Raw genomic sequence first — 133085 nt, forward strand, 5'->3', positions numbered from 1 at the left:
CAGCCCTGATACTGCTGCTGCTAATAATAATAATAACAATAATAATCATAACAAGTGGTATGTTCTTAATACACAAAGGCAATCCATGTCAGAAAATGCCATAAATCACACACGCACGCACGCACGCACACACGCTGCTGCTGGATCCTTCCTCCACTGAAAAGATCTGTCAACTTTTTGGTTCACGTCTGGTGTGGGGTTAGGGGGCGGCGGCGACCTGCTTAGGGCTTGTCTCCTGCTGAACAACAACTGTTGGGCACACCGTGCACGGCATAACAGCAAGGATCCGATGAAGTCACGAATCATAAATACATGCTGCAGCATGCATGCTATAATCTATACCGGTACTCGGGCCGTTGGCCGGGACACACGACTTGGCGTGCACGGCTTTGTTGACATAAGGCTACTTGTATTTGTTAAATAGCAGTACGTAGTTATGTTTTGTTAAAATATTGCTACGTGTATTGGAAATTATATAGGAATTATCGGTAACGGTACGCCAAATATTTGGTGGTACCGTGAGTTTAAGGTGATGGTTCGGTTCACATTGGAAACAGTAAGCGAACAAAGTGTAAAACAAAGCTGATCTTTTGTGTGACATCAATCCATCCATTTTCTCCACTTAGAGTAAGCTCACAGGTGAACTAGGGGCTATCTCAGAGCACTTTGGGTGAGAAGCAGGGTACACCCTGAACTGGTCGCCAGCCAATCGCAGGGCACATATAGACAAAAAACAAACAATCACATTCACACATACGGACAATTGACTATCCAATTAACCTAACATCCATGTGGATGGAACGAGGGAGAGGTACCTAAAGAAAACCCACGCAAGCACGGAGAGAGAATGCCACACACAGGAAAGCCAGAGCCCAAATTAGAACTCCAGACCTCAGAACCTTGAAGTGGATGTGCTACCACTTGGTCACCGTGCTGCCCAACATGCAACATCAGTAGCCTATATTCACGTCCAATAGAGTTCAAGTATTGTTGCTAGAGTTTGTGAAATGTTTCCATTTTGTGATGTAGAATGTTGTTAAGATATTCCAAAGGAATCAACTCCATTATTATCTTACACTAACCATTAACAGAAGGGCTCTTATTATTGATCCCTTGTAACAATACAGTATATTCCTCCTTGCAGCAAAAGAAATAATGTTATATAACATCTTTTCAGCAACCGTAAGTAAACGAGTACTTGGGAGACCCAAAATTAAACAAACTGGATTAATTTCTAAATCTATTCCAAAAATATTTTCTACTTCACTTAATGTCTGACCAAGATACCCTTATTATATGAAATGACCACAGGCAATGATTTAAGGTATCAGTTTCGGTTTTAAATTTAAGGCACAAGGGGGAAAAGGGGGAATTGGAAAAAAAATGCTTCCGATTAGGAGATATATGCACCCTATGTAATATTTTTACCTGGATTTTTGTCATTCGAGTACAAATGTTTTTTTGTTTTGTTTTGTTTTGTGCTTACCTCCAAATATCCTCCCTTGTGTTCTCATCAATATTTACTGATAGCTCCTTCTCCCAAAGACCTATTCCATTTGTGTTACCACAGTATAAACCACACAACATATCATATCTTGTCCTTTCCCTAATATGTTCTGTGCGAGAACCCTAATAATCTCCCCATCATATTAAATACATGCCCCCGCATCATCTTTTTTTTTTTTTTTTGTGGATAGTTTTGAACAGAAGTCTCGCAAAATGATAGCAAGCTTTAGCACGCCACATAAAATGACATGAACTGCCAGATCCAGCTCACGGACATTGAGTTTGACAGCATTGTTTATCTTTGTTGCCAACTGGTCAGCTACTCTCATATGCTTCCTTGAACAAATTGACAGAAAGTAGTCTAGTATTTTTGTTTGAAAAAAAAGAAGACAGCCAGAAACATGTATCACAGGAATGGCACTTTGTCGAGCGCAAACCTCCATCACTATAACAATCATAAACATTTCACTTTCACTTGTTTAATTTAAAATTCATGACATCAAAACCATATTGTTCAACTCATGCTTTTGCTCTAAAATGGCCTCCATTCTTCCTTGACCAATTCACAGCTCCACTACTAAATTTCATGGGAATGAGTCATGTACTTTAAATGACTAACTAACTAACCACCTAACTACTAACCAGCTCCTTTAATGTCTGATTTTCTTAGATAAAAGGAAATCCATTTGTCTTTTTATGTGCATGAGGACTTTCAATCAGGCTAATTACATCCTGACAAATACAGATGAGGGGAAAACAAGTGGATTTATTTCCAGTTAGTCATCAGGAAAAGCATCCAGTCATACATTTAAATATGAAAACAGTAGGAGGTTTTTTTTTCTTCTACCCATCTGTCCATCAATATAGTTGAAAATGTTTTGCTCCTAATGAGAATGACGATGATTTCCACTTGGTAATTTGACTGAATCCATCTTCCTGATCAGTAAGCGTAATATCTCCACAAAAAAACTGACACTGCTGATGACAAAAACAAAAACAAACTACTCTTTCACCCCAGTTGCTGATTGTGTGATGGCTAATCAATGACGTTTTAGGTCAATTACCTCGACTGAGGTCAAGCTATTTTCAAGGCAAAGAGTTCATGTATCTCTGTTGAAATCTGTCCAGGCTCTAATCTATCCATCCATCCATTTTCTGAGCCGCTTCTCCTCACTAGGGTCGCGGGCGTGCTGGAGCCTATCCCTGCTGTCATCGGGCAGGAGGTTGCCAGCCAATCGCAGGGCACATACATACAAACAACCATTCGCACCCACATTCACACCTACGGGCAGTCTCCAATGAACGCATGTTTTTGGGATGTGGGAGGAAACCGGAGTGCCCGGAGAAAACTCACGCAGGCATGGGGAGAACATTCAAACTCCACACAGGTGGGGCCGGGGATTGAACCCGGGTCCTCAGAACTGTGAGGCTGACGCTCTAACCAGTCGCCCACCGTGCAGCCCATTTTTATACTTGTTTTCTGTTAAGTTTGATGTGAATGTGACGATTAGCTTATTCTTAGTGTTGTCAGGAATGAGATGGCTCGAATGGACGCCGCCATTGAAAAATCTGAAAATGGCCTACTTAAGCATCACAGTTTCTATCTCAAATCATAAGAAACATATGGCCATTTTTCTAACAAAAAGTCAAGGTTTCGGTCACAAAGTGAATACATTAATTAGGCTCAGAGAAGTCTTTATTATTTAAAAGGGCAATATTTTAACCGTTAAGCCTTAAAAGACAGTGTGTGTAAGTGACTAAAGACAGCTGCCTCATTATCACCAGGTTAACTACTGTCTGTTTCGTGATACTGTGAGGAGCCTCAGCAGTAACACAGTCATAACAGCCTGTTGCAAATTCATTTATCTTAAATTAATGAGATCATTAAATTACATTTTTGGACACAATGTAATTGTACAAATGAGAGGGAAAAAAAGTTGTTGTTTTTTTTTTAGTAGGAAAAGCAGGGTTTGCCTGATAATGTAATTTTGGCCCGTGATTGAATTGTCAGGAAAAGATTTGGTTGGGGCCAAACTTAGTAGCCGACCCGTGTTCTATCGCATCAATTCTACCCATGAGACCCCTCTGATGCTGCAGAAGCTCTTTACAGATCATGCCTTGTGTTGGAAGGTGCGACTACAAAAATGTCAGGCATTGGATGTTAGAACAGCTGAGATTTATTTGGGGTTAATTAGACGCACTTGAAATGGCGGTAGTTGTGTGGTGACTCCAATTTAACATGAGTTTGAATGTGATTGCGCACATGTTAGCACACTTGTCTGACTGGGCCCCTGAGGTCAACCATAACTACAATATAGTCATTGATAATACTGTAAGATGCTTGCAGACGTGGCTAAGGTATTCAGACTCTGTGCTTAAGAAGAACAGAAGACTGGTAAAGGTATTGATTCTTTTACTTAATTTAATTAACTTATGTAATAAGTGAATAAGTACAGACTCAACTACAAAGAGAAACTGTTTTTATAACTTGTCACAACAACAAAAAAACCTCTGCACGCAAAACAGTTTCCCTACTTTATCAACTTACATAGTGCACATACTGAGAAGGGAAATAAAAAATCACTGTACATGCTATCAAAACATGTTCCCATAGCTTTGCTAGCTTTGCTAGCATTGCAAACTGCCTAAGAAAAAAATGCTAAATTAGCTCATAATAACAGCTAAAAAATACACCTTACCTCTGTTTTTCCAAATTAGAGGGAGATTTTCTTTTTTTAACCCATCATTCTCAATGTCGACTACATGGAACAATTTTCTTGAACAAATACTGAGTGTGGAATATCTTGCTCCTCTCTATCTGTTTCATGCTTCCTGCATGGCTCACTGTTTCCACCCCGGCTTCCGCATCCCCGAGGTCTTTAATCAAGTCCAACTCTCTTTATTAACGCATTCTTTACCTTGTGTCTTCATCGGCAGAGGTTGAAAAAAAATTAACTGGGGGAAAAAAAGGTACCTGAAAAATATCAGTACCCACAACTGGAAGTGCGACACCGCTGCTGTAGCTGGTGAATACCGATGGCGGCGCTGTCGTCTGTTGCAGGTTGCAACACACCTGCTGCTCAGGTAATTTCGCGCAAGAAGGAAGCGGGCCGCAGGGGCGCGGCTTCCGCAAACAACGAGGAAGCGGAGTGCAGCTCGCGGAAGAAGCTTGTGACAATTTCCAGGTCGAGTTTTGCTGTGCCCGACAGTATCAACATGCAAAGACAGGCATGCGAATAAAAAAAAAAAAAAAAAAAAAAACATAAATACACACCGAGGAATCCAAAAGAAACTTTTCAGGTCATGTTTTCTATTGAGATAATTTAGGTACATAAGCACACCAAGTATGCTGTCAAAGTCATTTCAGGTATGCACGAGACCTTGCTTTGGCAGAGGAACTATTTAACCCCTCCCTGCCACTGACAGCGACCAATTTTCACGGCAAATAACATGCACCGACGTGTTTTTCGGCTCGATTTCTTCCCGGAGCCGCATTCCGCCCCACCCCTCGCAAACACCATCATCACTACACGCCTACCGAAATCAGGAAGCGCCGACGCGCGCCGCTGTTTTCTTTTCCTCCTTTTATTTGCGTCCACATTTTGACGAGAGCAGCGTCGAGGAAAAACAAGTGAAGGGTTTGACATATTCGATGTTGACGACCACTGACAGGACTGAGGCTGTGGATGCAGTCGACGGGCTAACCGGAGAGAGAGAGAGAAGGGGGATGTGCGCGACAGCCCTGCTCTGAGCCACGACAACAACTGTGAGTAAACAGTAAAGCGGGGACACAAACACGATATGATTATGATCTTTTCCCATGTGTTTATATGCCTCCACTGCAACAGAACTGCGCGAGTGCGTGGTGGTGGACGACAAACACGTCATCCACTTCTGCGTATTTACTCCGCTTTGGCATGCGTCGTGTTTCGCAACAAATCATGTTTTTATGAATACCGTTTTCAGATTGATCGTAGTCTCCCCATTTGTCTCCAGGTTTTTGCCACTAATTGTACTTCTTCATAATTTGCCCCCCTCACGCACATCCTCAAATTGCTTAAATATTACTACAACCACAACCATCCCGACTGACTAATAACCGAACACAAATCTTGAAGACAACTCTGCTATAAATGTGCTATAAAGCAAATTATTCAGTTACATTTCAATTTTTTATAGGATTTGCATTCATTTGGGATGATATCAAAACCTACAAAAAACGGCCATTCACTTAATTTTGAGTATTACATGAATTCACACAATCTTTTCATGGAACTATTGGTATGTTTTCATAGAAGCTGAGTTTAAAGGGGAGTGTATATACTGACGATTTAAAGTATAGTAGGGCTACAAATGTTTACGGTCCCTGTTGATAATCTTGATATTTTACATCCAACCTCATTTGTTTTCCCAACGAATAACCCTTTAGTGTATGAAGTACTGCACATACTGCTATCAGGGGCCGCCATGAGATTTGATGCCTGTGAAAAATATCATTTTGGAACCCATAACTTTAATATTGCAAATTGAAAATGCTTTTTTCTGGGGGCCCTGTCAGGTCTTGGGCCATTGGACTCATCATCACTTTTCTCTCCTTTACTACCTGACTACTACAATGCGTATGTTGTGGAATTTTCCTAATCTTTTCAATATTTGGTTCAATATTTTAAAATTGTAAATGGATGGTATCAATTCAGTCAGTGTATGCTAGTAATTGTACATACTAAGGGTGGGAGAAAGGATTCTCAATTAGTTGATACATATGAGTAATTGATGAATAAATACTGGTAACCTATTGCTGGTAATGCAGAAGTTTAGCACCCTCCGGACATTGTGGCGTACATAGCGGGTCTTGTCGCTATAACAATGAATATATATTACAATCTTCAGTCGCATCATGTGACGTACAGACCCTTTCCAAAGAAATTTGAATACCATGGAAAAGTTGAATTAGTTCCATAATTCCATTCAAAGAGTTAAATTTTCATAGATTATAGATTCAGGCCCCACAGTTGAAATAATTTCAAGTATTTAATTGTTTATTTTCACATAAGGTGGTACGGTGGACGACTGGTTACAGCGTCTGCCTTACAGTTCTGAGGACTGGGCTTCAATCCCCGGCTCCGCTTGTGTGGAGTTTGCATGTTCTCCCCTTGCCTACGTGGGTTTTCCAGGCGCTCCGGTTTCCTCCCACATCCCAAAAACATGCATTAATTGGAGACTCTAAATTGCCCGTAGGTGTGAATGTGAGTGCGAATGGTTGTTTGTTTATGTGTGCCCTGCGATTGGCTGGCAACCATTTAGGGTGTACCCCGCCTCCTGCCCGAAGATAGCTGGGATAGGCTCCAGCACTCCCGCGACCCTTGTGAGGAGAAGCGGCTCAGAAAATGGATGGATGGATGGATTTTCACATAATGTGGGCTTCCAGCTCATAAAACCCAACAAATCAGGAATAAAATTTTTTTTTTAATACTATGAAGAAATCAGACCAAAATTTGCAGTGTTTTGCATTAATTTTTTTAATGTTTGAAACTGAGTGTCACACACTAACCCCAAATTATGTGAAAATAAACAAATAAATACTTGAAATTGTTTCAATTGTGGACCCTGAATCTATAATTCATGAAATTTTAACTTTTTGAATGGAATTATGGAAATAAATCATTTTTTCCATGATATTATTTTTTTTTGGAAAGGGTCTATAATACCCAAACCAGCTAAACTAGAAAATAGAACCACATTAATCGGGGGTTTGTTATGCCTGTGGCTCTGAGGAACGAACACCTGACACATCAGTCCATAACACGTTATTAGGATTCCCACATAGTTTTCAGGCAGGACACGCCCCACTGCATATCATCATTGGTGCCTGCGTCGCGGGAAGGGCAGGCTACGCAGCTGTAACCAGATGACCATCCCAAACATGTATCACATTTGTATGAAATAAAAACTAAGAAGTTTGTTCTGGTTAGGTTTAGGGCAAGGATAGGTTTTAGGATAGGTTAAGGTTAGGACTAGGGTGGGTTAGCGTTAGGTAAGTCACATACTTCTTTTCCCGTCTGGAACCAGAAGGGCGTGCTCTACCGGGATACTGCAGCCAATCATGGAGCAGCGGTATGTGTCCTGGAGCCAGTAATATTGGAGCAGGGTGTGTCCTGCCTGGAAACTACAGTATGTGGGAATTCTAATAAGGCATCAGTAACGAAGCATCTCAGTGCGATCCCTTTGTTGTTTTTGTGAGTGAAATCTGAATTGATTTGAGTGTGGAAAGACATAGAGCCTAATTCAGATATTTACCACTACAGGATGACATTGTAATTTATACATGTTCCATTTTATTTAAAAGAAGGTAATGGAAACAAATATGTCTGTAATTAATTTTAGTCGTGGAAATAGGGGTCATTACGAACACTGTTTTAAAAATTGAAAGTAGTCACACAGTAAGAAAAAAAAATTATGCTGTACAATGGATCAATTGAAGAGGCATCGTGATGCATCGATAAACTGTAACAGGTTAAAATCATAGCCTGCTGATGTGGTAAGAAATTTCCAACCCAAAAACATGCAATTCATATTATCATCCATCGATATTTTCTGTACTGCTTATACTGTATTTCACATCTCAAAAAACAAAGTTGGTTGTTGCATCACAAGTACCGGTACATGTGAAATAATCGCTGTAAAGTGTGATATTTCACAATCTCTGGTGAAATATGAAAATGCACTGTCGCTGTGATCCACGATGTGGGGATATACAGGGGGGTGAAAGGTAACTAGGCCTTGAAAATTGGTAATAATATCCATAGCCACCCCATTACAAACAGTGTTTCCCACAGGACCAGAATCTATTTGTGGTGGTGGCTAGCCGGCGGCCCGCCACAAATAAATGTTTATGTGGAAAACCCTGACAAATGTATTGAGGAAAATGGTACATGTTCTTTATTATATTGGAAAATGAAAGTAAATCCTTATATTTCATCAGAAGCACCAGTGATGTCAACCACTTTCCTTAAAGGGCCAGGGAAGGAATGAACAACCTTGTGAAAGACCCCGTCTGAAATATAATCCAGTATATGCACAATCAGTTTCCACATTCCGCAACAGTGGTACAAGCACTTTCTCCTCGCATGAGTGAATGGCGAAGGGGATGGTTTCAAAGCACCCATAGGAACTCTAAAGTCTACAATGTCTTTTTTTTCCAACACAAAATGTCACCACGGAGCTGCCAAAGATGACAATAGACGGGGTTTCGGCTTGCTTCATGTTTATCATGTTTATGTATCATATGATATTTGTATAAATAAATGATATACATGTATTCAACTTTTGTCTGAAGACACTAGCTATAAAGAAAAATAAAATAGCTTGTTTGGCTTCAAACAATCATGTTATCAATCCAAGTTATGCTCGTTAGCATAGCATACACAGAAAGTCAGCTATCCCGTGTCCCGCGTTGGTCACGTGACGTTCTGCATATAGCGGATTGAGAACCTACTGAAGTCGTGTCTCCAAGTCCTCCAGTGTCTGAGGTTTTGTCTTGTACAGAAAACGCTATGAGTGTTGTCTGTTTAAATTTTTTTTCGAAATGACTTCATTCATTCATTCATTTTCCATACCGTTTCTCCTCACTAAATTCGTGGGCGGGCTGGAGCCAATCCCAGCTATCTTCAGTGAAACAAAAAAATTCTATAGGCAAATTCTAAGGCCCAGTTACTTTTCATCCACCCTTTACAGTACCCTAATCGGTCATAACATGATGACTACTCGAACAATCTAAAGAGATCCAATTCACGATCTGTATCAAAAATGGTCATTACAAAGTTGACCATTTAGATTACCGCCATACAAGAAAGGATGCCGGTAGTTGCAGTTTAACCTTCAAATCCTTTAAGGCCAAGGCTCTGTTTGCCTGTGACTATTTGGCTGGTAAATCTGCAGGGATGTGTTGAATTTCATAAGATATTCATCAGCACACTTGGGACCAAATATAATGTGCATTTGCATTACTTTCTCTTTGTGAACAGGCACATTTATACGAGTTAATAGAAACTAGTAGCAACAAGTCCCCAAAATTGTGAGTGTATGTGAATACAATTAACAAATTCAGAAGTGTTGAATGTGAAGGTGATACAGTATATTGAAATTAGTCAACTTCCGTCCTCTCTTCCTCTCCAGTTGTTGCCTCTTCTCGGTAAACAGTCTGAGTCACATTACCTGCAGTACAAACAGCCCCAGAACTACAATACAGTTTTGTTGTTGTTGTTGCTGTTGTTGGTTGACCATATAGGCTTGGTGCTGCCTGTCAACATGAGGCACTAAACTGACCACATGCATATGCTGTCATCTGCAGCAGGAGCTCAGCTTGCATTGTTGGGACAGTTCAGTATTTTCACTCCAAATCCATGTTAAGAGGTTGTAACTTGTCTTGTTAGACATCAAACCCCGTGTGACTGTGATTGTCCATCTCAGTTTGAGAAGATTATGCGTAGTCCTCATGCATGAGAGTGTATCGCAAGGACACCCCTGGGAGGAATGGGAGGTACCCATGCATAATGAAACAAAACAAACAAATGCTTGAATTAACAGCACATAATTTATGCACAGTAGTGCCCACAGAGAGACATGTTTTGTATCATCCTCACAACAGCCTTCTTTTTAACAAACACAAATTTAAAATCTGCAACTGCCAGTACAGTGTATTATTTTCCAACATCTTCCCAGCAATACATTTAGACTAGGCATATGGTCATGACAGATGGATTTAAAATAAAGAAACGTTTGTCTGTTAAATGTGCATTTTAGAATCAATGTTAAATTTTGTCGTAGACATCTTAATGGGTACATAATTAGCTATTTAATGTTTGTATAAAAATAGGTCTCTGTGTCTGCCCACACATCAAGTGTGAAATTGAAGTATTACACACCCTCAAGTCCACTGTCATTTTAATGAAAGCCGGACTCGCCATTGGTCCAGCAGTATGTGGGGTGGGGTGAAGACTGGCTCACTGAAAAACAAGTTCACCCCTAAAAAAAAAGCTGGTTTCACAATGGCAAGAAATATGCACAAAATTTGGGGCAATTATATAAATACTTTGAGTCTAAAAGCATTTCTATAATTCATGATCTTTGGGGTATTTTGACAAAAGCATGCCACAGACATGCTATTAAGACACTTGGGAACTGTTTTAAATTGTGGAAGAAGAAAAAAACACAATATGTTTATTAAAACCTTGTAAGCCTGATAAATTTCAATGCATGGCAGTAACCAATTAAAAAAAAAGTGTTGAAATAATATATATATGAAAATAAACCTTCAGCGGCACAGTGAACAACTGGTTAGCACATCTGCCTCACAGTTCTGAGGACACTCGTTCAAATCCGGCCTCACCTGTGTGGAGTTTGCATGTTCTCCCCATGCCTGCGTGGGTTTTTCTTCCACATCACAAAAACATGCATGGTAGGTTAATTGAAGACTCTAAATTGCCCGTAGGTGTGAATTTGTGTGTGAATGGTTGCTTGTTTTCTACAGTATGGGTCCTACGATTGGTAGTCAACCAGTCCAGGGTGTAGCCCGCCTTTCGCCCAGCGTTAGCTGGGATAGGCTCCAGCACACCTGCGACCATAGGGAGGATAAGTGGTACGGAAAATGAAAATAAATCTTCAGAAAATCTTTATCTATTGTACAGCCAATGTTGTAGGAAACTTGACGTGTTTATCAGCAATACTGTCACGATTGGTTTTTGAAGGAGATGAAGGCAAGGCAAAAACGTGGAGGACCCAAGTGCAGGCAAGGTAGAAGTCCCAAAAATATTTAATTCCAAATCAAAGGTAAACAAGAGTCAAGGAAAAAGCAAACTAAACAAAGTCCCCAAACTGATATTGAAAGTAACAAAGAAACACTTGAACAAACCAAAAATGGAACCAAAACATGACTGGTGAGTAAGACGTGGAACAGACAGGGACAATGACACTTGACAATGACATCCTACAATGACAGTGAACCAACAAGACCTGAACGAAACCAGGGAACTAAATACAAACAGATTGCCGAGACAACGAGGAACACCTGGACAAGACACGAGTAGCTGGAGAGAGCTGATTGGTCGACACAAGGCAGAAGGTTGACGAGAACAGGTGGACACAACAAACAAATGAGCCCACGGCAAACATGGAACACCGGAAAACACAACACAACCCAACCCAAAACACAGACCATGACAAATACAAGTGTAAAAATTAATTATCCACCATAATATCTAATAGTAATATTGTGTTGCAGGCATTCATTTAAAAAAAAAATACTGCCACACTAGTGTAAAAAAGTTATTAACCGTTATTAAACGTAACATATATAAAACACTACCTTTAGTTAAAAGTGAGGGCACTGATTGCAACTAAGTTCCAGAAATCAACAGTAAACTAAATACGAAACGAACAAATACAAAGACAAAAATAATCATGTTAATAATAAAACAGATCCATTGTAAACATTGCAATAAGTGCTGCTTGTGTTAACAAAGCGGGAAGGACAGCAGGCAGTGGAACTGATGTTTCAGAGCAACAGTGGGAGCCCTCAGGCTTTTCTCAGTGGAGGAACTGCTGTACTTCTCACCAGACATTTACAGCTGACTGGTCACTGAGTTGACAACATCTACGTATTGGCCTCTTCTCCTGGTTGTATTTTCAGTATAGCCCTTCTCACTTATTCAACAAACTGACATTGCTATCCTGACAAGGAACAATTATGTCATCATGAGTATGAGTCATGAGGGTGACTATATGTTAACTAGCAGCCCATGACTTTTGTGGGCTCATTCAGTTTGGATTTCTTGACATGCAGAAGTAACATTTTAATATGACCAATTAGCTCAACATATCTTCTCATTATGACTTGCCTTGCTTGCAACTTCATTGAGTTAGATGGGACACGTACTAGGGTCACATTGTGTTTTTTTGTTGTTGTGTCTGATCACATTTGTGGAGTGGTGGCAGTTCCGTGCAGCACGTGTTCTGACAAGAATCAGGCAGTAGATGGCAAATAATGGCCTTTAATGTGAACCCACAAACAAATGACAAAGACTGATCTACTGAGTGCAGCTAGTTAACTCGTGGTGCAACATAATATGTCATTAAAACAATGCAGCCAACATGCTGTAAATACTACCTCATCTTAACTAGCTGACTATATTAGTTTTTATATTACTATATAGGCATTCATCAAAACTACAGTCACAAAAAATACAGTATATGGGCCAGGTTATATAATTCTTAGTGTAATGATGAAATTAAAATCCTACCACTAAACTACTCCTGTTCTCCCACTTGCAGTCTGAAGGCGAGATTGACTCAGTAATTAAGTGTTTTGGTAAATCTCCTGTTGACTTTCCATCCAAAAACAATAAAGACTGCAGTGCACATTTGCTCAACACAAAATTATTGCTGACTGCATGCATTAGTCATGTTTGAACACAATGATAAGCTTCAGTGGCAAAATGAATGCTCAAATAAAGAGGCCGATGTAATGCTTGCTGGATTTGAAACTATGCTCACTGGAGGCAAATACCGTTACTTGAGGACCTTTGACCTCAAATCCTTGAGTATAGAGCTTACAGTGGCAGCTTGTTACTACTTGGTCCTCTAGTCACACTCTTTGGCCTTCTTCCACTGGCACGCACACATAATGTACATATTACATAAGTTGCTCAGACTGAAGGACTACGGTGGAAACAAAAAATAAAACTAAATCAAATTTGTTGTGCATTTTTGGTATTTATTTATAATCAAACCACGTAACTTTGTCTTACAAAAGTCCGCTAACTTAATGGTAACACACAATGCAAAATGCAGTCATAGTTGTAGTTGCCTTTTCAGATAGGTGTGCAGTTATCACACTCTCCATCACAAGACTTGCATATTTTGTACATCACCATGCTACCAAGTTAGTTTTTAATAAAAAAATTCCTCATGCTTGAGGCCCCTCTGCTTGTTCGCTGCACTGACCGACAACCTGTTGATTTCAGCAAGGCGTCCGTATTGTTAATGCCAAGACACATGACTGACGATCAGTTGACTTCAAGCTTTTACCGTCATTGTGGAGTGGTAAAAGTGAGGTGTCCACTCGTCGATTCAATGTTGACACCAAATGCTGAAAAGTAAGGGATATAGCAGGGTCTGGAAAGTTGAACCGCAATATAGTGGGAGCTCACTGTATAGGGTTAAACTGGAAAAATAGTTTTTTAACACCACCCCTATGGCTTTCTAAATCACAGGACACTGGGGGCGAGAGGAAAGGCTGGCATATTGTGTTTGCGTGTGGGCTCATGAAGTAATGTTGCTGAATTATAATTGTAGGCTTTTATCACACACCCACCGCTCAACAGCCCTTTCTGCCTTTTTTCCACTAGATTATGCAACAGTCTTTTCTCGCAAGTCCTTCCAGGATCACAGCTCTGATTGTGTAAGGTTCTATAGTGAAACTGGCTGTTTCATATTGAAACTGGCTGCTCATATTTAGTTTCTGTGACATCTTTCTATGCTTGACAAAAACATTTTGGTCTGCAGTAAATTTGAATACGGCACTAAACTCAACACCCAACTTCTGGTATAATTAGCAGTACGTTTTGCCATATTTTTGGGTTGCTAGCTTTTGCTTCCCGAGTTTTTCTTTTCTAAAATTATAAACTCCCCTAACACAGACAATAGAAGAGCTCATATAAAAGGCCAATTCATAGGGTTGAAAATTGCTTTTTCCATTACTACTTACTGTTCAATTTTAGAATACATTTTGCTTATAATTTCTATTTAAAGGCACTAGTCTTTTCAGCAATCCCCTGTTGTTTTTATTTAAATTAATATTTTAAAGAAACCCTAACCAACTTAATTAGATTCATAGCTGTTGATGATACTGGTGAAAGTGCCACTCATTTGCGTTCGGTGTTTTATAGCACACTGCATATCATTAGCATAATAGCATAATTGCCCAAGTCGTTTTTAACTAACTTTCAATATAGCAATCAAAAATACCAATGCGCTTGCCAAAAATCATGTATTTTCTTTGTCTGTGTAAATTTTCAGTTATCCAGGTCATGGTAATCTGCAAAGATTGAATTGAGGCAACTGGACTCTTCTTTGTTGAATTTTCTCCTTGATGTCTGAAAACATTCAAAAATGATTTAGGCAATTATGCGATTCACAAATCCTACAAATTCCTTGTGTGTTTTTTGGACATACTTGGCAAATAAAGATGATTCAGATTCAGATGATTCAGAATCAGATTCAGATTAGGCTAATGATATATACAGCGTGATATTAGGAATGCTAGATGAAATCACAACGGAAATTGTTTTGCATTACAAAATTATTATTAGTGGTGTGCAACATTCTGGGTATATTCACGTGTCTAGGTAGATTTTATTCATACTTTAGTAATCACTCTTCTTGCTTATACAGTATAAGCAGTATGACCTCGCTCTGACCCTTTTTATTGAGTACTGGTTTTTACTGGTCTTTCCTTTTCAGCCTCTGTCAGCAGCATGGGGCAGCGTCTAGGAAGGAGAGACTCACCAACAGACAAGGTACAAGTCCCTTAAGGTCCTTCAATGTCTATATGTCAGTGTGAACATTAGCTTTTATTAGTTGGAATTTGGACTGATTGTGGACAAGCATTCATGTTCCTTTATTCCCACTAACTGGAGTCAACCTTTCAAATTCCCTCAAATAACAGAGCAGTGTGTAAAAAGAAAAAACTAAATCATATTTTTTTTCAGGATTAATCTCTATATTTTCACTTGACTAATCTGTAACAAAAGTGCTTTACCCATTAGACCACCTGTTATAAAGGGAACACCCAGCTTCACTGAATGCTTTTCAATGCCTTCATTTTACAATTTAGAACACGAATAAGGACAAACTGAATTCCTCTTTTTATACACAAATTTAAGGATGCTCACTAGGCTTTAAGATTTATAAAAACAATTATCAAGCATTGCATTCACCCACTAAAACTAATTACCAAATCTGATAATTTAGCTGTAGTATAAACACTGGGTAAAGAGTTAATACATTTAAGCAATGTATAGATGTATAGGAACCTTTAGAAATTTACAAGATTAATTCGAGTTTTCATACTTTGAGCTGAACAAGAAGTTTTTTTATTATTATTATTATGGTAAAAAAAAAACAATGCACTGTGTCACAAAGTGAAAGAACTAATTTGTCAAGCTCTCATCCAAAATACAATGTATTTTACTCACATCTAACTGCACAACACTTGATAATCCAAATTCTATAAATGTAGTCATGATTGAAGATTGAGAACACCTGCATGTGGCTACTTATTGTGTTGTCAGAATGTTAACACCCACTATACACTATGTTTGTCTGTGGATCATCCTCTGATGAACAGTCCAGACTGCCTGTAAGGCTGTCACTAGAACCTTTCTGTGTACCCATTTCATTTATAATGGTTAAATGTTACGAGGACTTTTGTTCAACTGCAGTAAGTTACACACTGATATACTATACTATTACTGAAGATAGTGTGACATGTGGTCAATACTTCCCAGGAATTGAGAATCAAAGAAAATGTCAAGGTAGATTTTGGAGTGTATGGGAGTTATCTATTCTTCCAGAAGAACATTTGTGAGGTCAGATCACTGATGCTGGTTGAGAGGCCCGGGCTTGAAAACTCTATTCCAGTTCATCCCAAAGGAGATGGGTGGGTTCAGGGCTTGGGCATTCAAATCCATCCAAAGCAAACCCATCTAATCATACATGTCCAACCGGAACCAAAAAGGACCTCCACAAACTGTTGGAAGCATAAAGTTGTCTAAAGTTGCCCCAGTAAGCCAAACATGTTCACCCATTTCTAGCCTGAGTGGTTATTTCAAGGTTTGTCTCAAACATTTTGTCTGTCTTGTGTCTATTTATCATAAAAGACATAAAAGACAAACATTTGTAAGTTGTTGACATTGTTCTTCAGATTTGACTCAGCATTTTGCCATGTCAGAAGCGTGGGTTAGATCGTGTGTTGGTAAGCAGTTATATTTTGTGATGGGTTATTTTCTTCCTGTCGAAATACTTGTTCATTGAGTGTGTAGCAAGAACTGTCCATCCATTTTCTCTTCCACTTACACTATTTATACGTAAAGGCATCAGCATGGATCAATGACTGCTTTGAACTGGGGTTATAAAAAGAAGGTTTGCAGTGTTGGGAAAGTTAATTTTCTACACGAACTAGTTCAAAGTTCAGTTCACCGTTCTAAAAATGAAGTATTTCATAGTTCTTTTTTTTTTTTTTTTAATTATCAATATGTTGCTGATAGGCTGTTTCATTTAAAATACTGGCATTTCATTTTCCCATTGTTGCCACTCATTCAGTCCACATTGTCACAATTCGTTTTTGACTGAACCCAGAAGCAGGTGGAGGCTGAGAGGTTATGATGAAAGGTTTATTGAAAGAGGAAATGGAGATGATCCTTCAGACGTGCTGGTGGGTTGTAGAGGCAGGGAACGTGTGGCAGGCAATGGCGAGAACAGGTGAATGGCGAGAACAGGTGAATGGCTTGGCGGCGTGGTAGAAGAAGTCAACTCGGCAGGGGACACGGAGGGAGCACTGAGGACAAGGAGAAACATGGAGGTCAGAAAGATAGCCAGGAATGGCGTAGCTTACGTGAATGCTTGAGAGCCATTGTACCACAGGAGAACAAATTGCACAAAACTAAATTGCACAAATATATTTGAGCCACGCCTTTGCAACATTCATTCTGTTTTGTTAGCTGCAGACATGACGGGTGAGAGGCTGTTACTGTTGGTGTGAGCGTGGGGTCAGGTTGAAACTGGAACACATGCATCCATCCATCCATTTTCTGAGCCGCTTCTCCTCACTAGGGTCGTGGGCGTGCTGGAGCCTATCCCAGCTATCATCGGGCAGGAGGCGGGGTACACCCTGAACTGGTTGGGAACACATGCAATTGAATGATATTATATAATTAAGATGAGCCTTGCTTAAGTCATTATTGTCACAGACGCTCAAAATTATAGAAGCTGTCAAGAGTGTGGGCCATTAGAGGCGAGATGGCTATCAGCTTTGAAAAGGTTACAGGGTTGTTGTGTGTAGGCTATTGTGGGTGAGGGGGAAAAAAGAAATAGATGTCAGCTAAAAGCTTTTTCCTATGTCGTGGACCGTGTACTTCTTCTTATATTTTCCTGCCTGGCTGAAGCCTAATGGGCAAAGGGATTGTGTCAGTGCATTGGGAAAAGGGAAGCCCAAACAAGCTGGAAGACTTGTCTCAGCTGACCCCCAATCTTTTCATTTGCCAGAAAATTCCTTAGTTCAAAGCAGATTGTGTCAAATGCAAATGTCCTAGGAGAGGGATTATTGCAACTGGAGCAAATTACAGCCACAATTAATTAAGTAATGTCGAGGTAATATTGTTACATTAACATCTTTATTTCAGCGTCAATCAGATCTGAATATTATTATCTTTGTAAATGTGGAATCCTTGATGTAGATCTTGTATTTGGTGCAAGTCGCCATATAGTTTGCAGCTGGTCGCTGTAGTTCCCTTTTTTTTTTTGTTTTTTTGGGGGGGTTCACTAAACTAACATAAGTCAATTGCCCAGCTTGCAAAACAACTGGTAGTCATAGCAATAATTAGACAAGAGCATGACAGAGTCACACAGGTTGTTTTTGGGTGCAAGTTAGGTCTGATCCCCCTCCCATTTACAGGACAGGAAGGGTCTAATATTATCACAGCTCAAGACATGCTTTCTTCAATTGTTAGTTTTGCAACTCTATTAATATTTTGTTACTTCCGGAATGTATTAAATAACAACTGCTACTGTACAGTATTTCTTAAGACGAGGCATAGTCAAATTGCATTGCACACTTGCGTTATTGTGACACATCACATAGTTCCTGCTGAGTTGCTGTAGAACTGATTTGGTTTTCTGCGGTCTCAGCATCAGCATGTACTTCAGGATGTGGTGCGAGGCAGGCCACGCGGCCACTGTGCATTCAGATTCACAGTGCTTCTTGTAAATACTAAGCAGATAAATATACTGCAGCAAAATCAGTCCCTAGTCACCAATTTCTCACGTGACTAAGGTCAATCGGTATGATTACAGTGTAGTCAACAGTAGCGGGCGGCCTTCAGTGACTTAATCCACCTCTTAATAACACCATCACATCGAAAAAAATAATATACAAAAATGCTACAAATGTATAACTATGTGTGGCATTAAAGAAGAGACAGCCCATATTCAGCTCAAACAATCAGAGCACTATTTAGCTGAACCAATCAGTGAATGGGAAATACCAACGTGACTCAGCCTGTGTCAAGGTGCAGAGTGTTGAATCTAAAATCTGATTGGTTAGACCATTTCACCGGAGTGTGTTTGTGTTTCACTTTGTTTACGTCAGTACTTGGGATTCTGAAGGCCTTTGGTAGATAACATTTACAACCCCAATTTCAATTAAGTTGGGACGTTGTGTTAAACATAAATGAAAACAGAATACATCCATCCATCCATTTTCTGATCCGCTTCTCCTCACTAGGGTTGCGGGCGTGCTGGAGCCTATCCCAGCTATCATCGGGCAGGAGGCGGGGTACACCCTGAACTGGTTGCCAGCCAATCGCAGGGCACATACAAACAAACAACCATTCGCACTCACATTCACACCTACGGGCAATTTAGAGTCGTCAATTAACCTACCACGCTTGTTTTTGGGATGTTGGAGGAAACCGGAGTGCCCGGAGAAAACTCACGCAGGCATAGGGAGAACATGCAAACTCCACACAGGCGGGGCCGGGGATTGAACCCCGGTTCTCAGAACTGTGAGGCAGACGCTCTAACTAGTTGGCCACCATGCCGCCAAAACAGAATACAATGATTTGCAAATCATGTTCAATCTATATTTAGCTGAATACACTACAAAGACATGATATTTAATGTTCAAACTGATCAACTTTATTGTTTTTAGCAAATACTCATTAACTTAGAATTGTATGGCTGCAACACATTCCAAAAAACCTGGGACTGGTAGCAAAAGAGACTGAGAAAGTTGAGGAATGCTCATCAAACACCTGTTTGGAACATCCCCCAGGTGAACAGGCTAATTGGGAACAGGTGGGTGCCTTGATTGGGTATAAAAGGAGCTTCCATAAATTGCTCAGTCATGCACAAGCAAAGATGGGGTGAGGTTCACCTCTTTGTGAACAAGTCCATCAAACAAAAAATAGTTTTAGTTTAAGGACAAAACAGTTTAAGGACAATGTTCCTCAACATACAATTGCGAGGAATTTAGGGATTTCATCATCTACGGTCCATAATATCATCAAAAGGTTCAGTGAATCTGGAGAAATCACTGCATGTAAGCGGCAAGGCCAAAAACCAACATTGAATGCCCGTGACCTTTGATCCCTCAGGAGGCACTGCATCAACCAACATCAATGCCAATGCGTAAAGGATATCACCACATGGGCTCGGGAACGTTCAGAAAACCAATGTCGAAAACGTATGTACAGTTCGGCGCTAGATCCGTTACTGCAATCTGAAACTCTAGTGTGCAAAGCAAAAGCCACTTATCAACAACACCCAGAAATGCCGTCGGCTTCTCTGGGCCCGAGCTCATCTAAGATGGACTGATACAAAGTGGAAAAGTGTTCTGTGGTCCGACGAGTCCACATTTCAATTTTTATTTGTAAATTTTGGACGTCGTGTCTTCCGGGCCAATGAGGAAAAGAACCATCCGGACTGCTATGGACGCAAAGCTCAAAAGCCAGCATCTGCGATGGTATGGGGCTGTGTTAGTGCCAATGGCATGGATAACTTACACATCTGTGAAGGCACCATTAATACTGAAAGGTATATACAGGTTTTGGAGAAACATATGCTGCCATCCAAGCAACATCTTTTTCATGGACGCCCCTGCTTATTTCAGCAAGACAATGCCAAACCACATTCTGCACATGTTACAACAGTGTGGCTTTGTAGTAAAAGAGTGCCGGTAATAGACTGGCCTGCCTGCAGTCCAGACCTGTCTCCCATTGAAAATGTGTGGCGCATTATGAAGCGTAAAATACAACAATGGAGACCCCGGACTGTTGAACAGCTAAAGCTTTACATCAAGCAAGAATGGGAAAGAATTCCACCAACAAAGCTTCAACAATTAGTGTCCTCAGTTCCCAAATGTTTGTTGAATGTTGTTAAAAGAAAAGTGATCTAACACAGTGGTAAACATGACCCTGTCCCAACCTTTTGGGAACGTGTTGCAGCCATAAAATTCTAAGTTAATGATTATTTGCTAAAAACAATAGTTTATCAATTTGAACATTGAATATCTTGTCTTTGTAGTGTATTCAATTAAATATAGGTTGAACATGATTTACAAATCATTGTATTCTGTTTTTATTTATGTTTAACACAACGTCCCAACTTCATTGGAATTGGGGTTGTAGATGGCAACACATAGAAGCTGAAATGTGATTGGACAAAAAAAACTGTACATATACAACACTGTACATGACTGGAAGCTGAGCAAAGCATATGTAGACTTGGAAATAAATTAATATATATTATATATTACTTATATACATATGTTTTATTATATTATAATACATTTAAATAATTAATGATTTAATTAAGTTGTAATTGTAGGTCAATGCTTTTGATCGTGTTTAGTCTAGCAGAGAAGGCTCTGAAGGCCTTCACGATACACCATAGGTGGTCAGGGTATCATATTGCAGGCCACATTTTATCAGAAGAGTTACATCAGCATGAAGTAGAAATGTTCTCTACATTTCAATGGCTATCAAGAAAATTAAGAATGGGAAATGGCAAATTAATACCCTACTTGTATGGATTCACCGAGGTATGTTTATTTCCGTAAATAAATGCTTCAGAAAATGTAAAATGTAATTGTAAAATGAAATCCAAATATTAAATCTCAGTCGAAAGCTCCAAACCAAATATTGAAACAAATTGTGAAAATTGAGCGAAATGAAGAAAGAACTCTCCAGATGAGGGAGCCTAAGGCTCAGCTTGACACTCCACTGTTGTTCCCAATTACAGCAATGTAATGTGACCACTTGGCTTGTTCTTCTCTCTCTCTCTCTCTCTCTCTCTCTCTCTCTCTCTCTCTCTCTCTCTCACTCTCTGTCACTCTCTCTCTCTCTCTCTCTCTCAATGGGTTGTGTTGTGACATTGACGTCTTAAAAATAACTGTACTTTTAACACTGCAGCTTTGTCTTGAGCAGAGTTCTCACAGTCTGTCCTTAATTCATCTGCCCTAACTATACGAATGCTTGAATAAGAATGAGCTCAAATTACTCTGCATGTTCCACTAAAATGAACATTTGACTCGAGGTTCTTTATAACCAGTATCAATATTAAACCTATGAACTAAAAGGCAGTACTTGTAACTCACCCAGTGGACTTAATATTCATTAATTAATGTTTCAGCTAAAAGTTAAATATAGCATTGTTAAAATAGTTATTTTAACTGTTTTAACTATTTAATTTTATTGTTTCACTCACCCAGTTGACTGAGAGTTGACTTCATTGATAGCATTGTTAAAATAACTATTTTGCTATGTAGCTGTCCCTGTATTCTGTTTCATCACGTCAAATGGTTTTTATGTGCAAGTTTCCACTTGACTTCTTGTTTTTCAGCTTGTAGCCTTTTATTTTGAAGGGTATGCACCGGAACTCCGCATTTTGGCACGAAAAGTAACTTCACACGGCACCAGTGATTGTTTTGTATTTATTTTTATTTTTTATTTTATTTAATTTATTTTTTAATGGATGGAACCATAAGAAATTATGGTATATGCTGGCTCCTCAAAGTAGGAAAGCAGACAACAAAGCCTAAATTAACCCAATTTGAAATGAAATTAAGATAATGAATTAAAAAAAAACAATTATGGCTCTCCTCATTTGCTGACGTCTGACTCAGTTTTGGGTGAATCCTGACAGCTAATTAATGTACTTGATAGATTGTTTGGCTGCTTTCCACTGATAACAGGTGCAACGTAGTAACAAGGTACAATGTGCTGTCAATGAAATGCAGCTATAGTGACGGATAAATTACTTAATTTTCCCGGTAAATTACTTAATGAATTAAAATAATTCACTCTCATATAAATGTAACCTAAATCTCTGATGAAAGAGGAAAAAAAATCTCAATTTACACTGAGGGTGTGTTATTTCAAAGTTTTTGAGAAGAAACAGTAGCTGATTTCAAAGTGATTTCGTGATGAACATGCTATGCTTCACACTGACAAATCTGAACTCTAAATATTGATAGCGACAACGGATCAGAATGCACCTTTTTGGCATTCCACATTGTGATTTAAACTGATGAATCCGAATGCTGCATATTAATATCAGCAGTGAATAAAAATGCACCCTCTTGGCATATCAGGTAGTTCCAGCCACATCTTCTGACTGCTCTGTTCTTTCCCTAAAGTGAGAGCCAGAAAAAAAGACGTGTTTTTTATTGCTCCTGTGATGTGCGTTCTAGACCCTGTAAAGTGAATTCAGAGATTTGGTTCTATACCTGTTTGAAGATAATTGCTGAAAATGTAGAAAGACAGAACTATGCAGTGCTTAATTATGGCGACTGCTTTTCACCATTTCAGTTTTCCTGATATTTTTTGGTATCGTAGCAAAAACAGCGCAGCGTCACGCACTTTGGAGCTTGACATAAGGCCCCCATCCCCCACTATATGAGAACTCGAGCACCCTCGTTTGCATCAGCAGTTATCCTGAACAATTGCCTCTGCCTACACCCCGAAAATGCATCTTCCCTTCAGATAGTCAGCTGACTTGGCCGCTTTAGAGTGCCTTGTTGTCAGCTGTGACTGCGCGCACGTCACTGTGAGATAGGCAGAAGTGCAAGAAGGGGAAAAGAAAGGGAAATTGAAAAAAATAACTAGCAACCCTTTATTGCTCAGTGACTGCTTATTTTTTTTTGTCAATGTCTTCATGTCTCAAAAGGGTTCTCTGTCAATTGACTGTCTGTTGTCGTAGTAGAGCGGCTCCAATTACCGGAGACAAATTCCTTGTGTGTTTTTTGGACATACTTGACAAATAAAGATTATTCTGATTCTGATGTATATCATGGTGTTTCCCACTATAGCTAGCCGGCACACCGTAGCTCCAAACTAGCAATATCTGCGGTGTGTGTATACTTGAAAACCTGAAGATTTAGTTGTGGATTGAGCACATATTTGATTGTTACTGCATTGGACTGAAAAAAAAGACGAAGACTCATTCATTACTGGTCATCGAGAATTATGCATTGAATTGTATTTTTTGGGTTTCTTTTGTCATAGATATAATTTTTATAAAAGGCATGCACTTCATTGTTCATTGAGTGGTGGTAATTTTTTTTTTTGGTCATCTAGTCTACAGTGAGGTTAAAAGTTGCTTAAGTTCAGTAAGATGAAAGGGCAAACTAGGTAAGGCTTCCAATAAGATTGTAAATACACCAGGAATAGAAAATAGATGAAAAAAAATAGATGAAAAGAAAATTAACGCAGAATACATACTGTATGTGTGTCTGTATGCGTATCTAAAGTAGAGCATAAGTGAGCCTCAAGAGTACATGTAACTGCTTATGGTCAACAACCTTGTGCTTATACAAATTATCAAGTAAAGATCAGGAGTAATATGTGCATGTGTATTTTAAATTTTTTTGGATACAGGTACAAATAGACAACTTCTGTACTCAGAGGTCACAAGCAAAATGCACAGCATAATGAGAGGCTCTTAGGATGGCAGGAATAATTCGCAAGAATAATTATAATGGAGCTGTTTTTCCCTGTTCCGCTTGACATGTGCAAGGGTCAGGTGATACCTTACCTACTCTAGCACCTATCTTTATGTAAATTATGCCCAACAAAAGGTATCTTTAATAAGTGGGAAGGTGTGATGCTGAGCTGCCGACAAAGGATTCCAATCTTTCCTTGGTAAAAATGGCCAATTTAGAGTTTGTCTATATACAGCACATTTACAACCTGTGTGTCTAATACAAGAGAATTAGAGCAGTAGTTTCATTGTTAAAGAGATATATAGCAGGTAGATTTAAGGAACAATAAGCCCTTATAAATGAAACCCTTTCATATTGAACAAAACAGGACAGGTAAGACTGTGTTTAAATTTTATGGTTTCATATTAGTCTGAGTAAATTATCCTCAAAAAAAAGATTACAATGTAGAAATTATGATTTGTAAAGTAACTAAGAATGATGAAAGCTTTACACAAGACAAACCTTTTAAACTCATTGTGCTGGTAGCTATTTGAAAGCACCACATCGGTTATAACAAACAGAACTGCAATTAGTCACATGTACTTCATTGAGAGATACACTGTACATTTCAGTGCACTTATATTAGACGCAGTTGTTCTTGGGTTCAACCCTAATACTGAAAGTCCCCCAACAATTCTGAGAAAGTGTCCTTGGATGTATTCGTGTTTCACGCTACAAGGTCATGTCATCAGGGTGACCTTGGGACTACACATCAATGTTGAGCAGACAGTTGATGATAGAAAAATATAAATGCTACTGATTGACGACGATATAATTTAAGATTTAGTGAGAATAAATTCAGTCTAAAAAGACAAAATAAATCATACTTTTTTATATAAATGCTCTGTTTCATTTAATTTAAAAAAACATTTTTTTTAAATTTAAATTTAAAAAAATAATTTACATTTTTTTAATTTAAAAAACAATTATTATTATTTTTTTAAATCATGAAAATGCTTGCTTGAGCAGCTGGGATAGGTTCCAGTTTCCCAGTGATAGAATGCACTGTGTAGAAATTAATATATGTATATGAATAATTCTCAGTCAAGCATCTTATCACTCATTCATTTCTACAGTAAGTGTATGAAGATTAATGTAGCATGGCACTACAATGACAAGACATCGCATACAAAACTTCTCAATGAAGAAGAAAAAAAATAATTCAATTAAATAGGTGTGACTTTGTTTTCTCCGGGCACTCCGGTTTCCTCCCACATCCCAAAAACATGCATGGTCGGAAGACTCTAAATTGCCCATAGGTGTGACTGTGACTGTGACTGCGAATGGTTGTTTTTTTATGTGTGCCCTGCGATTGGCTGGCAACCAGTTCATGGTGTACCCCGCCTCCTGCCCGATGATGACTGGGATAGGCTCCAGCACTCCCGCGACCCTTGTGAGGATAAGCGGCTCAGAAAAGGGATCGATGGATGGATGGATGGGTGTGACTTTATTTCTCACCATTGATCAGCCTCTGCTGTTTCCATGGTGACTCTCCTTCTAAACCTGTTTTTGTGTCCCAAAGGCCTTATCATCTGAAACCAAAGATGAGGGAGGACCACCAGCAGTAACCACACCGGCAGAACAGCCTGAAACACACGATGAAGTCTTTGGTAAGAGGTTAATCAACATTTAAGTTTCCATTTGAATCTATAGTGGCGGAAGGGCCAGCATATAAAAAGTGAATTTTAGTGTTTGCAATTTTTGGGGTAGCTCATAGTAATACTGCTTTAAAATTGTGACAGGAAGGACAATCACTCTAGAATCATCAAGTTAAAAAAAAGAAACACACCTTAAAATTTCTATAAGGGCTGGACCATGTCAACATGCCATTGGATCATTTTATTGAATTTTTTATTTGAGATGAGCTACTGTAAGTGATTATTAGCCCGCCAAGCAGTCACAGTTCATCTTGTGTTTCTTTCTCAGTCTATTTAGTTGTCAATGAAATTTGGGTCTTGGCCCAAAGACAATCTGTACAATACACCAATACACTTTGTCATAAAAAAGTGAATTTGTTATGTCTGCACAGACAAAGTTGAACCTCACATGAGTATAAGCTATAGTCATTGTAAGTATGCATGTGTAGCACTTTTCTACCATCAAGGTACTGAAAGCGCTTTAACACTGTCTCCTCGTTCACCTACTGATGTCGCATTATCAGGAGCAACTCGGGGTTCAGTATCTTGCTCGAGGACCCTTCGACAAGGTCACAAGGGCTGAGGGTTGAAGCCACAACCTTCTGTTTAGGAGATAAACACTCTACCACCTGAGCCATGCTGACCCGATGACATGCATATATACCGTATGATTTGATGTACATACAGTACATCAACTCTTCAATTGCAGTCATGAACAGAGATGCCAGTAAAGTGTTGCAAAGTAACTAACTACAGTAAAGTAACTACAGTAACTACTAATTTGTGGCTGGTGAATCGAACAAAACGCAGTCCAGCTATTCAATAGCATTTAACCATGGACACGGACCGCTTATTTCTAAGCAGACAGAAGAAAGCGATTGGGAGGTGATTGTTTATTCTACGATGCACAGTGACAGTGCAGTACCACGGCAGTGCAAAGAAATGCACGATTTCACTATCACCACACTGTTTTTGTTATTTTCCTTAGTAAAAAGTGTATTTGATTGTTGTTACTTTTTTGTTCACACATTAAGATTAGAGTTTTAATGGCGAGTTAAGTGTGCAATGCATTGTGGGTGAATTATTCATACCGAAGTTCGGGGTCATAAATCGGTCATGGAGGGTAAGGACTGACTCACTGAAGGACTTAGAATACTTAGCTTAAATAATATTTACAATGAAAAGTGAGAACTTTCAACTTCGTCTGTAATCCGGACTGTGAGTTGGTTTAACGAGCTGCACGGCTGACGTCACGTAGTAAGTGGTCCCCACCCCACCCCCCTGTCAATCACCCACCGCTTTGCTAGTTAAACAGTTGCATAATCTTGCCACTTTTTGTCGCTCTTCTCACCAAAATTAAGATGGCGGCACCAATGGTGGTGTGTGTGTGTGTGCGTGTGCCCCCAATATCAAAACTGCCACTCACGTTTAGGTACACGCACGCACGCACAAACGCACACACACACAGATACCTTCATGGACCACAATTGGCATCCATCTATCTATCAATTTAGAGTCTTTAGAGAAATGTACTGAGAATGGTGGAGAAAGTTGTATTCCTGCCACTTGGCAGCTGGTTAAAGTAAATCAAAAGTTACTTTTTTCCAACTTAGTTACTTTTGAGGTCACATAATCAGTAAAGTAACTAAGTTGCTTTTTCAAGGTAACTGTGGCAACACTGGTCATGAAGCAGTGAAAAGCCTTGAAAGTCTGATTTTAATGTCTATTTTTTTTTTTTTTTGTCTGAAATGTGCTCTCGTCGTGGTAAACTATAATTAAATTCAATCATTATTGGTGGAGGCCAACAATTTTTAAAATCAACAATTTCTTATCAGTACACACAAGTTTTTTTCTCAATAATCTATGACGTATTGGATGGATTGATTGATGAAAATGTGGTCGCAGTGACTAAGTGGTTAGTGCGGCTGCTTCAGTTCTGAGGTTTGTCTTTGCTGTATGGAGTTTGCATGTTCTCCCCGTACCTGCGTGGGTTGTCTCTGGGTAGTCTGGATTCCTTCCACATTCCAAAGACATGAATGTTAGGTTCATTGAAGACTAAATCGTCCACAGGTGTGAATGTTAGTGTGAGTGGTTGCTTCTTTATGTGCTATACAATTGGCTGACATCAGTCCAGATGTACCCCGCCTCTCACCCAAAGTCAGCTGGGATTGACTCAAGCTCACCGCTGACCCTAATGAGAATGAGCGTGATACAAAATGGATGGAAGGGGTTTTGTAATGCTGCGACCTAACAGATGAGGGCAGAGTTTGTTGCACATGTTCAACACAAATTTGAACAATTTTGATAGTGGTGTGTTTGTTTGATTAAGGGCATTCTAAGGGCATTCTCTAACAGAGACAAGTTGCAGTTGCCAGTGCAAATCAATTTCATTCTTACTACCTCTTCATCAGGTAGGGTTATGTGTGGGGTGTTGTGTTTTAAGCAAACTCCATTCCAATTATTAAAAAAAAAAAAAAAAGTTTACATTGATTGATTGCAAAACATCTGACATTGAAGACATTTTTTTTGTCAATTTTCCCTGTATTCCTGCTGGTCTGTATCAATTGTACTGAAAGAAGTTGAGTAAAACTACAGTTGCTTACGAAGCTATATTACCAGCCTACACTTACATATTATTTGTGGACGGTTTTTAAGTGTGTAACTTGCATCAGATTTGATAATGTGTATAATATATTCAAAGAAAGTGAAAAGAAGCACATGAAAAACATGATGGGGCGGGGGGGGTCCTACTTTATAGCTCTCAAAATGTTTGTGTCATCAGGGGGTGTAGATTTAGACAACTGGGATCATCTTAACGAGGCATTGATTGTTTATAAAAACAAACACAAAGGCAATCAATGCAGATCAGAGTGATGATGGCTAACCATGTCATTTTTAAGACAGGTCAATATTCTCATGTGTACGTGGTTCAATATTTGGGTGTCCACGAATAACCGATTGTGACAACTTGTTTCTGTGACCAATCTAGCCTTTAGGTGCAGAGGAAGCATCACTCGTGTTTTCAATGATATTAGCTGGTTAGAATTTGTCTGATTGACTGCTAGTGTTAGTTTATGGTTGGTTGGTTTAAACATTGATCAGGATGGAGCGGCCTTGATGTGGTGTCCAAAACTATAATGCTCAAAATCAGCCCCTTTTTCCTCGTATTCATTCATCCTTGCATTTTGCTATAATGAATGCCATCTGTAATATCGTATGTTACTGCAGATATGACAAGGCATGTTAACGTATCTCCCACAGATGTAACGACTAAATACTGATTTCACTACAGCAATTGAATCAGAAAATCGTTGGGGGTAAAAAACCAAAAAACAAAAAACAAAATTTTTGGCGTTGTAGTTGGATATATGTACAAAGTATGTAGTTGGATATATATATATATAAATTCGCAAACTTAGTCAGTTAAGAAATATACTGTAAATGTGCAAAAAAATTAAATGCAATTCTCTTCAAATGTATAATGTATTTAGAAACAAGCCTATGAATTTATTTTGTAGGGACTTTTCCCATTTTAACGCAAATTGGCCAATGTGCAATGGTTTATGACAGGTAAGTTCGTTCAACTTTAGTGGTTCCTCTTTTCGTGTAGCAGACATCAGCAGGCGCCATGGCTCGCCCCATGCTGTTCAGTCTGTGGGGGTGCCTCCTTTCTGTATTTCCTGTTTGTGCTGCTTTACCACTGAAAGGCAAACACCACCATAAGCTGCGTGGTTGTTAAAAGCCCATTATGGCTCCATTACCTGGACCCGCCTGAAGCAGGCACCCACTCAGCAAAGCAGCCCCCCTCTGTCTGTCTGTCTATTAATTGCTGACAGCTGCGTTACCATTTCTCCAACATTGCAGGGAGAGCTGAAGAGAACTGTGGTGCTGATAGATGCGTTAGAGAATAGAAACCCACCAGAGGTGAGGAAAGAAGTGCAGTAGTCTTTCGTGAATCGTCTTCTTCCTCAGACAATGCAGAGACTGATACAGTACATACTGTAGGAATGCACTAGTCAGATGTTGACCTATTGACCATGTGCAGAGTGATATGCATTTGCTGTAAGTCTTGTGTGGCCCCATTCACTCTGCATTATCTCAGATGGCCTACTATTTCCCCTATGTTTCATAGCTTCTTTCTCTTCCAAGTACGTATTTTTGACTCAGGGCTGCAATTTGGCTAAGAAATTATATGTACTATTACATAACATGGAGTTAATGTAGTTACAAATAATCAGTTAAAACAGTTGCAAAACACTAATATGGTCCTTTATTTACACAAACTAGCATGTACATACAAAGATTCAAAAGAATGAATGTCATGTAAAAGGTTCACAACAGTGGTCCCCAAACTACGGCCCGCGGGCCGAATAAGGCCCGCCGCCACATTTGGCCAGGCCACCTGAATAATACAAGAGACGCATTATGATTTTTTTTTTCAGTCTGGCCACGCGATCGAGACTAATACACAAATAGAATGTGACATTCTATTCCACCCTTCTGCCGTCTGTGCTCCTATAGGATGCAATACACATATCCCGTGCACAGTTACTGTTTTAGGCAAGTGACTATTTTGTCTATTTTAATCATCACTGAATGCACAGTTTCCAACTATTATTTATATTGATTGTCAACAGATGAAGAATGACTGACTCGTCAGATGTAAGGCTTGTGTGGCTTTGTGAATTGTGATGCACCAAAATGAAAATTATATATGTGTATATATATATATATATATATATATATATATATATGTATGTATTGTTTGTGTATGCATGTATGTATGTACTGCATGTATTGTACAGGTAAGTAATTGCGTTGAAGTCTCATGTAAGTGTTGTGGTTCAGTAATTTGTCTCTATGGCAGTGTCAGACACAGGGCGACACGAACACCATCGCTGCCATCATGAAGCCCCTCCTTCCCTCTCAAGGCTCTGATTGTTAAAGGGAAACATCCATCACTAGAACAGTGTCCTTTGCTTTGACACAATTGTTCACATTCACTCTTTTCTCTCAGCTCACTCTCTCGCCTTAGATCTCTTTCCTTCTCAGTCAGATTTTTCACTTTCTCTCTCAAAAGGATGAGCTTCGGTTGATGGAAATTGGCTGCAGAATTCAAATGTTTTTCTTTTTGTTTTTTTTCTTTCTTTTGTTCGCCCCAAATGCGTCCTTGATTATACAAATGCACTCATTCTACGCATTCTGTGTTTGTGCACCATGTTGTGATACTGAGGGCATATGTGTGGCCTCTTGAACTTGTCATCTGGCCTTGGCCAGCTGGCAGGACAGTTATCCAAAGTGTTAGCACGTGTGCGTGCGTTTGTGTGTGTGTGCGTGTGTGTGTGTGTGTGTGTGTGTGTGTGTGTGCGTGCGTGCGTGTAGGTGTGCGTGTGTGTGTTTGACTTTAAGAGTCCAAGACGAGGGAATGATGGGTAGCTGGGAGAAGACCAAAGCAAACCAGGGATTTCATAGTAGATGAATAAAAAAATAAGAGAAAATCTACATACAGTATGACACAACTTTGAATCTTTTGGTTGCTTCTGCACCAAGAATTTCACTTGGAAGATTTATTAATTCATTCATTCATTTTCCGTACTGCTTATCCTCACTAAGGTCGTGGGCGTGCTGGAGCCTATCCCAGCTGACTGTGGGCGAGAGGCGGGGTACACCCTGAACTGTTCGCCAGCCAATCGCAGGTCACTTATAAACAAACAACCATTCGCAGTCACACACACATTTAGAGTATTCAATTAACCTACCGTGCATGTTTTAGGGCTGTTGGAGGAAACCGGAGAAAACCCACGCAGGCACGGGGAGTACATGCAAAATCCACACAGACGAAGCCAGATTTGAACCCGGGTCCTCAGAACTGTGAGGCATATGTGCTAACCAGTCATGCACCATGCCGCCCCGTTGAAGGATTGGGAAAATTAAAGTAAAAAGGCTTTCATAGCCTGAATGATGCATGTACTACTAAATACAATTGCGACATTTTCATTTCCCACATAGACTACTCCTTGCCCGTGGCAGACCCACATTCTCCATGGTTCAGTTCCTTTTAGTTTGACATCACTTCATAAAACTCATGAATTCAATGAGTCTAACTGCAACTTTCTTGCTGTGCCTTATTTCAAGTTATTCTTTTAATTTATATTATGCAAGGTGTCGGCTATCATTAATAACTGGGCAGAGAAATTATCACATTAACTGTAATGCAGGCCCTTCTCCAGCAACGAAAATGTACACTTTAGTCACGCAAACACATCTTTAGGTTTTAAGGGGGCCCAAACGTAGTATGAATTGCCTCGTTTGAGCGCTCCTTAATGTGACTTCATAATGTCGGCCATATGAAAGGCAAGTGCATTTTTAGCATTGGAGCCACATTTTTCATCTAAACTCATTTATTGGTAGTATTATTGAAATGGTCGGTCGGATCATTAACGTAGCCCGGGAAAGCAGAATGTTCTTGTTGTTCTGTTGTCAGTCTTATCGCTAAATGGCCAAAGTCCTGAATACTGCATGGCTTTTTACTTTAGAGACAGTGAAGGGCCTTTTCTTGCATTGTGGGTGCTTCACATCCAGCATCCAGAATGTAGCAGCAGAGGGCTTTTTGCCGCTGGGTAGGAGTTTTGGTCTAAAGCCACATACTGCAATTCTGGGTGTTTGTTCAGAGGAATGTTTCCCCTTCCACAGTCACACAATGCTCGGCCTCACATCCTCTTCACACCAAGGAAGAGGAGGAAAACTGATGAGATTTAGGGCCCACTTTCTGCATACCTTAAACCATCAAGCTTTCTTTCTCCCTTTGTTCTCTACATCTCCGAGTTGAACTGCCGTGATGTCCATCCACTCTTGGCCGACAACAAGGGCATCGAGGCCACGTCAGCTGTCTGTCTGAAAGGAAGATGTATTTTACTGATGTAGGCATAGCTAGCTAGCTAACTGCACGCCCCATCATATTTAGATACAAATATCTGAATTCACTTGACAGGGTCATTAAAATATATTGTTTAGACGAGCTTCTGTAGAGGTTGATGGACTGTTCAGTATGGTCATATCTTTGTCACTATGAAAATTTCAACATATGAATATATCCAGTATTAATGGAAGGAGCAGTCTTTCAGAAGACACCTGCTCCCACCAGACTTGTGGACAATTGGCCCTCGGTGTTGTTTGCGTGTCGTGCTACTTCTGCAGAAGTAGTATCCTCACAGTAATCGCTACGCAGTAGGGGGAGAGTTTTGAGTTTTTCTCCAATTCACAGCATCGCATTCGGTTCATATTCTTGCACGCTTTCATCACCTCTTTATGCAGCGTCTTTGGTGAGAAGAAAAGCCTTTGATTAATCATTCCTATGAAATCACACTGATGAAAAGCTTCAACTATCATATTGAAATGAAGAGGCTCCGGCTGCCTGCTTGACTTCAAACTATTGCACAGTGTAAGCAAAATATTGAAACAAGTGTCATACCATTGAGGATGAAGCTACACAAAAGTGAGGGAGATCTGGTTGAAAGACACAAGTGTGACCCCTATATGTTGTAGCTGAGGGTTGTCCAAAGTCTGGCCCACGGGCCATTTCTGTGGCATACACTGTGCTAAAAATAACATTTAACACAGCCCGCTTCAACTTTGTCTGCATTTTAATTATTTCTTTTGACACTGGTTAGCATTGCTCCTACAAGGTGGGAGAAGGACAGGAGAAGACTAGTGGGCTTATTGTGTCATGTCACTGGTGTGAAATATATAAAAACAAGCAAGTAATATTGTTTTGTTTTTTTCCACACTGGGAAAATATAACAAAGTGAAGAGGAGGCTGGGCACCCTCAGGGAAAATCATTGAGGGGGCCCGCACTCAATGCTGCAAGTTATGGTTAAATTAAGGCGTTATGTATGGTGTTTAATATGCAAGGATGTTAATCCAGTAAAGTAAGACACTATTAAACAGTACATGAAGCGGAGACAGCAGAAAGTTAGGCAGTTGACCATTTGGGGAATTTGCTTGCAGTGGTGTAGCCAGAGATTTTGGACCTTCAAGGAAAAAGATTTTTCCAAGGTCCCTGGTTTTATATACTGAGAGGTTTTTCTAAATACTCATGATGCTTTCAGAACATACAGTAATGTGAAAAAAGTGGATTTAAAAAAAAAAATTTTTTTTTACAAAATTGAGGAAGTAATCGATCATAAAGGGTGACAAACATTTGCTGCGGTTTTTTTTCCCCATCACTGAACAACATTAATTGTAGTACTGTTCGCAACTATAGTGAGTATATTCCAATTCATTGTGTCCCGATGAGTGAAGCTGATTCGTTACTGCAGCAAATAATGTGAATCACTGTCATTTGCTCAGATTTCCGCTCCATGTCAAGGTCTGATATGATTTATATCACACTAATAATATATGAGTAAACATCTTTAAAGAACACTCACAATCAATTAATTGCTGGGTATGTCAGCAATTTGATGATAACTGAAACAACAGCAGCGGCACGGTGGCCGACTGGTTAGAGCTCTGCCCGTGCCCTTCGATCCCTCAGGCGGCACTGCTTCAAAAACCGACACCAATGTGGAAAGGATATCACCACATGGGCTCAGGAACACTTCAGAAAACCAATGTCCATAAATACAGTTTGGCGCTACATCCATAAGTGCAACTTGAAACTCTACAATGCAAAGCAAAAGCCATTTATCAACAACACCCAGAAACGCGGCCGGCTTCTCTAGCCCGAGCTCATCTAAGATGGACTGATGCAAAGTGGAAAAGTGTTCTGTGGTCCGACGAGTCCACATTTCAAATTGTTTTGGGAAATTGTGGACGTCGTGTCATCCGGGCCAAAGAGGAAAAGAACCATCCGGACCTTTATGGACGCAAAGTTCAAAAGCCAGCATCTGTGATGGTATGGGGCTGTGTTAGTGCCAATGGCACACATCTGTGAAGGCACCATTAATGCTGAAAGGTACATACAGGTTTTGGAGAAACATATACTGCTTATTTCAGCAAGACAATGCCAAACCACATTCTGCATGTGTTACAACAGCGTGGCTTTGTAGTTAAAGAGTGCGGGTACTACACTGGCCTGCCTGCAGTCCAGACCTGTTATATTAAATGTGTGGCACATTATGAAGCGTAAAATACGACAACAGAGACCCCAGACTGTTGAACAGCTGAGGCTGTACATCAAGCAAGAATGGGAAAGACTTCCACCTACAAAGCTTCAACAATTAGTGTCCTCAGTTCCCAAACGTTTATTGAATGTTGTTAAAAGAAAAGGTGACCACAGTGGTAAACATGACCCTGTCCCAGATTTTTTGGAACGTGTAGCAGCCATAAAATTCTAAGTTAATGATTATTTGCGAAAAAAAATAAAGTTGATCATTGATTATTCAATTAAATATAGGTTGAACATGATTTGCAAATCATTGTATTCTGTTTTTATTTATGTTTCACACAACGTCCCTACTTCATTGGAATTGGAGTTGTATTTTTACATAGCAGACTGGGCTGCATTGTTGTATTGAGAGTGTTGGGCAGAATTGTCATTTTTTTTGCAGTAATGCATAGGATTTGAGCATCGTCCAATTCAATGTAAAATAAATTTAACTTTTGGCCTCAGCTACTACTAAATTTGTGTGCGAATGTGGAAAAATGAGTATACGCTACATTCATAACCTACTTGACATGCTCGAAGATTAATATGGCCTCAGCTACTACTAAATTTGTGTGCGAATGTGGAAAAATGAGTATACGCTACATTCATAACCTACTTGACATGCTCGAAGATTAATATGGCCTCAGCTACTACTAAATTTGTGTGCGAATGTGGAAAAATGAGTATACGCTACATTCATAACCTACTTGACATGCTCGAAGATTAATATGGCCTCAGCTACTACTAAATTTGTGTGCGAATGTGGAAAAATGAGTATACGCTACATTCATAACCTACTTGACATGCTCGAAGATTAATATGAAGAATTTAACAAATCCTACTTACTGTAATCCTAGTATGAATATTGAGCTAAAATGTAGCAGCTTGTGTCAGCAGCCCTGTAGCGTTTAGGTTCCAAGTTTAGTTAAGTGTCACAATGTTGAAATCCATACTTATAGGAGTTATTTTCGTGACACAAGACCCATTGTCCCTTTGTAATAACTATGAAGATCTGACAATGGAGCACTGTATCAGTCAATATTAGCATGCATATTGTGTTGTGTAGTGCGACACCATTCCTCCACAGTAGGGTGTGTATATTGTTTGTTGGCAGGAATGCACTGGATGTCCTCATGTCCAGCAGCGCTCTACAGTACTTTAATTTTATGGAGTAAAAAAATGTGTACCCTTGAGGATGAATTAAGATTGGCTACATGCACAACACGATACAACCAAATGGGAGTTGTCGAAGTGGTAATGCTGCCACGGGGCAGTTTGCACTGGGGTGCTCAGTGCCTTGCTCAAGGGTATTCAAATAATATGCTGAGACTGAGCTAGTGTCTGTCCAGCTAGGATATTGTTCCTAAGTGACCCTCAGAGAAAAGGGGTTGTGGATTTAAATCTTGGCTAGTGTCTTTCTGTGTGGAGTCTACAACCTCCTCCCAGAGTCCAAAAATATATACAATATGTTAGCTTAATGGTTAAGGGGTTAAATTACCTGTATTGATGTGAGTGTGAATGGTTGTTGCACGTAAACCCTGGTGATCAGTCCAAAGGTGTACCCCGCCTTCAACCCGAAATCAGCTGAGTTAGCTGCACTCGACCACCTTGTAACCCCGAATAGGATAAATTGTGTAGAAAACGGATGAATTAATAGATTATTGAACTAAAACAACAAACAAAGAATTAGGGATAACATATTGGGGGGCTTCATCTAATTACCTTGCAACATCTTGACTCTGCAAAGAAGGTGACGCTACCTGAACATTGCCGGCTGGCATACCAACAGTTTCTTTCTTAGAGCTGTAAGTATTTAAATACTGAAAATACAGTAGGTAAAACCATAAATAAAATTTCATTCACTGGAACTCAGACCTGTGCAAAGGCCAAAAAAGTGAAACAAAACAATCATCATGGTTGTTTATCCATTTATTTGTTTATTTGCTATTTCCCGATTCATAGACTGAAGAGATTGTGGCTTAAAATGAATTCCTATACTTGCATCTTCATCCAGATCCTGCCCTTAATGTCATTGGTTTCTTCTTGCTCCAATTTTTGAGATTTGAGGATATGTTTTTTGTTGTGTGTATAGAATTTTGGATACTACTCTATGTGAACCTGTGTGGAAATATAATAAAGAAAAGCTTAGGAAAAAAAAGAACGAATCTCCAACCAGATCAGTCAAGGTTCATTCTGGTTCATATGCCGATGTTTTGGACCTCTCAACCCAGCAGCAGGAAGGGCGCAGTGTGGTCAAAAGAGCCCATTGTGTTACTGCAGTGTGCTGTGTGCCATGCAGGCCCGAACCCATAAGTGACCCCTGTTGTTTCTGTGCAGGAAGGGGTGAGACAGATGCGAACCAGAACAATGGCTGCATCTCGGAGAAGTCGGCGGTGACTGACTCCACAGGCGCTGAGGACCCCCACTCGGCCTGGACCTCCGCCAGCACAGCTGACCCTGACGTTGCCACGCCGCGCCCCCACCTGGCCCGCCTCTTCTCCCGAGATGCCCCGGGCCGAGAGGACAACACCTTCAAAGAGCGACCCTCTGAATCGGACGAGCTGCAGACTATCCAGGAGCACAGCGGAGCGGCTTCAGAGTGCGGGTCGGAGAGCCCTGAACAGGACCTAGACTAGGCTAGCCTTTGCTCCCTCCATCTGTCCATCCTCTGCCGTTTGCTCTCTTGTTCCAAAGAGAGAGGTGAACCCACACTTTTGACAACTACGCCAAAAATTACAACTCTCACAAGCATGGCATCGGCAAGCAGCTCCGCACAGGCCGCCTTCGGTCTGGGCCGCAGGAAGAAGAACCCCGGCGTTCTGGATCAGATTGGAAAATTCTTTGGAGGGGACAAGAAGAAGAAGAGCAAGGTGAGGGGGCAGGGAGTATCTCAGTTCATTCAAACAATTCTCTTGCAAAACCACTTTTCACTTCTAGCGCTTTAACAAATCTTGAAATAAATTGGTACAAAGAAAATCTTCCGATAGACTTGGGTATTTCCGTTCAGTTTCACAGTCAGTTGTTGTCTTTGGGTTGTGAATTTTCATGAAAATAACTTTTGGCTGGGGTTGTAAATGCTTTTACTGTATTATTAATACAAAGGTTATGATTTTGAATCATTTACAGATATTTTCTGTGTTCAAGTGTTTTTGTTTGAATGGTACTAAAATCTGTGGTATTATTCTGTTTGGTTAAATTTAGTTAATGTTGTACAGGTGATATAATTGCAATGCCTCTGTTTATTGAAACATTTTATGAACTGGATAATAGCCAACGTATTACAGGTGTGGGATGTCCCAAAATGGTTGTGAAAGATTTCACTTTTTGCCAATATTATTATAAATCTGCATTATTGTGTATTTAATCTTTGATCCTTGGTGACCTTTCAAGTTGAAGCGGGAAATAATAGTCATCCATAATTGAAGAGCATATTGTTGCAGTCCAACAAAAGCAACGCATCAAATTTAGTCGGCTGATATTATGTTCATATTCAGGATATAAAAAAAAAAAAAAAATTGGTGAAGCATGCTTTTTATTGGACAGCAATGATGTACTGTAGCTTCTACTTTAAAACAGTTAGGTTCAAAACTATTTGGACAATGAGAGCGTTTGTATAGTTTTGTCTTTTTGTACTGCCACAATGGAACTAAAACAGTCAATATATGATTGAATTGTAGACTTTCAGATTTCAGATTCAAGATGTTTCACAAAACTATGGCATTTACCGTTTATGAATTACAGCCATTTATGCCGATTACCTCAATTTTTGAAAGCGGAATTTGGTGATGTGATTAATGTATCGGCAGCACTCTGCCCAACTGGTTATGACGTCTGCCCCACACTTCTGATTTTGATTTCTGGTTTTGAATCTCAGCTCAGAGTTCGTATGTTCTCCTCATGGATACAGTATGAGGCTTTTCTGCAGGTACTCTGCATTACTCCTACATTCCAAAAGTTAGGTTAATTGAAGACTGTAAATATTAGATGTACAGTGAAAGAATCCAATGAAAAAACCCCAACCACTTCACTCCCGTGGTTGGCTTGCACACTCGGTTCATTGCGTGCTGATCTTAACCACTAAACGTAGTAGGTCCAGACCATCGTAAACAAAAGACCCGCTCTAAAGGTATAATCATAAAACTCATTGTCCAAATACGTCTGTACCTGACTCGACTGTATTGTTATGCAGCATTTCAGTTTGCATGGATTTCTGCAGTCTTGTGTTGTCAGGATCCCAACATTTTGCCATCAGTTATTAATTCTAATGATACACTTTATTGGGTAAAAAGAAAATGTATGTTTAGTTTAGTGGCTATCTTTGTTGCTGCAGTAGTTAGCGGCATCGACTAGGTTCTAGTTCCAAACACAACGGACCAATGTCTCCTTAGCTATGAAGTGTCCATAAGTGATAGTTTTACTTTTTCTGCAGACTGTGCACACCGCCATTCCTTCTGGAGGCAGTGGTTGGTCACATCACAGTTTAGTGATCTGATAACACAGATGATGTGATACACTGAAACTAAATCCAAAGCAAGCCTCTTGTAGTTTTATGGAAAAGAGGAGGCAGACGTTGGCCTTGTGTGATATGGGACTGTTTGCCACTTCTTTTTATTCAGACACGATGACTTTGGAAAGATAATAGCTTGATCTTCCTTCCGCCTACTGAAATGTCCACTATGGCTAAGCGTTCTGGAAGACTGTCAGGAGAGCAATTATTAGACATGTAAGGAATATTTTTTTCATTTCTGTTCATCAGACATTCCTTTGCTTTGGTAAAATGAAACACTTGTCAGGAAACACGTTAACGAAACAAAGTGTGAAGTTTCATGCTAGGCAGCGTAATAGTTTTGCAGCAGTATTTGCTTAATTTTCTCATTATGAAAGTCATACACTGTAAATTGAAGACTGTTTTACAGTAACAAATAAAATAAAAATTATATTTAAATTCAATATATTGGCAAAATTATTCGCTCATCTGCCTTGACTCACATATGATTTAACTGATATCCCATTCTAAATCCATATGGTTTAATATAACGTTGGTCTACCCTTTGCAGCTGTAACAGGTTCAACTCTTGTGGGAAGGCTTTCAACAAGGCTTAGGAGTGAGTTTATGGGAATGTTTGCCCATTCTTCCAGGACCATATTTTTGAGGTTGAGCGCAGGCCTCTGTCCAGGCCTGTCAAGTTCCTCCATGCCACATTCTCTCATCCATGTCTTTATGGACCTCGCTTTGTGCACCGGTGCACAGACATCTCGGCACAGGAAGGGGTAATCCCAAACTGTTTGACTGTCCAAAATCTCTTGGTATGCTGGAACATTCTGATTTCCTTTCACTGGAGCTCAGGGAGTAATATTTTGGACGTCTCCAACTTTGCCCCTTTTCTGTTCCTACATGACTGCGCATCAGTGCACAAATCAAGGCTCATAAAGACTTGGATGAGAGAGTTTGTGGATTAACTTGACTGGCCTGCACAATCTTGACCTCAACGCTATAGAACAATTTTGGATGAATTAGAGCAGAGACTGAAAGCCAGGCCTTCTCGTCCAACATCAGTGTGTCACAAATGCGCTTCTTGAAAAATCATCATAAATTCCCATAAATACACTCTTAAACCCTGTGGAAAACCTTCCCAGAAGAGTTTAAACTCTTATAACTGCAGAAGGTGGACCGATGTCATATTAAACCCTATGGGTTGATAATGGAATGTCACTTAAATTCATATCTGAGTCAAGGCAGGTGAGCAAATACTTCTGCCAATATAGTGTAGATGTACTCACCAAGGGTTTGCCTTCATATAATTAGTGTTCACATTTCAAGTAACTCAGATGCAGTTGGCCCACCACTGTTGCCTCAAGCCAAAAGGAACCAGCACTTTATGCTGTAGACACTTCATTCACATCAAGGATTCAGCATGAAGAAAGACTTTTGTTGAGTTTTTTTGATATAATTACTGCTCAAAGATGTTTAATCAGTCTTACATCCTGTCTGCTATTTGACTGGCGAGGTGTTTTCCAACCATCTTTATTTCAAAGATGTTACAACTTCCAATTGTTTTATAGCGCCAATAAAGTGCATTACAAGATGGTGAAAAAAACGAAGCTCTTGTTAGCTGCAGGAAATGTGCATTTAAATGCTAAAACGTTCTTCTTTAAAATTAAGGGTGGATGTACATTGGGATAGCCTTTCTTCTGCTTGAATATCACATTATGTTTTAACTAGAAGGAAGACTTTGTCATATTGAGCAGTGGTTATATTAATCAGGCTCTCACAAAGGAGCTCATTTTCACACCAAAATAAGACTATATTCTAACCCTCGTGTCTTGGCTGGAGGAGGGAGCAAGGGCACACTCTCCCTCCCTCACATCAGTCGCTCGCCTCAGGTTCACATCCTTGACCTCTGAGTGTCAACTTTACAGTGGATACTTGTGCTGTATTTGTTTGTTGTGAACCCTTTGATGTGACCAGTGAACTGTTCCTAATCTGCTCCTGTTTTCAGCTTTTGGATTTTTGCTTGATTAAAAATCTTTAACAACACCTTTAGCGCTTATTGTTTTGCTTTGCTTGCCCATTTGTTTTTAATGTCGTGCTTGCTCTGTTTATTTCAGAACATCCCAACTTTTTCCATATGTTCTAACAACTGACAAACAAACAAAAAACAAAACAAAAAAACTGTGTTGCCATATTTTTTAGGTAACTTGCATTTGCTGCACGATTTTTTTTCCCCATGTCAGAACAAGAACTATTGCTTTCGCAATTATCTAGCCCAAGATGACGAAGAGATGGCTATTCTTCCAATTAGCTAGGCATTTAATTTTAATTTCACTTTGAAAACGTATTATTCCAACGCTGTCTATAGATTCTCCTTATGTATGTTATGATCTATATGAATATAAGCATAACAAAATTAGCTAATTTATCATACCACATGGTTGAAGGTTGCGTCTGTTATTTCAGTTTTCAGATATTCATTCATTCATTTCTTTCATTCTCCGTACCGATATGAAAAAAAAACTTTGTATTCCAACACTGTTTGACTGAGTTTGACTGATTAAAGAAATTGCCAAGTATAAAAACATGAGGCTTCAAATTAATAAAACATCATACAGTGTATAATGTGCATGTTGATCATTGCTGACCATTGCAAACAGCCTCTCAAAAATATCCACATCTCTATTTTATTCTTGCCCGTTGCCTTTCCTCTTTGTGGCTATCCACTTCTTCCATGACAATCGTGCCATCATTTAGGGAGGTTCAATTAAAAATAAATTAGTACAGTATATTGTATGTGGTGCCTCAAAACCTGATATCGGGTCGCTGTTTTTCCCCTTTGCAGCACCTCGGTTGATGTCTAGTGTTTAAGCACTTAATTTACAAAAAAGAGTTGCCGACTGTAATTTGTCTTGCGATGGACAACTTCAGTTGCTTTCGCCGGCGTCGCTCAGTGTGCAATGGGCATGAGTAACTCGCAATTACGCAGGTTAACCACTGACACGACATTGGTGCAAGTTTTTATATAGTGGTGGAGGGGCCACTCGTGCCCAATGCCCAGTTACACTGCGCCGCGTTCTAGCCGAGGCAAAAAAAAATAATCAGGAAAACTGGTGGCAAACAGTCCAACGCTATACCTCCACAAATGAGTACAACCTAGTTCTCATTCTTTGCAGACCTTTTTAGTCCTTTGTTTAACCGTCTACCTGAATCTGGTCGGCACGTGCAGTAAGAAGATGGAATAGTCCAGTGCAATAAAGGGCAGTGGGAGCATTCAAAAACGATCATGATAGATATAGCATTCGGATGTGCGTTTCAGATTTTAAATTAAGATTGAAACAATAATAATTGCTTTAAATCACAGATAAGATCAAAGATAAGATCAGTTTTTATGAGACTTTTGGGGACCCCTGGAAATCTCAGAGCGCTGTCTGTTCTCTGCATTTTCCATGGTATATCTGCCATGTGTGGATATTACCCACATTTAAATCAATGGGGGGTATGTAATGTTCAATATTTGTATTATTTTTTTTTGTTTACTTCCGTTGTCACTGCCTGGTGTTGATTTATTATTATTTTTTTAAATATATAATAATGATCATAATCTGACTGAAGCATTAAATCCGAATCGAGCAAGTGCAAGAATGATTTGGGGTCTCTTTCAAATGTGTCATCCTTCAAATGCTGTGCTTTACAGTGAAAGAATAAAATAGATAGGAAAGCTAATGTGTCACTCACGAATGAGTTCTGTGAATTGTTATCCATAACCTTTCAGTACTGAATTTGGTGTCATGCATTATGAAGTGATATGTGCGACCTTGTGGTGGCCTCTAACCTCTAACTTGTGATCGTTGGACTCTTCTATGCTACAATACACAATTTGATCATTAACCTGAATGCTATATAGATTATAAAACTTCTAAGAATACACTGTATTTGGGATGCCACTCGCTCAAAAAAAATTCAACTAGTAATTACTTTGTTCCAAAAAGATATAAAGTAGTTTGATAATCAAATCGCTTTAAATGTTGAAATTAATATACAAAATAATACAATTTAATAAAACAAGATCAATTCATTTTGCCATGTTGCTGGCAATGTGGTATCACTGCTATCGCTCAAAGATGGTTTGGCGTATTTGGTTCAATTAACATTAGAACATAATCAACAGCAATTGTACTGATTGGTAAAATAATAATAATTACGAGAAAAAAATAAGATGAGGCTTTGTAATTAATACAATTTTAACTGAATAATAATATGTGATATGTGAATTTAAATAAATTGTGTTTGATGGCGAGACATATAAAGGAAATACAACAGAAAGTTGTTTCTGTTCCACCTACTATAAGTCCTTTATGGGTTGGTTGCACACGATTGCAGACTACAACAACAAATCAAGTAGAAGAAAGCATTTCTGCTGTTTGGGGAATAGGAATGCTAGTTGTAGAAATAACACTAACAACAAAGCAATGTGATTATGTGTGCTTTCATCTCTGCGGAAACCGTAAAGAGGTACAGCTGCATATAGACGCGCGACCTTTGACACACCTTCATAACATGAGTTGACCCACTTTGCACAGGCGTAGTGAGGGGAAAGGATAAAGCTTGTGAAAGCCGTTCGTAACCATGGTTCGCCTGTATAAGCTCATTGTCAGGACAGAGAAAATGTCTTCTCCTCTTTCAGCCAATTACTGAGACAAACCAGGCTAGCATTAAGGCATGGGTGTCAATCTCACTATCACCACGGGACACATCATAGTTATGTTGGTTTCCCTCAGAGGGTCGTCATGACAGTAAAAATTGTAAACATTGGTTATAAAAAAAAAAAATTTGTGACATAAAAATACCTCTATGATGAATAATTTCAAAACTATTTTCACCATTAATGTGAGCTATAAACTGTACGACCACATTGAAAAAAAAAAAAAAATCAAATCCGTTTCGAAAAAGGCAATTAAGTAGACACAATTGATTTGCTTTACTGGGCCACAAACAAATGTTGTGGCAGGCCAGATCTGCGCCCCAGGCTTTGAGTTTGGCACATGCAACACAAGGGGATCATGTAGACTTGTAGTGCTTCGGTGAAAAGCAAAGTCCTACTTGCACAAACCAGATCGGGGAGGTAAAGTCACTCTTAATACAGAGACATTTGATAAATTGGGTCTTTGCTAACTTTGCTAGGGGAAACATTGCATCTGTGTTTTTTGCACTCAGGTTGCTGTCTTACTATGGTATGTATTGATTTAGCATTTTTAGAACCCATCCATCCATCCATTTTCTTCCGCTTATCCGAGGTTGGATAGATCCTTCTGACCTTCTCTGTACTTTTCCATCAACATCCTCAAGGCAAATAATGCATCTGCGGTACTATTTCTAGGCATGAAACCATACTGTTGCTCGCAAATACTCACTTCTGTCCTGAGTCTAGCCTCTACTACTCTTTCCCATAACTTAATCGTCTGGCTTCTCAACTTTATTCCTCTATAGTTCCCACAGCTTTGCTATCCTTACTGCCTTTCCACCTGGTCTCCTGGACACACAATATTGTTCACCTTTCTCCTAATCATCATGTCAACCAACTCCCGAGATTTTCCTGTCATAGTCCCAACATTCTAAGTCCCCACATTCAGTTCTCGGCTCTGTGCTTTCCTCTTCTCTTTCTGCCGAAGAACCCGCTTTCCACATCTTCTTCGTCTTCGACCCACAGTAGCTGAATTTCCACCGGCGCCGGTGGCAGACATTGTTAACCCGGTCCACACCCGATCCAGGATGGAATTCTTTGGATGAACGCTTATATTTGTTTGGCAAAGCCGGATGCCCTTCCTGACGCAACCCTTTGCATTTATCCGGTTCATAATAGTTCATATTTTGTGAGAACGTGAACTGAACTTAGTTAATTTCTGCCTGCTGAACGTAATTGAGAATTCTGGCGTCTGTGAACGGTTTTTGAAGGAAAAGTTCATTTTCATTCAAGAGTGCCAAGTTTTGTTAGGTCCTTCCAGGAGAAACTCGTCCGAACACACTATATAATATAATACATTCATATAATCTGCCTTAATATATCGGCGGATAAATGCTGTATTTTGCAACCGATTCAGTGCGGCGAGGGCCGCGATTCATGGCAGGCAGCTGCATAAGAAGGCAAGGTGCGTTCAGGGACACTGCGTAAATGGGAAGATATTTGTTCTTCGGTGATTCTTTTGTAATACGGTCCATAATTGTAAAAATGGATTACTAGGAAATTTATGATTTGTGTTTGAGACCTTTATTTACAATCATTTATTTTGTTTTGTAATATAAGAATAGATTAAATATTTTGTTAATATTGTCAGCCAGAGCCGTGAGGAATGCAAAGTTTTCAATATCCTTTCACCATCGTTCCACATGGGTTTATCATAGATTGTTCACCATTTTTGTGTCTCTTCTCAGGGGTCTTTCCGTGGGGCCCTCTCTCCCGCCCCCCAGAAAGCGTCTGCCACGTCCCCTCGTAAGCGGGGGCCAGAGAATGCGGTTGTACACTTCTTCCGTACCATCGTGAGTGAAGTACAGCGCTGATGGCCTCACAAGAACTAAATTTGGGGAGCTGTTTGTCTCGTTGCAACTCTGCTACTGTGTATGTCCTCTCATTAACTCTGTCCAAACTCTTCACTGTCTTCCATTAAATCCCTCTCAGGTGTCTCCCGCCCCCCCAAAGTCAAGGGTGAGTCTTCATAATATGACATATGGCACACAGTGATGAATGCATTTACACTAAATGAATAAAATTGGGAGGACCATTCGCAGGATATTGTCACGTTTGAATCTCAATTTTGAAAGTAGAAAATGTGGACATTATTTAAGAAATAACACTACGACCTTTTAAAGGCAGTAATTAAATCTTAAATATTATATATATATATACGTATATATATATATATATACACACACACATGTATAAAAGGTATGACTGCATAGCTGTTTTGGTAAATAGTGGTCTATTTCCCATGGAAAAAAAAAATACAAACGATTGACAAATGCACAATTTTGCTTTTTATTGGAAAACTACAGGCATCTTTGATTTATTATTGTATACATTTGTAGGGCACATTTTTAAGTTCATCTGCACAGTAATGTGATGCAAAAGAAAACAAGAGCTAGATCAAATATTAAGCTATTAAAAAGATGATCAAATGAACAGCAATGATGATGATTATAACTTTTACCCTGCAAGAGAAGTCCAGTATTCTTGAACAAAATAATTGAGTAATTCATTTAAAAAAATATATTTGTACTGCTTTTTTTTTTTTTAAAACAAATATGTGTTTGTGTGTTAGCGATAACCAACTGGCTAGTTAGTTAGTTAGCTCGTTAGTTAGTTAGAGTACCAGTGAAAAAAAACTTTCCACTCTTTTCTCTGTTTTAAAGTTAGCCTTCGCTTTGCTCTCCTCTCCCTCTATCTCTTCTCCCGTTGTCTTTTCTTATCCACCCTTGCCAGCCCGCATGACCCTTTGACTTCTTCCCTCCCCTCAGACAGACTGGCATTTCTAACAGTTCCTTGTCCCTTTTACTTCCTGTCTCTTGTCTCTGGGTATGTCCAGTGGAGAGGACTAGCAGCCAAGATAGGTCTGGTAGGTGCTTTGACAACGCCAAAAAACACAGTGGTATCATGGCTCATTTAATCCGTGGCTCAGGCAAGGTCATCCTATCAAGCCTTCATGCCTGATGCAGTAAATCTGTTACCCTTTAGTCTACAGTACATCGACCACTTCAGCCATTCTGCCTCATTGACTTCCTGTCCATTATTTTCAAGAAATATCTTGAACATCTGCACCCACTTAACTAATGCATGTGTGCGCGCGAGTGTGTTTGTGTGTGCTAGACGTCAATCATTCGTAGCTGGGAAAGAGAATATTCATTGGGATGGATGTCGGACAGAAGGACTGCAACTAAATGTTAGTTACGCCTACGAGAAATTGCAATTCTCTCGTATTGCATGTTGATAATGAGAGAAGCTAATAGTGATCTGAAATGCTCATTGAACAAATTATCGGAGGGCCCTAATGCTGATAATCTATCACAGGGTATGACAGCAACACCCACATAAAATTCGCCCATTAGAGGCCGTGTGCGGTTTTGGCCTATTATCATACATCAGAGCGACAGGTCACGAAAAGAGGACTTTTCCCTTGCTCGTACAGTGTACACACTCGGATGTGGCGTGCCTGTCCATCAATCAGGTTAAATGTGCGTCGCTGGTGTAGACAGATTACCAGAGATACATTATTTGTTGACAATAAATCGTCATTTTTCGACCAATTAAGTGAAATTGGATGATCACTCATGCCACACACAGCACACTTGTTGGGAATCTAGAATCTTAGAGGTTGCATGCAAATGCCGAGAAAGGCTAGCACTCGGATAAATTGAAAACTAATATTAAAATAAATAAATAAATAAATAAATGTTTTGATGACTGTATAACCCTAAAAAATACATCACTGCGTCCCATTGCAGTCCCAAAGTTATGGAATTTTAACTTTGCACTTGATTCTCAGCATTCAAATTTTTAGTGTTAATGAGAATGTGATTTTGCAAATTTAATTGAAAATCTTCAATGGGAAGAAGACTTGTGTTGATGATGTGTGTTTAACATGTTTTGATTTGCAAACGTTCTATATTAAAATGTTGCCAAAATCAATTGTGCCTCCGTCATACGTGGTGTCAGGAAATGAACACAAAAGGCTGTCGTGAAAACAGAGAACAGACTCCTTGTGAGCTGATTAGTATCGTTTTTCTTTCTTTTTCTGTCATGCTTTCGGTGTCGGCTGGAGGTCAGCGTATCCATTATCCAAAGAAAATACACCAAACATTTGAACAGTCATTCCACAAAATCGAATCAAAATGCCACGCATTGTAGCTTTTTAAAAATTCCTGTCAGAAGTAGTGAAAAACTGTGAGTAAATATGAGCTGTAAGTTTTAGTTGTTGCTGTGGCAGCGCGGCGCACTGGCGCTTAGCATGTCTGCCTCACAGTTCGGAGGTCCGGGATTCAAATCACAAGTTTGCACGTCTTCCCTATGTTAGTGGGGCTTTTCTCCAGGTAGCGCGGCTTCCTCTCACATTTAAAAACCATGCATGGTAATTGAAAACTCTAAACTGTCCTCAGCAGTGAAAGTGAGTGAGAATGGTTGTATGTCTATACTGCATGTTCCCTGCAATTGGTGTAACTTACCTCTCGCCCAAAGCCAGCTAAGTCTATACCTCATGAGGACAAGCAGTATAGAGAATGTATGGATGTCTATGAATGTCTAACTGTTTAACACCTTGCGATGTTTATCAATTTCATCTTTTAAGTTTCTTCCTTCCATTCTTTAGTGGCAGAAACAAACTTGTCTGATTCCCCATCAATCTTGTTTTCTCACCTTCTGTATTGTTCTGAATTTGACAGTATATTCCTATCTGCCCCTGTGCTGAAATTCATTTGTACAAAAGCTAACAAAAGTTCTTCAACCGAATCCTTGTATCCTTGTCCCAGGGTGACCAGAAGTCTCAGTCTGCTAAAGCCAAGAGGTCCAGTGGAGGGGACGGCAAAGGCACCCTGACTAGGATCTTCAAAATGGTAAGGAAAAAAAGTTTCTAAATTAGTTTCAAGAAACATCTACTGCATATTCTCTTTCTCAGAGTCCAAAATTGTGTTTTTATCTTTTGTTTCTACCTCAGTGACGATAACAACAGAAGCGTGAGTAACTAACTTGCTTGTATTCAAGGTCGAAAAGCTCAGAAAACATCCTAATCTCAATAAATCCACCGCAGCTTTAAAACCCACAATTGATCAACATGGACAATATATCACATACTTTGAGCTTTTAATTTTTAATCCCACTGGAGATGCCAGATCCACTTCTCATGGCAGGATCCCCAACTATGGGCAGTAATTTAATATGATTATTTTGTATCATCAAATTCTTTTTGAAAAGCATTTTTCCTCCTTTGGTTCATGTGGTTAAACCCATCACAACAAGCACAAACGTGTTAAAACATTGTGTACAAAGCGTGATGTAACTATGTATCAGAGGTTTTTGCTTTATAAAGCCACTTTTCAGACTTCTCTTTGTGAATCACAGATCAACCACTACAACATATCAGGCATGGCAAAGCGGTCCCAGAAACATATTCCTATTTGATTGAATGGTCTAGCTACAGGCTAGTCATTGTACCCTTCATCAATCTAATGTGAGACCAATGAAAGAGCTGTGTAATCATTGATGTCTTCTCAAATATTGTTTTTGTTCTATTTTTAAACAGTTTTTACACTGTCAGACGGTATATTTGTTATTGAGGTTGTAGTTTGCACTGGTGTAATTCTTGCGTTATACAGAACTTTGCCATATTTTGGTAATGTTCAGCTACATGAGGGTCAAATTATAACCACAATTATAGACATCCTTAAACATTGATGAATCCATACAGTAACCTACTTCTCTGATCACGTCATTTAAATCAGAACATGATGTAATGTTTGCAAAGGAAGAATTATTGTAGCGTATTAATGTGCGGAGTTTGCGTGTTCTCCCCGTGCTTGCATTCGCTGAGTACTTTGGGTTCCTTCTGCATTCCAAAGTCATGCTTGTTTGGTACATTTGACACTCCAAATTGCTCAAAGGTGTGAATATGAATATAGTTGGTCCTTTTTCCTGCAACTTGGTGGTGCCCAGTCCAGGGTGTACCCCGCCTCTCGTTCAAAGCCAGCTGAGGTAGGCTGCAGCCCACCTGCGACCTTAATGAGTACAAGTGGTATAGAAAATAGATAGATGTTATGTATTTTTAATAAATGAATGAAATCAAGTGCATAAAAAGGAGTGTCTGGGAGACCCTAATGTCATACTGTGGTGGGGCTAAGTGTTAATTCAAGGGGAGAACATGCAAGCTCCACACAGGCGGGGCCGGGGATTGAACCCGGTCCTCAGAACTGTGAGGCAGACGCTCTAAACACCCCTTTGAAATGTTTATTTTTCCTTTCTATTTATATTCCAACGTCGAATAATGAGTTACAGCAGCCACCTCTTAAGCCTTGTTATTGTAAGGCATTCATAATCAAATCAAGCAATATGTATTAACCAATATTAGAACTAGTAGATGTACATTTTCCAAAATGAATAAAAATCCCTTATAAAAACAAGTCTTCATTTTGACTTGGTTTTACTTCTTCTTGAAACGTATCCCATGATCTCATTATCAAATTTGCTTCTGAAAAACAGACTATTAATTTTTACATCCATTAATCCATCTTCTATACCACACCATCCATCTCATGTTAAATGTATTTATTTATGTTACTGCAGTGGAAGAAGAAGAAGCTGCTGTAACTTCAAACCCATCTGATTACTAGCATGCTTATTTCTCACAAGAAGAAGTTCAATGTTGTGGAAGAGAGATAAAATGTGTTTTTGTTGGTTGATACATGAAATGAAACATGTTTGATTCGAATAATAATAAGAGGTGCGAGCAGCTATGAGTGGGCCCTTGCATCCTTGGCAACGTTGGGGTACTGGCACATTAGGCATCCATTGAAAATGAATGGAAATGCCATTCATAAATTCGAGGCCCCCCAAAAGCGGTAGCAACAATGCAACAAGAAAAATTGCATTTTAGAGTACTTTATTGTACTTACACACAGCAATAAACTAACAAAACATAGAGGCCTTCACAGAACATGAGTATTTACACAGAGTAGATCACACACGAATGACCCAATGCACTAATTTGGTGACTTGTGAAGGCGATTGATTACGTTGAATAGTAAGGGGTGTCAGAGTAGAGGGGGCTGAATACAAAGGCACACCACACTTTCCAGGTTTATATTAGCTTAATATTTTCAAATCCGTATATCATTTCCACTCCACAATTATGTGCTACTTTGTGTTAGTCTATCACATCCATCCATCCATCCATTGTCTTCTGCTTATTCGAGGTCGGGTCGCGGGGGCAGCAGCCTCAGCAGGGAAGCCCAGACCTCCCTCTCCCCAGCCACCTCCTCTAGCTCTTCCGAGGGGATCCCGAGGCGTTCCCAGGCAAGCCGAGAGACTTAGTCTCTCCGGCGTATCCTGGGTCGTCCCCGGGGTCTCCTCCCGGTGGGACGTGCCCTGAACAACTCACCGGGGAGGCGTCCAGGAGGCATCCTAAACAAATGCCCGAGCCACCTCATCTGGCTCCTCTCAATGCGGAGGAGCAGCGGCTCTACTCTGACCTCTTCCCGGATGACCGAGCTTCTCACCCTATCTCTAAGGGAGAGCCCGGACACCCTGCGGAGGAAACTCATTTCAGCCGCTTGTATCCGGGATCTTGTTCTTTCGGTCACGACCCACAGCTCGTGACCATAGGTGAGGGTAGGAACGTAGATCCACCGGTAATTTGAGAGCTTCGCCTTTCGGCTTAGCTCCTTCTTTACCACAACGGACCGATACAAAGTCCGCATCACTGCAGACGCTGCACCGATCCGCCTGTCGATCTCCCGTTCCATTCTTCCCTCACTCGTGAACAAGACTCCAAGATTGTTGAACTTGGGGAAGGATCTCATCCCTGACATGGAGAGGGCATGCCACCCTTTTCCGACTAAGGACCATGGTCTCAGATTTAGAGGTGCTGATTCTCATCCCAGCCACTTCACACACATCTGCGAACCGCTCCAGTGAGAGTTGGAGATCATAAATATCCATAAAAGTTATGAACAGAATCGGTGACAAAGGGCAGCGTTGGCGGAGTCCAACCCTCACTGGAAATTAGTCCGACTGACTGCCGGCAATGCGTACCAAACTCTGACTCCGGTCGTACAGGGACAGAACAGCCCATATCAGGGGGTTCGGTACCCCATACTCCCGAAGCACCTCTACAGGACTCCCCGAGGGACACGGTCGAACGCCTTCTCCAAGTCCACAAAACACATGGAGACTTGTTGGGCGAACTCCCATGCACCCTCGAGGACCCTGCTGAGGGTGTAGAGCTGGTCCACTTTTCCACGGCCAGGACGAAAACCAAACTGCTCCTCCTGAATCTGAGATTCGACTTCACAACGGACCCTCCTCTCCAGCACCCCTGAATAGACCTTACCAGGGAGGCTGAGGAGTGTGATCCTCCTGTAGTTGGAACACGTCTTAAAAAGGGGGACCACCAGCCCAGTCTGCCAATCCAGAGGCACTGTCCCCGATGTCCACGCGATGTTGCAGAGGCGTGTCAACCAGGACTGCCCCACAACATCCAGAGCCTTGAGGAACTCCGGGCGAATTGATCACCCCGGGGGTGGATGAGATAAAATAAATACAATAAATTCAAGTTGGCGATTTGAAGGTCACAAAATGTGAACAAATTGAAGGTGTTGGAATACTTTTTCAAGGAACATTTGACGTACAGTATGTGCCAAGTTTGGCAGTCGATCGCATCAAATCTGTTGGAGGAGTTAAAATATGAACTCTATAAAAGGACAAAAATTGGCCAAAATTGGAAAGTAAATAAAAAATGCCAGACTTCCTTTTAGGTTTATATCATAGCTCCAGGAGACTTTTTTTGTAGGTATTTTCAGACGCTCAGGGCATTGTGAGCAGGTGCATTGTCATGGTGAAGCACCAAGCTTTTTCCTGCCACAACTGTCACCTCTTCTCCCACGCTGAATGAAGCAAACATCGCAAGATCTCTGTGCACGTGCTGTTCGAGCATATTGCCCATTTTTGGCATGGGAAAACTATTAGTTTGTGGATTGGGTTTTAACATATATTTTTAAATATACTTTTATCACTCATGTCTCTTCTCTGTTGCACAGGGAAGCCGCAGCTCTTCTCCAGCCAGACGCTGAAGTTCCAACATCCCCTTAGAAGAAGTCAAGGACAAGAATGAGTAACGCGGGCAAGGAGAGGAAGAAAATGAAACTTTGTGATCCTTTAAACTCACCTTTGAATCTGATAACACATAATATTGTATAAATCTCTTGATTCGTCTGTCCTGTTGTCTTACTCTTCACTGGCTGGCAGATCGCCACACAATCTGTTGCCTGCCTGCGTCTTTTCCTGAACGTGACCCTGAAGCTGCTCTCCTGCATCCCGAATGACCCCCTGACCCCTGCCATGGCCGTATATGTGCTTGAGTGTCTGTCCTCCCTAAAAAACCCAAATGTGGCTGAGCAGACCTGGACTGTGAGAGTACAGGCCCCGTTCAAGTTCTGAACTTGCCTGTTGTTGTTGTTCTAGGCTCAGGCTGCTTCTGTCTTTATTGTCTTGTCGCTATGTCTTTGTCATGTCCTTACACGCTCCCTGTGCCCATTAACAGGAATTTGTGTTGATTTTGTGGTACAATTAACCCCACTTACATTACTGTAGACTAGAGCCATTTTGGTTCTATTGTTTTTTTTTTTCCCCACTCCACCTCCCTGTGTCTGATTAAGTGTGATGTCATAAATGTTTGTCATTTGAATGATTTTGGTTATAGGTAGACATTCTCAACCATTTTAAATATGTTCTGCAATGAGCACTGAAGCAACACGTACTCGTCATTTCTAACAACGTAGCACTAACAGCACATTGCAATTTTCTCCGTGTGCATCGCTGGTCTTTAAACGTGCAGTTACTGACTCTAAAAATATGATCAGCCTCTCGTCTTCAGCCTCTCTTCTTGCCTCCTTAAACCAACTGCTGTTTCGTTTTTCTTGATTACTCAGACAAACAAACACAATTTCAAAAAAGGTGCTCTCTGACTAACTAAGTGGTAGTGAAACATTCTCTGGTGCTTCTGTCCAACTATGTCAGAAATAAAACAATTGGTCACAGAAATGCAGACCATCCTTATTCCAGATGAATTAAACTGCAGGTGTGTGCACGCATGTGTGTAAAATATGGCATCAATCTACAATGTGTGTGTCTGAATTCACTTCCAATGCATCCTTTAGATTGAATGTAAAGACCCTCCTGTTTAATAAATTGAATGGCCACTTACCTGAAAACAAAAATAAAAAAACCCGATCCCTTCCATAGTGTGTGATGCTTTATGTGAACATGAAGGCAAGCAAAATGATTTGTGTGTCTTTTCCGCCGGCCAGACACACATTTGATGACTTGTTTCTTACTACATAAAACAAACTTGACTCAGTTCGAGCATGTAATTCAGACCAACCGCTCTGATAGGCCACAATTCAGGTGTATTCTGATGTTATGGTGAAAAGAGCATAGAAATACACAGTGAAGATGGAGGGAGCACTGGGGGGAATTAAAAAAAACATTAACCATTTATATTCGACATTCATATTCCCTCTAAAAAAAGCAGCAGACCTCTTTTTTCACCTAATAAAACATTCAGCAACAACCCATCCACCACCTTGGTCATACTGTATTAGGACATCACTGCTTTGAGAAAACTTTATACATCAGTAGTAGATCCAACAGCAACCTGCACTTGTATTAGTCTGATGAATGTTTATCTGACTGCATTACATTATTCATATACTCTACATAAGCATATTGTTTTGCAACTAGCCTACAATGTGCTATTTGGTCAAAAATGTTTCACATTAAGATATTTTCAGTTCAGATTGTGGTTAAAAGCTAATACAATCAATATAATAATAATGGGGGGGGGGGGGGGGGGGGGGAACGGGTAACCATGGTGACAACAGATTCATACATCCATTCGCTTTCTAAATGGCCTGTCCTCATTAGGGTCGATTTCGAGCTTGAGCCCATCCCAGCTGACTTTGGGAGAAAGGCAGGGTAAACCCTGGATTGGTTGCAATATTCAAGCACTGAGAGAACACCACACTCCACAGCTGTGATTCAAAACAAGAACCTCAGAATTTAGAACTAAGGACTCTTCCACTGTGCTGTGTTGGCAAAAATAGCTCCGTTACCATCAGATTTAATAAGATATGTATTTATATTCAGATCACCATGCCTACAGAAAAAAAAAAAAAAAAAAAGATATGCCTTTACAATGCTGGCTGGGCAGTTACTGTATATTAAAATAGTTAAGACTACATAAAACAAGAGTGAGTAGAGTGACTGTCTGATGGAGACTACCCGATACCAACCTCAACTTTGAGTATTACATTACCTTTTGCTGTGAGGAAGCAGTGCTAACCTTGCTTCAATTGTGATTTCCAATATCAGTACATTGGAACTTCCAAAGTCAAACCCCAAAAAGGTTTCACAATTTGGAGGTGAGCCAATATTTGCCTCAAAAGTCAAACGAAATTTACGATGGCCCTGAACTGCAAAACACAACAGCAAATAACTAATCACAACAGTAAATCAAAAAACACGACAGCAAATAATTAATCACAACAACAAATAACTAAACAGAGCAGTAAATCAAAAAACATGATGGCAACTAACTCATCACAACAACAAGTAACTAAACAAAACCACAAATGAAAAAAACTAAACAAAATTAAGCTACCGGAAAAGATAGGTACTGGTGGGGGATAAGACTCATCGCTGATTGGACGAGAGGGACGACTTAACTAGACGGCGCCATCTGTCCAGCCTAACCACTTTTAAATGCATTGTCAGCATGCACACACTTATTTGAATGTCGTGATTAGACCCGAGCATATCTATCTAGTATCACCTCATATGTGTGTAACTGGAGCAAGCGAGGCTGTGCGGATGTAGAAGAAACCCAGCACTCGTCTCCCATATGGAATAAGAATTGGGCCAAAAGGATGCGATTTAAAATGTTTTGTGAAATTCTTTCTTGCCCAAGTCTGATCCCATACGTATGTCCCAAGTCAAAACATTATTTGAGAGCAGCAGCTATGTTTGAATCACTGGCAACGCTCATTTCAAAAACCGCACCAGATGCGGAATAACTTCCTGCTCAAAGCATCCAATCAAGTCCGCCCTGCAGCGTCATGCTGTAAGGATGGAACTGGGAGAAGAGTCAGGGAAAAATTAATGTGCAGAGACATCCTGGATGAAAACCTGCTCCAGAGTTCTTTTGATCTCAGACTGAGGTGGCGGTTCATCTTTCAGCAGGACGACTCCTAGATTCCGCCTAAATATGAAACAAGTGACTTCAAGACAACTCTGTGAATGTCCTGAAAGGCCCAGCCAAAGGCCAGACTTGAACCAGATTACACATCTCTGGAGGAATCTGAAAATGGCTGTGCAACAATACAGCTGACTGCGCTTCGGGAAGTAAAAAAATTAATAATTCTTTGTCATTACGGTGGTGTGTGTAGAATTTTGAGGGAAAATATGAATGTGTTTCATTTTGAAATGAGGCGTAACATAAAATCTAGAAGAGGTGAAGAGCTGTGAATACTTTCCTAATGCACTTTTTGTTTGTCCTTGGTTGTGTTTTTTGATGCCACACAAGGTACGTGTGTGTGTGGGGGGGGGGGGGGGGGGGGGGGGGGGGGGCGCGCGGACGGACGGGTTCTTAACCACAGAATCAGAAGCGGAACTTAGTCTGACATGAAGAAATTCCTAGCTGCTCAGTCCAATAAGAGCAAAATAATTGAAAACGACATTTTTTTTTTTTTTTTTTTACACCAAGCTGATATTAATGAAACGTAGCTGAAAGCAATTTCATGGCTACTGACTAACACTGAAGTGACCAGAGAAGCAACACAACAAATTGTCCCGTCCCCTCTTTCTTACTTGTCTGTCAGGTGTCATCAAATTGTAAGTTTGTAGTATTACTTAATTTTAGTTTTACTTGGTTGAGGTACTTGACAGTGTTCAACTTCTACATGTACTGTATGTATGAGTCACGTAAAACATTTCCTGTACACAGAGGTGAGTAGGAACACGCTACATTTACTCCACTACATTTACTCAAGTAGCATTTTGTACTATTCATCTGTTGAAAGTAAATAAATGCATAGGAAATTTAAAAGTAATGTAAAAACACGAAAGGGTTTCAGATAATATAAAAATTACTTTAATCATCTTTTCTTAAGGACAATAGAAAATAACTGATGTCTGCTTTACAGTAAGCTCAGTAGGCTCAAAATACAACCATTTTGCAGAAGATCAACTATAAACAAACCTAATTCACTATTTACAAAAGGAGCAGAAAAACAAACCAAAAAATATACACTATAAACATGTATTACTATAAATGTCCGTATAAGACCAAGTAATAAAATCAACAGTTGGGGAGAAAAAATGTGCTCTTGTTAAGCTGCTTTGGAAGCCACGCCAGCAGTACCGTTGGCTGCATTCGTCCCAGCGAGCAGACCGGTAATAAAGTCTCTCGTTCTCTGCGAGGCTTTTTTTAGGCTACACTTTCCTTTTTCGCATTCGAAAAACCAGTCTACTTTCCCAGCTCTCTTTAATGCCCATACTTACCTAAACAAACCTCTCAAGAGAATTTGAGAAATTCATAAATGAACCCTTCATAGGGGACCCATTGAAATACTAGGAAAGTCAACCTTTTAAGCCTACAACACTTAAAAACATGAACTATTACTTAATTCTAATATGGTATCGTGAAACTATATGGACATATCATCATCCACATTTTTTGGGATTGATTGATTCTACATTTTCTCTGACTGGTTGTGTCAAAATGAGATTGTTCAAAGCCTCACAGTGAGAAAAGCAGTGACAGAAAATAGCATCTATAGATAGAAGGGCAATATTTGCATTTTGAAGGCAAGATGATGTTTGGCAAACATTTGCAGTTGTTTTGTTTTCAAACTCAACAATGTGCAATATATAACCTGTTTTCTTTTTCTCTGATAAGCTGTTTTGGATTTGTGTGATCTGGGATGACTCATGGGAAAACATTATGCCAATCTCCAGATGACTCAGGGACCACTTCCAGGTCTAGCTCCGGGGTTACAGTAACTTGAGCGGTTGGTTCTTCTTGGTGCAGAGTCATATCCTGAATTTGACCTGTGAAGATGAAAAAAGGCAAAAATAAATAAAAGGTGTGACTCTAATACAGAAAAAAAAACACACCTGAGGCTTTAATATTTTTACTTTGAGTAATTGAGAACACGTGGAAAAGAATGCCATATGCAAAACAAACTGTGTTTTACAAAATGTATTCGACTGCTATAAAATGAGAGTACATCTTGCTCCTGCTATTTTTAAATAAATGAATGAATGAATGACATTACAAATGTTTCCCTCTGTGAAACAGAATGCTTGGCCAGATGGTTTGTGGGTTTTCATGCCATAAAATGGTAGACAAAACCAATCCAATTTTAGTTTGCTGTCACATTGGGGAGCGTTAAATCAGGGGTGTGTCTCTTCTCAGGTCCAAGCACGTATTGTAGATGCGAGGCTACAGGTGGTTTGTTGTTGATGTTGCGACCAGGAGGAGTCTGTTATGGTCCGTGAACCGTATTTTGTCAGAAAAACACAGAGACAGGTGACACTGGAAATGAACAAGAATAGATTTTTTTTTTTGTCTCTTTGTAGAAACGTAGCAGAAAACATTTGCATCCTGTTGCACTTGTGAAGTATTCCGATATTCATAAGCCAACAAGCCAGATCACAGAAGAATAATGGCGGGAAGTAATGAAGTACAAATGCTTGGTTACTGTACTTCAGTATATTTTTCAGATATTTGATATCTTACCCGAGTATTTTTCTGATGACATTTTATTTTTACTCCCTACATTTGACAACAATTAAAGGTATTTGCACTTTTTAGTCCTTGCTTTGTCAATATAGGCTTGTTACTTTTTTTTCAACCTCTGCAGAAGATGACCAGACATAAAAAAAGATGTAAATAGAGAGGGGTAAAGTCTACTGCAATTGAGATTTTGTTTGCTTGATTGTTATCTTGGGGACTTATTAACAACATTAACATATTAACACATTCGTAGAAGTATCTGTACAACAAAGTACAGTAAGACTCCAACCCACACTGTAGTGAATGAACTCAACTAGCTATATTACGGAATTTTCTGTTGCCAACCAATTCTGCGTTAAGTTTATCATGATAAAAGTAAGGGCAGCTCTAAACCAAGGCTGTGTGGAAGAAGTAAAATGCAACCGCTCCGTTCAAGGAGGACGTTTTGTATGCTGACTGTGTCAAGCCCACATCCACACCGTTCAATATCATGAAATGCTTTTAAGAGCTTTCTCTATTGTTGAAAATGGACCGTAAAGGTCTTGACAACATGTAGGTGACTGTGTCCACATGCTCACCGTAGCCGTGGGCTCGCTTCATGTGGTGTCTCATGTTGCTCTTCTGAGTGAATCGGATGCTGCATATCTCACACTTGAAGGGTTTCTTTCCTGTGTGTTTGACCATGTGCACTTGCAAAGAACTCTTCTGGTTGAAGGCTTTGTCGCATTGAAGACACTTGAAGGGACGCTCGCCTGTCGGGCAACAAGACAAAACACTGTCGAGTACCAGTTCGCTGATCGTTCCACATGTTCTGCTGAAAACGTCAGTGCTTCTACAAAAACCAAAGTCAACCCCCAATTTCCAAAACTGATGCTGCATATGGATAGTGGTTTGAGCATATATTCGACAAGGATATCCAGCTTAAGGTCCATGTACTAGTCCGCTGAATTGTCTTACTAGTGATGACAAAGAGGATATCTAATAAATGCTCAAATGGCTTTATGGATTGTACTATTTGTTATAAAATACTAGTTAACATCTAGTACTTCACTAGGAGACCTAATACATTTTCCATAAACGCATGTGGAGCTTCAGAAAAGCCTATTGAAAGATTTTACGAAACTGCGAATGACCTGAGAATACTGACATCCTTTCCCGAATCTGTTGAATGAGATTCAAAGCCTTCACCATGCTTGATTTTGCCAAAACTGCACACACTCACAAACTTACGTCAGAGATGTGCCAAAGCTGCCCTACATTGACAACAAAGAGATGGAAAAGAACCATATAATGCCATAAATAAATACCAATCATAAATAATAACACAAAATACTCCAGTGAGCCACTGATTCCAAAATAATTTTTCTAATTTTCATTATTTTTCTATGTCTCAAAAGTAAAGTCAAAATGGCTATCCATTGTCATACTAGAGCAGCTCCAACTGCCGGGGACCGGAGACAAATTCCTTTTGTGTTTTTGACATAGTTGGCAAATAAAGAGGATTCTGATTCTGATACTCATTTATGTTGAGCACACTGTGTGCAAATAGGACAGCAGCGAATTCCAAATGCTAATGTTGTTGGCACCGACTTGATGCCAACTTTCTAGAAAACGTCACAGGCTGTGGTAGGAATTTGACGACAAGAACAGCGGAGTGATGGCTGCACTACTGCGGCAATGTTGCACAATCTCTGTGGAAAAGAGGCCATAAGGGGTTTGGAGATTTAGTATGATGCGGTCCAAATATACTCTTGTGAGTCTATTCAAATGATAATGGTATGACTGAACTGTGTCTCTATGCTTTATATAGCTAATCATGTTAGCTACTTGATTCCACAGAGGGATGAGGCAGGACTCTGCTCAATGTATAAAAAAGAACACATCTCCTCATATCACCTGTGTGTGTGCGGTTGTGTCTCTCCAGCTGACTGCGCTTCGGGAAGGCCTTCCCGCACGAGGAGCAGCTGAAGACTCGAGGTTTGAGGGAGCTAAGCGATGGGCCTGGCTGGTGAACTCGTTCATGCTCCTATTACACAAACAATGTATCCACAGTAAATCACAGCATATGTAGTACATACTGTATATTAGGTCTGATTTATGTAATGCCCCACAATCAAATGAGATACAATACAAACTGTGTATATTCTATAATATCTGTGTGAAAACTTTTGACCTTCAGTTTTGTTTGACTATCAGAGAAGTATTATATTACTTTTAACATGTTTGTTAGTGTGGTAAAGATGGTAAAGATTTTGCCTATATTACATGTCAGGCACAAATAAGTGATAATACCAGATTATATTAATGGTGGGTGTCAAGTAAGAGCTAGTGCTCTGCAAAACGCGCTTACCTTAAGGTGCATTGCTCTCTTAAAAGCTTTGTTGCAGATACTACAGACGTGGCATCGGTCTTTACTATGAGCTTGTCTACAGTGATGCCGTAGTGAGTTGGCATTTGGGCAAACGAGATTACAGTAGAAACATTTGTGCCGATTATCAGCCTCCGTGGGGTGACCCTTCCTGCTCTTGTGGCTATCATTTCTTGGCTAGAACACAAACACAAAACATAAATGTCAAATGCTTTCTGTCCAATATTTTTGCATTATTAAAAAAATGCATAATCGTAGACAGCCACAATGTACAGTGCATGTAAGTTCTCATCCACTTAAACATTATAGTGGATGATATTAGTTCAATGAACTTGCTTTCCCCTTCAACATTGACAAAAAAGTTGGACGAATAAATTAATCCATCTTCCACATTTGTTTCGTCTCCCCTGGTTAACTAATGAACTTACGTTATATCCATTGTCAGATGTTCCCATCACAGACTGGGAATGATGGCTGACCAGTATGATCGGCTGGCCTCCAATTGCTGGTTGCCCTGGTTGTAGATTGGAGTCACTCAGCACTGCAGGGCATGTCTGACCCTAAGGATGAGATACAATAAGATACAATGACTTGGCTAATTAAACGGTCAAGAATTTGAAGCAAGCGGCAGGGTGGACGACTGGTTAGCACATCTGCCTCAGAGTTTTGAGGACCAGGGTTGAAATCCGGCCTCCCCTGGGTGGAGTTTGCACGCTCTCCCTCGTGTACTACGGTTTCCTCCCACATCCCAAAAACATGCATGGTAGGTTAACTGAAGACTCTAAATTGCCCGGCGGTGTGAATGTGAGTGTGAATGGCTGTTTGTGAATACAGTATGTGCCCTGCCAACCAGTTCAGGGTGTACCCCGCCTCTCGCCGAGCATCAGATTGGATAGGCTCCAGCATGCACGCGACCCTAGTAAGGATAAGCGTTACGGAAAATGGATGGATGGAAGAATTTGAAGCCTGGTAGACAAAAGATGGTTACAACAGCACAATAATAACCAACAACATTTTAATGTAAACATGGTTTACCTGTGTATTGAGATTGACAGTAACACCATCCAGCATACCCTGGGCGTCTGCTAGGGTTAGTGTAACGCTACCATCATTGGCCACATCTCCAGGTGACAATACTAGGCTTTGAGATGAAGTGGTGTGTGACAGTGAGGTGCTTGAAGGAAGACTGGTGACTGTAAAAGAGATTGTTGTGTATGTTAAGATTTTCATTCTCATGTTCCGGCCAAAGTGTACAGGTATAAAACGTTTTATGCTGACTGGTACTGTTTTTTATTTTATTTTTTATTATTATTACAATTTTGTAATGAAACAAACCTATCTGCTGAAACCATCATGTGAGAGATGCAGTCAGCAAGGTTTACTTTAAAAAAAAAAAGGATGCATGTATTTTACAATAATATCTAGTCATAAAATAAATATTAATTCATTTTAGCCCGAGATATTTTATAGCAGCAAGTAAAAACTATACAAGCCACTTATTTCATTTTGACAACTGCTAAACTTGTGCATTTAATATATTTAATATATCAAAGTGGAGCGTGACTAGTTTTTACAAGCACCAGATAACACAAAAATTAGTGCATACTGAGTGATGGAAATATTTTAAACTGAGGGCCTTTGTATATCTGAGGCAGCAATGGGATTGTTTTCACTTTTGCTAAGAGGAGAAAAGTAACGAGAACAGCAAGGTTAGATTAAAATTTTGATCAAGCTTTGAGACAGCAAATTCTGTTTTGTTGATATGAATTTAAATTACAAACAAAAGTATATTCATTACAGGCAAAGTCCTACCAGCCATTCCAGTGTTGGTGGGGTTCTGAGGTAGAAGGTGGTCATTGGTGATAGTCAGGGTGGCATTAGTGGGTTGGCCTATAAGTGGTGATGCCAGCCTGAGACTGCTATTCATCTCTGCATTGTTGCTGTGCTGGGGGAGTAGATCTTGACCTGCAAATATATGTAAGAAATGTGGAATTATAGGTTAATTGTTACAGATTGGAACTGATTTTGGAATTGTTGCATACAGAATAGAATGGAATGTAAGGAATAGTGTACAGAGCAGTAATCCAACAATACAAGCAGTCATTTTGGTTTGAACAAGCATTTGAACAAGTTTGCTTTTTTGCTCTGGTAAAAAACGAACTGCAATGCAAACCCAATGCGCAAAGTAATTATTACAAACTTTCTTTTTTCGCTGTAGATGCTGTGTGTATCCTAACATGAGCATAATTTAGCTTTGTGAAAATGTGATACGTCCCTCCAAATATACAGAGGCTGAAATAAGCATTTAACGAGTCAGCATTGTCCTCACTAAATATATTTCCAAAAGTGCTATTGACATAGAAATTTCACCAGAAGCTGGGAACAACCCAAGTAATCCATACATACAAAGAAAGCAGAACAAATAAGATCAGAAATTAAGTTGTGTGTAATAATGTGAAATGACACAGGGGAAAAGTATTGGACACGCCAACTGGTATTTATTTAATGCTTTGTACAAAAGCCGTTGTTTGCAATGAGAGCTTCAAGACACCTCCTGTATGGAAAAACTAGTCTCATCCATTGTTCTGGTGTGATTTTGGCCCATTCCGCCACACAAGCAGTCTTCAAATCTTGAAGGTTCCGTGAGCTTCTTTTATGGGTCTTGAGTTTCAGTTCTTTCCAGAGATTTTCGATTGGATTCAAATCAGGTGATTGGCTGGGCGATTCTACCATCTTCCTTTTTTTTCTTTGAAACCAATTAACAGTTTCCTTGGCAGTATGTTTTGGATCATTATCCTGCTGAAATGCCGACCCTCGTTTCATTTTCATCATCCTCGTAGATGGCAGCAGATTTTTGTCCAGAATGTCTCGGTACATTTGCCCATTCATCCTTACTTCAATAATGTGAAGTTTACCAGTACCGTTTGCTGAAAAGCAGCCCCAAACCATTGTGTTCCTGCCTCCAAACCTCACTGTTGGTATGGTGTTTTTAGGGTACTGTGCAGTGCCATTTCTCCTCCAAACGTGATGTGCACAGACATGCAAACACCGAAGACATGAAAAAGGTGAAAGACCAACAACAAAAAATAATAAAAAAATTAAAAAAAGTAGGGGGATCTGGGAGAATCCCCGGGCCCCTGCAGACATTTTTGGGGATATTAACATCAATTAAGCAATCTGGAAAACTTCAAGCAGACAAACATTTATGTACAACGCTCAAGTACATGTTGATGTACATATTTAAGATTAAAATTCAATTTGCCAAATTTCTTTGTGTTTTGTTTTGGCCTCCAACTTGAGCCAGGCCCATCTCCACCTGCACCCGATGCCTGCTTTAAGCTGTGCCACATGAATAGCATCCTTCTCTTTAAGCACTCTCATTGTGGGAAATAATTGACTAAAATCATTGTCTGTTTCACGTAATATTTCATTATTACCAACTTCAAAGGCTAATCCCAAATACATCCTCCAGGAAAATATATATATATATTTTTTTTGGGCCATTGCTGAATTTGGACTTAGTTCATTCGATGTTGTAAAATAACCCCTATCATCGCTCCGTCGCTTAATAACATTAACATTAACATCCGTAAACTAATTAGGTAATTGTCGGCGCGTTTCCTAATTAATACAAGATGTACTAGCGGATTAGCTCTTGTCGCCGATATTATGTGCGTCGCGGTTCCACTGGGACCGCAACCAGGGCCACAACCCGCACCACCTCAACACGAAAATACAAAAGACCAGTGTAACAAATACGACACTGGCTGATCTGATGAGCAAAAAATTTTGCTTAAACGTAAGAGTAACAACAGAGGATGTCTGCTCCAGAAGTGGGTAGAGTAGCCAAATATTGTACTCACGTAAGAGTACTGTTACTTGACGATAATGTGACTCGAGTAAAAGTAAAAAATCGTCCTCCAAGAAAATGACTTGAGAATCAGTAAAAAGTACATAGTGAAATAATTACACAAGTACTGAGTAAATAGTGAGTAACTTCTGATTTTTTAACCACAGCATGAACATCAATAAAATAAAAATAAAATAAAATGTTTTTTACTGCAAGGTGTTTTTTCAAGTTATAAGTGGGCTGAAATATCCACGTTTAGTGTAGATAGTGCCAGACAAATACTACAATAAATGAAAGCTGTTGTTTTTGTTTGTCTAAATGTAAACACGAGTAGTGCGCCGTGTCCTTCATGGTAACGACGACCTTCCAAACTTGGCCGCCACGTAGGCACGACAGTCAGCCAGGCTGGCTTATCTAGTGTTAATACCTATGCCTGAGAAGCCCAATAGAAGACGTTGTGTGAGGTCATGTGACTATCTTGTGTCATGTGATTGGTGAACTAGACTTAAACGTTACTAGCGCTTAAACTGGATTGGTGCAAACAGCGCCCAATGTCGAAGTCGAAGTCTCGCGCAAGAAATTGTTGATAAGCAATAATTGATAAATAAAATTGCGTGCGACATTTAGATAATTGAAACGGAGTAAAAGTACCGTTACTTCTTAACATCTGGTGTCATCAACTCCTGTGACTCCAAAGCAGGTCCCGAGCGCACAGGCGGAACCTCGGCCAGATGCGCTTTCGCATATTAGTCCACTGGAGAATATCCATCCATTTTCTTTACTGCTTATCCTCACTAGGGTCACGGGCTGCTATCTTCGGGCGGGAGGCAGGGTACACCCTGAACTGGTCGCCAGCCAATCGCAGGGCAACCATTCGCACTCACATTCACACCTACAGTTAATTTAGAGTCTTCAATCTACCTACCACGCATGTTTTTGGGATGTGGGAGGCAACCGGAATGCCCAGGGAAAACCCACCCTGGCAGGGGGGGAACATGCAAACTGCACACAGGTGACTTGAACCCCGGTCCCCAGAACTGTGAGGCACCTGTGCTAACCAGTCGTCCAGCGTGCCAGCCGGTACAGAATAATATTCAGAAATGACATCTGTATGTGGATGGTGGATGTGTGGAAAGGATCTAGCTGCCAGCATTCATGGAGTATTAACCAGCCTACGATGAAGACAGCGACGACGAGCCCCGCGGCAGGGAAAAACTCATCGGATCTGTACGATTCAAACGGCGAATTTCGCCGAAAGGTGACTGATTTGCATGTATTTGTGCATTATGGCATCCAAACAGTTCAATTTTGATCTCATCTTATATTCTCCCAGTATTTAACTGGCTTGTCCAAATGTTGTTCCGTAAACTTTAAACGAGCTATGAGATGCTTTTTTTCAGCACTTGAGTCTTGCGTGATGAGCGTGCATGAAGGCCATGATGGCGGAGTGCATTACTCACTATTTTCCTTGTGACAACAGTACCTACTAATTCCAGGTCTTTTTGAAGCTCTCCAGAGGTGGTCCTTGGCTCTTGGACAACTCTTCTGATTATTCTTTGCATTCCTTTGTCCGAAATCTTGCAAGGAGCACCTGATCAAGGCAAAATCTATGGTGGTATGATTGGATTTCAATTTAAGCATTATGGCCCCAACGATGCTCACTGGAACGTTCAGAAGCTGTATTGCAAATATTAGTTTTTGCTGATCTTGAGACAGCTCTCTGCTCTTACCCATCATGAGATGTGTCTTGACTCACACCTGGGCGAAGAGACCTTTTTGTAGGCCATCAATTAGGATTGAACCAGCTGATACTCGTTTGCACTGACAAGGGGCTGGGATGCTGTTTGATTCTTGATAGATCTTGTGTTTCCACGCCTTTTTGGACCTTCTTTTCTTCATGTGTTCTACAGTTTTTCCCTGTGCCACTTCACATTTTTACACAAAACTTAATTTCTGAGCTTGTTTGTTCTACATTCTTTGTATGTATGGATTACTTGGGTTGTTCCCAACATCTGGTGAAATGTTCAGGTCAATAGCACCGCTGGAAGTATATTTAATGAGACAAATGGTGACGTGTTAAATACTTATTTCAGCCGCGTATTATTAAAATAAATCCTAATTTATTCTTCTTAGCATTTTTACAAAGGCATTCTTGCTATTTCTTCTTCTTGGTATTATAAAGAGGGATTGTTGCTATTTCCTTTTAATTTTTACTGTAAGAAAGTTCTCCCTGAATTAAGAAATCAAGAAAAATGGGACTAAAATTGGACAGAATGTTTCTTCCTCTCTATGTTATTGTCTGAATGAAGAGAAAACAAGATTGGAATGTACAAAGGACATGTTGCAGCGCAATACCTGATATGGTGAGCGTGATCTCTTGAGGGTTTCCTGATGCGGTGTTGGAACCAGAAGCTGTTGCTTGTACTTGCGCTAGAGCATGTGTGAGGCTGGAATTGTTGATAGTGAGCGTAATCTCCTGACTGCCTGTGCCTCCACTCACCAACCCAGTGCTGCCCATGACATGGCTCAGGTCCTGAGAGCCTGGATGTAGAGTGATGGGAAAGCTCACCACTCATTATTCAGCTCAAGAAATATTGTTAACAATGTTCACAATGAGGGAACATACCTGCAGTGTCCTGCTCAGAGAGGCCAGGCATTGTGACCTGGGCAGGGGTGATGGTGGAGGGTTGTAGGCCCAGGCTGCTCAGGGGCTGGAGGACAAGATTGGCTGACACAGATGGGTCACTAGAAGACATGAGCTGACTGCTAGAGTGGAGGACAAGACCGGTGTCAACGCTCAGAGGGTGTGAGAGAAGGCCCCCCTGCTGTAGCGTCTGTTGGAGAAGGGCATGGTCTATCTGCACAAGAACACATGGTGTCACGTGAATGATTGGGAATTAAATCTAGCTCGTAGAAGACTTATAATTTTTTTAACATCCATTATTATTATTGCTATTACATTTTAACAGGGTACGCATGAGCACATGCAGGTACAGTATAAGCATGGCCTAACACCAATAGTTAGGTTTATATAATTGAAGATTTACACTCACCAGCCATAACTAAATATCTTATGTAATGAGATCTGATACAATTCCTACATCCAAATGTTTGGCTTAAAAGATAAAAAAAAAAAAAGATATTTTTTTTAACAACTAAGAGGTATTCACTCAATAATGTATTACTGGTGTTGTTTGCAGCACTGTAGAACTGCAGAAATATGTCTTTGATTGTTGCAGTGCAGTAGTTTCACATTACAACTTATAAAATTTTTTAATTACTGTAATTTCTCGTGTATAATGCGCAATTCCCCCCACCCCCCAAAAAAAAGAATAATAAATTTTTAATAGTGTGCATTATACATACTGTAGGTATAGGAAAAGTTTAAATATTCCTCTGTATTACAATGAGATATACTAATAAATATATACCTTTATAATGACATATAATGTATTCGAATTAAGGTTCTGCCACTTTGTAATCTAATGTTTCCTTTAAGAAATCACTCATATGCAGAAATTTATTCACTCCTGAATAATGTGTTTAATATTATAGCTATGGTTCACTCTAGGGCGGTAAGTTGGGCGACTGGTAAGCACATCTACCTCACAGTTCTGAGGACCGGTTTTCAAATCCGGCCTCGCCTCTGTGGAGTTTGCATGTTCATGCATGGTCAGTTCATTGAAAACTCTAAATTGCCCAGAGGTGTGAATGTGAGTGCGAATGGTTGTTTGTTTCTATGTGCCCTGTGATTGGCTGGTGACCAGTTCAGGGTGTACCCTGCCTCTCGCCCAGAGTCAGGTACAATGGGCTCCAGGACGCCAGCGACTGTAGTGAAGATAAGCGGCGGTAAATGGATGGATGGATGGTTCAATCTAGAGTTCAGTTTTGATACTGCAGTTTTAAGGTGGGTGCTTACCCCTTGCACGGGAGCACTGACATGTGAGCCGACTTGCACGATGAAATGAAAACTAGATCGGTCATCTGTTGGGATGATACATTCACTTCTAGTTCTAAAAAACCCCCCCAAAAAATAAATTGTTAACACGCTCCAACAAGATGCAGAGGGAGGATAAACACACATAAGGTCTATTATCATTCACTTTATTAACTATTTAGGAGATTCGGAGACTAACTGACATAAAACATTTACAACAACGCTAGGCATGCTGTGAAAAACTCAGATGCTACGTGGTGAAGTCGTCCAGCTTGCTATCAGAATATTTCCCAGGATGCCTAGTGTCACTGTACAGTATGTACGGAAAGTATTCAGACCCCCGTTAAATTTTTCACTCTTTATTATATTGCAGCCATTTACTAAAATCCATCCATCCATCCATTTTCTGAGCCGCTTCTCCTCACTAGGGTCGCGGGGGTGCTGAAGCCTATCCCAGCTGTCATCGGGCAGGAGGCAGGGTACACCCTGAACTGGTTGCCAGCCAATCGCAGGGCACATAGGAACAAACAACCATTCGCACTCACAGTCATGCCTACGGGCAATTTACAGTCTCCAATTCATGCATGTTTTTGGGATGTGGGAGGAAACCGGAGTGCCCGGAGAAAACCCACGCAGGCACGGGGAGAACATGCAAACTCCACACAGGCGGGGCCGGGGATTGAACCCGGGTACTCAGAACTGTGAGGCTGACGCTCTAACCAGTCGGCCACCGTGCCGCCATTTACTAAAATCATTTAAGTTATTTTTTCCCTCAATGTTCACACAGCATCCCATATTGACAGGAAAAAAAAAAATAATTGTTGAAATTTTTGCAGACCGATTGGACTTTAGGAAAGCCTGTCTATGTAAGACCTTACACCTCACAGTGCATGTCAGAGCAAATGAGAAACATGAGGTCAAAGGAACTGCCTGAAGAGCTCAGAGACAGAATTGTGGCAAGTTACAGATCTGGCCAAGGTTACAAAAAAATCTGCTGAATTTAAGGTTCCTAAGAGCACAGTGGCCTCCATAATCCTTAAATGGAAGACGTTTGGGACGATCAGAACCCTTCCAAGAGCTGGCCGTCCGGCCAAACTGAGCAATTGGGGCAGAAGAGCCTTGGTGAGAGGTAAAGAAGAACCCAAAGATCACTGTGGTTGAGCTCCAGAGATGCAGCTGGAGATGGAAGAAAGTTCTAGAAAGTCAACCATCACTGTAGCCCTCCACCAGTCGGGGCTTTATGGCAGAGTGGGCCGACGGAAGCCTCTCCCCAGTGTAAGACACATGAAAGCCTGCATGGAGTTTGCTAAAACACACCTGAAGGACTCCAAGATACTGAGAAATAATATTCTCTGGTCTGATGAGACCAAGATAGAACTTTTTGGCCTTGATTCTCAGCGGTATGTGTGGAGAAAACCAGGCACTGCTCATCACCTGTCCAATACAGTCCCAACAGTGAAGCATGGTGGTGGTAGCATCATTCTGTGGAGGTGATTTTCAGCTGCAGGGACAGGACGACTGGTTGCAATCGAAGGAAAGATGAATGCGGCCAACTACAGGGATATCTTGGATGAAAACCTTCTCCAGAGTGCTCAGGACCTCAGACTGGGCCAAAGGTTCACCTTACACCAAGACAATGACCCTAAGCGCAAAAATAACAAGGTGTGGCTTCAGAACAACGCCGTGACTGTTCTTGAATGGCCCTGCCAGAGCCCTGACTGAGACCCAATTGAGCATCTTTGGAGACATCTGAAAATGGTTGTCCACCAACGTTCACCGTGCAACCTGACAGAACTGGAGACGATTTGCAAGGAGGAATGGCAGAGGATCCCCAAATCCAGGAGTGCATCATTCCCATAGAGTCACGGCTGTATAAGCTCAAAAGGGTGCTTCTACTAAATACCGAGCAAAGGGTCTGAATACTTATGGCTGTGTGATATTTCAGGGTTTTTTTGTGATAATAAATTTTTTTTCTGTCAATATGGGGGGCTGTGTGTAGATTAATGAGGAAAATGAAAATAAATGAACTTAAATGATTTTAGCAAATGCCTGCACTATAACAAAGAGTTAAAAATTGAAGGGGGTCTGAATACTTTCCGTACCCACTGTAAATAGCTGTTAAAATGCTTTATGTCAGTTTGTCCCCTAATCCCCTAAATAGTTAATAAAGTGAATGCTAATAGACTGTGTGATTATCCCCACCCCTCCCCCTGCATCTTGTTGTTGCGTGTTAACTATTATTTGGGAACCAGAAGGGAATGTATCATCCGAACAGATCACCTATGCAGTTTTCGTACATCAGTCGGCTCATCTGTCAATGTTCATGTGGGAAGGGTAAGCCGCTACCTTAAAGCCGCAATGTCAAAACGTAACTCCAAACCGACATCAGTGTGTAAAGGATATCACCACATGGGCTCGGCAACCTTCAGAAAACCAATGTCAGTAAATACAGTTCGGCGCTACATCCGTAAGTGTATGGGGCTGGGTTAGTGTTACAGCAGCGTGGCTTTGTAGTAAAAGAGTGCGGGTACTAGACTGGCCTGCCTGCAGTATGGACCTGTCTCCCATTGAAAATGTGTGGCGCATTATGAAGCGTAAAATACGTAAAAGACCCCGGACAGTTGAACAGCTGAAGCTGTACATCAAGCAAGAATGGGAAAGAATTCCACCTACAAAGCTTCAACAATTAGTGGCCTCAGTTCCCAAACGTTTATTGAATGTTGTTAAAAGAAATAGTGATTTAACACAGTGGTAAACATGACCCTGTCCCAGCGTTTTTGGAAAGTTAATGATTATTTGCTGAAAACAATAACCTTTGTCAGTTTGAACATTAAATATCTTGTCTTTGTAGTGTATTCAATTAAATATAGGTTGAACATGATTTGCAAATTCTGTTTTTATTTATGTTTAACACAACGTCCGAACTTCATTGGTTGTTCATCGGTAAAAGACTTCTCAATTTCTGGCGTCAACTTTGGGGGGGTGTGCATTATACTCGAGAGCGTATTACATACGAGGTATTACGGTAACACCTCTCTGACAGTATCAAACAAAACAATGTGTTATTGTGGAGATTGTGAAGATGTAGCTAATGTTGTGGCCTGTGGTTTTCATGGCTATAGTTTATTATATCCCAATACAAACAGGAAACGTAGTCCACAGTGATTCATACTTGTCTCAAGATTTGGATCATTCTATGAACTAAATCTATAACATAGCACTCAGGTTTCATGTGTGACTAATATGGAGTTGTGACCAAAGCCACAGAAAACAAACTACACTAAAACAAGGTTTAGAAGGAGACGTGCATCACCTGAAGTGTTATGTTGTTTAAATTGCTCGTGTCGATGCCAGAGATCTGGACATTCGGGCACACCAAGTTGGCAGGAGTCAACTGGAGGTGAATCCCTTCAAGTGTGGTCAGCCCATCTGATAGGGACACATTCACATCTGCCACCACGAACACACAAACATGCACGCGGACACACACACACACACACACACACACACATGTACACACACAAGCACTTAGCTTTTACATTAAGAATCTTATTTTTGTTTCAACTGAACAGACTATGTTACTATTGAGTAACAGTTATATTACACACCCAATGTGTGCGTATATACGTAATAGCAATGATGTCGATGAACAAAATCCTTGCATGATACCAGTGGAGAATAGCACTTGGAGTAAATAGTTGATATTTTATAAATGACAAAGCACCAAGTATTAAAAGTATTGCCCGGTTGTAGAGCTACAGCCCCTTAATGGTTCCTGTTGGAAAAAATAATCTCTGAGTTAAGGCTGTCATGATCTCCAATGGCCAAAAGATAGGACGACAACAAAGAATATCTGAAAATGTATCAAATCCTCTCCCTGGATGCTAAAATAGGAGGTGATCTTTTCTTATGGTGAGATGTGCACTCACAATTAGTATAATTGTGAGTGCACATTAAGTATAATGTGCATGGAGACGAAAGCAATCACCAGAAAGCCATCCTACAGCAACTATTAAAGGAAGGTCAGATGACAAAGATGTTATGGGGTCAGTTAAAATTCATATTTGCATTGTTTATGTTATGTAATACATGCACATAACTTCCAGCAAGTGTTTATAGTTGTGAGGTTTTTATGACGCATATTGAGCCCTCCCCGAACATACCCGAAGCTCAAAACACTGGGGTATGGTTACTCTATCCACCACAAGGGCTACCAGAAGTGACGTTGCAATTGACAAACAACGCACTACACACTATACGCAATGGCGAGCAACGTGTTGGAATATGAGGATGAGGAGGATTTCGACGTACAGGAGCACCCAACTGAACTTGGCATCGTCAAAGCGTACGTTTGAGCCGATCAGCTGGTCGGAACCTGACAGTGACGACGACGAGCAGCCAAGTAGCAGCTGTACAACAGAAAAAGAGAGTGGCCACTGGGTCAATGTGACGGTATGTCAAAAGCATGTCTTTTTATACAGTCATGGCTAGAAATATTGGCCCCCCGAGGGTGCCAATATTTTTTAGCACGACTATACGTATTATATATTCATATATGTTTCAGTGACACAGCACAAGCTTTTACATAGTATGCAGTATTCCTATATATTGTGTGCCCCTCGCTCGAGTCGCGTCATAACACGCCGCACAGAAAGTCTTTGCTGTGTCGGTTGGCTTGTCAAAAAGGCAAAAGTACAGACGACAGTACTGAAAAGTACTGCGTGGGTCTTTTTTCCTACTTCCCAGTGCATAGTAACCATAATAGCATTGTAGGTGTATACAAGGAAATCCTCACCTCTTGTCTATGCCGCGGCACTGTGGCGGCTGCAAGATTTAGTTCTCTTGAAGTCCCGATAGGCGTAAGAAAAATAGTTGGTACCGCAGTTGGTTTCAGCCTCTACCACTGTATCCAAATCTTTTTGCTAAGTCTTTCTCAAAGCACGCCGGTTTGAAGTGATCGGCACAGAGTTTGGAATGCTTGCTATGCACCCATAGCTGACCACGTTTCTTCCCGTTGATTGACCTTCCCTATCCACTGGTCACATATTCCTTTTTCACTTGGAAACCCCCAAAAAAACTCTTGCCACTGCCTGAACCATTTGTACAACCAAATGCCACAAAATAAACCATTGTGACACTGTTAAATCATACGACAACATATACAGAAGGACAGGAACAACAGCATGGAATAATAGCACAGAACGGCAAATGAACAGGCTGTTTGGCTCGTGTGACGTCACAGCGGCGGAAAGAGACGAAGACCGGAAGGCGCTGGATGCAAAAAGCAGAAGGAGCGTTCTGCATCATATTTATCGATTTAAGTGCTGTATATCTGCTATATAATCACTTCGAAATGGCACGTGGTTTGTAAAGCGGTTCTAGAGTTATGAAAAAAAAATTTCAATCTTTGTCCTCTGACCTTTAAGCAGGAGTGTGCAATTTCAAACTGCAATTGATGCTAAATAAGGAACCTGAGAAAATACAGGCAGGTGTTACCTTCTGATGACAGAGCAAGCATTGCAACACTACAATTACATTTCAGTCAAAAATGGCTGTATAGTCTCTTCTCCATGTGAAGATTTGTTTTTTGTTCTTTCAAATTTCCATTACAATGGTCAGCTGCTCACAGAGGTGTAAAAAGATAGATTACTTTGGTTTTATTAGTTTCTTAAACTTTCGCAGACAATCCGGGCACTTTCGAGGATAGTGGACCCATAAAAAAAAACAATCATCACAACAATCTAAAGCTGGTTTCTGGAGAAGGAGGACACTATACTGAAGGTGAATTTGTGGCGTATAAGAACCTTCCTTCATGTCCGTAGCAGACTCATCAGAGATATGGCCCGCAGCTATTCAGTAAAGATAGTGTCAGATGATGGTCCAGAGTCTAGAACTGATGATACTTACATGTCACTTCCACAAACAAGACTTCATTTAACATCATCTTGAAATGCCCAAGTTGTTGTCACTTGAAGGATGTAACTAACTTACAATGTACTTCTCTCTATCTCACATTCTTTTAAAAAGGAAAAATATCACTCAACAAATGTCAAGCTCTAACTTCTCACCCGTGAAAGAAACTTGCCAACAGCTTATAGAAGTTTTGTTACAATATTTGACTCAACTTTTTCAATTATTATTTTGATACTTTAAATAAAACTTAGCTCACGTTGAACTGACGTTAACCAATAAACAGTAAAATGTGTCTCTTAAAACAATGCATGAGTGTCAAAATCAAATGCTCAATTCATGACTGCAATAGTACATTTGAACAAGTGCTTAAACTTCATGTGGTATGAAAGCAGACCATACCTGACATTGAGGTAGGCAGAATTGCCTGTCCCACCAGGCCCGACTGTAACAGATTCTGGTCAAACTGCCCAGTCAGCACTTGGTTTGCTGGGAGGTAGATGTTGTCAGAGTTGGGGGTTTGGAGCAGCCCCACAGTCTGAAGTGCCTCTGATACTGTCGTATGCTGGCCGTGTCCTGAGGCCCCATCATGCCCTGTGTCTTGACTTTGACGGGTCTGAGCAGAAGACGAGGAAGACCGTTTGGACTTGCGGCTCTCGCCATTAGCCCGCAAGTGGCATTGGATGTGGGTTTTGCGATGCCCAGAAGTTCGAAAGCGAAGGTCACAAAACGGGCATTTGAAGGGCTTGGATCCAGTGTGGAGCCGCATGTGCACCTTTAAGCTACCCTTTGTAGAGAAGGAAGTGTTGCACATGTGGCAGTTGACCAGTTTCTGACCTGCAAAAATTAGAAGACATGTAGGAAGTGAATGTGAAAGTTATTATTATTATTTGTAAGTTTTTTGGAAACAACAAAAACAAAGTAGAAAGCCTTGATTACATTTTTCAGATTACCATGACCTGGAGGACTGAGAAAAGTATTTTTAGCAAGCACTTTGGTAGTTTTTATTGACATTATGACAGTCAGTCAAAAATTACTTGGGCAAGTATTTTAGGCTAACAATATGTATGTAGCCATGTAGTTAACCTACACCTTGACTTCAATCTAAAAATACTGACAAAGAATTTACTCAACTTCATAAAGAAGTAAAGAGCATAACGACTAACCTGTGTGTGTCTTCACATGACAATCCAGAGTAGATTTAACAGTAAAACTCTTCCCACATTCATCACACTTGTACGGTCTTTCTCCAGTGTGGATTCGAATGTGCCTAGACAATATGGGTAAAAGTTTGAGAGTTGTGCTTCTTGGTTTTCCCTACAGTTGTGAAGTGGAATGTAAATACAAATCAATAGTGGTAAGCATTTGGAAACTATCAATTAAAAAAAAAAACAAGAACAACAACAACATCAAAAGACGCCAAGTCTGTGAATACATAATAAAACAAAAAAAGCTTGATGGCGTAGTCACAAGCCTTAAATTATTTGTAATTAGAAAGTACAACCTTGTATTATTTACTGACTTAAGTCATTTTCACACTTCTGGCACATTCAAATTATGTGATTTTATACATGCTTTGTTCATTAAATTGCAGTTGTGTTGTGGGCGACAGTGTCACATGTTGATATTCATATTAGTATCATGGTATTAAAATGGGGCTCTCATTACCTGACAAGATCACTGGGCTTCTTGAAGCTCTTGGGGCAGAAAGTGCAGCAGTTCGGAAACTTGGGTTCTGTCTCCAGCACCACCGCTTTGTCTTTAATCTCACTGATCCGATCCCTCTCAGCTGCAGACTGGGAAAGGATTCGCTCTGACACAGATGCCTCCTCACCAGGATCCTTTGCCAGTTCTGCTGCCTGCTCCTCTGTGAAAGTGATGATTTCCATTCCCCGTCTCTTCGATGTTTTTTGATCCCCTTCATCTTCTTCGTCTTCATCCTCCTCCACATCTTGATCTTCCAAACCAATAACTGAGGCAATAGGAGACAAAGTTCCAGCACAAACAAATACAGTGGAACCTCAGGTTACAAACTTAATTGGTTCCCTGACCTCGTTTGTAACACGAAACGTTCAATTCTCATTGAAATACAATTAATCCGTTCGAAGTTATATTTCTTCTAATTTTAATTGGTGTGTGGTTAAAAATAAATACATTACAACATAAAAACAGGTGACCCTAATAACTCTATTATGAAATATATAACACACTAACCAAACATATCTGTTTCTTCCTCTTTAACTTTAAATCTTTAACTAAGGAGGGGAGAAAGGGGAGAAGGACTACAGCTCCTCCACAGACTAAAAAGTCTCCTTCCATAATAATAAATCTTATTCAGTTGTTTTTTTTCTTCTGTCTGTCTGTTTTCGAAATCATCAGTGGTTGATTTTGATATAAGAAAGCGATCCAGAGAAACTTGTCTTTTTCTTTTCAGAATTTTTTTCAGGAAGTCGGACATCACGTTCTCATTCAAAAGATCAATTGCTCTGTTGGCCACAGTTTTATTTGGGTGGAGCTTTTCGATAAATGTCTGCACATCACTCCATTTCGTGCACATTTTTTGTAACATAGCAGAAGACACCTGCTCCTGAGTTTCATCTTCCTCTGCATGCTTGCCACTATTCTTAGGAGCCATTCTAAGGTTTAATTGAGAGCAAAAAAATATATATATATTGAGTACACTTATTGCAATGAGATATGCACAGAGCTAATGATTGTTAAATAGCACGAGAAGAAGTACAACACAGATCCTTCCGCCGTCCACGGCAAAACGTTTCACATGTAGAAAATAGTAAGTGAACAGAGATGATTTTTCTATGAAAATATTGTGCGTAACCCTAATTGTTAGTAAATATGGCCGGTAGTAACCAGAGGTTGCAATGTATACACATACACTGGGCCACAACATTAGTTATACTGACACAATCTAAAATCAGAACTGTATAACAAAATTATACATCATATCAAATTCAGATGTGCTCAGTTCTGATTGACATTTCAGAAAGGTATATATTAACATTACGTTTATTATCGTGGTCATAATTTGCAGTGGTGCAAAAATAGTTTGCCTCGCTTATAGAGCTAAGTAAGTTAACCAAAATCTCAACATGTATATTTAAAAAGAATCAAAACAATAATTCGATTCAATCAATATGTTGCGACTTTCAAAATGTGCTATCAGCGGTCACCACAGCAAGTCATTGGCATGATTTCTTCTGCACAGTTATTACGCCGGATGCCCGAGCTGACACAACACAACACAGCCATTTTATTTTATCTGAGTTTATGAGCAGAATTGCCTGGGTACTGGGGAACTTGGTCGGAAGTTGAACCCATGCGCTCCGCATGAAAGGCAGCAGCATGTACAGGTACTACTAAACTACTCGTGCACTACAATTAAATCAACTGCTGTGTAGTATATACTTAATGGATCATAGTTTCTCTTTTTTATTCTAACTTTGAGTGACCATGTTGTGAACTGAGATTACTTACTTTGATCTTCTAAAGCATGCTCTTTTTTCATGTGCTTTTTACACAGCAGGCTTGTCCTGAAGCTCTCGTCACACATTGAGCATTTGAATGACTTGACGTGGATAATCATGTGGCGGTTCAGACTGCCATTGGTTGTGAAGGAGGCGTCACAAACGTTACACTTGAAGGGTTTCACTCCTATCATTGGGGATGAAGGGCATGAGAAGGATGTGTTGAAATGAAAATGTTTTTACATTTCATTTGACACTAAAAGGTTTGACTTATGATATAGTGTAATACATTTTAAAAGGACAAGATTTCCCTCCAGGAATGCACTGAAAACCTAAGTTCTTATAAACTAATTGAACTTAATGGTGAAACAGTACTGGAAACTCTTGAAAATAAATGTCAGGATTTAAAAGGTAAGGAAAAAAAGCCTTAACCTTTTATTACTGTGAAGGACTAAAAGGGAAATAAAATGTTTAAATGTTTAAATTTAAATAACTGAGATATCTAAAATCACAGTAATTTGGGGACAGTTTCACATTTCTCAACACACTTTAGACACTTAACCTGTATGTGTGTTCAGATGGGATTTCAGCACCCCAGCTGACACGAAAGCTCTTCCACAGAGCTGACATCTGAATGGCTTCTCGCCAGTGTGGGAGCGCAAATGTTGTTTTAGATGACTTGACTTTTTGAAGCCTTTATTACACCAACTGCACCTAAAGAGTTGAAAAATGTATTAGAAGCACTTCCTGAGTAAAATTTCCTCCATCTCCATAAAGACCCATCCGCGAGATAACTTTCACAAAACCAAACATCTCCAAATACCTTGTAGTACAGTATTTAAAAGAAATAGAGTAAAATAGTATGAAAGAAAACTGTAGTATTGCAGTGAGTGTTGTGCAATTAAGAATGTTGAATGTTGTTCAATTGATGAATGAACAAATAAAACACTTCAAAATGTGTGGAAACTGTGGAGATGTGGAACCATCCCCCAAAGGGCATTTAAAAGAAAAAGACCCATAAAGCTGAATAGCTGTGTAAATAAGTTTCAGAGGCTAATGTTTTACATGCATTATACAGTGGGGCAAAAAAAAGTATTTAGTCAGCATTTAGTTCTCCCGCTTAAAAATATGAGAGAGGCCTCTAATTTTCATCATAGGTATACTTCACTATGAGAGACAAAATAAGAAGAAAAAATAATCCAGAAAATCACAGTCTGATTTTTAAAGAAATTATTAACAACTTTTGGTGGAAAATAAGTACCGTAATTTCCCGTGTATAATGCGCAGTCCCCCCCCAAAGAATTGTCAAAAGTCAATAGTGCGCATTATACATAAGTATAGGGGCAAATGGGGAAAAAAAACTTTCACATTTTATAAATGTATGCCGGCATCTAGTGTTTATGAAAAACCTGTACGCTTTCATTCCAAAAAGCCACCACCACCTAGTGGTTATAAAAAAAGGTGTAGCCTACACTTTCATTCCAATATGACAGGGGTACGTATGAGTGCATATATGTACAGTTGTGCTCATAAGTTTATATACCCTGCCGGAATTTGCGAAATATTTTATTTTATTGATTTATTTATTTATTTTAATATGACTGATGACTGAACAACAGCCATCCTTAATTTCTTTATGGTTATGTTTTGTTTAATAAAAATACTTTTGTGAAATGCTTGACCCTATAATTTGAATACTATTAAAATAAAATTAAATGTGTTTCACCTGGTCCTTCATGTTTTCTTTAAAGAATTGTACCCATCTTACAAATTCTGCCTGGGTAATCAAACATGAGCCCAACTGTGTGTTTTCTAATTTACTAAATAAAAGTAGGGCTGTGAATTTGAAAATAAGAGCAAGTCAATTAAAAAAAGGATTAAGTGTTCAAACCAAGTGCTTAACTTCAGAATAATTCTTTGAAAAAAAACTAACAAAATACAGATAATACTTCATGTTTTGATCATATGGGTAGAAGCAAAAACATGCATTGTAAAAATGCATTATACATAGGTAGAAGGGTGCATGCATGCATGTTCATGACAATAAAGATGATAAAGATTGATGATGTGTAGGCTACAGCACAGCAGCACAAAACTGCAATAGCACCAAAACCACAGCCAGCAGTCATTAATCCAGTTATGCACTGCATGTTTTCAAAGCAGCTACATTGCCTCACAATATTGGGGATAACAGTTATCTGCCCAAATAACAGAAATGAGTTTGTTTAGCCCCCCACCAAAATCGGTTTTGGGTTAAGCCCCAAAAATCCCATATGAGTCTGGGTCTGAATTAAACCTGTATGCTCTCTTGCTGTTGCCTTCACTGTCCTCCTGGTAATCATGTGGCTCACTGTCCAGTTGTAGGTCTCCCTGACTGTTCTGCTGCAGAAGCCCATTTGTCTACATTGAAAAGGACAACACCAGTTTGAATCAACTGCATTCAGACACGCATAAGCAAGATACTTAATTGATTATCAATTAATAATCAATAGATCATGCTGCACATTGTTGCTGTTGGGCGGAAACCTCCTAAGTCCAAATTTGGTCGATTTCATATTATTTTCAAATCAATTCTAATCAGTCCGACTAGGTCAGTCTTCACATGGGTCCGTTATGTTGTTTTTTTTTTGATTGTTTTGTTTTGTTTTTAAACAAAATTATTTGGAAATCTTAAGTGTTGAAAACAGCTTGAGAACTTAAATACAAATGTGTAGCAACTCCAAAAATATGCCTTTTTTAAACTTCCAATATAAAATAACAGTTTTTGAGATGACATGCTTCTATTGGATTATCAGGCTTGAAAAGCAGGGGTGTCAAACATATGGCCTGCGTGCCGGTTTTGGATGAATTTGAAACATCCCAAAAAACATGCATTAATTGGAGACTCTAAATTGCCCGTAGGTGTGACTGTGAGTGCGAATGGTTGGTTATTTGTATGTGCCCTGCGATTGGCTGGCAACCAGTTCAGGGTGTACCCCGCCTCCTGCCCGATGATAGCTGGGATAGGCTCCAGCACGCCCGCGACCCTAGTGAGGAGAAGCGGCTCAGAAAATGGATGGATGGTAAGATTTTAGTGGTCCTGCCCATTTGACATCAAATTAGGCTTTATGTGGCCCCTGAATTATGAATTTGACACCCCTTCCTTAAACAATTCCACAAGACTTAATAATAACGTTCCATATTCTATCCTATCATAAGTATTTTTTTAATCAAACTTTTAATTTATGTAGTGATTTATCATTGTCATCCCCCAAGGGAGCTATTAATCAAGCAAACTTTCATAGTAATCAGTGACTTCATTTTGTTTCAGGACTGTTCTGTATGAGCCGCATGTCTTAGTTCATTTAAAATGCAATGCATGAACCACTATAAGTCACAGAGTTTGATGGAGACCAGGGCTGAGGGAACATGTTTGAGGCCAGGACTCACCACTTCAGCATTGGGAACATGAAGCAAACTGGGAGAGTGAAAGCTGGATGACAGGGCCTGAGACTCCAGGGTACTGGAATCCTGTAGCTGCTGGACAGTGGAAAACTGGCTTTGATTGTAACTTGATTCTGTCATGGTAAAGCCTGGAGGAGCCCACATAGAATAAAATATTTTGAATGTTAAAAATAATTATGGCAGCAAAAGGCTCTTGACAGCATTTCAGACCTCATGTAATTTACAAGTTAAAAAGTAATGTATGCAAAAAAAAAACTTAAAATCATCACTCGGCATCCTGACAGTGATGCAGTACTAGGGGTATTCAAATGTCATTAGATAGAGTACTTCAGATGTTTGTAACTGAAAAGTAATAGCCTCTCAAGATCTTATGGCTCCTTCAGTGAAGCGACAACTGCCGCTTCTACATGGAACTTGCTTAGTCAATAGTATAAAGCAGCAACCGAATCTCCAAGAGCTCACGAAAAACTGAACTGAGAGAAAGACAGATGGAAATGATGGAAATAATGGACAGATGGAAATAATTATTCTCTTTGTTAACTGAGTAGTCAATCAAGACTGTCATGGTGAAGTGGTGCAACAGAAAGCGCAAGACAAGCATTTAAAAAGATCTAACAAACAATGCACGACAAATTTATTTCATACTAGACAGCACTGTAATGGTAGCTAATACAATTAGCCATTAATAGTGATTGTTGATGTTTGGTCCAATAAAACAATACCAGTATATTTGAATTCTTACAGACAAAAATCTGTCTGAACGCACCTTGTGTTAAAGCTTGCTGGTCAAATGTGGCCTGAGGGAGTGTTGACGTCTCAAATTGGGTGATATTCTGAGGCAAAGCATGTGGGGTAGTCACATAGGAGTCTGTAAACACAGAAAAAGAGACACATAGGGGCTAAAAATTTAGTCTTCAATAGTACTAGTGCAGGCGGCACGGTGGACGACTGGTTAGAGCGTCAGCCTCACAGTTCTGAGGACCCGGGTTCAATCCCCGGCCCCACCTGTGTGGAGTTTGCATGTTCTCCCCGTGCCTGCGCGGGTTTTCTCCGGGCACTCCGGTTACCTCCCACATCCCAAAAACATGCATTAATTGGAGACTCTAAATTGCCCGTAGGCATGACAGTGAGTGCGAATGGTTGTTTGTTTCTATGTGCCCTGCGATTGGCTGGCAACCAGTTCAAGGTGTACCCCGCCTCCTGCCCGATGATAGCTGGGATAGGCTCCAGCACGCCCGCGACCCTAGTGTGGAGAAGCGGCTCAGAAAATGGATGGATGGATAGTACTAGTGCAGACATGCAAACACCAAAGGCATGAAAAAGGTGAAAAAAAGTAATTTTACTTTCAGGTGAGATCTGGGGGGATGCCCTGAGCCTCCACAGAGATTTTTTTTAAAAACATTATTTTAACATACATTAAGCAATCTGGAAGACTCTAAATAGTACAATAAGGCAAATAAATAAATAAAAAAACCTATTTACACCGCTCAAGTACATGTTCATGTACAAATTTAAGTTTAAAATTAAATTTGCCTCATTTCTTTGCTTTTTTGTTCTGGCTTCCAACTTGAGCCAGGCCCATCTCCACCTGCACCTGATGCCTGCTTTAACATGAATTGCATCCTCCTTTTTAAGCACTCTCATTCTGGAAAAAAATTTACTAAAATCATTGTCTGTTTCACTTCATTTTTCACTTTTACTAACTTCAAAGGCTATTCCCAAATGCATCCTCCCGGAAAATATTAAGTACAATATTTTTCTGTTTTTATTGGCCATTTCTGAATATGAAGTTAGTTCATTCTGTGTTGTAACATAATCCTTAACAGCACTCCGTTGCTTAATACATTTAACATTAAAATCAATGAATCCATTTTCTGTACCGCTTATCCTCACTCGGGTCGCAGGCGTGCTGGAGCCTATCCCAGCTATCTTTGGGCGAAAGGCGGGGCACACCCTGAACTGGTCGCCAGCCAATCGCAGGGCATGACATTAACATCAGTAAACTAATTAGATAATTGTAGCCGCGTTTCCTAATTCATACAAAATGTACTAGCGGATCAACTCTTGTCGTCGATGTTACGTGCGCTTCGTGGTTCCACTTGGGACCACAACCAGGGCCACGACACGCAGAACCTCAACGCGAAAATGCAAAAGACCAGCGCAACAAATACCACACTGGCTGATCTGATGAACAGAAATGTTGCTTAAAAGTAAGAGTATCAATAGAGGATGACCGCTCCAGAGGTGGGTAGAATACCCAAAGATTGTCCTCAAGTAAGAGTACTGTTACTTGACAATAATGTGACTCAAGTAAAGGTAAATAGTAGTCCTTCATAAAATTACTTGAGTAAGAGTAAAAAGTAAACAGTGAAATTATTACTCAAGTACTGAATAAACAGTGAGTAACTTCTGATGTTTTTACGACAGCATGAACATCAATAAATATATATATTTTTTAATTACAAAATAAAATCTGAATGTACAAATTCTGATGTTGCTGTGTGTGTGTATGCAAAACTGCAAAAAAAAACATCTGCAATTTATTTAAGTGTTTTCTCACGTTATAAATGAGCTGAAATATCCACATTTGGCCAGACACTGCCAGACAAATACCACAATACATGAAAGCTGTTGTTTTTGTTTCTCTAAATGTAAACAAGGTATGGTAGGTATGGTAATGACGACCTTCCCAAAATGGTCTCCACGTACGCACGACGATCAGCGGGGTGGGCTTATCTAGTGTGTAAACCTATGTCCAGGAAGCCCAATGGAAGGTGTGAAGTCATGTGACGTTTGATTGGTGAACTAGACTTAAACGTTACTAGAGCTTAAATTGGATTGACAGCCCCCAATGCGGAAGTGGAAGTCGGAGTCTCCCGCACGAAGTAGTTGATAAATAAGCAATAATTGATTAATAAAAGTAGCGAGCGACATTTAGATCATTGTAACGGAGTACCGTGACTTATTAACAGCAGAAGCAGCGGAATTTTCTTTCTGGTCTCATCAACTCCTGTGACTTTGAGAGTACAGGCGGAACCTCAGGCCGCGTATTAGTCCACCGCGGAGTAATATTCCCAATTACATCTGCGTGTGGACGGTGGATGTGTGGAACGTCAGTGACAGTGACGAACCCCCCCCACAGGAAAAACTAATCGGATCTGTACGATTTACGTAAATGGCATATTTTGAGTTCAAAAGGCCGAATTTCGTTTTTTTCTCCCTCCTTTCATGGTGACTTCAAGCAGGGAGCCATTCATATCCGTAAGGGATGCCCACTTGATTAGTGGACAGCAAGAAGGACCGCAGGCCGGCTTGTTGTCTCCATGGTTTTGTATACAAAATCCCTGTATCCCTTATTTCAAGTCGGGTTTTGTGCCTTGTTTAGTGGAAGAGGTAAACAAACATATTACTGAAATAAAGACAATAACTCGATCACTCCAATATTTTGGGGGTAGCCAGGAACCGCATCAAAGCCCTGTTTTGTTTCTATTTACCACGTAGTCTGAGTGCAAAACCGAAAAACTGCGGTTAATAAGGACCTATTTGAACTGTGCAGAACGTACCGAACGGTACGGTACTATACACATCTGGCAGTAAGTCAATGATGATAGAAACACCAGATACTCTTGGGGATTATGTGTGACCATTCTTGTTACCTTCTTCTTGCACCAGTGGTTGGTCTCTCAACTGTGCTTCTAATGTCACCGGCTGGCCTCCATTTACACCTTCTGCTTGGCCAAGTTCCAGCATGTTTTCTTGCTCACTTGAACGTCCAGGTGGGTGCTGAAGGGAGTTTCCCTCAATCTCCACCTGCATATCATGGGGCACTGCTCCAGCTTCTAGGGGGTCTTCAGCTGACTGAGGCTGCATTTGCTGAGCCAGTTCATATCTGGTTTGGTGGAGAATATGATGAAAAAAAAGGTATATATAGAACAACTTATAAATATTTTTTATTAGACTATAACAATTGCTAAGAAAAAAGTATGGTGCATCATATTACAATGTCTTAAAATAAACAATCAAATCATCTTGATACTAGCATTATTCTACACAAAGAATAGACATGAAAAAAAAACTCAAACCTGTGTGTCTTCATGTGTTTCCGACAGTTTGGAGATGACTTGAAGGTCTTCTGGCAGTAGGGGCACATGTAAGGTCGTAGGTCGCTATGGGTCGTCATGTGACGGCGTAGGCTACCACTGGTGGTGAACGTTGTATCACACATGACACACTTGTATGCCTTCAGTCCTGAGTGGGTCCGTATGTGCGCCTTGAGAACCCCTGAGGAGGCAAAACCTCGACCACACTGCACACACTTGTATGGCCTTTCTCCTGTATGAGATCTTGGTTGTAAAAGCAAATTGTAAAAAAAACGATGACACGGTTACTTTAAATGAGCAAAGCAATGACCGGTATTAAAAGACTAGTCTCACCTAACATGCTGTTTCAAATGACTTGATTTCTTATAGGCCTTATTGCAGAACTGGCACTTGTATGGACGATCGCTGCCCACCACCTCCAGGTACTGTTGGAACGCCAGGCGAGGGTTCTGTGATGGGATGAGGCCTGTTGAGCAACCAACACATGGTTTTCAATGTGCGTTGAGATACCAATTCATACAAGGACATGCTGCGCAAATGAATAAACAGGATGAGCAATGCATTCTACTCATGTAAAGAGTCTATGTTCAAAATTGTCGACACATGCTCTTACCAAAGTCCGTAATGAGAATTGGCTCCTGCAGTGGGATGTCAGGTAGTGGTAAATTACTCTTAGATGCTTTGGCTTTGTTTGTTTTTCGTGGAAACCTATGCCTCTTCTGCTGTAAGCTTTTGAAGTGTGAGGCTATGTGTGTTTTCCTGTGTCCTGATGTACGAAAGATCTTATCACAGTGAGGGCAGGAGAAAGGACGAACACCTAAAAAGAAAAAGTACATTTTGAAACCATTGACAATTGAAAATGGTGCTGACTGCGAAATATCTACTGTATTTAAAAAGGAACTTATGGAAAGTTTACGGTGCTTGAAAGTGCTTCCATGCGCACTTGCTCTCATTGTCCTCTTGAAATGCTCTCGACGCTTTATCATTTTGAACAAGAATGAGGAATTTCAAACTGATTGCACCTTATTATACCAAAATTTGAGCCAGTTCACTAGCTTTCTCTTGAGAAGACATAAATCAATTAAGCAAAATTGAAAAACTAAAGCAATTTTTTTTCTGTTCAGGAATGCAACTGAATACCTATAAATTGACATTGTACTCAAGAAATAATAATGCACTCGATTACGTTTCAGTTTTATTTTTTTAAACATATTTACAAAATACAAAATGCGTGGATAGCAATAATATATATTTAATGCTTTAACATAAAAATTATTCAAAAAAAATTACATTTTGCGCAAATGTCATAAGCAAAAGTGGAAGTCCAACATTTAACAAACATAGGCTTATCATAAAGTATGTCGGCCACATGTTAGTGTTTCCTTTAATGTAAAAGATAATCATTCGATAAAGTAGAGATACTCACCAGTATGTAGTCGCATGTGTACCTTCATGCTCCCAGAAGTAGAGAAGCACTTAAGGCAGCACTGACACTCAAATGCCTTGATGCCTGTGTGAGTTTTCATATGGGCTGTTAGGGTACTCTTGACAGCAAAGGCCCGAAAGCACTGTTTGCACTTGAAAGGTTTCTCATGGGTATGGATGCGGATGTGACGGACAAGGTCGCTGGGCTTCTTAAATTCCTTGGAGCAGTAAGGGCATCCATGCCAGCGGATGCCATTTTCCTCCCTGATGGAGCCTAGGAATAGAAGTGGACAATGGAGCCGGCATTTCCGTCAGCTATTTGATTCGGACTTAGAACAAAGAGGTATTCTTTCAGTTGAAAGAGGTATTCTTTTCAGTTGAATACCTTTATCCATAATCAATTAGTTATACTTCCATACCTGGCATTTGTATAGGTTTCTTGAAAATGCTTCTTTTTCTTTCTCTGACAGGTTTGTCTAGAAGCGGTGTTTTTCTCATTTCTGCACTAGTGCCATCAGATGTCTGGTTCTGAGGCTCTCTGGCATTGCCATCAACATTCTGCGTTGGGGCTACACTCAGCCCGCTGTTCTCGAGAGCTTGCTATAAAAACAGAAACTTAATTAGCTGAAAAATCAACATTGGAACATCGTTTTAACATTATAGCTCTAATGAGTGTGGCTTAGTTTGGAGTGTGCATTTTTGTAATTAGACACCAGTATGACACATTGGGGGAGAATGTTCTTGACACACCTGTAGGATGTCTTGGTTAATGGCGCTTTCCATGGCAACAGCTGGCTCTGGGGGTTGGGGCTGGGCTGTCTCCCCATTGACTTGCTCAGAGAGTTCTAGTAGCTGCTGGATGACATCTGTGACTGCCTCTCCACCGTCTGACCCCACAGGACCTGCTGCGTCTGTCTCCTAAACAAGGGTATGAATATATAGGGGATGAGAGACATGACAAAGGACAAGTAATCAGGGCAAGGCACATTTTTAAAGATCTCGTGCACGATGATATGGAACGCAACAAGTCAACATAACTGTCAATGGAATTAACATTGTGGTTGTAGTGTGCACTAGTGGTACAGAACTGCACTGCAACAAATTGAGAGGTCTTTATATTTTGGTTCCCTATTTAGCTACATGAGAGGGAAAAATGCCTCACAATAAAATTCAGTCCAAGGCTACACCAATGCAAGCCACATGCACAATAATAAACATTTAAATCAATACCTCTTTGACAGCAGCAATCAATACTCAGCATCATTGCATTTTCAAAAGCATAATTTCATTTTATTTTGACACAGTTGTCACTGTTGCAGAAATGGAAGACATTATGGTCGGGCAGAACGCTTTTGACAAATGAGCTCAATCGGTAAAAGGAAAATATCCCACTGCTGAACTGGAGAAATCAGCAAATTATTATTTCATTTGTACCATGTACCAATACGATCAGAAAGTAGAGGCACTCAAAACAACTTGAGAAAAGCCACTTAAGATAAAAACTAATTGTTGTTTTGCACAGACAATATAATACGATTTGGAGTAATAGGCTTTTCAGTGGACAGCAACATTACTGATATATGTTATTTAATGTAGCAACTATTAGCATTCAACAAAAGCATGTGGCTAGAAATTGCCTCATTCGATTTCATGAATAAAACTAAAGACACTGACGAAATGATGTTACTCCTCATTTTATTGAAGAGGTGTCACCTCCGTTGGCGTTCTAAAGTATGCAGCAGAATATGGATGAGGCCATGGATACAGAGAAGGGCTGGGCAACTGTCATAAAAGAATGTATAATCTTGCTACATATCAATCAATTTGTCCTCTAAGATGTAATCGCTGACAGCTTCGCTGTGGGCTGCCATCTGTGAACGGAGGATGTATTTTGATAAGCCACCAGCGTTTATGCCCTTGGCACAAGGCTCAATTAACGCGTATGAATTGAGTTTTTCACTTATTCATCACAAGGGTTCGTGAGGCTGAGAACTCACTGAAAATGAGGCACACACAGCGAACTATATGCTGAGCAAAGGTAATGTATTGAATGACTTTGCTCAGTTGAAATCTTCAGTGTGTGGCAGGCATAACACATTAGGGAATGTACATACAGTATATGTATACATATATGTATATCTGTACGTATACATAATGCTTTGCAGTAATATCCTGTTTATGTCTGGTACAAGATGGCTGGATAAAGATATTTTATTTATTTTGTACAACGCTTTTGCTGGCCTCAATACGTAATGTATTATTTGAGTAAGGTCAAAATGAGAAATCAAAGAGGTGCAGCAACAAGAAATGGTGAGGGGAAAATTGTACAGTAATACACAAGTTAAGAATCTTGCACAGAAACTATTTACACCACAGCAAGTACTTTAACCCATGCCACGATACCTAACCAGTAGGCTTAAAATGTTTTTTTCTACATGCTGTGCTTTATTACCGAAGTGCTGGAAGGCACATCAATGACAGAGATGTGCATCTTGCCGATGTGTGCATTCAAACTGCCCAACTTCTTAAATACGCAGCTGCAGTCCATACAGGGGAACAATGGCACACCTTTTGCCTATAAAAGAATCACACCAGAACATACATGACATGACGGCATTCTAGTTGAACATGTACCCCCTAGGTCAGGGGTCGGCAACTTTAAATACTCAAAGAGAGAGATTTCAACCCTTTTGACATCAAAAATTTAATTCGTTCCCCCCCCCCTTTTTTTTTTTTTTTTTTTCCCAACATGCACCAAAAATATTTGCAGACGCTGGGTTGATGCTTACTTTCAAATACAATACTAAATGTTTAAATAAGACCTCCTCATATTCATGAACTACAAATCCAAACTTAAATTATCCACCTGCAAAAAAAAAAAAAAATGTACACGTCAACATTTTATCACTTGTACTGGAGCGTGAACCTTAGCGCACAGCGTCTGCACATCAGGGCTGTAAAATGCATTGAAATGTATGCATAGACACCGCCTTGAGCCTTGTTGTGAGCGTCTTCTTCTTCTTCTTTCCCTTTCCGCATGTCCCGTTAGGGATCCCCACAGCGTGAGGAGGATGCTAACCTGCATCCTCCTCTCTAACACCAGCTGCCCTCATGTCTTCCCTCACTACATTAATCAACCTTCTCTTTGGCCTTCCTCTCGCTCTCTTGCCTGGCAGCTCCATCCTCATCACCCTTCTGCTGATATACTCACTCTCTCTCCTCTCGACGTGTCCAAACCATCGGAGTCTGCTCTCTCTAACTTTATCTCCAAAACATGTAACCTTGGCCGTCCCTCTGATGAGCTCATTTCTAATTTTATCCAATCTGGTCACTCCTTGAGAGCACCTCAACATCTTAATTTCTGCCACCTCCAGCTCTGCTTCCTGTTGTCTCTTCAGTGCCACCGTCTCTAATCCGTACATCATGGCTGGCCTCACTACTGTTTTATAAACTTTGCCCTTCATCCAAGCAGAAACTCGTCTGTCACATAACACACTGACACCTTCCGCCACCTGTTCCAACCTGCTTGGACTTCCTGACATCACTCGCCATTGCTCTGGAGTGTTGACCCCAAGTATTTAAAGTCCTCCACAGCCACCTCTCCTAGATGCTTCCATTCCTCCACAGGTAGGTCATCAGGACCAACTGTCTTTCCATTTTTCATCCTCTTGAGTGCCTTTCTAACGTCCCCCTTACTACTCATTGCTACTTCCTAGTCCAGCACACTTCCCTCTTCTACTCTTTCTTCTCTCTCATTTCCCTCAGTCATCAACTCCTCAAAGTATTAGTTCCATCTATCCAGCACGCTGCTGGCACCAGTCAACACATTTCCATCTCTATCCTTAATCACCCTAATCTGCTGCACATCCTTCCCATCTCTAGCCCTCTGTCTGGTCAGCCTGTATAGATCCTTTTATCCTTCTTTAGTGTCCAACCTGGCATACATGTCATCATATGCCTCTTGTTTGGCCTTTGCCACCTCTACCTTCGCCCTATGTCACATCTCCATGTATTACTTTCTCCTCTCCTCAGTCCTCTCAGTGTCCCACTTTTTCTTAGCTAACCTCTTTCTTTGTATGTTTTCCTGTATATTGAGGTTCCACCACCAAGTCTCCTTCTCCATTTTCCTACCAGAAGATATACCAAGTACTCACCTGCCTGCCTCTCTGATCACCTTGGCTGCAGTGCTCCAGTCTTCTGGTAGACCTCCTCTTGTCCACCGAGACCCTGTCTCACCTCTTCCCAAAAAGCTGCACAACACTCGTCTTGTCTCAGCTTCCACCACATGGTTCTCTGCTCTGCCTCTGTCTTCTTAATCTTCCTCCCCACCATCAGAGTCATTTTACACACCACCATCCTATGCTGTCTAGCCACACTCTCCCCTACCACTACTTTACAGTCTGTAACCTCCTTCAGATTACATAATCTGCACAAAATGTAATCCACTTGCATGCTTCTAACTCTGTTCTTGCAGGTCACCCTATGTTCCTGCCTCTTCTGGAAGAAAGTGTTCACTACAGCAATTTACATCGTTTTTGCAAAGTCTAGCACCATCTGTCCCTCGAGGTTCCTTCCCTGGATACCGGATTTACCCATCACTTCTTCATCACCCCTGTTTCCTTCACCAACATGTCCATTCAAATCTGCACCAATCACAACCCTCTCTCTGTCTGGGATGCTCAGAACTACTTTGTCCAACTCCTTCCAGAATTTATCTTTCACCTCTATCTCACATTCTAACTGTGGGGCATAGCCACTAATTACATTATACAAAACACCATCAATTTCAAGTTTCAGCCTCATCGCTCGATCTGATACTCTTTTCACCTCCGAGAGGTTCTTAGCTGGCTCTTACTTTAAAATCACCCCTAATACATTTCTCTTCCCCATCTACACCATAGTAAAATAATATGAACCCTACCCCTAAACTTCTAGCCTTACTGCCTTTCCACCAAGCCTCCTAGACACACGGTATACCAACCTTTCTCCTCATCATCATCTCAACGAACTTCCGAGCTTTTCTTGTCAATAGTCCCAACATTCAAAGTCCCCACATTCAGTTTCAGGCTCTGTGATTTCCTCTTCTCTTTCTGCTGAAGAACCCGCTTTCCACCTCTCCTTCGTCTTCAACCCACAGTAGCTGAATCTCCACCGGCGCCCTGGAGGTTAACGGCGGCGGTGGCGGACGTTGTTGCACCACAATCGATCTGGTCTGGAATTCTTTGGATGAACACTCATATTTGTTTGGCAAAGTTTTAAGCCGGGTGCCCTTCCTGAAGCAACCCTCTGCATTTATCCGGGCTTGGGACTGGCCGACAGTTTGCACTGGCTTGTGCCCCCCATAGGGCTGTCCTATCTCTAATTTTTGTGCTGTACAGTTCTGTGTGATAAATAATGATAGAAATTGTGAAGGTGACACATCTATGACTGTCAATAAAAACTGAGCATGATATTACCTTTGTAATGGCAGAATATTTGATGCACCTCTTGTAATAGATATGATTATATTGTGCAAGTAGTCACACACTGTGGCTGGTTGGTTTATATAGCAACGTGACAAGAGTTGAAAAAAAAATAGTCTGTCAAAATGCTCAGTCTTGTGGCCACTTGGCAACGCAGAAATAATTTTGAAAATTGAATTATGGATTCTGGAAAAAATGTAGGGTTTTTTTGTGTCAGAAAAAATGGCCTTGTTGGGAAACGTTTTTGTGTGATATTATCAATAGAAAATCTGGTCAAAAAATGCCTTCGAGTTAGAGTACAATTTTATTATTTCTCAACAAATCTCTTCAACTGTCTCATTTCGTCTTCTAGTCAGGGAACCCCTTCTCTGATTAGCTGACAAGTTTCAGTTAAAATATCCATTGATCGCTCATACAGGCTGAAATTCCAAGCAGATGTGTCAAAATTACCCTAACATTTCTAACGGCGTCATTTACCCGAAACACACGACTTAACTAGTGCAAATGGAACATTATTGATAAGAAGAGCAATGTGTGCAGTAGAATAGGTCATTTACTTCAGCAATCAATTGTTTTTCCATGAATGTATTTGTTATGGAGGATATTAGAGGCATTTGAAGTGCTCCTTTCATGTTTGTTTGTTTGTTTTTTTTAGAAAATTACAAATGGTGGCCACTTGTCAAGTTGCTAGTTTATAAAAACACGCTATATGCAGTCTGAAAAAAAAATTCACCCTTTATATTCCTAAGATTTTTACCACTAAATTATCAAATAAAGAATGTACTGTATTTACTTTCAATGTCAAGGAGTTTGGGTGGTGAGGAAGGAGAATGCTTCCACATGTCAGAACATGCGCATGTGGTAACTGAGTGAAGGATAAGTCAACATTGTACAGGAAACATGGCTGTTCAACTGATGGCCATTGTTCTGTTCTGTGTTCTGACACAGAAAGGAGATTTTAAGCTGCAAATGAACCAACAAGAGTCTACTTTATCACAGGTACAAAGACACCATAATGATTTTTAAGGTTTTTTTTTGTTTTTGTTTTTTACCAAGTAGAAGATTTGAGATTTTTGGTGTGAGGTAGACTTTACTCCATCTACTTGTGATATCTTGTGTTATGTTTGTAAACATCAAACCTTTTCCTTTCCTTCCATATGTGACACAAAATCCATTCTTATTCTGACCTTTGATTTTAGCCATCTCAAAAATGTGGTTGGATATTGCTTAAAACTATAAATGATCACATTGTATCCCACTGGGCAATTATTTATGATTGTATATGTATGTATATGTGCTTTCAAGTTGACTAATCAGGTTCTGAACCCATATGAGCAAAGGATAATGGATGGATGGATGGATGGATGGATGGATGGATGGATGGATTGCACCAATTGAAATGGGGTGAAGACTGTGACATTTGCAACTGAAAAAGCAACTGTTAAACGTTCACCAATAACTTTAACATACAAAAATGTGTCAAACTACTTATCCTGCTCTTTTACCTCTGAATGAACCCTTTGAACATGAGAGTGCAGGTTCCCCTTTTGGGAGAAGGAAGCCGGGCAAAAGATGCAGAGATGAGGTTTCTCCCCAGTATGTCTCACCATGTGAGTTTGCAGCACCACCTTCTGGTTAAAAGCCTTGCTGCAATGTGTGCACTTAAAGGGCCTTTCACCTGGGTAAAGATGAGGTCAGATCCATTAGGATGTACCAGGAAGAAAAAGATTATGCATTTTTCATAAGTAATAAACACTAATACAACTAAAATCCTTACAGCCCAAAACGTAATTCCTAAAACTGTAAACCTGATATTTGATACATAATCAAGAGTTTGTGTGAACGTATGGCTCCACAGCAAATCCACTGAGTTTGTGTGTGCTTGTTCCCTTTTCTTATCAATACAACCTCATAAAATAATAGAAAGTATCCTGCTGCAAACATTCTCACATTTAATTGTGTTAATTCTCCAAGGCTTGTTTTGGAGCCAAAAGGTATACAGTATCATTAGTCTCCAGTCATCAGTACCTGTAAAGAACCTGTGCTGCACGCAATCATCTTGCATAAGCAGATGTGGACCAATGGTGATAAGATCAACACAAACAGTTTTGGGTTCAAAATTAAAGACCCATATGTGCCAAGGACCATTCTTGCTGGTAGCTGCTAAATCCCACTGTTATAAACCAGTTTTAGGAAGTGTCAACATCTTATATGTATTTCACTGAGATGCATGCGATTTCTGAAAGGTGCATGAAAATATTTCATGTTCCAAGGGCAGAATAGCATCACTTTTTTGTGCTATTTAGTGTGTACAGCACAAACAAAATCATGGCGTTGTTTTCTGTAAGTCCCACTAACCTGTGTGTATGCGTATGTGTCTGACAAGCTGGCTGGGCTTTTTGAATGCCTTTCCACAGTGATGGCAGCTGTTGGTGAACCCACTGCGATCAATATTTTTCTTGTAGTTTCTGGAGCTAGATGATAACGGCCTGTAGGGAAGGATAATGAAAAATGTGCTCAAAGTTTGAGTTTTTAAGTTAAGTTTTTTTTCCAAGAACTTAACCACTGTAAAATAATGTTTTACTTTCATAAAACAATATTTGAGTTGACAGTTTGATCACTGCTATTATTTTGGAAGAAGGCTCATCTCCTTTGACTTTTCACAGTATTTTTTTTTTTCATTGAAGATTCCTAACCTCATTTTGATGTGACACTTCATGTGGTCCTTGAGGTGTGCAGATGTCTTGAGCTCCTTCCCGCACGTCTTGCAGGTGTAGACCTTGATGCCGGACAACTCCTTGCGGTGGTCCTCCAAATGAAGAGACAGCTGACTCTGAAGAACAAACTCATCCCCACATTCTGCACAGATCAGATTCTGCAATGTTGCAAAAGAGAGAAAACATTTTAATTGAGATTAAATTCACCAATTTGATGTGTCACCAGGCTCACCTCTTCCCTTTCGTGTAGCATAGTATGGGATTTGAGACTTGCGATGCGGGAGAACTTTTTATTGCATACAGGACAGGTGAAGTCAGAGGTTGTGTGTGTGGACTTGTGGAGTTTGAGATTGAACTCCACATTGAACGTCTGTGGACACTGGTCACATCGATGAGGCTGTGGGGGAAAAAAGGAGCCAAAACGTTAAGCAATGTATTTCAGACATTGGGACCCTGCAGCGCACCCCTTTGGCTTTCTCTGTCCCTCGCTGTTGCATCTTTAAGTACTTTCAGGTGAGGTACCATATACTATATATAAACACAGTAACACCAGAAGTATTTTATGAGTTTGCATTCATACTTAGACAACATGTAGTCACACGAAGACACATAATGCCAGATGTGAAAGTCACTTCAAATTCAATTCATGACGAGATCAATTCAGATGCATGGAATGCAATGAAACCACCTTTGTCAAGTATCAGTTAAAAAAGTTGCATAGTGCAAAGCAACAAGAAAGACTGAATAAAAATATAAACCCAACGCTTTTGTTTTTGCTTCTATTTTTCAAAAGCGCTACGACTTTTTCTACATTCAGTCGTACACAAAAAGCTCTCAAATACAGTTCACAAACAGGCTATGTCTAAATCTTTGTTAGTAAACACTTTTGTCACTTTATCCCTGTACATTCAAAAACCAATAAAATGCATCTGTGTTTGTTGTCCACAACATATGTCTGCCCATACAATAACCCCAGGGCCATCATGGCCACTCAATCCACTACGTTGACTTCAGCAAACCATTCATCCACACGACGCCATACAGGAAGCCTGTCATCAATCCTGTATCGTGAAAATCCGGATTCAAATCCGGATTCATCTGTGAAATGAACACCTCTCCAAAGTGCCAGACGCCATTGAAATGCGGGCATTAGCCCAGTCAAGTCACTTACAACGACCCTGATGGGGATGAAGGGGATACAGATGAGCTTCACTGAGACAGTTGACATATATACACACACACACACACACACACACACACACACACATATATATATATATATATATATATATCCATTTTCTCCCCCTGTGTGGAGTTTGCATGTTAGCTGGGATAGGCTCCAGCACTCTCACGGCCCTTGTGAGGATAAGCGGCTCAGAAAATGGATGGATGGATTACCTGATAACTAGCAACCCTTTATTGCTCAGTGACTGTTTTTGTCAATGTCTTTATGTCTCAAAAGTGTTCTCTATCAATTGACTGTCTGTTGTCGTACTAGAGCAGCTCCAACTACCGGAGACAAATTCCTTGTGTGTTTTTTGGACGTTACTTGGCAAATAAAGATGATTCTGATTCTGACCAGTGTCCAGGTGATGTCACAGAGACATTTTAGCAACCAGCGGAGACTCAAGTCACAATCAGGTCGCCAACTAGTCTCCAGTCCAGTGAGATGGGGTCTCAGTGAAGGCCCAGGTCCAAAATGCATCACACGCCACTGAGCAGCAGTAATATTAACAGTTGAACCAGTCACAATAAATGTATGATCTTCACCAAATACAATTACTTAAATACCTAATATAGCAGACCACTTGTGTTATGTTGCTGGATGACCTCGTACATTGCCACACAGCATGTAATATGAGCATTTTAATCCAGAATGATATTACCAGGTACATAGCTACAATCAACTAAAAAGTGCAACTTTTATTGTCCACCATTTTACTGATCTGAACTAAAACTACATTACATAGAATCTTGGTAAATTTGCTGCTTTCCTCTACTAACAGATATTGCGCAATCCTCTCAGTGGTATATGTCAGGTCCTTTTTCCTACCTTGTCATTAATCTCATGCTCACGAAGATGCTTCTGCAGCTGGCTCTCCGTGGTAAATATCTGTGAACATATTGTGCACTTCTTCTCTTTGAATTCGCCATCACTGAAACCAGCCACCTTATTTTCATTGGCATCTGCATCGAAAATGAAGAACAAAACAGACCACTGTTATCTCAGTTCAGTGAGCTTTTACATGAAAGTTGTTGTTTTTTTTAATAGTACTGTGGTGTATTGAAAACTCTATTTTAGACACCAAACGAGGTTCATAGGTATAACACCATCAAGTTGCCCATCACTCTGACATTAATCTTGTCTGCATCAGAACTTGTGTGATGAAATGCATGCAAAATAATTTTAGACTCACTATATGGGTAGATGAGCACATTAAGCGTGTATGTTTTATGTCAAGTTCTTTTCACCTCTATGTGAGTGAGTGTCTGTGTCCTTGTGGACAAGTGGTTGGGGGGGATTTTAATTCATGTAAAGCACTTTGGGTTGCATTGCATTTATGAAAAGTGCTATATAAAATAATATTGATTGATTGATTGATTGATTGAATGAATGAAAATTAAATGAAGCAGGTTCTCCTGGCAACAATGTATTAACAATTAACAAAAGCTTCGCTAATGGCATGAGAGTGAATGTTGAGAGCATATTGTACATCGACAATATCTACTGTGGTATTCATCTGCAGATCCTTTTCTAGGGGTACAGAGAACAATGTGAAGCTCATTCAAAAAGAGTGGGTTATTATTTAACTAATTACAAACACTTCATCAGTTCTGAAATACTCTGCTGGGGTGTTTTCATAGGAAGATGTACAATTTCTGACTGCAGAAAGCAACATAAGTAAGCATGCATTCATCCCACTGAGCACAATCTTTTTGTATCGCATTTACAAACCCCAATTCCAATTAAATTTGGCCATTGTCCATCCAGCCATCCATTTTCTGAGCCACTTATCCTCACAAGGGTCGTGAGAGTGCTGGAGCCTATCCCAGCTATCATCGGGCAGGAGGCGGGGTACACCCTGAACTGGTTGCCAGCCAATCGCAGGGCACACATAAACAAACAACCATTCGTACTCACATTCGCACCTAGAGGCAATTTAGAGATTTCAATTACCTACCATGCATGTTTTTGGGATGTGGGAGGAAACCGGAGTGTCCGGAGAAAACCCACGCAGGCACGGGGAGAACATGCAAACTCCACAGAGGCGGGGCCGGGGATTGAACCCCGGTCCACAGAACTGTGAGGCAGACCCTCTAACCAGTCAGTCACCGTGCCAACAATTTGGCCATTGTGTAAAATGTAAATAAAAACAGAATACAATTATTAGCAAATCCTTTTCATCCTATATTCAATTGAATACACTACAGTGACAAGATATTTAAGATATTTCATTTTTATTTATTTTTTTATTTTTTTTGGTGTTGGGGGCATATTCTCTTTGTTTGAATTTGATGCTGGCACACGGGCAACAAAAGACTGGGTGAGTTGGGTGAATGCTCAAAAAACACCTATTTGGAACATTCCACAGGTGAACAGATAAATTGGGACGAGGCCAGTGTCATGACTGGGTATAAAAGGAGAATCCCCGAAAGGCTCAATTGTTCACAAGCAAGCATGGGGAGAGGTTCACCACTTTGTGAACAACTGCGTGAGCAAATAGTCCAACAGTTTAAGAACAACAAAGTTCTCATTGTCAACTGCAAGGAATGTAGGGATTTCATCATCAACGGTCCATAATATCATCAAAACAGTCAGAGAATCTGGAAAACTGCACATAAGTGGCAAGGCCGAAAACCAACATTGAATGCCCTGGACGGTCGATCCCTCAAGTGGCACTGCATGAAAAAAAAGCATCATTGGGTAGAGGATATTGCCACATGGGCTCAAGAAAACTTTAGAAAACTATTGTCAGTTGCACAATTCACTACATTTACAAATCCAAGTTAAAACTCTACCATGCAAAGTCAAAGCCACACATCAATAACATCCAGAAAGACTGCAGGCTTCTTTGGGCGTGAGCTTGTCAAAGTGGAATAGTGTGCTGTGGTCTGACAAGTGCACATTTCAAATTGTTTTGGGAAAACATGGACATTGTGTCCTCCGGGTCAAAGAGGAAAAGGACCATCTGGATTATCAGAGAAGCATCTCTGATAGTGAATGGTTGTGTTAGTGCCCATATAAGCTGTACGGAAACTGGACGGACTGATGGATGGATGGATGGATGATGTGACACAGTGGTAAACAAGCCCATGTCCAAGCTTTCTTGGAACGTGTTGCAGGCAACAAATTATAAGTGAATATTTGCCAGGCAGCACAGTGGGACAACTGCTCAGCACATCTGCCTCACAGTTCTGAGGACCTGGGTTCAAATCTGGCCTCGCTTGTGTGGAGTTTGCATGTTCTTCTGCGTGGGTTTTCTCCAGGTAAACCAGTTTCCTCCCACATACCAATACATGCATGGTAGATTGATTGAAGACCCTATTATTGCCCGTAGGTATGAAGGTGAGTGAGAATTGTTGTTTATATGTGCCTTGCAATTGGCTGGCGACCAGTTCAGGGTGTACCTCACCTCTTGCCCAAAGATAGCTGGGACACACCTGCGACCCTAGTAGGGCTAAGCGGTACGGAGGTTTCTCAGTTTGAAGATGAAATATCTTATCTTTGTAATGTATTCAATTGAATATTGGTAGAGAAGGATTTGCAAATCACTGTGCTGTTTTTATTTACAAGTCCTAACTTCATCGGACTTGGTGATTTTGTTGTTCGTTTTATAACTGTCATTAAGGAGGGGGAGAATGCATTCATTTTAAGTGTTGGAATGTTCACTCCAGAGAACGCCCACCCTCATTGTTTTATCATATTCATATGGCCATAACATATGTGTAGATAATTATAGTACCACCTTCACTGTGAATTAACGTAATAGTCAATCATATCAAACAGTGCTGTTCAGAACGGTTTGCCAAGTGTTGCGTTTGTGACATGAACGTTTCCGTTGTGCAATTTTCTTGTTAAATGTTTTCTCATAACCGCCTGCATTTTGACGCGACAACATGCGCCTCCGGTTCACAAACACTGAAATTACGTCATAAATGTTGACGACTGACACGTTTTACCAACAGTTCATTTATTTCGCCAGTGCAGGACTACAACAATGATGTTGTTATGATGTGATAGCCCGAATACAGACAAGAGTATTTTTTCTATGCGTGGTTAGTGTAACTTCTCCCACACATAAACTAACCGTCAGCAGCTGGACGGGGTTCGTCGGACTGTTTGACAACATCCAAACGACAGCCACAATTGGACGAGTTAGCGTTTAAGCTAGTAGTAGCAAAACGACGAGCGAGTTAGCAAAAACATGCTAATGGAAAATTGCGGACAAACACCACAATGGCACAAAATACGCAGGTAGAAATCGACCGTCGGTAACGCAGTTGGTCTCTTTCCGAGCATCGATTTAGACTGGAAGTCAGTCAGAAGAGCCACCGAAATACTATTAATATCATTCCGCCTCAATCACTCCTTCGCCGCACAAAGCAAAGCCCACCCGCAATACTATATCCGGGGACTATATGTACTACATTTAAGTGTTATTACATACGACCTAGAAGTGTTTATTCAAAAAAACACCGGCTTTTTTGGACAGACTACAATCTATATTTTTTATTCGCTGCATTTTGGGACTTATTACCTGTTTCGTCGTCGGGTTTAAGTCTCGGTTTGCGAGGCCGGCCCCGCGGCATAGTTCCAGTTCTCTGAGCGGGTGTGCTATGAACAATTTGTTTTTCAAAATGGCGTCTCTGTCATCTGTAGTGCGGAGTGGCAATGAAAACGCACAGCTGCATGACGAGGGAGACATCTACTGTTTGACCTCTTGTAATGCTTCCACAGGTGTGCTTCACTTCTAAACGCAAACTATTACAAATACAACAAGCGTGTAAATGAAAGAGACGAACATTTAAATGAATGTATCTGAATGATATTTTACAGATCGCTATAATCACATTGCAGGGTGAAACAAGCAATTACCACACTTTGGTGTGCAGTACAGTGAACAAAGGGATCTGGAAAAAAAATCACGCAAAGACATTAAACACAAGGCGTGAAAGACTTAAAAAAGCAAGGATTACAGTGAACAAAGGGGCATGTTAAAATAAAAAAATTCATCAAAGAAATCAGACACAAGACTGTAAAAAGTAAAGATTATTTGAATCAAATATCAACATATTGTATTTGCCCTAGCCAGGACTAGATGCATAAAAAGCTGTATCAAAAAGATAATCATCATGAAAAATTAATAGTCAACATTGGTCAAGGTTTTAGATATTTTAATCAATATTTATGCACAGAATGGAGCAAATACAGGCAGTTCTCACTGAGTCAAACCGACGACATCACATCACTCCAGTTTTAACACCATTACTTTTGCTTCCGTGTGATTTTAGATTTTTGTTGTTGTTTTTTTTAGGTTTTACTGATGACTTGTAAAGCAGCATGGGTCTATCAGTCGAGCTTCCATCTACAGGATCAATCAAGACAAGAAAAGGTGGATTTATTTGTATAGTACAATTCATAAAGAGGAAAATCATAGTACTTTCCAAAAGAAATGGAGAAAGACAAGTTAAAATCACAAAATCACAATTAAAACATCAATAGTAATTCGTCAAAATAAAGTAAAAGACAAGAGTGCGGATAGAACACTTTCAGTTGTAATATGCATAATGCATGCACAGCTGAACAATTGTTTTCAGCCTGGACTTAAAACATTGTCAGAGTAGAGGCCTGTCTCACTCAGGAAGACTGTTCCAGAGTGTAAATGCATGGACCTGAAAGGCAGCTTCACCTTTTTTAGTTCTGACTCTGGGCAGCAGCGGTAGACCTGTCCTTGAGGTTCTCATGGTTCGGGATGGTTCATATGGGACCAATTGAACATGTATGTGAGCTTTAGTCATTAGACACAACTACCTTGAGCCAATGTTCAAGCTGAAATGTTCCTTTGCACTTTCATCTTCGCTGACGTCACAAACAGAGACATCATTGAGTAACTGGTACAATGCGTGCACGTTTAAAGCACTTTATGGTATGGTAGCATTTTTCCAGTCCTGGAACATACAGATGGTCGAAATAACTTTTCCAAGAGGCGGCTATAACAAAAATAATAGTGAAGAAAAACATGAAAACATCAAACATCCATTCATACTTGCTCTTCGTTGTATGTTTATCTACGCCATCACGGTGCCCAAAGCGATTTACAGAGGCTCACATTCATCCATTCACACATGCATCCATACACCAATGAGCGGCCATGCAAGGGGTTGCTAGGTCCACTGCGAGTAATTAAGGGAGCAAAAAAGTAACAGCACCCACCATTGTCAAAATTGCTGTACTGTAACAGGACAACATATCAGAGATGTACTTTGGTGCTAGGCCATGGAGAGACTTACACACAAGCAAAACTGTTTTAAAGTATAGTATTCTCTGAGCAGCAGGAACCCAGTGCAGAGACCTAAGCACAGGACTGGTTTGGTCATACTTGCGGGTTATAGTCAGGACTCGAGCAGCAGCTTTCTGGATGGACACCAGTTTTCTTTCAACTCATTTTTAGACCGTTATTGTAATCTAACCTGGAAGAGATGGATAAGGGTCTCTTTATTGATGGTTTAGACAGTGATTTTGAGATGGTAAAATGCTGATGACAATATTGATTTAATGTGGCTGTTAAAGATTTCGCAAGATTTATTTTTTTTACCTGATTTTTATGCTTTAGAGCAGTGGTGTCAAACGTATGGCCCGCAGGCCAAAACCGGCCCAACTGGCAGTGGTCGTTCGGGGAGGTGCAACACTGGAATTGCCAACCCCCCCATTGACAAAATAGTTTGAATTTTATTGTCAGTACTCAATATATGTCAGTCAGAAAATGGACTGTATTAAAAAATTCACCTGCTCTCAGTGGGATGGAAAGCTTGCGCACACTTACTTATGGTAGGACATGTTATTACTGCGTATTAACTGGCCGAGGGTTAGTATGTAAAAACTGAGCAAGAGAGATCCCAGGATGGACCCCTTGGCTACCACACAAGTCACTGCCATTTGGTCTGACCAACAGTTTCCGATTTGAACAAGTACAGTACTTCCTGTCCTCAAGATCGGACATGAACCATTTTAAAGCAGGATCCGGGATCCTTACCCAGTCCTCCAACAGGGGCAAATCTAGTTTGAATACTTTGGGTGGGCTGAGCCCATTACCTAATTTTGAAAAGGAACCCTCCTGAAATTTGATCCAACTTTTCAGACCTTGAAAAAGACCATTTGGTGGATGACCCAAAATAGGGCTAGCCTCACCAATAATAATAATAATAATAATATATCTATTTATTTATTTATTCAATACATTATAAAAGTCTGGTTTATTGGCAGAAAAGCACAGACTTTTTGTAACAGTATGAATACAGCATGAGCATTTCATCTCAGAGGAAAGGAATATTTAGAACATTTTGGCTAGTGTCTAGCTCTATTAAAGAAGCAATAAGTTGTTTATAAGTTCGCCTTTTGGTTTGAGTAATAGACAACACTGTTAGAAATGTAGTATATACATACCCATGATTTTTATTTTGGCTGGTCCAGTCTGTGACCTTTTTGTTACTATGCTGTTTCATGTCTGAGTCAATAGATGGCAGTGTGAGCTAAACAATGCAGTTCTGAAACTCTTGAAGCGATGGAAGGAAACGAGACTGTTTGGAAGAAGCAATGTTGAAATGGAAGTGAGCTGTCACGACACATTTGAGATATATAAATATATCTCGGGTCATTTTCACTCAAACAATGACCATGTTCTATTTTATCCTGTTTTGTGTTTACACACTTTGATTTTCAATGTAAACTATACATAGAGATAGCGATAGAGATTCTTGGTAAGACTTTGCAGGACATGTCAAGTTTTTCTGCAACATAAAAAAATATATATATATTTTTTTAAAACACACACACACACATGAACACGCCCTGTCTTGGCATAAGATACTTCATGGCGACATTTTATATTGTATCAGATACACTGGGCAAAAGGTCTTTGCTACTCAATTAGCTAGCAATAGCTCCAAGTGCCAAATTATCATATTAGCTAATAGCTACTTGGTACGCACCATTACAAGACCCTGTCGAGTAAGTGCGGACACATAACATTAGAGCAATTCAATAGGAGCCATTGAAGCATTGCCGTGTGGTCAAGTGTCATTTCATAGATTGTGTCAGGGTTGTGAATCGAGCATAACCTGCTCAGTAGCGTTAACACAGCTGGAAATGTGTGTAGCGGTTCTGACTAGAGATATGAAGACTATACAGGAGCAACCCGGCTAACCGATGTGCCTACGTGGCGGTCATGTTGGAAAGCTCGATGTTCCCTTCAAAGGCAATGCTTGGATATTGAAATTAAGTCATAACCTGTTCATTTCTCTACCGATTTTCACGAGATTTGCTGTCAATGCCAAAGCGTGTGCTATCACGTCGGAATTTGCTTTTTTTCCCCTAAAAATAAAAAAAAATAAAAAAAATTTTTAATTTATTTTTATTATTTTTTTCAAATTAATAGGGTGGGACAATATAGGGCTGGCCTCGCCACTGCGCAGCACTCAGATCTAGAAGGACAAAGCTTGAGACGATCCACTTCAGTATTCAGACAGGTATCATTCGTCACCTTGATAAAATAAGAGCAGTCTCAGTGCTGAAACCAAACTGGAAATCATCAAAGCAGTCATTCAGTAGAGGAAAGCCAGAGAGCTGTTTATAATCAACTTTCTCAAGGGGTTACCTAAAAACGGCAGTTTTAATATGGGTCGATAGTTGTTCAGTACGGTGGCATTAAGAACACTTCTCTTAAGGAGTGATCTACTGTAATGACAGCACTTTTCAAAGCCCTTGGAAATGATCCAGACTGTAGTGCACTGTCAACTAATTGAGTAAACTGAGGTAGTAGCAAACTGCTCAGCACAGATTTTTAGAAATCTAGTGGGCAAGGTCGACAAGGCAACTACTGCACTCAGACCAGTGATGGTCTCTTGGACTGTTTTATTAGTGTCAGATGTGAAATGTGTCAGTTCAGGTGTCTGTAAATCTGCGGTATTATGTGTTGTGGTGTTTATTGACGGTTTAATGCCCTGACCTTGTCTTTAACACATTTTGCAAACTTCCACTTAGATCTGGAAACAAATGAGAAAGGCAATGGAACAAGAGGGATTGCTAACCTATTAACTGTGGCAAACAGGACACAAGAGTTGTTACTACACCGAACCTCCCTTTTTTGTGTGCCCTTAGCGCTTTACCGCATTATCATTGATGACAATCAAAATTGGTGACATCTTTTAGATCACTTCCTAAAAACAAACAAACAAACAAAAAACTTTCCAGATTGTCTTTGTTTTTTTGTTTTGTTTTAGTTTGTTTGTGTTTTTATGCTTGTGAGTGTTATTATTATTGTAATGTTAATATATATTATTTTATAAATGTTTTCTTCTTCTGTCCAAGCATTTCGTAAAAACGTTTTTCAAAGTGACGTATAAATAAAGTTCTCTGTATGTTCCACATATATTGGGGACTGACAATAGATTTTACCATACCATACATCAAACAATACACACAAATAGGCTACTATAAAATACTATAAAATACTTTAATACGATGTAACTAAAAACAAATCAGGGACATTATTCAGGTGTTATGGAGGGTGGGGGTTCAGATAAACAGTTTATCGTTCACATCCATACAATATTTGAGGTTGGCCAGCAGAGAGAGCCATTGAGTAATCTATAGTCGATTGTGAGTCAAAATGTAAATTGGCATACACTAAAAGGGTCTTGTTTAACAATTGCTAATTGAGTGGAGGATATATAACATAGTCTCGCGATATCTCCATGCACATAAACTCGCCTCACACATGGCTGTTTATTCATATTTGGTATTCATATAGCATAGCAAGAATGTTTATTTTTTTAATTGACATTTCTGTGACCTGTAACATGACTCTCCATTCATTTAAAATGATACACACACAAAAATATATATACTGTCTGTATAATCAGAGTAATTATAAACCCCAAAAAACTATAAAAGCTTGAGAGTTATTCAATCACCATGACATTTAACCATCCCCCCCAAATTACCACATTTGTCTGCTTTATTAATCCCTTTTCAGTTTTCAGTTTGGTTGGGAAAATAATATACAAATTTGGATTTGATGAGATATTAATCAACTGACATCCATGTATTCCATTTTACAGACAATTCTACAGTGCCCTGGAAGTGGAAAACTATATAACAAATTGTGAAACATTTTTACATTTCAGAAAACAATTTAACAAAAGCCAAAACACTTTGTGTTTTCTGAATTGTAAAAGTGTATCGTTTTTTGTTAATTTGTTTTCTGAAACGTGAAAGTGTTTTGGTTTTTGTTACTTTGCTGAAATGTAAAAGTTATTCGGCTTTTGTTCATTTGTTTTCTGAAATGTAAAAGTGTTTTGACTTTTGTTCATTTGTTTTCTGAAATATAAAAGTGTTTTGACTTTTGTTAATTTGTTTACTTAAATATAAAAGTGTTTTGACTTTTGTTAATTAGTTTTCTGAAATGTAAGTGTTTTGACTTTTGTTCATTTGTTTTCTGAAATGTTAAAGTGTTTCACAATTTGTTATATTGTTTTGCACTTCCAGGCCACCGTAAAATTCAGTATAACATTTCAATTAAAATAAATAAATAAATAAAACAGTCCATTGGTTCAAATTTACACTCTTTCCTTTTTTTGTAGCCAACAAGGAACGGTTTGTGGCTTGCCTTCTGGTGAACAAGTTGGTGTACGTAACAATTTAAAAACATGCATTACTACCTGTCCCCTCAGTGCTACACAAAGGCCTTTCAACCTCTGAAAACAAAAGAGAGTAACATCATTGTAATTTGGTGGAATAAGGTGGTTGTCTATGTCACCCTTTCCACTGCCTCTATTCTCTATATTATTGTTTTTCCCTTTTAACCTGTGTTATAGTCTCTTCCCTCTTGACACATTCAGATTTGGGTAATTAATCAGTGAAACTGTCACCACAAGAGGGATTATCAGGAAGACTACCTAATAGTTTTCTCAGACAACACACTAAATTAATGTAGTGGAAAACATTGCGGTGTGTCAGAGACCCATCCTTGCTAGCGATGTTTACAAAGCCGTCAAACAATGCAGTGATGACATTTTCTATTTTATTTTTTATCCACAGAAGTGGATACACTGTCAAGTCAGACGACAACATGTTTTACATATTTGCTGCTGAAGTACATGTGCATGATGGATTTTAACAATTCTTCAATGTAACCCCTTTAGTTTCTTGCTATGTTTGGGTAGGTTTCTGTGACATTCCTGAGAGCCAGATAGGAAATTCAGCCATAAAATTCGCCATTTAATCAGCACAAGGCCAGTCTGTGAATACTCAATGACAAAGAGACAGGTGACATCATGACCTTTTGAGTGACCTTGCTCACAAAGATTTCACATTCTGCCAATGTTTCTTCTCCCAGGTGTGGACTGATTTCCTACTGTGTTGTCAGAGTCCACACTCCAGCGCCACGGAACCAATCATTCTTTGGCATCACAAAAATAGCATGTGACAGCCATGGTCACCACGGGGGGCTTCCCTTGTGACCGTCCCCACAGGAGAGGAGCATTGAGGTAAAGTCTTGCATGGCAACATTTTCAACGCTGCTGAGTTGTATCAACACTAAGAATAACTAAAAGACATTGCTAACAGAACATCAATTACATAAAATCAAGATTAGATTAGTCAAGAAAATACACAAACCAAAATGGAATTGATCATATTCAGGTGAGTTGCTAGGTAGGTTGGTGTGTGGATGGCTGGATAAATGGATAAACAATAGGTACCATTTAGCCTCCCACTGGGTGTTACTAGGGGGAGAAGAGATAAAAAGCATTATACAAACAAAACGTTACAGCCAAGGCACACATTAATGCATACTAAAGGTGAGCCGCTCTAACATAAAGCCCAATTCCCAGCTAGCTGGGCTTAAAAGATGAAATAGCAATGCAGGAGTGTTTTATGATTAATAATGTAGGGCTGTCCATCTTCAGTAAAGAGAAAGCCCATCCAAACACCAGAGGTATCAGGGCTCTTTCATTTTATACTACTGAAGCTCAACAGAGCAGCATAAGCATCCTTACTGTATTGCTACTTTACGCATAGAACTGTCAAAAAAGTGTACATTTCACACATGAAGGATAGCGTACACTTAAAACAATGAAATGACTCATCTAATGAACGATATAATTCTAGTGTAATTATACTACTGAAGTCTGTACTTCGATATAATGTAATCTCTACAATAATAGGTCACTACTGAGGATGTTGAAAATGCTATGTAAGGCTTGATACAAACAATTATTTATGTTCACTCTACTTTTTATCACACAACATTCATAACCTGATCTTCTGATCATTTTCACATCTTGCTGTTGAATTGTTGTGACCACAGCCCAGTCTCTCCTCTCCTCAGCCACCACGAATACAAACATACATACACACTAACTTGCACAAAACGTCTACCCTCAATGCAACATACTGCATATTCATCTGTGAGTGCCTGAATGCACATACAAATGCACACCAGATACCCCACCCACTCACTTTTAAAGACACAGCTACAGGAAAGATAACAGCTTATTGTGTTATATTTGTACAATTGTAGGCAATGGCATATGCATGTATAGTACATACCTGTATGCTGTAAAATCCTGACCACTTCTGCATCAAGTATGACACATAAGGATACAGTAATCATCCACCTACCACATGAAGCCATGTCCCCATGACAGCTCCGATCAATTATACACTGTTAAAGGCTAGTCCCAGAACTGCCACAGAGACTTCCTAATGCCTTTTTCCCCACTGCATGGTGCTAACAAAATCCATTTTCTTCTACACCTAAACCTAATTACAGGTAGAAATGGGCAGCTTGAGATGAAAAGCTGGGAGAGGCTTTGATGGCTGGTGGGTAGTGACTCAAAAACAGAGCAAACAGGTAATTAACATGACAATGGGGATGAGGCCAGAGTCTCAAACAAAGAAACAAGTGTCTTTGGGACTGCAGAAGCGGCGGTTGTGCAGATGTGGTCTATATTGTGTTTGCTCAGGGATTCTAAAGCGCTGTTGTGATATTGAGGGAGATGATAATGAAGGCTGAATTTTTTTTTCTGTGCAATTAGTTCAATGTAAAGATATAGTGAGGGAGAAAATGAGAGCTTGTCTCCCTACTTTGGCCGAGGGGGGATGGGGGGGGGGGGGGTGGGGGGGGGGGGGGACCAGACTCTTAAGCGGGGTGTTGATATCTTGTGCAGTGATAAATAATTAATGTTCTGACAAAGTACACCTCTTTCATTTTTCATAGCTGCATATTTATGGGCGAGTCATTAAGATGTGATAGCTGTATCCGTTTAAAATGTCAGGTGAATAACCTCGTTATCACCCTTCTTCAAGTATTAAATAACCTCTCACAGTGCCATTTTGCAAGATGCAGTCAATAGGGAATGGGCACAGCTGCCTCACAGTTAGGAGCTCTGGGTACAAATCCTTGTGTGGAGTTTTCATGTTCTCCCCGTGCTTGCCTTCATAGCTGCATGTGTAATGGGGAATTTCGGCTCTTTTTCAAGAGCCGTTTTTTTTTAGATTTGGCTCTCTAAAAAGAGCCAGCTATTTCGGCTCCCAAGAGGCTCCTCAATTTTTTTTTTGTCTCTTCAATTAATTTATTGCCAAATGATGGCTCAAGTGAATTACTAATTCAAAACAATACATTATATTGGATACACATTACTATATTATTTTATTAATTCACATAGAGGGCTGCAAAATAGACTGTAAATTACAAACAAAGGACCATCAAAATGCGTAATATTTTTATGTATTATTGAATTATTGCAGTAGCCACATGGATGTTAAGGATGAACAACAGTTTCTCTTGCCTATTTTTTTCTTCTTTAACTCAAGTAATGTATGAACACACATGCCTAATTCAGGTTGTTTGTGGAGCATTCCGGATATGAAATTTTAATTTTGTTTTCACTCTGCCCTCGAACTATCCATCCATCCATCCATTTTCTGAGCCGCTTATCCTCACAGGGGTTGCGGGAGTGCTGGAGCCTATCCCAGCTATCTTCGGACAGTATGCGGGCTACACCATGAACTGGTTGCCAGCCAATCGCAGGGCACATACAAAGAAACAACCAACCGCACTCACATTCAAACCTATGAGCAATTTGGAGTCTTCAATTAACCTACCATGCATGTTTTTGGGATGTTGGAGGAAACCGGAGTGCCCGGAGAACAGGTAGAACATCCAAACTCCACACAGGCGGGGCCAGGGATTGAACCCAGGTCCTCAGAACTGTGAGGCAGACGCTCTAACCAGTCGTCCACCGTGCCGCCCCCTCGAACTATCTATTAACTTCAAAATGTACCTTGTGTTTTGATTCCCATTTTTTCACCTTAGTGTCTCCAGTTTGTGTGCTCACTGTGCTGTGTGTCTGTAACCGCCCCATTTTCCCCTTCTGCTTAATGTGGCCACACATGACAATGTCACACATCTTGATCAATCATATGTAGCTTTAACAGAAAGAAAGACACAAAAAAACCAACAAATCAGCTCCTAATCAGGAGCCAGCTTCCATGGTTCACCTCAAAGAGCCGGCAGGTCGTTTGTGAACGATACATCACTAGTTACCAGTGAGATCAGGGAGATGTTGCAAAGGAAACAGATTTGATATAGAACAGTCTTAAATTCAGGTTTTGTTTTCTGCTGAGTGCCCTGATTTGTTTCCAATATTATGATGAATGTAAATTTCTGTGCCTGTACATAAAGGTTTCAGCTAAATTTAGTAGCCTCTAAACCAACACCAAGTTTCATTACACTACTGTGTGTAACAAAAAGTGGTTGTATGTGTTTAACATCCATTACCTCCTTTATAGCTATTCATTTACAGTCATTATGGTGTTGTATGTGTATTAAAAAACAGTTATGCCTTTGCATGCAGGTGTGCTTTTGGAGACTAAGCATGCAGGCACATGACAAAGTGGTCATTAACAGTGCAGATAATGGGGACTATATAATCAACTATAGAATAATTTACACAAGATGACACCCAAGATAAATTGTATAAAATTATACTTAGTCAGAAAATGAAATGAAGAACTATTGTCTCTAAGAATAGATGAACATGGAACAACAATGTACCAGATGCACTTTAGTAAATAAAATTAACTAACGGGGCTTTTCCAACCAGCTAAAGAATGTTGAGTTTCTTGTAGCAGGAGTTCCTGGTAGAAAAAGGTTCCTGTGGCCCATGTGGTTTGTGTTTAGTTATTAGTTCAGGGTAACTTAAGCAAATGAGGCTGATGTTACTCAATACTGACACCTACTGGATCTAAAAAAAAAAGGTATTTCAAGCTTTCAAGTTAATGTATTATTTTTTTATCTTAATCTAAATTTCAAATATTTTTGATCACTTTAAAACCTAACCCTTTATCCAAGTGAGGCCATTGAGAACTGATTCACATTTGCAATGCCAACCTGGCAGCAGACAGTCTTTGAGGTAGGGAGTTTTATTATATACGGGTACATTTCAATAAATTAGAATATATTTATTCTATTTTGTTGAGATGACATACCTAAATAGATTGTGAAACAGAAGCTTGCAGATGACTATAGATGTGATTTATCAGCTGGAAATTGCAATCGGGAAATGAGCCTGAAGCCTTACACAGTCCACTACAAATTTGAGAAAAATAAATCAGTAGTCATCTGCAGGCTTCAGGCTGAGGCACCGCTCAGGTGGGTTAGGGTTAGGGGCGCCAGCAGCTCTCGCTGAGTCCGCCACTGCGGCTCTTCGCTGACGTAACCTCTGCAAGCACAGAGTTTGTCCAGCCTGCTCCTTGTCCACCAAGTGTGTCTCAAAGAGAAAACGTAAAGATCGGTGTTTGGAAGTTTTGCTTTTCAATGTATTTTAATGCTCTTTTTTCTAGCCTTGCGGAAGGCCGCATTCAGTAATGGCAGCTCTATGAATGCTCATCCACACGCAGCATCAGCACTGGGGCGCCCCAAGGTTGTGTCCTCTCTCCGCTGCTCTTCTCTCTCTACACGAACGACTGCACCTCAGCGAACCCGACTGTCAAGCTCCTGAAGTTTGCAGATGACACCACTGTCATCGGCCTCATCAAGGACGGTGACGAGTCTGCATATCGACAGGAAGCGGAGCGGCTGGAGCTGTGGTGCGGGCGACACAACCTGGAGCTGAACACGCTCAAGACGGTAGAGATGATCGTGGACTTCAGGAGGCATCCTTCGCCACAGCTGCCCCTCACGTTGTCCAGCTGCCTTGTGTCAACCGTCGAGACCTTCAAGTTCCTGGGAATTACAATCTCTCAGGACCTGAAGTGGGCGAACAACATCAACTCCGTCCTCAAAAAGGCCCAGCAGAGGATGTACTTCCTGCGGCTTCTGAGAAAGCACGGCCTGCCACCGGAGCTGCTGAGACAGTTCTACACAGCGGTCATCGAATCGGTCCTGTGTTCTTCCATCACAGTCTGGTTTGGTGCTGCTACAAAAAAGGACAAGCTCCGACTGCAACGGACAATCAAAACTGCTGAAAGGATTGTCGGTAACCCCCTACCCACCATTGAGGACTTGCACGCTGCCAGAACTAAGACAAGGGCGTGCAAAATCCTCTCGGACCGTCTGCACCCCGGTCACCAGCTCTTCCAGCTCCTTCCCTCAGGTAGGCGCTACCGATCAACGCTAACTAGAACTAGTAGACATTCCAACAGCTTCTTCCCTCTTGCGATCAACTTCTTAAACACCTAACCTATAATTCCATTACAACAAGCTGGCAATTTTTTGACTTGAGTTCGTTGTCACATTTCTGTGGGGCCAATTATTTATTACTTGTGCACTCACTGTAGTTGTCTCGCCATGCTGCACTATTTGCATATACTGGCCACTCATGCCAGAGTAGCATCTGCTCCATTTGCACACTGATTGAGGAGTATCTGTAACATTTGCACAACCGACATTGTCCCAGATGATCGCACTACTTGTCACTTTAAACCGCATACACTCCTTGAAGTCTCAGCGCCCTTTGCACAATGGTCATTTCACCGGACTATTGCAATATTAGTCGTTCGAACTGCTCTAAGTGGTAGAGGACTCTGCATCTTTTTGCACAATTGTTTTTTGTCAATGTCTTTATGTCCCCAAAGTGTTCTGTAAATTGACTGTTTGTTGTACTAGAGCGGCTCCAACTACCGGAGACAAATTCCTTGTGTGTTTTGGACATACTTGGCAAATAAAGATGATTCTGATTCTGATTCTGATTCTGATAAAGTAAACGCCCACAGAGGTCTGTCAATGAATCAACGTTCGTCAGCACACCCCGGCCCCTCAAAGGCTCCTAGTAGCACTCAGAAGACCCTACCCGCCAGGAGGAATGAAATAAGGGGGAACCTTCCATATCTTGGTAGTTTTATTTGGTGGTGACACGGGGGGAACTCAAGATACCAGGGTAGCTAGGGAAGTTCCCGCAAAGGTTCCTGCGGTGGGAAAGCCCCATTATGTACCAGATTTCTTTCTTAAATTTTGAATGCAAACCTCAAATTCTGTGCTCCACCATGCCCACCACCCTAGTGAGGATAAAGCGGTACAGAAAGATGGATGGATGGATGTTTGCATAAGGTTCATATTTCCTCACACTGTTTACCTTTTTGATCAGCTTGACCCCTGAAAGCTAAACCACCATGGACACAAGTTTACTATATGTTTTAGCTGCTTCTTTGTTAATGCAAATGATCATGCAATCTCCCATAGTAACCTTACATTTAAGAGCAGTTTTAATTGTTTGAAATTCTTACTAAGGACCTAACCGTACGTACTTCTCCCAACTGTAGTCAGCTGGGATATGCTACAGCTCAGCAGGGACTCCCATGACTTCTAATTTTTCTAGGTCGACACTAATGGGATGACAGTCGAGTCGACTCGTCACTGATGACATCATTGATAAGTTTTCAGTACAGTACTATTATTTAAAAAACAAAATTACTTTGATTTGAGCCCCCCAAAAATTCTAAATTCTGCTCAAACCTGTTTTTTAATCCCCTTTTTACTGTTCTCCCTAATTTACCAAAGCTGCTTATTCAGAAATATAAGGCAGTTTAAATCAATTAAGGTGACTAATTTTATTCAGTGCACTAATCTATTGCAGCAAACAACTCTGTCTCCTCCTCAAGCCAAAAACGTGACAAGTGACGAGTGGACATCATGCTTTAAACATCATTGTGGAGTATTAAAGTCAACTAGACTAGCCTGAACAACCCCTAGGGGTAATCCTGTATGGGATAAGTGGTATAAAATTGATCTATCCATCCATTTTCTGAGCCGCTTCTCCTCACTAGGGTCGCAGGCGTGCTGGAGCCTATCCCAGCTGTCATCAGGCAGGAGACAGGGTACACCCTGAACTGGTTGCCAGTCAATCGCAGGGCACATAGAAACAAACAGCCATTTGCACTCACTGTCATGCCTACGGGCAATTTAGAGTCTCCAATTAATGCATGTTTTTGGGATGTGGGAGGAAACCGGAGTGCCCGGAGAAAACCCACACAGGCACGGGGAGAACATGCAAACTCCACACAGGCGGGGCTGGGGATTGAACCCGGGTCCTCAGAACTGTGAGGCTGACGCTCTAACCAGTCGTCCACCGTGCCGCGTATATGTCAAATGGATAAGCAGGATATTTTGTTTTCTAATATTGTTGATATTCTAAGAATCGTAGTGTCATCAGAGGAACGTGTCTCATAATAATCAGTGTCCTCCATCACAATCCCCCCCGTCTTTGACACAATGTCCTCTGCTATACCTGCACAGTCATTTTCTTTTAGAGAACGACCATGTATGCATAGCACACGGGGCAAAGACAAATGTTTTAAAAGGCTGCTACGCACTTGTTTGGTCCCCCCTACTCAAAATAACATTTTGTAGATGTTATTTTACCTCCTCCTCTACTGCAGGAATGTACTCATACTTTCATTCAGAGATTTTGTTATATGGACAATATGAGGGGTCGGGATTTTCTATAATTAGTATTGGATGGTGCCATTTTGCTTTCATTCATTCATCAGAATCAGAATCAGAATCATCTTTATTTGCCAAGTATGTCCAAAACACACAAGGAATTTGTCTCCGGTAGTTGGAGCCGCTCTCGTACAACAGACAGTCAATTTACAGAACACTTTGGGGACATAAAGACATTGACAAAAAAAAATTGTGCAAAAAGATGCAGAGTCCTCTAGCACTTAGAGCAGTTCGAACGACTAATATTGCAACTTTCCGTACCGCTTATCCTCACTAGGGTTGCGGGTGTGCTGGAGCCTATCCCAGCTCACTTCAGGCGAGAGGCGGGGTACACCCTGAACTGGTCGCCAGCCAATCGCAGGGTGCCAGTTTGCTTCCAAGCTAAATTGCATTATCCCCCATATTTATTTCTCCACTAATCTTTGATTGGAAACAAAAAAATACATCAATTCACCTTAGTGGTGTTATGCCATTTCAGATGAAAAAAACAAGGGGTGACTGGGAGTATGACATTCTAAACAGATTTGCTTTGAGTTTTGCTTTGAAGAGGGAACCGGAGTAGGCTTACCTGTATGTGTTGCAGGTCAGATGATAGTGAGTTCCAGAGGAGGGGAGAAGAGCGACTGTTCGTAGTTAAGCCTCCAAAGAAGAAGATAATTGAGCGAGAGCAAAAGAAGCTTAAATGAACAAGAATTTACAGTATATGCATATAAAGCATTTCAAAAGAATCTGTCAGTAATTTGCTTTTGCCAGTTAACAATTGGCATGTAGAAAAAAAAGCCCTCTTCCTTGTTGAACCCTAAATGAGTTGTAAGGAGCATCGTTGCCAGGTAGCCTAGCAGAGGCAGACATTTGGCCAAAGATCGACTTCCACTTGATGTCACAGAGAATTGTGAACAAAGACTGAGAACAAACTGTCAGTAACAGTTAATTTGTGCGTGAAAATGTGTTGCACTTTAACCATACATTTTGTGGTGGTAAACGTGATTTACATCACATCATGAAGTATTGTAATTTGACATGGAACGCAACACATTTAGAATTGTTCATGACTGACACCCTGTAGGGGTCACGAGCCATACCTTAAAAAAATAATGCTCTAAATATACTTTGTCCCTCTTTTCTTGCATTTCTGATAACATGCTGAAATGTGTTTCCCACTAAATTATTTGTGTAAAACATTCTTATATCATCTTTCTCACCGAGATCCAAAAAAATAAATGGTGTACAACCATGCCTGATGGCCTATCACTTGGTTGAAATACACAGTAACTCCCAGTCTGTGGCAGAAATGTCACTATGTGATTAGTGTTGTAGACAAGAGTCCTTTGTTATTGATTTCAGTCTAACTGCTTCACTGCTCTGAAATCACTTCGCAACCACAGAACTCCTTTCTTACTAGCAAACAGAAACACTGAATGTGATCAGCCACATCAAAATGCAACGATTCCCGCAACTGAAACGAATAACACCATTCTTTATGAAAGCAATCGAGAAAACAAAGAGCGATCCTTGTCACTGGCTCTATAGATTGGGGTGCTAGCAATTTAAGTAAAAGTGAATCTTCACCAAGATGTACACTATGTCCAGTTAGCACAATGCAGTTGTGTCTTAGAGAAGGGTGTGAATGAGAGATTTGCAAATACTTTCAATGGGGACTCTCTGAAGCTTCCAATGCACATTTGTCATGCTTTTAAGTGATTTACAAATGAGAGGAATGGATGCTTTGTGAGGAAGCTGGGAGAAAGTAGGGGGAGTTGAGTGACTATGTCCCTACCCAACCACACCATATAGATGGGATTAGAAATAGTGCTGTGCATCATCATTGGTATTAAATCAGGAGATGCACCACACCCTCTTGCACTATGACATTGATGGGTGAGAGGGCGAAAGGCACGTAAGGCCCATGGTGAACTTGCTTCATTCTTGTAAATGAATTGATTGGCACAGTAACAGATCATAAAACAGATTTAAAATAAATAAATAAAACATTAGCGAGAACAAGGGGCTATTATAAAAAACAAATCTTATATTTAAATTCTGTGAGTTTCTAATTTAAAATGTAAAAAATCCATTCACCTATTCACCTTCTCACACAAACTACAATTCACCACCAGAAACAGGACCCCCACATATAAATAAATACGACACGGTATCCAAATAATGTAAAGTTATACATTTGAAGCTAGTGTCAAAAGCATGTTTGTTACCTTCTTGCCACTTTCAACCAATCTGTTTGAACGTTCATTCAGTGATTGGTACTGCTTCTGTTATCCAGGCAGCCACTGATGGGAGTAAAGATAGGGAAAGAAGACAGAGGAAGGAGGAGGGACAGTTCAAAAACACCCATCCCCCTCTCTATGTGGGAAATACTGTATGTAGCCTTGCAATCCATTATTACTTCACTTTTTTAAAACTGTTTTTAAATTAAAATTACAGATTCAATTTCCTCATAATAGCATAGAAAATCAAATCTAAATGGTATTATTTGTGGTTTATTATTGCTGCAGTTCCCATGCTATCCACTCCCTGTTTGATGGGAGTTTCTGACAGTTTTTTTCTTGAGGCAACAGATACGCTGTGATATGTTTGAGGTCTTTGACTAATCATCCTGAACCTCCACACAAACACACTGGTTAGTTAAGTCTATTTTCAAAAGGGCCAGTTTAACGTCAGCTGTTCTGAACATGCCTTCTCTGTTGGGGCTATTGTTAATGCCCAATGTGTGTGTTAAAAAAAAAAAACAGTTGGGGGTGGGTAGAGTCTGAATTTGCTCGTAGGGCTGTTCCCGCCTACCTCTTAACAGTTAGGACAGACAGACTAATTCCAAAGTGTATTTGAGCGCTTGGGACATTACAAACAACAGCTGTCTATGCCATGAGCAGGAAAGTCAAACACACGGTAGTGTGAACACACACAGAGACACGTCTTGGTTATAATTAAGGAGATTGACACATGCGGAGTACGAGTTGTGTTATGTTTCATTGTGAAATAATACTACTACTATTACGACAACTACCACTAAAACTACTACTACTACTAATAATAAATACATTTTGTTGATAAGACACCTTTCAACCCATTCAAGGTCACTGTACACAACAATTAAAGGTGGTCTTAAAAGCGAAGTTTGCAGTTAAAAGAAAAAACACATTTTGTCATGTACTGTGTTAAAACTGTCTGTATGACCTGACAGTAGAATATTATTAAAATGAGCTTTTGAAAAATCATCCCTCTCTGGCCCCAATTTAATTGAATTATTCCTTTAAAACTTATCCCGTCGCGACAGGAACAGCCTATTAGAGATTGTAGAGACAAGTGAATGAATAGTTTGTCAATAATTTGCGGTACACACACACAAACTACAAACAGTTAAAGAGAAGGAATTGAACAGATCCTGAGACAAAACAAGGATAAAGATAGGTAACATTCACATTAGTGAGGGGTGTGGCTTTAGTCAGAGACACAAGGGTGGAGGCAGTGAAGTGATTCAAATCTTGCTAGCAGTCGAAAAATGCACTCTACCTTTAATATATAATAAAATATGTGACCCTCCAGCACGAAACCGATCGGAAGTCGCATGCCCATGTTTTGAACTCGAGCCCATTAAGCATTGACTGTGAAAAGGATCATTTTTCAGATGTGATTCAAACACCAGAAAAATAAGTAAAAATCACTTCCCTGTTGGAATTTATGTGAATGTCTTCCCTTAATGCCTAAAAAAAAAAATGCTTTTATTGAGAGAGTCCAGAGAAATCTCCATGAGAAAAGTCAGACAACGACAAAATATCAACGACACTGCTGGATGCTGCCGCGGGGGCAAAACAAGGAAAACCACATCATGTCTGGTATCAATGAAAGGTTGGGGTTCTCTGTAGCAGGATTTGATTCAAATGTACGTCATTATATGTATAAACCAACAAGATATAGTCCCTCGCACTGTAAACAAAACATCCTTGTTGCTTGAAACATTGCTTCCGATCTTTAAACAGACATATCTACATTAAACACACATATCTACATCAAATGTTACCCGATTACCACAATCTATACATCATTGGAAAGCATATTTAGTGCCTTTTCAGAAAATGTACATAGCTAAAAACACAGCTTTGCGACTCAGTTTATGCTGGAGGGTCAGATATACAGTAAACGAATATAAAGAATTTAGAATTAGGCAGTAGCAGGAGAATAACAGCGGGAACAACATTCAGAGTGAATAGGCTTGTCTAAAAAGGAAGCTTTTCAAATTAATTCCTGATTCCCCCTTTTACTGTTCTCCCCCATTTACCAAAGTTCGTGATGTTAGGAGGGAGGGAGTTCCAAAGCCCTAGACCAGAACGGCTGAAGGCTCTGCACCCCATGGGTGACAGATGGGCTGGACGGCTGATGAGGTTGTTGGAGGAGGCAGACCTGAGCGTTCGAGTAGGATTGTTGATGTGGAGGAGGTCAAAGAGATACTGTAAGGAGCGAGGTTATGAATGACCTTAAATTTCTAAAGAATTACGGTACATAGTGAATGCAGTGTTTGATTGGAAGCCAGTGGAGCTGTTGTAGAACATGTGAGATATGATTGGTGGATGGTGTTCTTGTGATGATGGGGCCGGAGTTCTGGACCAGCTGGAATTTATGGAAAAGCTTAAGGGGAAGACCAAAGAGGAGGAAACTACAATAATCAAAGCGGGGTGTAACCAATGTGTGGACCAGTACGGCGGCACTGAGTGATGGGCGGAGGCGGTTGATTTTGCGGAGAAGGAAGTATGCAGACCGGATAATGTTATTGATGTGACAGGTGTTGTCAATGGTGGGAGTGAAACTTGGATGTTTGACCAGGATGGATTTGGAGTCAATGCGGACAATCTCAGTTTTGCCACTGTTGAGTTTGAGAAAATTGGAAAATAAAACTGAAGCAATCATTTGAACATTTTAAATTAAATTCACACGTGTTAGGACACTGATGGTGTAGTGGTACATTCGCCAGACTTCAGTGGAGGCAGCGTGGGTTCAGTTCCCACTCAGCGACCGTGTGAATGTGAGTCTGAATGGTTGTCAGTCTCTGTATGTGCCCTGCGACTAACTGGCGACCAGTTCAGGGTGTACTCTGCCTTTCGCCTGAAGAAATCTGGGATAGGCTCCAGTGCCCCGTGACCCTGAATAAGATAAGGGGTGTAGAGAATGGATGGATGGACATGTTGGACAATTTAGAGCAGTGACTGACTGGGAAAAGTCAAAAGTCACTTTTATTCTCAAAGAGTAGTACCTGCTTGTGGTACGCGGGATCCCTCTAATGGTACACAAAAGAATTAATGTATTAAATGTTCAAACTTTGTTAAAGGTTACAGAGGCTTAAACTTTTTAAAATCCACTAGAGTACATTTGTTAAGTGAAAATCTGTTTTATTCAGTTTTTAAGTACATTTGCACATCATTGAGAATGTCTTTAGGAACAATTATTTAACTTGAATGACTGACATATCTTGTCTTTGCTTCATATTTGTGGCTACGCTGCTCTTGAGTTGAATATTTTTCAACTCGAGGGCGTGTCGCAGCAAACGCCCACGACACGGTGTTCCGTCCTTGCGCACCCATAGCATATACACAATGAATGTGTTTTTCAACGGCAATGTGAAAAAGACCTTTAGAGCAATAGATCGTAGTGGACTTTACCAAAAGAAAGGAAATGGCTTTAGCGAACACTTTCTTTCAGAACAAACAGGAACATGGGGTGACTTGCATTAGCGGAGGAACAAGCACACAAGTAGATCTACACATCTTGTGCAGACAATGTAATCTGAAATACATTAGTGACTCTAAGGTAGTGGTATAGCAGTGTGTAAAAATATTCTGGTGGTTGTGAGGAAGATGAAGAAGACAAAGACAGAGCAAAGAACTATGTGGTGGAAGCTGAGAAACAAAGAGTGTTGTGCAGTTTTTCAAGAAGAGGTGAGACAGGCTCTTGGTAGGCAAGAGGAGGTTCCAGAAGACTGGACCACTACAGCCAAGGTGATCAGAGAGACAGGCAGGAGAGTACTTGGTGTGTCTTCTGGTAGGAAAGGGGAGAAGGAGAGTTAGTGGTGGAACCTTGAAGTGCAGGAAAGCTTACAAGGAAAAAGGTTAGCTCAGAAGAAGATGGACACTGAAAGGACTGAGGAGAGGAGACAAAGGGCTCTATTTTTGTAGACTGTGCAACTGCGCCAGAGTGCAGAAATTGGCCTATCTTGATTTCCGTGCAAGCTCAAGGCTCTATGTGCGTGTTTGCAAGTTTGGCAGACCAGTTTGGGCCAAACTGGGTGTACTGGCGCAACAAGGGTGTGTCCTTTGACATTTGCCTGGCGCATTTGACGCTTTGGTGGTTGAAAGTCAGTCTAAAGTTATGCCTGCTCAGACCACGTCTAACTTTTGGCGTAAGGTAGACCGCTGGTCTAACGCGATTTTGTTGAATTTGATCGGGCCACATAGGCAGACAGATTCACAAGCTCTGTGGACATGTGTGGTGGATACGTCAGACGGATTCCATTTATAAATAGGCCTATGTGAACAGCAGGCATCAAACCCTCTGAATCATTGTAAAGCAATTAATTGAATGATTTATTATAATAATCATCATCATTATTATAATTTTTTAATTATCAGACTGGCCGGCACGGGGCACATGAATGATCGGGGGTGAAGGGCGGTCTCGAAGTGCCCACTTCACAGCGCAGATCTGTGATCTCCCTACAGGTCAACTTTACATCATCGACGTGTGGAGGTCTGCTTGCAGTTATGTATGAACGCATTGAACACTTCTCTCAGACTTGAGCAAATCAGTTTCTTCTTCCGAGATGTCAAAGACTGTCAGTGTGCTACGACTAGCGTGCCACATAGGGGAATGAAAGGAGCTTGGACAGGATTGAAGTCTGCTGGGTTCACGACCACTGCGGCGCAAAACTCAATTTTCTTAAATACGCCGCCTTCTGCGAAATTAGCAACCCCCGGTCGAACACGCTTACACGCAGAGTTACGTCATGCGCCACGCCGGACATAGGCTATCCACAAAAATGCCATGTAAGGCGGAGGTAGAGGTGGTAGAGGTGGCAAAGACCAAATAAGAGGCATATGATGACATGTATGCCAGGTTGGACAGTAAAGAAGGAGAGAAATATCTATATGGGTTAGACAGACAGAGAGATAGCGATTTGAAGGATGTGCAGCAGATTAGGGGGATTAAGGATAGAGATGGAAATGTGTTGACTGGGGTCAGTAGTGTGCTGGATGCATGGAAAGAATACTTTGAGGAGTTGGTGAATGAGTAAAATGAGACAGAATGTAGAGGAGGCAATTGTGGTGGACCAGGAAGTAGCAATGATTAGTGAGGGGGGAATTATTATTATTATTATTATTATTATTGAGGATGAAAAATGGAAAGGGAGTTGATCCTGATGACATAGTGGAGGTATGGAAGCATCTAGGAGTGGTGGCTTTTGAATTTTTAACCAGACTGTTCAATACAATTCTAGAGGGTGAGGAATGGAGGAAAAGTGTGCTTGTGCCCATTTTAAGAACATGGGCAATTTGCAGGTTGTGCGAATTATAGAGGAATCAAGTTGATGAGCCACACAATGAAGTTATGGGTAGAGGTGGATAGTAATGCATTACATTTACTCCCTTACATATACTCAAGTAACATTTTGGATACATTGTACTTGTCAGAGTATTTTAAATGAAGCATACTTTTTACTTTTACTCAACTACTTATGTTATGAAGAAATGGTACTTTTACGCCGTCACAATAATCTACATGCTGCATCTATTTTTATACTTTTGTTTTCGACTTTTGCCTAGGGCACCGTTGCAGCAATCCATTGTGAGTACCAGAGTGATGTTTGACTCATGTTCACCAATCAAACGACACAAGAAAGTGACATGTCTGCACACAGCCTTTTATTGGTCTTTGCGGCCAGTCAAAGTAAGTCGTGACAGCCGAATGCGACTCCTGTCTACATTACAGACTATGAAAAACAACACCTTTAACATGCTGTGTAGTTTTGTCGCAGATATTTCATCCCACTTCGAACTTGAGAAAATATCTTGTGGTAAGTTGCAGATGAGTTTGATGTTTTGGCTGCACTTATGGCAACATTAGTAACTGTACAAGTAACTGCACGTTCAGTTCTCTCTCTCTCTCTCTCTCTCTCTCTCACTTTTTATATCCACTGCAGCCTTATTCCTGTTTTTGTAATCTGCCTGGTGAGCCTATAGTATTGTGCTGTTTAACAAGTGGAAGCAATATAGTATCAGACCATTTATTGGATCTGAATTTGCCTTAATTTGTTATTTTATCAATATTTTATTTTTAAAAAGATTGTATTTATGTTTTAGATTATGTTATATTGTTCAGCAATATCTAAATTTGCACATTCATATTTAATATAGTTATTTTTATTTCATTTGACATTCATCCTCTGATTTAAATAACAAATCAGAAGTCACTCACTAGTTACTCAGTACTTGAGTAGTACTACTTATTAGTAGTAGTACTTTCTTACTCTTACTCAAGTAATTATTTGGAGGACTACTTTTTACTTTTACTTGAGTCATAATTCTAAAGTAACAGTACTCTTACTTGAGTCCAATATGTGGCTACTTTACCCACCTCTGGTTATGGGAAAGAGTAGTGGAGGCTAGACTCAAGACTGGAGTATTTGTGAGCAACAGTATTGTTTAATGCCTAGGAAGAGTACCACAGATATACAGTATTAATTGCTTTAAGGGTGTTGATGGAGAAATACAGAGAATGTCAGAATGAACTACATTATGTCTTTGTAGAGCTAGAGAAAGCCTATGACAGTGTACCCACAGAGGAACTGGGGTACTGAATGAGGAAATCTGGAATGGCAGAGAAGTAGGATAGAATAGTATAGTACATGTATTATAGCGGTTAACAGTGGTGAAGTGTGCTGTAGGTGTTACAGAGGAGTTAAAGTGGAGGTGGGACTGCATCAGGGATCAGCTCTGAGCCCCTTCTTCTTTGTAATGGTAATGGGTAAACTGACAGATGAGATTAGACTGGAATCCCCATGGACCATGATGTTCACAGATGACATTGTGATCTGCAGTGAAAACAGGGAATAGGTGGAGGAACATTTAGAAAGGTGGCGACATGCGCCGGAAGGGAGAGGAATGAAGATTAGCCGAAGTAAGAGAATGTCATGTGCATAAATGTGAGGGGTCAAGAGAGAAGAGTGAAGCAACAGGGAGAAGGGATAGCAAAGGTGGAGGACTTTAAATACTCAGGGTCACCAGTCCAGAGCAATAGTGAGTGTGGTATGGAGGTTAAAAAAATGAGCCAAGCAGGTTGGAACGGGTGGCAGAAACTGTCAGGTGTGTTATGTGATAGAAGAGTCTCTCCTAGAATGAATTGGAAAGTTGATAAGACATAAGTGCGGCCAGCCACGATGTACGGCTTAGGGACAGTGGCACTAAAGTGATAACAGAAAGCAAAGTTGGAGGTCGCGGGAACTAAGTTTTCGTTAGGAGAGACCAGGTTGGATAGGATTAGAAATGAGCTCATCAGAGAGACAGACAAAGTTAAATATTTGGAGACAAAGTTAGATCAAGCAGACTTAGATGATTTGGACACATCCAGAGGAGAGATAGTGAATATACAGTATTGGGAGAAGGATGATGAGGATGGAGCTGGCAGGCAAGAAAGCTCGAAGGGAGACCGAAGAGAAGGTTGACTGATGTAAAGACATGAGGGCAGTTGGTGATAAAAGGGATACTGCAGAAAATGGAGGAAGAAGGATGAAATGATGAAGTTAATGTTAATGTTCAAATGTTCAAAACTGGTAAGGGACTGTATAAAGAGAGAATAAAATAATTCTGTACATTTTGATTGCTTCAATCCCAATTTCATCAATAGAAGTGACCACCCCGTAGAATTGAATAAGGTGTAATTTCTTTCAGGGTCATCCAACTTACTCTGGAATCGTAATGACGCTGCCCGTCAACTTGCTAAATAAAGAAAAGATGGACAAAGAGACAAAATAGATATGGGTATATCCTCTTGCATTCTAGTTATAGTATACAGTGTAGCTACTAAAGCAGGCTAAAGTATCAAATTTAGTGGGGCCAGCTATACGCTGGGGCAAGAGGGGAGACGGCTCCCCGAAACAAACGCCGTGCCCCCTCAAATCAAACCCGTGCAATCTTGCATGATTCCTCAAGTCTCCTTTTCGTGCTGTATGTATATCGGCTGCCTGATCTAAAGTACTGTCTGCAGTGAGACTGTAAATTTGGCCACAATCATTTGTTGTTTAAGGAAATATGTTACTCTTTATAATTTAAGTGCCTTAAACTTTTATTGTATGCATTTGTATTATGTTAGTGTTTGAGGAGTCAAATTTACGTGATTTATGCACATGACGTACATTCATACTGATCTTGCTGCAGTTTGGCGATCGTTAAGTTAGTCCGCTACCAGAAGTGATCCAATTATGAGTTTCAAAATAAGAGTAAAAAGCGGAAGTACTGTGTTTGCTGCTCAAATATTGTGGGATTAACATAGTTTTGATAGAATCAAATAGAATGCCTAAAATTGTCACTGTACCAAGATTTGTTTTGTAGACTGTACTGATTGATGTTGATTTATTGATTTAATGTTATGTGCGCTTACCTATTTGTACATTTTGTCCTTCTCTCTTAGAAAACTACACCCACACAACTAAACATATATGCATGAAGAGACAGGAATTGCATAAAAGGAAAAAAAACACTGAAGTAAAGGAGAAAGCTACACATTTGTATTTTCATGAGTGGCCTATAAAGGGTTAATCTATTAAATTTAGGTACCTTTAGCGTTTTTTAGTTCCATGTTCGTTTAGAATTGTTGTTCGGGTTAGGTCAGGTTTCACGTGATTGGTGTATGGGTGTTAACGTCACAGTGGCTGGAGGAGCGAAGCTTGCGATGCAGTTGGTGGAAGATAGTGTGTTTACACTTTACAGGATTATAAATTTGTTTGGCTGTCTGCTTTAATGACAAGTAAGTATCCACACACAAGTGCAATGTGTAAGTGCCCTGTTAACTTTAGCCAGTACCTGTGTTATTAAAGTGTTTTACACAACGTTAAGTAGTGAACAATGCCGTGTAGCAATCGCTAAGTGAGGAGCCTAATAATTAATAACATAAAACAAAAATATGCTGTCACATGATGCCACCTTAAAGTTTCTGCCCGCCCGCTCAAGTATGTATTCCTAGAACCGGCCCTGGTGGCCGTAGACCTTAGCACTGCAGATATCAAATGCATTTCTTTGCTGCTTTGCTGCTGCTGAAAACCATCAATATTTGTTTTCTGACTTGAAGGCACCTTAGGTCTACTCTAACCCAACAATAAAGCATCATGCCATTTTAGCCATGGCATTCGTTTAATTCATTAAGAATTACTTGAAAAGTTCAAAGTTCAAGGTTGGAATATTCTCCTCTCAGTTTCAGTACACCACACTTACTTTTAAACAGTTGTATAAAATTAACCAAAGCATGTCTTTGCTAGTCAGACATTTGCGCTATATGATATGATCAAACCCAGTGAGAATTTTTTTTTACAGTTACTTCATTGTACTACTTGGAGAGTTTGGCAAATTGGAGTAATAGAGCTTCATTCCAGACAATAATGCGAATTAAGTCCTTCAGGGCAAGGAGCTGCAACGATAGTCAAACAAAAGATAATCAATATCATATGGTGCGTGGCCTGGAGCCTAGACCAGCTTCCTCAGCATACTCATCACATGCCTCTGAGCAGTCGTCTATCAGTACATTCAATGTCAGACACAATGTCAGACAGGCAACACGTCCGGGGCACTATGTTAATTATGACACCATCATGACAGAAAAATACACTCCTTTAATATGGCAGCTTTCAACGCAAGGAATCATTACATGCTGTTGCTTCACAGAAGACACTAATGGAAAGAACACATGATTAGGATTTTACATAAGTAAGGATTGCAGTTCAGTAAATTCTGATTAAATTCTAATGAATGTTTTGTTGTGCAAAGTTTGTTCATTTCAAAAAAAAAAAAATTAAAGGTCTCCAATGCCTCTCCGTTAGACCTTATGTTGTGGCCAGTGAGTTTATACAATATTTATTATAGCTGACGGTGCCTCTTTCTGCCCTCCATCCTATACACACACTCTTTTTGAAATGTGAGGACACACAGAGCCTGTTTGATATACCAGGCCTCACCCTGGGTGGATATTTTACTTGCCTTGTGACAGCTGTATGTGAGAGTGTTGTTGTCACTTTGTAAAATAAACCATGCATGGCAAGGTAAAACTACAGTTAATTTCCTGTTTTTGTTTTAATACATAGGACATTCTTATTCGAGCTGAAAAGGTTTAGCTCACCCACAGACATGATTTAATGATGAAATCACACTTGTGATATTATGTCTACGCTCTGAATGGTTGCTGTTGCCTCCTTTCCCAAACACATTTTCTCTTATAAACATGCACAGCAGCCTTTAAATAAGCCTGAAAGTATGTGTATGTGTCGTGTTGTTTTTATATGAAAGAGGGTCATCAGTCCTTGAATAGCTATGTGTGCTTTTTCCACATCCTGTGTATATGTGATTGTGCCTGCATATAGTCTGCATATAGTCACACTTATTCCTGCATCTCTGGTTAGAGTGCGTGTGCAGTAGGCGTGTAGGTGTGTGTGTTGTGTCTGCGCACGTATGCGCGCTTGTGCATGTGTGTGTGTTTGTGGCGATAATTCTGCTGAGATGCAGACTGAGAGTAGGGGAGGGTGAAGGAGGAAGAGGAGGACTGAATACAATGTCAGCGCTGCAGTATGATCCTGTATCTGCCTCCTGCAGTCACTGCTGTTTAAAATGCACAGACACAGAGACACACACACATGCAAAAATACACGTGCGCGCGCACACACACACACAACAGGAAATGGCCTCAGTCACTGTAGAACACAGCCCCTGTTTCCCATTCCAGATGGGATTATGATGTTATTATTGCACGATTACGCCATATAACTATATTAACAACAGAGCAGAACCTGGGGCATTTCAATCATTCACCTTCCTTTTATGCCGAGAAGACTTTTCATCAACCCCGCCCTGTTTCACACACTATACACAACCTGGTATAACACAAGAATTAAACAATGTACCTTTGTCCTCCCTACTGCTGGTGAATTAGCTATTACCAGTATGGTGTAATTATGTTTGCATATCCAGTGATGTATTGTCATCATGTTTGCATTTGACTTGATGAAGACTCAGTGCCGCAACAACTTTTCTGCAAGATTGGATGTTTTTGCAGGTGGAGGCTGCGGCCCATCTGAGAGCCTGGCATTGCTAAAATAGCATGAAGAGAATGATGATCACTCATGTGGGTGGATACACACTCACTTCTCCTCCCCACCCTATGGAATTTGATAAGATGGGAAAGGAAAGGTGGACAAAGACTGGAGATGGGAAGAGGCTAAAAATAAAAGGGATGTGAGCATTTCAAAAAGATGAGGGGAGAGAGAACCAGGAAATGGATGAACTCCTAAAGCTCTGAGAAAAAAAATCAACATGATAGAGTAAGAGCGAGAGAGTGGAGAGAGCAGCAGTTTCAAGACACATTCTGGAATTCTTCAGGGTGAAAAAAAGTACAATAAAAACAAAAGAAATATGCACAGTAAACTGTAGTCTCCAGTTTTACTGAATTTATACTCATGCAAATGTCTCAGTTCGTCTATTTCAAATTAATTCTGTCCAGATCAACCACACTGGACACACAGCAACAGAGTCCAAAGGGAGGTGTTATGATTTGCCGTGCTCAAAAGTAATATGATAGCCTATAAATATTGAATACAGTATGCCCAGATGTGTGCTGTCCCATGCACTATATGCAGCATACATACTGTACATGCTCTCATGGGTTTGGTTTGCAGCAAAGTCCCCCCCCACCCTCTCCAGACACACACAGTTTCCACAATCTCATCCTCTCCCTGAGGTATCAACATGAGGGCTTGTCTTGCACTCCTTAGCCAGCTGACAATTAGCCTGCAATTTTTGTAATGCACTACAAGCTAATTGAACACAAGGGGGCTAAAGGTGTCAGTCACTGTAACAGCGGTGTATGTCATAGCTGAACACAGCTTCTTCGTTAAAAAAAGATGACCTTGGTGGAATCATTTGGAAAGACTCAGACAAATTTTCAAATTGTCAAAAAAAAAAAAAAAATTATGATGTGACCTTGACATCCCTGCATCAACTGCAGCATAAAGGGCTGTGCTCTACTCTGAGTAATTATTGTGATGCTTTGAGGTAATGCAAATGTGTGCCAGTATCTCTTTGTTAATGCAGCACTTGGCTAGAGCAGCACACATGATACCACAGGTTTGCCCTGAGGTGGACATAGTATGTCTGTATTGCATGCACGAGCAGCTGGGTGTGCTATCAGGTGCAGCTGCATGGATACATCTCGTATTTGCTCTACTAGTGCAGTGACAAGTGCTTGGGGAGCATTTTCAAATCCTTCCATTTTTAAAGGTGACGGTTCACTGGGGGTATGTTTTCTAAAATGCTATGAGCGCCCAGCAGAGAAAAGGGCATGTGCTAACGACATATAAGCTTCTTCACTGATTGATTCCAAAGGAAGCAGAGCACGGACACCTTGGTGTATGTTGTGCATGACATTTATACAGACTGGAAAGCAGGTAGAGAGAGAGAGAGAGAGAGATAGAGAGAGAGAGAGATAGAGGAAGAGAGGCTTGTTCTAGAAAGACTGCTCACTTATAGCAGAATTTAGGAAGTACAGTATCTGAATAGTGACTCACACTGCAAGGTGAGAGAAAGAACTGGTATTGCGTTGTCATATTCAGGGGAGTATGGTTGTTTCCTCCTGTGAGTCATTAACTATTGGACAGTGTATCTTTTATAGCTATGGAAGTCCAAAAATATTGGAGAATGTGTGTATGCAAGAAAATTTCATAAAAGTTATTGTGGGCATGTATTATTTGTGTTAGCAGATCATAATTTGTAAATGCATTGCAGAGTTTAGGGGATGATGATCTGGAAAGCTCTTATTTGTACATGTGTTCCAAAGTCTCATTTACACAGCATGCTATTGCATTACTAGGATTATATTACAACATACAGGTATTTATCTACAACGTATATCTGGCCTGTCTACACTTGTTATTATTATCAATGTGTTTTATTTTACAGTGTGTGCCCTGGTGAAGTGCTATAAAGCATTCTGCCTGCCATTATAATTTAAAGGCCAGTCACTAATAAGACATGTCTCCTAAGTCACTGGTATCAGCAGTCGGAAACATGCTTCTCTCCCTCATCCTCTCTCTCTCTCTCTCTCTCTCTCTCTCTCTCTCTCTCTCTTCCTCTCTCTCTCGCTCTCACAATACTCATTTGAGTGCCTGGGAATGTACATGGTCTTTTCTCACTCTCACAATACTCATTTGAATGCCTGGGAATGTAAATGTTCTTTTTTTTCAATCAGATGAGTCCGTGTTTCCACATCATACTTTATCAGTCATCTTCCTTGTTTCTCCAGAAATTCCACTCCTCCAAGAGAGTCAGTTTAACCGCTTTCTTCCTGGTTCTCAAGAAGCTTGAGGCAAACATGTCCTAATTAATCGCCTCACTTTGGTTATTTTAGGGAGGTTTTCTTAGAAGACATATATTTCCAAGGTGAATCCCAAGGCATAGTGTATAAGACCGGCAACAAGAGGAAGGCTTACTGTAGTTAGACTCGCTGTCAGATGCTAAGTTTCTTTTTCTACAGCTTGCTTTAGAAACTACTTATAACAGAAGTGAGCAGTGTTTTTTCCAAAATTAGTAAATTTAAGCAGCTCTGGTCAGTTTTCTTTTAACTGAAGGGTGTAGAAAAATAAATTGTGACATTTTCTGTATTGTTATAATTGTGGTACAAAGTGTAACTAGAGAGTCAGACCTTGCCCTCAACAGTACGTACGGTATTGTGTACCAACACACAGTAACATTTGTTCTCCAGCGTAACGGACCTCTTGTCCACATCTTAAAATTGTTTTAAACACCCTTAGCTGGTGTTATTGTGTGTGTGTGTGTGTGCGTGTGCGTGTGTGTGTGTGCACGCATGTGTGTGTGTTATGTTCATTGTCAGCTGGTATGGCTGTGTTGTATGCTTGATAGAGGATATGTGGCTGTTTCAAACACAATTTATAATTGTCTTTCATTTATGGTTAGTTTGACAGGTAACTCCAAGTGGGAGTGGCAATCAGCAGCTTGAATCCTCTTTTTTGAAGAATATTTATATCAGCCGAACTGCTGCTTGTTGTGAAGTGAGTGGAGCCACCTGCTGCCATGCAGCACTTGTATCTCAAGTTTGGGCTCAAAAGTCAAAGTAAAACCTCTACCGATAGACGGCTCGTACCTCCAAAAACTGAGTGAGGTCACTCGTGTGACCATTTGGTGATGAGAAAGCACGGCCTGCCACAGGAGCTGTTGAAGCAGTTCTACACAGCAGTCATTGAATCAGTCCTGTGTTCATCCATCACAGTCTGGGTTGGTGCTGCCACAATGAAGGACAAATTCTTACTGCAATGGACAGTCAGTACTGCCGAAAAAAATCTTCAGTACTCCTTACCCACTCTTGAGGACTTAGGCACGCATTAAGACAAGATGATGCAAAATCCACTTGGACCCGCCACATTCTGGTCACCACCAGAAAAATGCAAACCAAAACTAGCAGACATTCCAACAGCTTCTTCCCTCTTGCCATCAACCATTTTACAATTCCATTGTAACAAGCTGACAATTTAGCACATCTCTGTTGAGTTTCAACTTTTTGTTGCTCGGAGGGTCACATAGGGTAAAAAGTGGTACAGGTCAGTTTGTCAGCCTCTCGAGCTGGAATGAAAGAACAGATCGTTTACTCGGGCACAGTGAAGGTAGGGTAGGGTGAGTGGGAACTGGGAAGAGTTTGCATTAATACAATTAAGCAGGTACTGTACATGAACTATTGTTAGTAATATTGAA

General features: G+C 40.2%; 3 protein-coding genes across 6 annotated transcripts; 2 read left to right on the top strand and 1 right to left on the bottom strand.

Annotated features, from left to right (window-relative positions):
* Nucleotides 1-5007: 5007 nt before the first annotated feature.
* Nucleotides 5008-37752, top strand: LOC133401193 (myelin basic protein-like). The gene is made up of 4 exons (XM_061673876.1): nt 5008-5272; nt 15025-15080; nt 25842-25929; nt 37443-37752. The coding sequence occupies exons 2-4, from the start codon at nt 15039-15041 to the stop codon at nt 37739-37741; spliced, it is 429 nt and encodes a 142-aa protein (XP_061529860.1). The 5' UTR covers nt 5008-5272; nt 15025-15038; the 3' UTR covers nt 37742-37752.
* Nucleotides 37753-37855: 103 nt separating this feature from the next.
* On the top strand, nt 37856-54590 carry LOC133401194 (myelin basic protein-like). Of its 4 annotated transcripts, XM_061673879.1 has the most exons (7): nt 37856-37975; nt 46030-46134; nt 46274-46300; nt 47178-47207; nt 49114-49197; nt 49299-49317; nt 53392-54590. In XM_061673879.1, the coding sequence occupies exons 1-6, from the start codon at nt 37856-37858 to the stop codon at nt 49299-49301; spliced, it is 369 nt and encodes a 122-aa protein (XP_061529863.1). In that variant the 3' UTR covers nt 49302-49317; nt 53392-54590. The 4 variants fall into 4 exon arrangements, with proteins under 4 accessions (XP_061529863.1, XP_061529861.1, XP_061529864.1 ...); XM_061673877.1 differs by lacking the exon at nt 49299-49317; XM_061673880.1 differs by lacking the exons at nt 47178-47207; nt 49299-49317.
* Nucleotides 54591-57514: 2924 nt separating this feature from the next.
* Nucleotides 57515-101684, bottom strand: LOC133401195 (zinc finger protein 236-like). Its single transcript, XM_061673882.1, has 32 exons — nt 101602-101684; nt 97896-98029; nt 96075-96239; nt 95822-96000; nt 95484-95614; nt 94631-94803; nt 90116-90238; nt 88414-88581; nt 88083-88263; nt 87665-87937; nt 86852-87055; nt 86572-86704; nt 86221-86481; nt 85795-86027; nt 82905-83006; nt 82124-82266; nt 80991-81094; nt 79257-79408; nt 78705-78881; nt 76881-77184; nt 76379-76482; nt 75615-76049; nt 72616-72752; nt 67992-68223; nt 67721-67906; nt 63328-63480; nt 62551-62708; nt 61944-62075; nt 61498-61692; nt 61044-61173; nt 59726-59899; nt 57515-58459 (listed from the first exon to the last, which is right to left on the bottom strand). Exons 1-32 carry the CDS (start codon nt 101651-101653, stop codon nt 58338-58340), a joined length of 5550 nt encoding a protein of 1849 aa, XP_061529866.1. The 5' UTR covers nt 101654-101684; the 3' UTR covers nt 57515-58337.
* Nucleotides 101685-133085: the final 31401 nt, after the last annotated feature.

Source organism: Phycodurus eques, chromosome 4, assembly GCF_024500275.1.
Source record: "Phycodurus eques isolate BA_2022a chromosome 4, UOR_Pequ_1.1, whole genome shotgun sequence".
Classification (NCBI taxonomy): Eukaryota; Metazoa; Chordata; class Actinopteri; order Syngnathiformes; family Syngnathidae; genus Phycodurus; species Phycodurus eques.

Excerpts from the sequence above, each read along its gene's own strand:
- LOC133401193 (XM_061673876.1), top strand. The coding sequence starts at position 15,039 with ATGGGGCAGCGTCTAGGAAGGAGAGACTCACCAACAGACAAG. Across the intron at positions 15,081-25,841 it reads GAGACTCACCAACAGACAAG|GCCTTATCATCTGAAACCAA; the intron begins GTACAAGTCCCT and ends TGTGTCCCAAAG. Across the intron at positions 25,930-37,442 it reads AACACACGATGAAGTCTTTG|GAAGGGGTGAGACAGATGCG; the intron begins GTAAGAGGTTAA and ends GTTTCTGTGCAG.
- LOC133401194 (XM_061673877.1), top strand. The coding sequence starts at position 37,856 with ATGGCATCGGCAAGCAGCTCCGCACAGGCCGCCTTCGGTCTGGGCCGC. Across the intron at positions 37,976-46,029 it reads ACAAGAAGAAGAAGAGCAAG|GGGTCTTTCCGTGGGGCCCT; the intron begins GTGAGGGGGCAG and ends GTCTCTTCTCAG. Across the intron at positions 46,135-46,273 it reads TACACTTCTTCCGTACCATC|GTGTCTCCCGCCCCCCCAAA; the intron begins GTGAGTGAAGTA and ends AATCCCTCTCAG.
- LOC133401195 (XM_061673882.1), bottom strand. The coding sequence starts at position 101,653 with ATGCCGCGGGGCCGGCCTCGCAAACCGAGACTTAAACCCGACGACGAA. Across the intron at positions 62,709-63,327 it reads CACCAACACTGGAATGGCTG|TCACCAGTCTTCCTTCAAGC; the intron begins GTAGGACTTTGC and ends TCTCTTTTACAG. Across the intron at positions 61,174-61,497 it reads AGAGAGCAATGCACCTTAAG|GAGCATGAACGAGTTCACCA; the intron begins GTAAGCGCGTTT and ends TTTGTGTAATAG.